The sequence below is a fragment of the Hibiscus syriacus genome, unplaced genomic scaffold (assembly GCF_006381635.1).
Source record: "Hibiscus syriacus cultivar Baekdansim isolate YM2019G1 unplaced genomic scaffold, ASM638163v2 tig00001644_pilon, whole genome shotgun sequence".
Taxonomy (NCBI): domain Eukaryota; kingdom Viridiplantae; phylum Streptophyta; class Magnoliopsida; order Malvales; family Malvaceae; genus Hibiscus; species Hibiscus syriacus.
Genome location: NW_024061878.1, coordinates 6,734,429 through 6,878,607, shown reverse-complemented (window position 1 = coordinate 6,878,607; position 144,179 = coordinate 6,734,429). Strand labels below are relative to the sequence as shown.

At 33.9% G+C, this 144,179-nt stretch overlaps 5 protein-coding genes, 1 long non-coding RNA gene and 3 pseudogenes across 7 annotated transcripts; 5 read left to right on the top strand and 4 right to left on the bottom strand.

Moving 5' to 3' along the window:
* Positions 1 to 24,824: 24,824 nt before the first annotated feature.
* On the bottom strand, positions 24,825 to 29,090 carry LOC120129827 (annotated as a pseudogene).
* Positions 29,091 to 41,807: 12,717 nt separating this feature from the next.
* Positions 41,808 to 44,630, top strand: LOC120129811 (protein AE7-like). 2 transcript variants are annotated; one of them, XM_039147220.1, is made up of 6 exons: positions 41,808 to 41,915; positions 42,346 to 42,474; positions 42,638 to 42,743; positions 42,834 to 42,933; positions 43,831 to 43,876; positions 44,469 to 44,630. In XM_039147220.1, exons 2-6 carry the CDS (start codon positions 42,351 to 42,353, stop codon positions 44,567 to 44,569), a joined length of 477 nt encoding a protein of 158 aa, XP_039003151.1. In that variant the 5' UTR covers positions 41,808 to 41,915; positions 42,346 to 42,350; the 3' UTR covers positions 44,570 to 44,630. The 2 variants fall into 2 exon arrangements, with proteins under 2 accessions (XP_039003151.1, XP_039003156.1); XM_039147225.1 differs by lacking the exon at positions 41,808 to 41,915 and adding an exon at positions 42,189 to 42,273.
* A 22,442-nt stretch (positions 44,631 to 67,072) lies between these two features.
* LOC120129805 lies at positions 67,073 to 69,901 on the top strand (annotated as a pseudogene).
* A 1,360-nt stretch (positions 69,902 to 71,261) lies between these two features.
* On the top strand, positions 71,262 to 91,076 carry LOC120128591 (serine/threonine-protein kinase GRIK1-like). Its single transcript, XM_039146264.1, has 12 exons — positions 71,262 to 71,564; positions 71,719 to 71,793; positions 72,204 to 72,248; positions 72,464 to 72,538; positions 72,802 to 72,808; positions 73,339 to 73,422; positions 73,528 to 73,652; positions 75,055 to 75,129; positions 86,047 to 86,075; positions 90,375 to 90,442; positions 90,754 to 90,869; positions 90,973 to 91,076. Exons 1-12 carry the CDS (start codon positions 71,262 to 71,264, stop codon positions 91,054 to 91,056), a joined length of 1,086 nt encoding a protein of 361 aa, XP_039002195.1. The 3' UTR covers positions 91,057 to 91,076.
* Positions 91,077 to 93,612: 2,536 nt separating this feature from the next.
* LOC120129798 (CBL-interacting serine/threonine-protein kinase 3-like) lies at positions 93,613 to 97,260 on the bottom strand. The gene is made up of 11 exons (XM_039147213.1): positions 97,193 to 97,260; positions 96,902 to 96,976; positions 96,284 to 96,492; positions 95,982 to 96,044; positions 95,385 to 95,456; positions 95,114 to 95,221; positions 94,911 to 94,991; positions 94,352 to 94,405; positions 94,137 to 94,262; positions 93,966 to 94,055; positions 93,613 to 93,747 (listed from the first exon to the last, which is right to left on the bottom strand). The coding sequence occupies exons 3-11, from the start codon at positions 96,452 to 96,454 to the stop codon at positions 93,613 to 93,615; spliced, it is 900 nt and encodes a 299-aa protein (XP_039003144.1). The 5' UTR covers positions 96,455 to 96,492; positions 96,902 to 96,976; positions 97,193 to 97,260.
* Positions 97,261 to 107,829: 10,569 nt separating this feature from the next.
* LOC120129787 (60S ribosomal protein L7-4-like) lies at positions 107,830 to 109,969 on the top strand. Its single transcript, XM_039147205.1, has 7 exons — positions 107,830 to 107,921; positions 108,249 to 108,427; positions 108,525 to 108,622; positions 108,701 to 108,758; positions 109,259 to 109,338; positions 109,429 to 109,531; positions 109,602 to 109,969. The coding sequence occupies exons 2-7, from the start codon at positions 108,251 to 108,253 to the stop codon at positions 109,815 to 109,817; spliced, it is 732 nt and encodes a 243-aa protein (XP_039003136.1). The 5' UTR covers positions 107,830 to 107,921; positions 108,249 to 108,250; the 3' UTR covers positions 109,818 to 109,969.
* Positions 109,970 to 111,682: 1,713 nt separating this feature from the next.
* Positions 111,683 to 114,982, bottom strand: LOC120129778 (annotated as a pseudogene).
* Positions 114,983 to 119,221: 4,239 nt separating this feature from the next.
* LOC120129769 lies at positions 119,222 to 121,803 on the bottom strand. Its single transcript, XM_039147195.1, has 3 exons — positions 121,737 to 121,803; positions 119,754 to 120,398; positions 119,222 to 119,517 (listed from the first exon to the last, which is right to left on the bottom strand). Exons 2-3 carry the CDS (start codon positions 120,331 to 120,333, stop codon positions 119,393 to 119,395), a joined length of 705 nt encoding a protein of 234 aa, XP_039003126.1. The 5' UTR covers positions 120,334 to 120,398; positions 121,737 to 121,803; the 3' UTR covers positions 119,222 to 119,392.
* A 3,809-nt stretch (positions 121,804 to 125,612) lies between these two features.
* On the top strand, positions 125,613 to 125,933 carry LOC120129186. The gene is made up of 3 exons (XR_005516717.1): positions 125,613 to 125,640; positions 125,715 to 125,816; positions 125,900 to 125,933. It is a non-coding gene; the product is annotated as an uncharacterized LOC120129186 (long non-coding RNA).
* The last annotated feature ends 18,246 nt before the right edge of the window (positions 125,934 to 144,179 follow it).

The window sequence follows — 144,179 nt, the reverse complement described above, 5'->3', positions numbered from 1 at the left end:
CATGCGAATCGCTTTAAGAGCTTCCAAATTGTCCCCCTCGATGATAACATGATGACCACCCATGTCCCAAACAAGTCGAAGCCCCAAATAAATCCCCCACAATTCAGCTTCTAAAACCGAGCAAATACCAATATAGTTAGTGAATCCTAACCTTCAATCACCACCATGTGACCGAACAGGGCCGTGGCTAGGTTGTCAGGGGCCCTGTACAAATTCTTATAAAGGGCCTCCTATTTTCTAGATATATTTGATTTCGGAGCAACAATAGTGGCGTTTTTTGACAAACGCCGCAATAGGTCTATCTATAGTGACGTTTTTAATAAAAACCGCAATAATAGCGGCTTTTTTTGACAAACGCCACAATAGGTTCATATATAGTGGCGTTTATTGAAAAAACGTCACTATAGATATACTCGATTACGGGGTCCCTGTTTTTTGGGGCCCTACGCGGTCGCCCCTCTTGCACACCCTCATCTACGCCTCTGTGACCGAATAACTCCTCTGCACATAGCCCGGCCTGACGCCGTCGCGCGAGCCCCTTCTGTTTTAACCTTCAACCAATCAAAGGGGGGAGGATGCCAACGAACCACTCCTGACGTTAATCGAGAACACACACTGTACAGTTCATTGCGAATAATTCGAGCCCGAACGATGGAATCTCTCCATTCCCACAATATCATCCACATGATACTGTCAACTGAATAAAAAGGACCAACATGATACTCGTAGGCATATCTGATCATGAAACATCCATCCACATGAAGCTTCCATCCCACAATATAATCCACAAACTGAGCTCTGGAGCATTTTTTAAGAGAATATTTAAAGGAATGAGGTGATTAAAAAATGACCAACGTAATTGCCCCACTCATCAGCCATATCCGCCACCGTAACACAATGTAAATCAATCGCTCCAGCCGCGATAACATGATCTATAAGAGGGTCGCAATCGTCAAAATACACACCAAAAGTCAATCGAAGGATCATTCCCCTCACACCAGTTAATATTCTCGCAAACATCCTACCAAATACACGCCATGCCTCTCCACAACTTAGAGCAGTTAGAAACACGAAGATTATCCAGGACACCAGACAAACACTTATATTTAGAGCGCATGAACCGTACCCATAGCTGCTCCGTCCTTGTTAACACGAGGAAAGCAATCTTCATTAAAAAAAAACGTCATTCTGCTTGTTGAGCTACCGAAATCCAAGACCTCCAGATTTAGTCGGGGTGCAAACCACATTCCATTTAACAAGATGAGTTCCCCTATTATTATCTTCCATTCCCCAAATAAAGTATTTCACAAGGAATTCAATCTCACTACAAACCCCCTTTGAATAACCGTTGATTGCATTGTGTAAGTGGGAATAGCAGCTACCACCGATTTGGTAAGAGTCACTCTACCAATAAAGAAGAGGGTTCGCATCTTCCATCCACTCAACCGGTCGTGGACCATTTGAACAAGATATTGATAAGAAGTCGCCGTGACATGTCCATGTAAAAGGGGTACCCCGAGATACTTCCCCAAATCCGTCACTACGGAATAACCAAAACCTGAACTGATTTGGTCGTGCTGAGTGGAGGAAACATTTTTGGAGAAGAATATAGTAATCTTAGAGACATTTACTCTTTGACAAGAAACTTGACAAAACTTCGAAAGCATCCAACGAATAACTTACACTGGTTCACAAGAAGCCTTAGCAGACAAGAGCATGTCATCGGCAAAAAAAAATGAGAAATATCAGAATCCTGAGATGAAGTACGAAACGGGTGCCAACGACCTTTGTTAACCTTGCGATGAATTATCTAATCATTCCATACACAAGACAAACAAATAAGGCAAAGTATGGTCCCCTTATCTAATACCCCGAGAGGGAGTAAAAGTGTCAGTCATACTGTCGTTCCAAAGAATTCTAGTGCGTACCAATGATGCACGTCGCATGATAAGATTGATCAAGGCAGCAGGAATATCTAAATCATGTAAAGTATCTTCGATAAAAGCCCACTCAAGCCAGTCATAGGCCTTCTCAAGGTCAATTTTGATCGCCATTCAACCCCGTAGACCTTTCTTGTTTTTTATAGAATGAATCACCTCCCGAGTAATAATAATATTGTCCACAATCGAGCAACAAGAAACTAGTTTGATTCTCAGAAACCCATTAAGGAAGAAGAGGCTTCAACACATTAACAATCACCTTTGGTAATGGCCTTATAGACTACATTACATAAACGAATGAGGCAAAATTGTTGAATTCTTTCCGGAAGGGAGACTTTGGGCAGTAACACTAATAGTGTCTGATTCAAGTCAACATGCCAACCATCATCTTCAAACACACCTCGAATGAAACTACAAACCAAAACACCAATGATGGACCAATTTCTTTGGTAGAAAGCTGCATGTATGCCATCGATTCCTGAATATTTCAAATGAGACATATCAAAGAAAGTCGTCTTAACCTTCTCATCTGTAATCGATAAATTCAAATCAGAAATATGGTGTCGTGACACTTGGGGAAAAGGTCCTCGATAGTAATTGTCGTAACCGGTTTTCGTCCGGGCACGAAATATTATACTTGGCGGGAAAATTGATGTGAATAAATGGTTTTGAAAATAATTTGGGAGTCGCCATCGGCCTTTTGGGTCAGGTAGGTCGAATACCTAAAAATTATTTTTTAAAAGAGTTTTAAGAAAACATCAATTAAAAAATGAACTGATCTGCGTTTATAAACAAAAATTCATTCTTTTTAATAATAAAAAATGGATTCTTGGTCGGTTACGTTTAGGGAAGGATTAGCACCCCTACAACGCCCAAAATTGGTACTTTTTAATTATAAATTGTCTCTATTATTAAAAATTTTAAAAATTCAAAATATATTTAATTTATAATCCTATTATTTCGAAATTACATAAAAAATATTTATTTATTTAAAAATATCGGAAAAGGACTTCTAGGTACCTTAAGACAGTTCTTTTCTTTGATATTAATAAATATTAATTTACATAATATTTTTTTTATAATATTTAATTTTAAAATACCAGAATAGGACATCCAGTTGGATTAAGACTGCCCTTTTCTTCGATATTGAAAATAAATGTTAAAATAATTTATTTAAAATAAATATTTATAATATATTTATGACTACATAATAAAAATATTTAAATATATAAACAAGTAAAATAAAAATAAAAATACAATTAGAACTATATATTTAAAAGCAATAAAATAAATAAAAATATTTAAAATTATTGACTAAATTATAGTAAATTAAAATTAAAAACCTAATTCAATATTAATCAAAATTATAGGGATTAAACATGCTATTTTCTTATTTATTAATTTAGTGACTAAAATAAACTTATCTAAAATTCGAAATATCAGATTAAAATAAATTAAAAATATAAACTCGGGATTAAAATATTACTTATTAAAATTAAGGGATTAAATCTGTTATTTATCCTAAATATATTATTTTAATACAAAGGACTAAAATAAATAAAATTAAAATTAAAGAACCGAATTAAAAGGATTATAAATTGATTTAGTGACTAAAATGTAAAGTTTACAAATTAGGCTGACTGCGGAAAGGATTTAACTATTATTTAATTACACGAATAGCCCTCCCCAAAACGGCGTCGTTTGGGAAGGGCTATTTAAGCCCCTAACCGGCTGGCCCTTCGGGCCAGCTATCCCATTTTTCTTTTTTTTTCCTCTCTCTATATTCCCTCACCAGAGGGAATCCGGCAGCCGTCTGCCGCCGCAAATTCTACCGCCGACCACCATCTCCGGTGGTCGGAAATTCCCCAAATTCACCTAAAATATAGATCTAAACACCCTAAGACCGAATCCGACCTTTGTTTCCCCAAAAAGACTCCTAATCGGAGTAAATCTATGAAAATACCTTCGGTATTTTCTGTTCTCCGGCGATGTTTAGTGCTTCCGGCGATGGTCAAGGCTTCTTTGGTAAGCTTCTCTCCTTTTTTTTTGTTGTTGCTGCGTTGTTGTTGACTGGGATCGTTGGTAGTTTTTTTTTTTATCTTGTTTCTCTGTTTTTCTCTCGGTCTGTTGGTTGCCTCTGTTCCTTTCTTTGCAGGTTGGGTGATGGCTTTATAGCCATCACCGGCGCTTATCTCGGACCGGTCCGAAAGGTGGAGTTCGGTGAGTCACCGAGCTATGTGGTGACTCACCCCATGTAGCTTGCGACGTGGACGGCGGGTGTTGAAGCAGCAAAGCTTCTGGATTCTTCAGCGAGGCGGCGGCGTCGTGGCTGAAATGGATTCGAGCATCTGGCAGCTGACCGTCGGCGTGGGGCGGCTGGAGGCAGAGGCGGCTGCGGCGCTAGGGTTAGAAACCCTAGCTGAAATCCTAAATGTTTAGGGTTTCAGTTTGGTTTGGGCCGGTTGATTGGGCTTGTATTTTTTATTATTATTTACATATATATTTAATATATTTAATAATAATAATAATAATAATAATAATAATAATATTTATAATAATAATAATTATTATAATAATAATAATAATAAATAAATCAATATGGGTAAAAAATTAGTATCTTCAGCTGCCCCTCTTTGCTCATTCTTGTGTTAACAGGAATAGGGCAAAGACGAAAAGATAATAAATTTTTTTTATCCATTTGGCTTCACTTGATTATGATGGAGATGTTGAATAAATTCTTCTCTTTCTTCAGATGAGTTCTTCTTATTATGAACTTTCCACTGGGGATGATGTTGACCTTTTTCCTTCTGTGATAGAGTTATCCAAAAGGTTGAATAAGCTCTTCTTATTATGAACTTTCTTTTCTTCAAATGGGTTCTTCTCATTATGAACTTTCTCTGTAAAGGTTAATCCATTAAGTGATGAATTTGAACAAAAGGGTTAAACAAGTTCTTCTCATTATGAACTTTCTTTTCTTCAGATGAGTTCTTCTCATTATGAACTCTCTTTGGCGCTGCTGATCCATCAAATGATGAATTCAAGCAAAGGGTTAAACAAGTTCTTCTCATTATGAACTTCTTCTTCCTTCTTCAGATGAGTTCTTCTCATTATGAACTTTCTCTGGCAAAACTGATCCATCAAATGATGAATTCAAGCAAAGGGTTAAACAAGTTCTTCTCATTATGAACTTCTTCTTCCTTCTTCAGATGAGTTCTTCTCATTATGAACTTTCTCTGGCAAAGCTGATCTATCAAATGATGAATTCAAGCAAAGGGTTAAACAAGTTCTTCTCATTATGAACTTCTTCTTCCTTCTTCAGATGAATTCTTCTCATTATGAACTCTTTCTGGAAAAGCTAATCCATCAAATGATGAATTTGAGCAAAAGGTTGAACAAATTCTTCTCATTATGAACTTCTTCTTCCTTCTTCAGATGAGTTTTTCTCATTATGAACTCGAACTGGAAAAGTTGATCCATCAAGTGATGGATTTGAGCAAAAGGTTGAACAAATTCTTCTCATTATGAACTTCTTCTTCCTTCTTCAGATGAGTTCTTCTCATTATGAACTCGAACTGGCACTGTTGATCCATTGAATGATGGATTTAAATCTTTGCTAAAATCTTTGAAATTCCTGTTAAAAATTCAGCATGGATGAAAATGAATGAAAATGCACCTATTTTTGCAAACACCTAAATATGATGCATGAATGTTAAGTTTATTTGATTTCAGATTGGTGAATTGAGTATTTCTTCAATTGTAAAAACCCAATAGATCTTTCTTCTTCAAAATAGAGAATCTATCATCTTTGACAAATGTAGATGTAGATATAATGTCACAAAACCTCTTGAAAATAAAACTCAATAGTATAGGCTCTTGAAAAGCTTGCCTTCATGCGACATGTTGATTCTGATAACAACTCATCTGATTATGAAATAACCTTTCAAGATAATTTCACAGATATCGATAGTTCTTTTAATACCGAGAAATCTTGAATTCTGATTCTGATGAGGAGAATAAACTATTATACTTGACAAAAATGGGATTCTCAGAGGCTTAAGCTTCAATAGCCATGGAGAGATGTGGTCCAGATTCATCAATTGCAAAATTGACAAATTTTATATGTGCTGCTCAAATGGCTAAGGTTACTGACACATTTCTTCCGGTAAAAGATGGGAAGCCATTATGCAATGATCCTAATTACAAGAAAAGGCGAAACTTGGGCTATGATTTTTGGGAAAGGAATAAGCAAAAGAAGCTTTAAAAGAAACTTCTTAATGAAGACGATCATGCAATTCCTCTTTTAATTCCAATGATTGGTTCTGGGTTTTATATCAAACCAAATCAGAGAACTCAAAGAACACTTCCAGAAGATACTATTAGCACATTCCTCTTCCAAATTCAATAACTGGTTCTGTGGTTCATACCAAACCAGATCAGATAACTCAAAGAACACTTCCAGAAGATGCTATGAGCACATTCATCTTTCAAATTCAATGATTGGTTTTACCAAACCAGATCAGATAACTCAAAGAACACTTCCAGAAGATGCTATGAGCACATTCATCTTTCAAATTCAATTATTGGTTTTACCAAACCAGATCAGATAACTCAAAGAACACTTCCAGAAGATGCTATGAGTACATTGCATTTGTTCCAGTTAATGTTTGGACTGGGATATCACAGTACTTATTAGATGTAAAGCCAGAATTTGTAGATTCGAAACATTTTCATGCTACTACACTGAAAAGGGCTATATTCATAATTCTGCCAATTAAGAACAGATTTTCTCTTTATTCTGCTTCCTCCATGTGCTGATGCTTTTCCATTGACAAAGAAATGATGGCCTTCCTGGGATCCAAGAACAAATTTGAACTGTTTATAAACATGTACAGGAAGTGCCAAATTGATAGAAAGGATCTGTAAGGCTCTTGAAGCTTATGACAATGAATCACATTCGAATGTCCAAAAGTATGTTCTTGATGAATGCTGAAAATGGAATCTAGTATGGGTTGGAAGGAATAAAGTTGCTCCACTTGGATCTGATGAGGTGGAAATGCTTCTAGGTTTCTCTAAAAACCATGCACAATAATCTGTATAGAGACATGTTCCATGGTGGTATCAATGTCCTGTCTCTTTTCTCTGGGATCAATGATGCAGAAGTTGCCTTTTACTGTCTTGGCATACTTTTGAAAGCAGATGTGCAAGAACTGAATGATGATCGATTGGAGCAATTGATGAGTAGATTTGTCGAATTCGACCTTGTTGTCGGTTGTATCCAGCATAACAACCTTATTGTTCATGGCTTTAAGATGGTGATGATTTGCTTACTTTGTATTCCATGTATTTAAAAGTATTAACATAAAGTGATATTCAGAAATCTTTAACTTATTTCAAAATTATGTTAATTCATAGAAGAATAAATTAAATTTTCGAAAATAAATTGAATCTCAAATAAATTGAACTTGAAATAGATAGAATTGTATTCAAAGTTATGGCAAGCATAAGAATGATAAAAATTCAAATGTCTCAACAAATTATTAGCATAAGTATTTCTAAACTAATCAAATTGACACAATTTAGAGTAATGATGTAAGCTTTTGTCTGGAAGATCTCAAGCGTTGTCAAAATGCTTGTAGATGTGAAGTTTCTCCCAAACTGTCAAAATCTTAAGAGGGTTCAATTGCCAGATGCCTAATATCAACATGCATTTGAGCCGCCCTTTCAGGTTTTTAACTCAAATCCTTCCTTTGGTTACAAGATGCCCTTTGCGGGTTTTCATCTTGACCCCTTTTTCTTTTTCTTTTTTCTTTTCTCTTTTTTTCTTTCTTTTTTCTCTTTTTCTTCTTTTTTCTTTTCTTTTCTTTTTTTTTCAAGCATAATATTTCTTGACATAATCCGAGTTTATTGGATTTCTCAGAATTTTTCCATCCATTTCTGCCAAGATCAACGCTCCTCCGGAAAAGGCCTTTTTCACAACGTATGTCCCTTCCCAATTAGGCATCCATTTCCTACGGAAATCTTTATGTATAGGCAAAATCCTTTTTAGTACTAGATCACCCTCTTGGAATTCTCTTGGATGTACTTTTTTGTCATGGGACTTCATCATCCGTTTCTGATACATCTGTCCATAGCAAATAGCTTTCAATCTTTTCTCCTCAATAAGGTTCAATTGATCAAATCTAGCTTGGATCCATTCAGATTCATCCAATTTTGTTTCTCTCAAAATTCGAAGCGATGGAATCTAAACTTCAATTGGTAATACTGCTTCCATCCCATAGACTAAAGAAAAAGGCGTTGCCCCAGTAGATGTTCGAACAGTAGTTCGGTATGCGTATAGAGCAAAAGGTAACTTCTCGAGCCAATCTTTGTAAGTTTCAGTGGTCTTTGTAATGATTCTCTTGATGTTCTTATTTGCTGCTTCAACTGCCCCATTCATCTTTGGACGATACGCCACTGAGTTTGTATGTTTGATCTTAAACTGTACAAAGTTCGGTCATTATTTTGTTGTTCAGGTTCAGAGCATTATCTGTAATGATCCTTTCTGGTAGGCCATACCGGCAAACTATCTCTTTCTTTATGAATTTGCAGACTGTAGACCTCTTAATATTGGCATATGAAGCAGCTTCAACCCATTTGGTAAATAATCAATTGCCACAAGAATGAAGCAATGTACATTCGATGCTTTTGGTGTGATTGCTCCAATGAAATCTATTCCCCACATAGAAAACGGCCAGGGTGATGTCATTACATGTAAAGGAGATGGGGGTACATGAATCTTGTCTGCATATATCTGGTATTTATGACATTTCCTTGCATAATCAATGCAATCTGTGTGCATGGTAGCCCAATAATATCCATATCTCATTATTTTTCTGGCCATGGAAAGACCATTTGCATGTGTTCCACATATTCCACTGTGTACCTCTTCAATGATGCTTTTAGCTTCGCTGGTATTTAAACATCTCAATAGCATTTGATCATTGCTTCTTCTATACATAATCTCGCCATCAAGAAAATATCCAGCATCCATTCTTCTCAAGGTTCTTTTATCAATTTCCGATGCATTTGGTGGATAACTTTGATTTTTGATATATTGCAGAATATCATGATACCATGGTTTACCATCTACCTCTTCTTCCACACTATAACAATGTGCAGGAATTTCATATACTTGCATTTTGATTGGCATCATATCAACTTTCTTAGTTGCTTGAAACATAGCAGCTAATGTAGCCAAAGCGTCTGCCATTTGATTTTCTTCTCTAAGGAGATAATTGAAGGTGACTTTCTCAAATTCTTTCACTAATTTGAGGGTAAAATTTCGATATTCCAACAATTTAGGATCTTTTGTTTCCCATTCTCCTCGCAATTGATACACCACTAACGATGAATCTCCATATATTTTGAGACATTTGATTTTTCTTTCTATAGCTGCTTTCAATCCCATGACACAAGCTTCATATTCCGCCATGTTATTGGTGCAAAAGAACTCCAGTCTACTTGTAAAGGGATAATAAACATTTTCTGGAGAAATTAACACTGCCCCGATTCCTCGTCCCAAAGCATTGGATGCTCCGTCAAAGTAAAGCTTCCAAGATGCAGATGTGTCATTTGTTCTGACTTCTTCATTCATGGATATACACAACAAATCTTCATCAGGAAAATTGAAACTCAAAGGCTGATAATCATTTGATACACGACTAGCCAGAAAATCAGCTATGACACTTCCTTTTATCGCTTTTTGGTTGACATATACAATATCAAACTCAGATAATAACATTTGCCATCTAGCCATTCTGCTTGTCAAAGCTGGTGATTCCATTAAGAATTTCAAAGGATCAAGTTTGGATATCAACCAAGTAGTATGGTATAACATATATTGTCTGAGTCTTCGAGTAGTCTACACCAAAGCACAACATAATTTTTGTATTGGTGGATATCGAATTTCACAATCGGTAAATTTCTTGCTCAGATAATAAATAGCTTTTTCTTTCCTTCCAGATTCATCATGCTGTCCCAGTACACATCCCATTGAATTTTCAAAGACCGTCAAGTAGAGAATTAATGGTCTATCAGGTATTGGTGATACTAAAATTGGGGCATTGGATAAATATTTGTTAATAATATCCAAAGTTTCTTGCCATTCTTCATTCTAGACTTCAGGATTGTTCTTTCGAAGTAATTTGAACACTGGATCACATTTGTCAGTTAATTGAAAAATGAACCGAGATATATAATTTAATCTTCCCAAAAAGCCTCGAACTTCTTTTTTTGTATTGGGTGGTGGAAGATCTTGAATTGCTTTTACTTTATCTGGATCAATCTCGATTCCTTTTTTGCTGACCACAAATCCCAAAAGTTTTCCAGAAGTTACCCCGAAAGTGCATTTTGCGGGGTTGAGCTTTAATTGATATTTCCTCAATCTCTGGAAAAGCTTTCTCAGATTTTGAATATGTTCTTCTTCAGTTCAGGATTTGGCAATCATGTCATCTACATATACTTCAATGTCTATGTGCATCATGTCATGAAACAAAGTTACCATGGCTCTTTGATATGTTGCCCCTGCATTTTTCAATCCAAATGGCATCACTTTATAACAGAATGTGCCCCACATGGTTACAAATGTTGTTTTTTCCATGTCTTCAGGATTCATTTTTATTTGATTATATCCTGAAAAGCCATCCATAAATGAAAACCATGCGTGTCCTGCAGTATTGTCTACCAATGTGTCTATGTGGGGTAATGGAAAGCTATCTTTCGGACTAGCTTTGTTGAGATCTCTGTAATCCACACACATTCGAACTTTCCCATTTTTCTTTGGTACGGGAACAATGTTGGCTACCCATTCTGGGTATTTAGCTGCCTGTAGGAAACCTGCATTGATATGTTTCATCACTTCCTCTTTGATCTGTAACAACATTTCTGGCCTCATTCGTCTGAGCTTTTGTTGGACCGGTTTATATTCTGGATTGATTGGAAGCTTGTGTATCACTATATCTGTGCTTAAACCAGTCATATCTTGATAAGACCAGGCAAAGATATCTTTGAACTCTTGAAGGAGATTTATCAATTCTTGTTTTATCTGGATTGTCAGAGTAGTACCAATTTTCACCTCTTTCATTTCTTCATATGTTCCCAAATTCAGAGTCTCAATCTCTTCTTTGTGGGGTAGAATTTGTTTGTCTTCTTTTTCTACCAATCTTAATAGTTCAGTAGGAACATCACATTCCAGTTCATCCTCACACCCATTGATTTCTTCCAGACATATAGGTTGCTCTAAATTTATCTCTTGATTAAATTTAGGAATAAACATGCTATTAACATGGTGACACCTGCAAATTTAAGTCGGACATATTTCTGAAAGAATATAGTAAATTTATGAAATAAATAAATGTGAAAAATGTAAGAAAATGTAAAGAATGATTGCCATCTAAAAGTTTTAAAGAAAATTTCTTATACTTATCATAATTTCCTTTACAAGATAACAAAAAGTTTTCATATTTTTGAGCTAAACATAAAGATTAGTTCTAAATATTACTCTGCGTTAATATTAAAAACTATAGGAAGATCTTCAGTGGTCCAATTGTTGAGTGTTTCTCCAGGAAAACATGGGCGAATCCTATCCAAGTATTTGCCAGTCTTGTTGTCATTCATGATCATGTTGATAAATAATCCATTCATAGCTTCTTCAAATATGCTTTGATCTTTCGTCAACTTTTCTTCTTTAAAGGCTTTAACAAGCTGTTGTTCTACATTAATTGTTCCCCCTGATCTGAATGTGGTCTTCAATTGTGGGAAAGACATGTGTTTCCAAAGGATTTCTTCCCTTTTCAATTTTGCCTTTCTGTCTTCACATCTTCTTTTTCATCTCTTTGTTCTTTTGCTGAAAATTGGGCTTAAATCCAAGCCCAAAACGATCTTTCTTCATCTTTATACTTACAGGAACTGAAATCCCTTGAAGATTCTTTCCTAAACCTTTCCCAGCTTTAGCTCCGATGCCTAAAGTTTGCCGTACCGTCATCTTGGTGCAATCAGATAATCTGGGATATGGAATTTTGCTTCCTTCTGCAATAAAGGTTGCATTGACAAATTCAAGAGCTCGGAAAGAGCATTCAAGTGCATCATCATTGGTTTCAATATATGGAACATCACTTGTTATAGACGCAATGATTTCTTCTTCAGCTCCTACGCATATTAGTTGTCCATCAACAACAAATTTCAATTTATGATGTAATGAAGAAGGAACGGCTCCTGCTGAATGAATCCATGGCCTCCCTAATAAACAATTATATGTAGGGTGGATGTCCATCACCACAAAGTAAATATTGTACACGACTGGTCCAATTAACAACGGTATTTCCATTTTCCCGAACACCTCTTTTTGAGTACCATCAAAGGCTCGCACTACATTCTGATAGCTCTTCATGTGTGATTGATCCACAGGCATTCTTTGAAGTGTGACTAGAGGCATCAAGTTGAGAGCGGATCCATTGTCAATCAATACTCCTGGCAACACATGACCATGACAATGTGTCGTGATGTTCAAAGCTTTTACTGACCCTATTCCGCCCTCCGGTATTTCATCATCCGTGAACGTTATGTAATTATCAGCGGCTATATGTCCCACAATTATGTCAAGTTTATTGAGGGATATATCTTCAGGGATAAATGTTTGATTGAGAATTTTCATCAAAGCATTTCTATGTGCTTCTGAATTCATCAATAGATCAAGAATAGAAATTCTCGCTTGTTGTTTGTGTAGTTATTCAACCACACTATACTCATTATGTTTCAGGAATTTCAAAAATTCTTGAGCTTGTTTTTCTGTCACAGGCTCATTGAATGCTGGAGGGGATTCATCATCAAATACCTTCTGAGGTATTGCCATGGCTTTTCCTTTTTCTTTCACTTGTTCTGAAGCATTGGATGTTTCGGGAGAGTAACATCTCCCACTTCTTGTAAAGAACCCGACTTCGCTCACTGCTTCAGACGTCGATGTTGTACCCAAACTCTATATTTTCTCTTCTGTTTTTTCTAGAGAAACAGATCCTCCTACCATTGAAACATTGGTAGTATAATTCCAAGGTACCCTGCGGGTATCTTTGTATGGAAATGGTAGAGGAGTGGTGATAACTACTTTCGGCTTTATTGGTGCAGGAATCACCGTAGATGATTTCACATTAATGATCACAGGATCATTTATTCTTTGACTAGGTTTAGAATCCTCTGATGAGCAAACATCATCTTCTTTTTTCCCTGGTTCTTCTTCAAAGAATTCTATTTCTCTGTGGTTCATCAATTTTTGCACCAAATCCCTAAACTCAGGACATAGTTGAATTTTATGCCCCTTCTCTTGATGATATTCACAATAATTCTTGCCTTCATTCTGCTTTGGCCTGAATTGTTGTGGAATTATACCGGCTAAAGAGAGTTGTTGGAATACCCAAACAAAAGGAGATTTAATTTCAGAAATGTTAGTTTTTGCTTTCTTTCTGTTCTCTTCTTGAATTGCATTCACGTTTTTATCTCCATGATTTGGCAATGGATGATTTGATGCAGATGGTGTATTGAATTCCAACTTTCCAGTGTTGATCAAATTTTGAACCACCCTTTTGAATGCCAAACAGTTTTCAATATAATGACCCGTAATTCCTTCATGGTAAACACAGTGTGCCTTTGTATCATACCAAGGAGGGAATGGTGGTTGCATGGGAACCAAAGGATAGGGCCGTATGACATCTGCTTTTAACAGCGAATCATAGATCTCCGCATATGGTACTGGTAAAGGTGTAAAAGACAACCTTTCATTTTCCTTTCGAGATCCTCTGGACTCTGCTCGATTAGTGTTTGTTTCTTCTTTCTTAACCCTTGGCTGGGTTATTGTAACACTTTTCGATGAATCCTTGTTGTAAGAATTTGCATTGTTAACTTCATTCTCTTTTTTCCGGTACATAGGTCTTTTGGAACTATACCCCTCATTTGATTCAATTTTGCTACTTTTCAAGACATTTTCAATGAGTTCTCCAGAAATGACCAAATCTGCAAAATTTCTAGTTGCATTCCCCATTAGATGATTTAAATAAGGAGCTTTCAATGTATGGACAAATATTACTGTGGCTTCTTTTTCTGACAAAGGTGGTTGAACTTGGGCTGCCGTGTCACGCCATCTCTGGGCATACTGTCTGAATGTTTCATTATTCTTTTTCTCCAAGTTTTGGAGAGTCCATCTATCAGGGACCATGTCTGTTACGTGGCGGTACTGCTCTAAAAATGCTTTAGCCAAATCTTTCCAGGATCTAATGTTGGCTTTGGTCAATTGAGTATACCATTTTAAAGCTGGTCCTGTCAAACTATCCTGAAAGCAATGAATTAACAATTTCTCGTCTTTCACATATCCTGCCATTCTGCGACAAAACATAGTAATGTGGGATGAAGGGCATGTAGTACCGTCATATTTATCAAATTCGGGAGCTTTGAACTTGATGGGGGGATTAGGTCTGGAACCAAACTCAACTCACTAGCGTCAAACCCATAAAATGATTCAGTTATTTCCACGGATTTCATTCGTTCTTCTAAGCTTTTGATCTGTCTGGTCAATTCTTCATTTACTTTTTCTTTCTCATTCAGCTCATTCAAATCTGGGATTAAATGCTCAGTATTAAGATCCCCTATTTTCACATCTGATATAAGCGGATTTTTGCTTGAAGATGCAGGATCCACTTGTTGATTTTCATGTGGTTTGGCTTCTTGTAATGCAGATGTACGGGCATTGATTTGTATAGGTGTAGTACCAGAATGATAAATTGGTTCTGGTGGAAAACCTAGAGGATACATAGGTTCTTGGTCGAAAGATACAGGATTTTCATGCATTTTTCCAATGATAGCCTGTCTTTTAAACATGTCCTCTATTTTCTGCATCATGCTGTCTTGTGAATTTGCAATATTGGCTTCAATTTTCTCCAGCTTCATTCTCATTTCTGCTTGTTCTTTATTATGTTGTTCCTCAATACATTGTATTTTATCCTCCATAATTCTCTTAGTAGCTTGTCTAGTACCGTAGTGATGTTGTATTTCTCTTTTGGCCAGAATAACTGCGATTGAAAAATCTTTTGATATTATTTTTTCCAAATTTTAATTAATGAATTTTATCTTAATAATAAAAATTATACATAAAAAAATCATGAAATGAATAATGAATGTATGCAAAATACATGTATGCAAAAAGGTATTGATCCCAAAAAGTTAACTGTCATAGAACAACTTTCATCGGCATACAAAAGTTTCTTTATAATAGTTCATAACTACAGATAAGGCGTAGCTTTCCTATTAAGCTCTATAATTTCTTTCATTAACCATGACACCTTCTTTCCGCACTTAGAAACTGGATCAACGTGATGCTCAATTATTTTGGCTTCAACAGCTAGTTCCCCAACATATCTAGCAACTTCGCTCATTTGTACCATGGCCTCGAACACCATATTACTTCTTTCTTCACTTCTTTCCACATAGAAATCAGTTGACTTTTGCCATTGTTTCATTCGTTCCTTCAAGAGTTTGCTCTAACTCAGTGATTCTGACTTGACAATTGTGCAGAATTTTTTCAAGATCTCTAATGCGTCTTCGCAGTGAAGCACTTTCCTCATTACTTTCTTTGAGATCATTAGGTCCTAGACGAACCTTTTCTTGAAATAATGACTCTTCAAGTTGCAAAATGTAAGCGTTAAACTCTGAGTTTTTGTTTCTAGACTGATCCAGATCTTCTTCAAGTTTTGTTCGTGCTTCTTGCGTTCTTTGATTAAGCTTTTGGATTTGAACATTCTTGTTTCTGCATCTTTGTATCCAATTACTAGCCACTTCTTGCTCCACCTCAAGTTTGGTGTTGAAATTCTTTCTTTCCAGCTCCCATTTTTCTTTTTCAACATTGAATTCTTCAATCTTTTGGCCCCTGACTTCAAGTTCAGCAATCAGCTGGTTCATTTCAGATTCAAATCCCTGGAACATGATATTTTTCTCACCTTCAAATTTATCAAAGATGTCATTCTTCATTTCTTCTAAATCTTTGGCTCGATCCCTTTCTCTTTGCATTTCATTCATGATATCGCGGTGTTCAGCCTTGTGTTTTATAATTCGCTCTCTTCTGTCGACCTCAAAATCTTCCATTTTTTGCTTTCCTTTCTCAAGGCTTTTGAGTACACGGCTATTCTTTCCTTTCAGATCTTCAACTCGACTTTTCTCGATGTTCAATTCTCTAGTCATCTGTACCGTCGATTGGCTTGGTCCTGATGCTTTCTGGGATTTATATAACTCTTGGTAATTTTTCTTTAATGCTCTAAATTCACCATCAACTTTTTTCTTTGTTTTCTCTCAACATTGCACATTGTGATGAATGAAAGTCAATATCAACACCCAACATAGCTTTATCTCGTCTCATTTGCTCTAATTCTCTTGACCATCCTTCTTTTTCTGCTTCAAACTCAGCTCTCAGGATTTCAATCTCTGATGGAACTACCTTAATGCGATCTTCCATAGAGATATCCTCATTTTGATCTGGTAGAGGAATATTTTCATTTTTCCTGACATATCTCCATTCCTCATAATCAGGAGTTAGCATTTCTTTTGCTACTTTAGCTCGGATACAAAAAGTTGTTTTCCAAGCTGTAACGGCTTCCATGATATTTCTTTTATAATTTTTGCTGTGGAATGCGAACTCAGATGAATGTAATCCAGCGGTGACAGGTACAAATTGACGACCTTCATATTGTCTTATGACCAGAAGTGGTGCATATCCAATTCCTCCCCATAATCCGAGCAGCATTATCCAATTGTAATCTCCACATTTGTAAAAGAATTCCCTTTGGATTTACCACGGGGCTCGCCAAACAATGTCATTGCTTTGCAGATTTCGAAAGGCATTAATCCACATATCTTTCTTAATTTCTTTCGGCCATTCCTGCTCCAGAAATTCTTTTAATGGTGAATAATCCGTATTAAAGCGTCGGTATGAAACCTTTTCTGTCCTCCAGAAATGACTACGGATCCAAACATATAACAACTGGGTACACCCTGAGAATCGTCCACCTCCTAGCTTTCTACAAGCATTTAACGATCTGAAGGTCTCTGCTAGGATTGCAGAAGCAGGATTAATCTTTTTCGGTAGCTGTTCAAACAAATCTACCACTGCAGCTTCAACATATCCCAATACTTTTGGGAAGATGACCATACCATACATACCCAGAGCAAATAAATCGAATCGTACTTTAATATCTGGATGGCTCTGAATAAGTTCTTTAATGTTGGTCCAAGCAATGCCTTCGCTTTCGCCTTTTTGTTTTGTACGGGATGCCACCCATTCTTCTCGTACCCCGGCAATCTTTGCTAATTTAACTCGAAAGGGTTGAGTTTTAATTGACTTTGAATAGATTCGATTCTCCAAAGCCCATTCGATATGTAACAAAGTTGTGTACTCTTCAATAGTAGGGACCAAGTCCTCTTTATTGAGAGTGAAGCAATTGTACCCTGGATTCCAGAATTGAATTAGGGCTCTGAGTAATTCATCATCAACTTCAACATAGAGCAAATATGGGATGTCTCCGTAAGTCTGATAAAACTGTAATTTTTTGTTTGAATACCAACTTTCCCAAATACTTCGCAAATCCTGCATATCATTTCTTTTTAGCGAAACTGAAGCATAACTGGCCAAGTCAGATACATAATCATCCTGCAGACTGTCTCCTTCTTGTCTTTGTAAGTCCTCAGCCCACTGTCTTACTTCTGAGTTTAGAATTACTTGATTTGAACACTTTTTATCCATGGATGAAGGATTTCCAATGAGACAATTAACACAAGGATCAATGCCTTTTATCATGTATGATGCTATGCAAACAGAAAAAATAAAGAACACACAAAAAGAAATGAATTAGTTTACATAATAAAGAAATTTAATAATAATATCTACCTAAATATTTTTATTTAAACATGTTTTTTCATAATTTAAATAATTTAAATATACATGTAATTTAATCAATAACGAAAATAAATAAATTAACAGGAAAGTTAGAAATCATTTCTCCTGTGTGTACACCTATTTTGGACAAAATTTCGGCATGACTTCAGATCGGAAGAGTTTCTAGGGTTTATTATATGCAGGGTTTCAGATCTAGGAATAAAGGTACCCGAATTGTCTTTGTTAGTGCCCCCTTGGGTTGCTAACCCTCAATCCTAGTCCATCACAGACTAAAATGGATCGAGTTCAATTCGAGGGGATACATTTCTCTATGCCTGACACGGAGAATAAATTCTCACGAAGACATAGAGCATATGAACCCCGAAAGTTACTTGCTAGGTCTGACACGGAGAATAAATTCTCACGAAGATGTCGCTTTCACTCCCACTTAAAAAGGACAAACTCAATTATAGAGCTTTATGTTATGCAATGCAAGTGTTGTGTGTGAGGAGAAATGTTCAAACCTTTGACAGAAAAATAAATAATGAAAAAAAAATACTTGCAAATAAAATGAAACATATAAATATTATGAAAATAATAAGTAAATATAAAAATTTTGAAAAGAAAGAATTAAAAATTAAATATATGAACTTTTAATTTTTAATTAATAGAGACAATTTATAATTGATTTTAAAGTTTGACCAGGGTCCCCAGCGGAGTCGCCAAGCTGTCGTAACCGGTTTTCATCCGGGCACGAAATATTATACTTGGCGGGAAAATTGATGTGAATAAAAGGTTTTGAAAATAATTTGGGAGTCGCCATCGGCCTTTTGGGTCAGGTAGGTCGAATACCTAAAAATTATTTTTTAAAAGAGTTTTAAGAAAACATCAATTAAAAAATGAACTGATCTGCGTTTATAAACAAAAATTCATTCTTTTTAATAATAAAAATGGATTCTTGGTCGGTTACGTTTAGGGAAGGATTAGCACCCCTACAACGCCCAAAATTGGTACTTTTTAATTATAAATTGTCTCTATTATTAAAAATTTTAAAAATTCAAAATATATTTAATTTATAATCCTATTATTTCGAAATTATATAAAAAAAATATTTATTTATTTAAAAATATCGGAAAAGGACTTCTAGGTACCTTAAGACAGTTCTTTTCTTTGATATTAATAAATATTAATTTACATAATATTTTTTTTATAATATTTAATTTTAAAATACCAGAATAGGACATCCAGTTGGATTAAGACTGCCCTTTTCTTCGATATTGAAATTAAATGTTAAAATAATTTATTTAAAATAAATATTTATTTATTATATGTATATTTATGACTACATAATAAAAATATTTAAATATATAAACAAGTAAAATTAAAATAAAAATACAATTAGAACTATATATTTAAAAGCAATAAAATAAATAAAATTATTTAAAATTATTGACTAAATTATAGTAAATTAAAATTAAAAACCTAATTCAATATTAATCAAAATTATAGGGATTAAACATGCTATTTTCTTATTTATTAATTTAGTGACTAAAATAAACTTATCTAAAATTCAAAATATCAGATTAAAATAAATTAAAAATATAAACTCGGGATTAAAATATTACTTATTAAAATTAAGGGATTAAATCTGTTATTTATCCTAAATATATATTATTTTAATACAAAGGACTAAAATAAATAAAATTAAAATTAAAGAACCGAATTAAAAGGATTATATATTGATTTAGTGACTAAAATGTAAAGTTTACAAATTAGGCTGACTGCGAAAAGGATTTAACTATTATTTAATTACACGAATAGCCCTCCCCAAAACGGCGTCGTTTGGGAAGGGCTATTTAAACCCCTAACCGGCTGGCCCTTCGGGCCAGCTATCCCATTTTCCTTTTTTTTCTCTCTCTCAAACAGAGAGAGAGCCAGAGTTCTCTCTGGCCTCTCTCTATATTCCCTCACCAGAGGGAATCCGACAGCCGTCTGCCGCCGCAAATTCTGCCGCCGACCACCGCCTCCGGTGGTCGGAAATCCCCCAAATTCACCTAAAATATAGATCTAAACACCCTAAGACCGAATCCGGCCTTTGTTTCCCCAAAAAGACTCCTAATCGGAGTAAATCTATGAAAATACCTTCGGTATTTTCTGTTCTCCGGCGATGTTTAGTGCTTCCGACGATGGTCAAGGCTTCTTTGGTAAGCTTCTCTCCTTTTTTTTTTGTTGCTGCGTTGTTGTTGACTGGGATCGTTGGTAGTTTTTTTTTTATCTTGTTTCTCTGTTTTTCTCTCGGTCTGTTGGTTGCCTCTGTTCCTTTCTTTGCAGGTTGGGTGATGGCTTTATAGCCATCACCGGCGCTTATCTCGGACCGGTCTGAAAGGTGGAGTTCGATGAGTCACCGAGCTATGTGGTGACTCACCCCATGTAGCTTGCGACGTGGACGGCGGGTGTTGAAGCAGCAAAGCTTCTGGATTCTTCAACGAGGCGGCGACGTCGTGGCTGAAGTGGATTCGAGCATCTGGCAGCTGACCGTCGGCGTGGGGGGGCTGGAGGCAGAGGCGGCTGCGGCGCTAGGGTTAGAAACCCTAGCTGAAACCCTAAATATTTAGGGTTTCAGTTTGGTTTGGGCCGGTTGATTGGGCTTGTATTTTTTATTATTATTTACATATATATTTAATATATTTAATAATAATAATAATAATAATAATAATATTTATAATAATAATTATAATAATAATAATAATAATAAATAAATCAATATGGGTAAAAAATTAGTATCTTCAGTAATTAATCTCAGCTCCCACTCACTCTAGAAAAGATGTTTGTAAAAGTTCACTGCCAAAGCCTGTAGGGACTCATCATCTCTACACCAATCTCCACGTTCATCTTTGAGAGCCATTATTTTATTCCGTTTCCGTTTAGCCATAACAGAAGCATGGAAGTACTTCGCGTTGCAATCACCATGAATGACCCAGTTTGAGCAAGCTTTTTGCCTCCAAAGAGCCTTTGCAATTTCACGTATCCTAGCAATTAAGACTTTCATCTGCTTACCAATATGACCAAAGACTTCCTCATTCCAAGATTTAATTCGACAACGAAATTCCTGCAAATTAATGTGCAAGTCTATACCATTATTCCTAAGGGAATGTAAAAAATCATGGAATCCAGGATGTTCATTCCACACAGCAATATACAAAAATGGTCAGTTGCCTTCCAAACTGTTCGTCACATTATGTATAAATAGAATCGACCTATTATCAGATCCCAGAAGATCTAAATGCATAACATGAGCATTCGGGAATTGGACAAGCAGCCTATGATCAGCAAGACAACGGTCCAATCGTTGGTGAGCATTCCCACAAGACCAAGTAAAAATCGACTCATGGTAACCCAAATCAATCAGTCCAACATTAAAGGTAAAATCAGCAAACTATTTGGAACCATGCTTAATCGTACGAGGACCCCCTTTACGTTCATTCGAAGACAATATAGAGTTTAAATCCCCACCAAGTAACCAATCAACATTATCCCCCAAGATTAAGCGATTGTAATAAACGCTAAAGATGATTGCGAAGAGACCTATCCAGACGTGCATAAATAGCAGTGAAATAAAACCAAGCTTGATAAGCCAAATTCAAGGAACGACCATGAATAAATTGATTCGACCACTGATACGTGGCTCGAAAAGTGTAATAACCTTCAGATTGAATTCCTGAATAAAACCTCTTAGATAAAGACAGAAAGTAGGCTCGCCCCACCTTGGCAATTTCAGAACATATACAACTTTACATGATGAACAATAAAGAGCATAGAACCAACCAGAAGTCCCACTGGACCCCATCATACTGAACTTCCCAGGCATCAAATTTTTTCATGAATCCGAATCACTAATGAGACCCGACTCAACCAGGCGCGCATTAATCTGATCTTGTAAGATATACTCACTACTTGAAGTAATATTATCCAATTTTTTCGACATGGATTGCACCCAATTCTGAGCAAGAATATTCGGATCAACATTTTCTCTGTCTGAGTTCTTTCGATCACCCAACTTCTCCTGTAACGCCTTGGAGATCACCCCTTGTTTCTTGTTAACCCGAATACCTTGGCTCCCTTTAGTCCTTCTGCCTTGCTTCGTAATACTAACAGCCGAGTAATTCCCAGGAACATGGACCACCGAATGGACTAATGTAGTAACATTCTGGCCCTCGATTACATGATTAACATTAATTTCTGCCAGCTTTTTTGAACTATGCTTCTTCTTCTTATCAGTGTTGGACGCTAAGTACGCATCGTTAGTTTTGAAAGAACGCTGCAATTGGGGTGCATCTTTAGAAACCATCAGTTCCTTGCCTTTTTTCGTGATTTGATCCTTGTTCATGGTGAGGGTTGGAACCGGCTCAACAGCCTCAACCTGATGTGGCTCAATCTCCTACCCCACTTCCTAAAGACTGCAAATCTAGAACGACCGTTTCCTTGCGGATTGCTTTCCTTTTGTTGATTTTACTTTGCTTTCCTCCATAGCTTTCGTGTTGGTTTTGCAACGACCATCCATGGTCCATATAAATCCTCTCCACGAAACTCCAAGGTCGGACCTTTACTGCCATTGTCGCAACGGTGCTCGAGGGTCGGGAGATGGATGCCCTTTAAAGTCCCGATTCGTACGAATAAGATATTGAACTGTGGCTTGAGGGAGTCGCACCAATATTTTTTTAGGATGCGACTTGATCACCTAAAAAGAAATCATTACTTTAATAAAATTAAAATAACAAAATCAGTCTACTTACTAGAGAAATTGTTCAGAATCGATTAGTGGGGAAAGGATTAACACCTCACAACACCCTTTCTATATCGAGTCAGTTATGATGTTGTCTAAAAAAAGAAAAATGAATTTAAATTTCAATTTAATTAGTAATCCCTTAAAAAATAAATATAATTTTATTTGAAAAAAAAACGTTAATATTCCATGTAATGTTATAAATAATATTTCATGTAATGTTCAAATCTAATTATAAATATCTATAATATTATGGTACAAATTGATCCAATTTAACGATGTTTTGTAACCATATAAGATATTAAATATTTCTTTATATTTTTTACATTGTAATGTTATTTAATAGATTAAGTGTTAGAGGAGCATATTTGGTCAAGAATAGACTTAAAACAATGGATGAATAAGGATAGGGAGAATTAGAGGTAAATATTCAAGTTAGTCGAGTTAATCAACATAAATAATTTTAAATTAATTGAGTTGACGAGTCATATTTTATCATTTAAATTTTATTTGAATTTTTCGAGTCAAGTCCAATCGATTTTTTGAATCAAGTTTCGTTTACCCCCTACATACAAGGTAGTATCTATTCAAAGACCATTTTAAAACAAACGCTCACACTCTTGTATACTCGATGTTCGAACCTAAGCCCTCAAAGGATAACAACAAATCTCTTAATCACCGATATTTGATCTATTGATCAGCTTTATATATTAGGATTCTATAAAAATCTACTTTTATACTTGATTTGGATTCACAAAATATACTAATAAATTAAAATTGATTCAAAAATAGTCATGGAAATATATTTGTTTCTTTTTGTGAAAATTTGAAGAATAAAAGGAGAGCTCCGAACCTTCTTTTCCACGTTGAAACTTATCACGTCCTCATAACGAGTTACATATAAATTGTATCTAGTCCACATGAGTTATATTTTTTTAATATATTTTATGAAACTCGTCGTGAAGACATGACCTTCGTGTATTGAAACAAATGGCCTAGATGTTAAAATAAATTTTTAACACCAACATTTTTCAAATTTTTGTTTCTCGCCTACAATATTTCCAAAATTTAAGCTATAGGAAAATATGTGAAGAATTTTTTTTCTTTCTTTTATTCTATATTTCCCCTTCATCATATTAAACACATGATAATAAACATGTGGTGTAGATTCAATATAAAGAATTAATTATACTGTAGGACTCTAACTTTTGTTCCTTTTTATTAAGACCAATACTTTTTAAACTATTCAATTTAGTCCTTAACAAGGATTTAGGGCATTACACTAAATCACTAATGTGCGCCCATCATTCAACTTTTTTTTCTTCTTTCCTTCTATTATTCAACTTTTCCTCCTCGTTCTTGCTTTCCTTCAATGCTTCATTTGTTTTGCTCTTAAAGAAGATAAAATTGGGGCTTTTGCTGAGCTTATTAAGTTTTCAAATACAAATTTCTATTTTCATTTTGTGCCCAATTTTGACTTGGTTACTTGGTGTAACAATAAAACAATGCCATCCAATCCAAGCCATCGGATTAACATCCATCTCAGACGATCATGAAAAAAGAAGAATTTGTGACTATTTCATAACTTTTCATAGTAAAATGACTCAAAATATAATTATTAATAGAATTTTCTTTTTGCCCTTTTTAAAACAAAAACCACTTTCCTTTTACCCTCCTTTGAACTTGAAAAAATGTGGCAAAAGCAAACTAAAAAAGCAATTGCAGTACAAGGTGAGAGTGAGCTTGAATTAGAACCACATCAGCAATGATTTAACACATACAGAATCTATGGCTCCACCAAATAAAACAAAATCTCAAAAAATAATAATATGAACTTAAAGCATGCCCTGTTCCCAATTTAACATAATGTCAGCCCCCCATGTGCCCTTCACCTTTCATGTGGACCTAAACTTATATAAATGTAAAACCAGACAAACTGCCCCAAAAGATACTTTCTTTGCCAACTTTCTAAAAACACCCAGCATTCTCATTTTAATAACACCAAAATATTACTCTCAAAGCTCACCAAAAACAAAATAAAATAACCGATACTCAAACACATTTCGCTAACTTCCTAACAAGTTTGTGTCCAATAAATGTACACAATTCATATTGTGATAATGTTTTTATCAGATACAATGTGAAAGAAGATTCAATGACTATCCCTCGTTTTTTTATCGGAATACATGCCTACATCGGAAGGGCAAAGGGAGAAAAGCCCTACACTTGAATATCGATTAGTCTGCCTTATATCTAATCCAATATGAAGTTGCTGTTAGTAGTTTTTTCTCTACTGATCCGCTCTTCACCGTATAATTTGGCTATACACGTCTACGGGATTGTTCTCGTTTATGCTTCTCTACTTTTGTGCATTAATATCACACCAAGACATTGCAAAGAAAGTCATCCGACTGAAATCTAAGAAAGATTAGTTCATATATCATAGTTTACTCCTTGTCTGAGTTCCGACTGTGCTTACCTTTATTTCCTACATTTCATTACCTTCATGCCAAGAAAAGCTGCAAAGATGTAAAGAAATCTCAAATATGATACAATACGTTCTACTAGATTAATCATAGCAAGTGGAGAGATTAGGTTATAACAATTTTAAAGCAGTGATAATAATACCTCGGCGATAAGAGGACAACTTAAATGGAGGACATGCCGCTAGTAGAAGAGATTAGTGACGGATCATTTTCAGAAGATGACATAGCACATAAATTTGAATTTCCCTTTGCTTCCACCAAAGAAGGAAACTCAGAGAGGTGACTTTCAGTAGACTTCTCGGGGGAAGCAAAAGGGCTATCTGGAAGTGCATGCTCTATGCTGCTCTCGTGACATCTAGGATAAATGGAAATGAAACAAATAGGAAAATGAGAAAGATAACCAACTTTAGAATTCTCGAGAAGAAAGCGGCATACAATAAGATCTGAACAAGATAAGAGATCCAACATCGTACCCTTTGGGGTTTCCAAGTCCACCTTTCTGAACACAAGCCGAGTTCACTTCTTCCTCCTCGGCAGCATTCACGGTTACAGGAACAGCAGCAGCTGTATTACCACCATTGACTGCCAACAGAGAAAAGGGAACTTATTCACGTGTTCTCGTATATATGTAACCACCAAAGTAAGATTCACGAATTGGACAACTGGAGCTGATTAGAAAAACCTGTTGAGACTTCTTGTTTAATGCTTTCAGATGGAGGAACATTTTGACTGTCAAGGGAATAAGCAGGCAAGGAAACAGAAGCACCAACGGATAGGCTGCGTTGGTGATGATGAATGCCATCAATCTTGAAGTCTGGAAGTTGCAAGTTCACCAACCTTCTCCTTTGCAGTTCAATAGCATGCGGGAGATCAGCTTGTTCTTTGAATTCCTTTCTCAACATCATCTCCGGAGCATTGTAGAACATCTTTGCCCCTGCATTTAAAGAGATATTATTAGCCTCAAAATCTAATGAGAAAAAAAATCAGAAAACGGCCATCTGAAGCATTCAGTTTCCCATCCTTCGATTTCAAGGGAAAAAACACGAGCCGGCAACCCTACAAAAACTGTCTGTTTGCTTACCAACATGAGGATCATAAGGCACTCTAGAGTCGTGCCCTGAAGGGCTTGAACATGAAGAAAAGTTTCCCCTCTCTAACTGTTGTTGCAGGTATTGCCTCCTGCAATTGCCCCATTTATCAGTTATAAATTCATTGCATGATGATGGCCAGAAGCAAGAAAAAATTATGAATAAGAGATAATGCCATACTTGTCAGGAACTTCTCCCTTTTCCTTATACGGTTTAACGAGTACACGTGAATCACAAATGTAATGGGGGTTTCCTCTGGCCAAAATGTGTTTCACAGTCTCTGGATGGAGAAAAGTTACAAGCCAAACATTCGCTTCTGCTGGTATGGAATCCTCACATCTTGCACCGGTCCAAACATTCTTTAAAAGATATAATTGAACTAAAGTACGTAAGCAGAATTAAAATTAAAGGATTTTATAAGCCTTAGCTAGACATGGATGAATATATAAACAGGCTTCCCAGTATTGTCAATTCACCAGGAGTTTAATACTGTCTGCGGTATAGCAATACAACTTCCAAGGTCAAATTACAGAATTTGGGCTCAAATAAATTGTCAATTCAGCATTGTCTACAAGCATGCCTCATCCAGCAATAATCAATCTCTAGGAACAGAAACATTGATTTTCCCTATTCACCACCACCAGGCTTATATACGTCACACTCGCAAGTTTGAAAACGTAAACAAAGATCCCGTAAGCCTAAACCTCACCTTTCTCATGGGAAAACAGATTTTCTTATCCTATGCTTGTCATTCCTATGAATGCTATATAAAATTGACTTCGACGAACAGTTGAATTTTCCTTGGGTAAGGAGGACTAATTCTCTGTAATTCTAAATCTTATAGAATTTCCTCATTGAAACAAAAATGCAGAAACTACCAATTCTTTAACTTCCCATATATCCTCTAGCACCAGAGTAAAAATAGAAGACAACGAAGCAACATTCGTCCAAGAAAAAATAAGAAGATAATGAAGCATTTCATAGATTAAATAATTAATAATTAGTTTCATTTCATGTGGTCTCCTGTTCATGCAAACTCCACTGAAAACGCCTCCAGTATTTTGTACATTTACCAGCAAAAGAATTATTTATATTTGACACGTCCGTTATATAATCAGTTCCAAGATGAATTATATTTAACTGATTATCCCCTCCTAACCTGAGAGTACAACAGCAATCAATTGAGCTCAAGATAATTATTCTACTCGAGCACATTTCCAAATATTATACACTATATACCGGGATAAACAACCATCGATTTTCCGCTATCAGGCATACTATCTAAATGCATATAGACTGTGGGTAAATAATTCAATTCCAGCTTCCCATTCAACAGCATGCATATGGACTGGAGAGAACTCGTGAACTACATATATGCTCAGTCAGACTATATCGGAATGTGATTAATACCTGAAGTAGTTAGAAACGTCTTCATCTTTAAATGTACTATCAGCAGGAAAAGTCAGGTAAATCTGTTTAGAAGCCGAGTAAGCCTTTTCTGCCAATCCCATTGTCAAAAACTCGTTCATCTCAGATCGGCCCTTGGAGAACTTGCAAATTTCTTCACCCAGCACTAATGCAGCAGCTCTGCAACACCACAATGTGCCAAATGAAAAGACATATATTTAGCACAAAGGAAGAATATGTAAATAACCATGCTAGTACTCCCCCAAAATAAGACCAACAATTATCTTATAAATAAGAAAACGCCTGTGCTAAGGTAAATTTAAACAAATGAACTTTATGCATCAAGTCAGTGCAAATCATAGCAAACCCTTGTTGCGGATTCCATAGCCACCAGGATAAGCACAAGGTTAGAACAAAAATCAAGAAACATAGACATAAAATAGCCCAAAAAACATAGTTAGACAACAGGAAACAAAAATGAGGAATCTTTAATACACCTCTGAGCCTCAGTGTGCTGTTGCAACAGAAGATTCATGTTTTTTCATAAGGCAGTGGAGAAGAACACCAGCCATGAACTGAGCAGCAGCCAATCTTTGCTGATGAACAGCTGCTCTCATTCTCATCATTTCCTCGTGTTGATGATAAAGAAGGTCCATTTTACTAGGTGAACCAACAACAACACCATTAATATCAGCATTATCTGCTAAACCACCAAGACCATGAGTAAACTTGCAATTATCACCGTTCTTACAAAAACCTCTAGCAAAATAAAGACAAGGCTTGTAACCACCCACAAGACCACCAAATCCGTCGGCTTCTTCAGCTGTCCCGAAACATGCATCGCTCTCTGAAAAACTCCTTCTATGACCAACAAAATCCTCATTTTAGAAGAGGAAGAATCATTCAAGAAAGAAAAATAGTCAGTCATTTGACTCTCGTTGATTAATCAGTACTGCTATCCCCAGTCCTCGGAGTAACTAAGAGAGACCCAGAGCGAATATTTTCGTAAGAAAGAAAAGGACTTGACTGTGGGCTACTATTAGGAGACCAGGAAGGGAACCCATTTTTGGGAATCATAGTAGGTGATAATGGAGGAAGTGGGTTTTGGGAATTGTTAGAGGTGTTGGGTCTTGAGATTGGGTTCAAATGAGTTAAGAAACTGTTTGAAGAAAGTCCTAAATGAGCTTTAGCCTTCAGAACAAGTGACCGCAAAAGGGTTTCAGGACCAAAGGCTAAACGTAATAAATCCCTGTCACCCAAGTCCTGGATAAGGATGTAACCCATGATTTTAGAAGCATTTTCAGGTTCTAAGACCTTGATTTTGCTAAACAAAACGTTGGTTGTGTCAGAAAGATTCATGGAGGAGGTTTTTCACAGTTCCTCTCTCGTTTTTTGGTTGTTTGGCTTGAGAGAAACTATGAAGTTCGGATTTTTTTTCTCTCCTAGAAAAGAAGACAGTGGAGGGAAGAAAGAGAAAAAGAGAGTGAAAGGGAAGTGGCGTTTCTGGGGGGGGGGGGGTTTCAAGTTTTTATTTTCTACTTTTTGAAATTCAAAAATGAAAAAAAAGTTGGAAAAAAAAAAAGATGATCAGAGGGTTAAGAGACGGTGGGATAGGGAAATGAACGCAGGGGCTTTTTGGAGTGAAACTTTCCACCTATGGAGCGGGCTGTTTTCTCTCCAAATTATCCCTTTTAAAAAAATTGTTGTGTTTGATAAATATTTAAAAAAATAATCTCTTGAAAATATTTGATTTTTTAAATGTATTTAATAATTATATTAATTTAATTTAAGGTAAACTACACATTTAATGTCTCAATTATTATTTTTATTATATTTTAATCACTCTATTTTTTTTAAAATCATACTTAATATTACATTATAATCCACCATTAAAAATTAATAAAAACTATGATGTGATATTTTTATTTTTAATAATGATGTGGCATTATCTTATGATGACACATCACTATCACTATTAATTTTCAACCACATATGACGAAAATAAAATTAAAATTAAATGTTATTTAAGTTTTTTTCAATGATGATGTGGTATTTCTTTATGATGATGTGGTATTTCTTTATGATGACTTGTTACCATCGCCTTTAATTTTTTAATAGAGTATGATCAAAATAAAATTAAAACTAAACGTCATATTTGATTTTGAAAAGCAAATAGTTAGGTGACTAAAATAGAGCAAAATGATAGTTAAGGTACTAAACATATAATTTACCCTTTATATTAAGATCAAACTTTTTGATAATTTTTTGGGTAAACTATGCCAATAATCCCTTTTATTTTCGGTCTGATCGACTTTGATCACCGATTTTTTAATTAAGTATGCTTGATCCCTTATGTTATCAGCCTGTCCGATTTAAGCCACCCGACGGCTAGCTTCCGTTAACTCGTTAACAGAAGACTGATTTGGCAATTAAAAAATAAAAAATTTAAAAAACATGTGAAAACACCTACGTTCACTCTTCTTCTTCTTCTTCAGTCTTTAAAACATGCATAAATTACCAGATAAAAAATAGGATGAATCATTAATATAAATAAATTATAAGACCAAAAAATTAAATAAATAAAACAAAAGACACGAAGGCCTGCTATATTTCACAACATTTAGAACGCACACAAGAAGACAATCCTGAGATGATGAAACTACCTGTAATAGATCCAGTTGTGCAGAGAGATGTTGCTTTTGTTTGGAACGTCTGTACTTTCCGTTCAAGCTCACTATGTATCGCGTCTTTTTTTTCCTTTGACCTAGCTGCAGATTATCTATTTGATCGGATTCTATTACAAAGAAAGAAAAAAAGGTGGCATCAAAAATCTGAAAATATATACTAGGGCAAAAATATTCATCTCTGTTCAGGGAAGATTAAGCGTTGAAGAAAAAACTAACGTTTGATGGCATTAAACGATGTACTGAAAGAGGAAATCCAGCACTTGAAAGTAATGACTGGTAACCTTTACCGAATGGTGGACCAATGATGAACTATGCAACGTTCAGAGCTAATCAATAGTTGGAAGACAACAAACATATACGCAGACAACAAACCATGAAGAAGAACAATGTTTAATGGTGAAACTACTTCCTTGGTCCCTTTGATTCTGACTTCAGACTAAAAACACCCTTTTTACTTTTCATTGGGCTTGGCTCAAACCCAAATCCATCTTAATTTGGGTCAAAACTTCTCATAAATTAAGAAATTAATTCAAGGCCCAACTTGGGCTGACCCAAAAATCCTAACGGAAATTCAGGACGTTACATTTGTTCCTCTTTTCTCAACACTTCTTTGTATTTTCTATTCTCGTCATCTCCTTCTTCTTCAAGATAAGCCTAAAGGAAGAATCTTTATAGCATTCCAGACCCCAGTCAACAGTTTAAATGTAAGAATCATAGTCATCATCTCCTAAGCTTCAATTCAAGCCTTTCTTTGCAAAATTTGGCCATGGTAACCAAAAAGGGGTTTTGTGGGGGTTATCAAACCTATGGATTTAAATTTCCAGAGATTTGTAGGCTTAGGAAATGTTTTAAAGATTTCTAAACCTCAATATCCAGCTAATGTCCCTCATTCTTTTATTCTTGGTTAGTGAGAGAGATTGGAGAGAGCTCTCAAGCTAGAGAAAATGAGAAGTTTACTTTGGGTTGAGCTTTGAGCACCCCCAACAGTCTAAGCACTCAGGTAACTCACTCTTAACCCATCCATACCATATGTAGTTCACCTAGGTGAGATTTGATAAGTTGCATAATCTTGAAGCATTCATGGTAGACCGCGTCGTTTAAGTGTTCTTAACATGTTTACAAACCTTTATAACCTCTATTATCTCATAAACATCTAAACATCAGTTGGGGACCTTAATAGGCCATTTGGGGTAAGGAAATATAGTTTTTTCGTGCCAAAACAGAGCATCCAACAGCGAAGGTATCGATATTGTAAGAACAATATCGATATTGTTCTTCAATCAGGCATGAATCATTCATTGAGTATCGATACCAGGGCATGAGTATCGATACCAGGCAGGAGTATCGATACTCCCCTAGGTATTGATACTGGTATTTTTTTTAAAACATCAAACTGAAATTTGGTATCGATACTTCTTCAAGTATCGATACCCCAACACCTTAGTATTGATACTCATGAAGGTATCGATACTGCCTTAATCCAAAAGCCACGTAGCCATGGAGTATCGATACCAACAGGTGGGTATCGATACCAAAGGTTTAGTATCGATACTAAAGGGTCGTATCGGTACCCACGAACATACTTGATAGATAATCCTAGGATTTAAGGATGAGACGTGAGGTATGTAACACCCCAACCCGTACCTGACCCGGATACAAGTCTGAGGTGTCACATTGACTTTTCAAACTTTGACTCTTGACAGAATTCAAAGAAAATTTAAAGCTTTCATAAAGTAAAAGCGGTTTAGTTATATAATTGACCACAATAACCAAAATCAATCAGAGCATATTAACTCAACCAATTAGTACATGCCAACTATATTCAAATAACGAAAGTCATTTAAATCCTCTATTTTCTGATCTGAAATTTGTAAGGGATATGCTGACTTGTCTTGCTCCTCTTAACCTTTCTTCTAGCTTCCCGGAACCTACGTGTGAACATTCACACGCTAAGTCGATGACTTAGTGAGGCATAAATAAACTGATTATAGTATATCATAACTGATTCCTATTATGCACATTTCATGTAATCATGATAAACCATAAAATGCATCCAAACATATATATATATATCCTATATATACATATTGTTTCACAAAGAAATACCAATATCATCATATAATCCTGTAACTATTCCTAACACAAAACATATAAGGTAGGTAGTAAATTTCCTATTATCTCTTTAATAGTCTTATTTTCTTCTTTATCTTTTAGTCATATGTTCTTGTACATATTTCTTCTTAACCAAGCTATATACACATCACCATCATATCACATATATCATTTCACCATAAAGATTACAAATAAAGCACATAATATCATACAAGGTTCTTTTATCATTCTTTATTAGCCCTGTACACATGTGAGAACTATAGATATGTGAGTCTATAGAGGTTGTGCACTAATGTTGTCACCACAGCTTGTATAAATGCACCGAAGTGCCACGTAGAATTACACCTAAGTGCCGCGTAGAAATGCACCGAAGTACCATATAAGATGTCCCTAAGGACCACGTAGAAAATTCCTTTAGATCCATATACATATTCCAAGGACCAGGTATGTGTCTCAAAAGACTTCATAGATGTTCCAAAGGATACATATATGTCCCGAAGGACCGCGTAGACCCTCGACTCTTGGCATGCCAACTATACCCCTAGCTCTCATGACACATAACATGGACATTATCATTTATGTCATTTCACATGTTCACATATTCATATTACCTAGGCATGTAGTCTCATAGTTTTTGCACATTGCTCATTATCATCCTTTTCATAATCACATAGTCACGTAGTTCACTTACACGTAGATCATTTCCATATAATTCACATATCTCATGTTCTTGTATTCATATAACATATAATCACGTAGTTCATGTAAATTCTCATATCATTTCGTATTCTTGTACCACATGGCATCTAACAATTCTCCTATGTTCCTATAAACATGTCATATCCTATGACTTATATCTTTTCATATAATTTATGCTTTAATCTCTTATATTCACCTCAATATCATTTAACTTGTTTCACTTTCTCTTCATATATCTAATGTCGGTATCATATCTTGTAATCGTGTAATCATGTCTCTTTAATGTAATTTACATAGTAATGCCCTATATTATATCATATAATGATTTAACCTAAGTCCTCCTTTATAAAGTTTATAACACATGTTCAAATAATCTCATTCTATCCTATAAATAATTTCAACTTATTTTATCTCATTCCCCTTTCCTTACATTCTTTATATATACTAATTTAATCTATTTAATTAGTTCAATTTCCCATTACTTCATGCATATACTTTTCATAAAGCTTTGTAACTCTTCACTTATAATTCATAAACCATAGTTTCGTTTAACTATAATCTTCCCTATATAACTTATGTATCCTTATTTATGCATATACCCTCGATTTATACTGTCCTCTAGAGTCTTCTAACCTTTCTTGTGTAATCACCTATACCATATAATATGACTTATACTCGATCTTATGCTCACTCGTTCATTCCATTCCTTATGTCTCTATCATATAATTCATTTCAGGTTCTTCTATTATTATTTTAGTGTTTTACACAAATCCTATAGCATATACCAAGCATATCAATATCTTTAGTTATGCATACATACAATTAATGTAAATATATATAATCACATATACACATATAAATAACAATCATATAATCTCATTCATGACTTCATGCATATTATTCTAGGAAATAGACTCATCGCAAGTCCTATTTCCATTAAACAATACATGTCACTATTATGCACTCACCTTGGCCTCACTAAGTTTCGATCCCTTTTTTTGATTTCCTCTATTTCGATCGAATCTTAACTTGATATTCGTTCCGGAACTTGTTCATGTTTGATATCTACATAATCATACATTAATACATATCAGTATCCCATTGATACACTCTAATCAATCATTTCTTAGACCAAAAGAAATATATATTTCAATTTCCCCTTGAAGTGCATCGATGCATTCTACAGTGCATCGATGCATTCTTTAACATGTGCATTGATGCACTACCCATGCATCGATATACAAATCACCTTCGATGTTTTCATTTTTAAGGGGGTGCATCGATGCACTCCTTATGCATCGATACACACTGAACAATTTCTGGAAATTTGCCCTGATGCATCGATGCACATAGCCCAAAATTCCAATTTATGCCGAAAATCCACTCTTTTCAGCTTAATTACTTCATATATCATCCCCTTCCTTATTCTTAACTTACATACTCATATTCAAACTCGTTTCTATTCATTAATCTCATTTTGAACCTTAATATCCTCTCCTCTTTATTGACTTCAAGAATCATACCAGATTTTCAACATGTTTTAAAACTCATTTTATCACTTCATATCTCTTAATTTACCCCTTGACAAGTCAAATTCAACTTCAAAATCTATTAACTCCTTCTATTTCACTAATTCGCTTAAAACTCTTCATATTTAATCCTTCATAACTCATCCATTTTGAAGTTTCAACTTACTTTAATCTCTAATAATCTTTCTTAACACCCCAAATCAAACTAAGGTTAAACTCAAGAATTAACCAACTAAAATTAAGTTTACCTTTGTCAAGGAGCTTACGGGAAGAGAAGAGGAAGGAGATAACCCAAGCTCCAGACTTTTCTTTTCTTCTCACATTTTTCACGTATTTATAACCTTAAAAGAAAGATAAAAATCTTTCTGGTCAAATGACCATTTTACCCTTTATTCCTTTATAATTACTAACTAACCTTCATCATATTCCAATAAATCTTTAAACTATTCAATTATCCTATTTTAATCACCAATTTCTGAAACTTTATAATTTGGTCACTAACCCGATATGAGGATGTTACAAGGTACCCCAAATACACTCTAATAACAACAAATAGACTTCAATCGAGAATAATAAAAATATCAGAACAATAAAAATAATAACAACTAGAATTTCATAAAACTAGCCTTGTTTGACACTCGGAAAATAGACAGGGCACCCGAGTTCTTTTTTAGCAGAACACGACAGTCAATGGATATCCAAGTCAATGCCAAGACTCATCAGTAGCCGACTAGGCGCAGATGCCCCAAGACTATACGGAGTAAGGTGGTGTTTGTTTTCGCAGAGGTAAAAGGTCTGCAGTCTGCGGACCATATCTGCAGGCATCTGCAGCAGAAGAGGTGGACCAAAAGTCTGCAGTCTGTAAGAAGAAGACTGTTTGTTTTTTAATGTCTGCAGACTGATAAAATAAACTGAAATATAAATAAACTGATTTTTTTTAACTTAAAAGAGTTTTGCAATACTGAAATTTAAATAATTTTAGTTTTATAATACTGAAATTTAAATAATTCATACAACTACAATAATAAATTTTTTAAAATAATCAATCCATATTTAAAATAAATCATACATATTTTAAATAAAATTTTCCATATTTTAAAATAAAATTTTTTCCATATTTTAAAATAATCAATCCATATTTTAAAATAAATCAATCCATATTTTAAAATAAATCTATCCATATTTTAAAATAAATCATCCATATTTTAAAATAAATTTTTCCATTTTAAAATAAATCAATCCTATTTTAAAATAATTTTTTCCATATTTTAAAATAAATCAATCCATATTTTAAAATAAAATTTTCTATACTTTAAAATAAATCAATCCATATTTTAAAATAAATTTTTTCATATTTTTAAATAAATCAATCCATATTTAAAATAAGTCAATCAATATTTTAAAATAAATCAATCCATATTTTAAAATAAAATTTTCCATATTTTAAATAAATTAATCCATATTTTAAAATATTTTTTTCATATTTTAAAATAAATCAATGCATATTTTTAAAATAAATCAATCCATATTTTTAAAATAAATCAATCCATATTTTAAAATAAAATTTTCCATATTTTAAAATAAATCAATTCATATTTTAAAATAAATCAATTCATATTTAAATAAATCAATCTATATTTTAAAATAAATCAATTCATATTTTAAAATAAAATTTTAAAATAGATTTAAATAATTTTAATTTCTTTGAAGACGTTTGAAGACATAAAACCATGTCTGCACCAAGAAGACCTCACGCAGACGTTAGAAGAACTTCTGTCTTCTAAAAACAAACGGTCTGCGAAGCTCAATGTCTGCGCGGCGCAGACATAAGAGCTTTGCAGACCTTACACAGTAAAAACAAACACCACCTAAGTTGGCGGGTGTACATTTTCGATACAGCTCCGAATCTCACCCTAGATACCTGAGGGTATCTCAGAAAGACTAGAGGAGTATGTGACCTCTAAGATGCATAACCCTCAACTGACCGTGAGGAATACTCGATAGATAAATCAGTAACTTTGCATGTTTGGACCTGTGCCTTTAGCTATCTCATTTAGTGAATGCATGTAGTATAGTACAGTTATTAGCGAGGCATTGAGCTCGTAAGCTCAGCGTTTGGACCGTTTGCAGGTTCTTAGGGGCAACTCGGGGAGAGTTATCGTCACTAGACATTCCAGTGCAACAGACCAGACCATCAGAATACGTCTTGTGTCATCTTTAGAGGGCATATACTATTTATAGACTTGTGTACTATTTAGACGTAACTTTGATTGTACGATACTGTATTATTTTGGATTTATTTTGGAAGCTCCCCGTTGTTTTGTAAACTCATATTGTTGTTTTTCTTTTACTATTATGGATGATTTGTTTCAGTGATTTATTAAGCAATTTTAAAAGAAATTTTCGGGTCACTATTTCGGTAATCTCGTGTAACATTGTAATCCATTAATCTTCGGGTCAAACTAGATTAATGTGTTACAATAAAAGTTAACGGAAGAAGAGTTGAAGTTTGTACCTTGCAAACTTATTTAGTTGCTACGTACCTAACCCTCGGTGGTTACGCCTCCAGAGTTTACGCTTTCTTTATCTTCCTATGCAAAGAAGAAATCTCTTATCTTATATAGGGATGCAAAAACCCTCTTTCACTTCTCGGAGTATCACAAATTGGCTGCTCACTCAGTAGTGGACTCACCATAGTGCGCTAAAGCAGAATGAACAGGACATGTAACCAATCCCCATCCGACAAAGGCAAGGTGAAGAGCTCGCATGCACAGTATATATTGGTGCATTCATTTTGTGAATCACTTTTTTGACCTTCATAGCAATACTAGCATCCTTCTGATGAAGGTGACTAATTTTGATTTTCTCCAAAGCAAAAGAAAAGGCAGTTGAGGAAGCAGGGTGAAGCTACTAAACAGTAACTAGCCGTCATAGATGAAGAATGAGACTAGGTTAATGGAATGGTCCGAGATGGAGACTCCAGGGAGGGCCCTCGAAAGGGCATGTGAAGCATGCCAAGGAAGAAAGAAAGCTTTGACCTGGAAGAACTGTCGCAAGTTGAAAGTGACATCTTTGTGGGTTCGACCCTAAACTGTGGATCATCGGATTGAGTACAAAGCTTGTTTCAGACCTTGGGCAGTGACTTACTTTTAGTATATTTAGTATATAAAGTAGTGAGAGTTGCTCTCCCTTGTCTCGCCTCTCTCCACTGTTGACTCAGTTTGTGCCTGTTCGGGTGAAGTTGGGTGTCCCAGCTCATAAGAACTTGGTATTTATATAGAAGAAGAAGAAGAAGGTGGGCGTGAAGAAGTGATAATGTATGTATGTATGTATATTATAACATAATAAAAAAATCAACGTTTTAATATATATATATATATATAATATGCGTAGAACATAAAAAAAACTAATATGTACATATTATAAAATATACATGGGTGAAAATGGATAATAATAATAATACAAGTATGCATGCACATAAAATAAATGCACATGGTAAAATGCAAAACCACATAAACCAAAACGAGCGATAATCACAGGGACTAACATATAATAAGTTATAAATTAACATTCACAATCAGTAATTTATCCAAATGATGTTAGCTAAATAGGCGATGACTAAAATATAAAGGTAGCTAAATTTAAAGCTCTTAATAGAAACAACATAAACTTATTTAGTTACTAAATTAAAGCTTTACAAAATGTAGATGGTCGAAAAAGAGGTTATCCCATGCGCAAGGGTTCATAAACCCTAACTCCAAAATGACATAGTTTTAAAGATGATATGAAACCTTAAGGTTAAGGCTAAAAATCTAAAACATTTTCATTTTTCCTTTTTATTTTTAAAGAGGAGGGAGAGAGTTCTTGGATTCTCTCAAGCTCCTCTTGTAGGTGGAGATGACCACCATCAGCCGACAACGTTCCTTCGTCGATGGTCTAAAAATCCCAAAAGACCCCAAAATGTTCTCCTCTTCTTCCTTAACTCAAATCCTATCTCCCTTTATCCTAAGACCCGCCCTAAAAACCTAGATCTACAATAATACCTTGTGAAATTTTTGAAAAGTCGGCGTCCCTTCAATTTTTCGGTGAGCTTCGAATCAAGGTGAGGGTTTTTCTTTCTCTTTTTTGTTTCGGTTCTTCTTCTTTCTTTCTTTCTTTTTCAAATCAGGTTCTCTTTTGTTAGAATCTTTCTCCTCTTTTTCTCTCTGTGTCTCATCTTTTTTTTTCAAGTTTTATAGCATGTGAAGTTTTGTTGGAGATGATACCAGTCACATCCACCGGCTACTTGCTTGACCGACCACAATTCTTTAAATGGATGCCATCATTTTTTTCTTTTTTATGATTTTTGTTCGAATCGAGGGTGGGCTCTAATAATAGCGGTTGGACTTGACGGCCTAGGCGATTATGACAACAGCAGTAGCCGGTGGTTAGATCTAGGATCTAGGGTTTGGAAGCCCTAATTTCCTTGGGTTGGCATGTGGGCTTGTTGTTTGGGCTTGATGTAATTCGACCCTATGTTTGGTTTGTAATCTGTTTGGGCCGGTTTGTAATTTGGACGAGCAAATAAATAATAATAATAATAATAATAATAACTCAGACAAAAATGAGTGTTTACACAATAATGCCAATTTAATCAAAACTTTAAATAATAGAATAAAAATAAGGGTAAACTATAAAAATAGTCCCTTAACTTTTAGGATGCTTGCATTTTGGTCGCCAAACTTTTGAAACTTGCAATACAGTCATCAAACTTTTAGTTCGTTTTCATTTTGATCTCTGTCGTTATCTCTCATTAGTTTTTCCTGACGTGACACTTAACCCCGTCAACTTTTGTGATTTGACAACTTCTTCTTCTTCTTCTTCTTCTTCTTCTTCTTCTTCTTCTTCTTCTTCTTCTTCTTCTTCTTCTTCTTCTTCTTCCTTCTCTTCTTCTTCTCTTCTTCTTTCTTTCTTTCTTCTCTTCTTCTCTCACACTCTCTCAATGAAATCTCAATATAAAACCTTACCGTTTCTTGAATTCTTTTTCAATATCTATTTTCCCAAGAAAATTCATCTTCTCTCTCTACTTTTTCAGGAAAATCCACTCCAAGTAGTTTGATTTGTTGCTATTAACTTTAGCTTTTCCCCCAGATGGGTAGGGAAACTGGGAAAAACCTTCTTCTCACACACTCTCTTTTCATTCTCTCTCTACATACTGATATGCATTCGGATGCTGAACTATTACCAAAACTGAATCTCTTGAGCTTTTGTCTCGTACAGAAGTTGACTACATCAGTAAAAAGGAATTCTGGTAAACACGACTGATGCATGAAGTTACAACCATCAATGAAATGTGTGTTGAATACAATTAGCTTACCACACCAATGTGCCATTCATGTCTTTGAAACTCTTGAAAACTCGTTACATCCATTTCCTGCAGTTGCATGAATTAATATCTTCAGAAAATAGAATATAAATGCTAATAGAATGCATTCGGATGCTACTCGATGTTCTTAGGATTACTACCCATTTATACAGTGTTAAACAACAAAATGACGATCGGGGTAAAACACGGCTAATGTGAATGTCCATTTTCGATGCCGAGTACGAGGCATTTCAATGTAAATCCTCATTTATATGATGTAAAAGCATCAAATGAAACTGAAAGAAAAAAGCAAAGCAGTAGCTGAAACTTTATATGACTTTGATGAACTTAAGTCGGCTACTAAAGCATTGGTGTAAGGAGCAGACATATCAACTGCAAGATGGATGATCCTCCGAGCACAAAGCACAAATCAACTTTTTTAATGGAAACTCTCCGATAAAAAAACATGTTATTTCTTGGTCTTTTAAGCATAGTTAATGAGGAACATGATAAGTTGCATGAAGTGATGTAAAAGCCAATTCAATCATTAACGAAATGCAAATTAATGAGGAACATGATAACTTATTGCATCTCCATCAATCGTCTTTGAAGCTCACTAAATTCTCTACTGTGATATTCTATATCTAGCACTTTGTGTTTACCGTAATTCCTTTTTATTGTTGTAGCCAACTTCTGTATGAGACAAAAGCTCAAGAGATTCGGTTTTGGTAATAATTCAGCATCCGAATGCATATCGATACGTATAGAGAGAATGAAAAGAAAATGTGTGAGAAGAAGCTTTTTCTCAGTTTCTCCCTACACCCATATGAGGAAAAAGATAACAATTAATAGCAACAAATCAAACTACTTGAAGTGGATTTTCCAGAGAAAGTAGAGAGAAGCTGAATTTTATTGGGAAAATAGAGATAGAAAAAGAATTCAAGAAATGGCAAGGTTTTAGATTTGAGATTTCACCAAGAAAGTGTGTGAGAAGAAGAAGAAGAAGAAGAAGAAGAAGAAGAAGAAGAAGAAGAAGAAGAAGAAGAAGAAGAGGAAGAATGAAGAAGGAAGAAGGAAGAAGGAAGAAGAATGAAGAAGGAAGAAGAAGAAGAAGAAGAAAAGGATGAAGAAGAAGAAGCTGCCACACCACAAAAGTTGAGGGGTTAAGTGTCAGCAAAAACTAATGGAAGGTAATGATAGAGACCAAAATGAAAATGAACTAAAAGTTCAATGATTGTATTGTATGTTTCAAAAGTTGGATGACTGAAATGCAATTGTCCTAAAAGTTTAGGACTGTTTTTGTAGTTTATCCTAAAAATAAATGTTAATTATAATGCAACCTAACCTAATGCAAACTTTTTTGAGCTAGTAGATATCGAAAACAATTTGGATTTTCAGCAGTTGATCCAAACAGCGACGACTAAAAAGGTAAATTACATGTTTAGTATCTAAACTACTATCTTTATTCTATTTTGGTGCATAAATTTTATTTTTTTCAAAACCATACCTAAAGTTTAGTCTAGGTTTCATTTTAGTTTCTCATTGTTAAAAAATTAATGTTGATGTATCACCATAAGATAATACCACGTCATCTTTGTAAAAAATAAAAAAAATTATGTCAATAATTATATTAATTTTTTAATAGTGAATCATAAATTGAAACATAAACTGAACATTAGTCATGATTTTGAAAATAAACAAAGTTTGTATACCAAAACGTAACACAAGTAATAGTTAGCTACTTTACCCAAAAACTCGATTGAGCCATTAAAAAATAGCATTGCTGGGCTTTCGTCTTCTCCAATTTCTACTTCAATCTTCTCAATTGGTCTTTAGAATTAAACCAGGTTTCGCTTTCTCGCAATTACTTTGCCCTTTTCGCAGCGACTTCAAATTGGTAACTCGTACCCACTAATTTTTCTTCCATTCTGTTTGAAATTTCGATTTTTGTTGTTGTTTATGTATGATTTAATCTAAATACTCAACTTGATTTCTTGTAATTCTTTATATTCCCCCACCCCCAAATATATTGTCTTTTGCTCAGGTTTGGTTTATTTTTTCTTTTAATATTCCTTTTTCTCTCTAAAATTGTTTTTAGGGTTTGTTTATGCTTCCTTATGGGTTGTTTCAATATTTGGGAGAATTATACTTGATTATTATAAAATCATATATATGTTTAACCCCAATTGTTCTTGATTTGTGGTAGAAATCAAAGGGCTGCAAATTTGATTAACCGAGAACAATTATTTATAGCTGTGCATGGAAAAAAGAAGAAGAGTGATGATATGATTGATTTTTTTATGATTTTATCTCGTTGATTGATTCAGAAACTATGGTGTCCGGTTTAATAAATGCAAACCCTATTGTGTACGAGAAGAAAGAGCGGCAGGTTCGTAAAGTAACATCTGTGCCTGATGAATATGCTGTTGAGCCTATTGACCAAGAAGAAATTTTTGATATCCTTTTTTCGATCCCGTTTGTTATTTATTACTTCTTTTCTCTTTATGCAAGTGATTGTTATCGTGCTGTATAAAGTATCTGCTTCTATTGGGTAGTATTTTCCATATCTTATTTTGTATTATGTGGAGCATGTTATTTTGATTTTCTTAACATTCTTAAATCATATTAGAGATATAAAGGATCCTGAACATCCATACTCTCTAGAGGAGCTTAAAGTAATAACTGAAGATGCTATCGAAGTAGACGACGAGCGAAGTTACGTTAGGTATTATGGTCAAATTATCTCATATTCATATGCTTCTCACTCATTTTTTGTTGAGAAATTTGTTTTCTTATTGTTTTGTTTCTTGTTCAGAGTGACATTCACTCCCACCGTTGAACATTGTAGTATGGCTACGGTTATTGGTCTTTGTTTGAGAGTTAAACTTATGAGGAGTCTTCCTTCTCGCTACAAGGTATTTGCTTTTCTGGCTTTTTTCTTTTCCTTTTTTGAGTTCTGGTCTTAACATGTCACTTCTATTGCTGTATGAATCATGTAAAGTCATTCTCTGTCGTTTTCAGTGGTTATGGAATGGATTGGTAAGAGCTTAGTTCAAACAATGTTTGGAATCCCTGATATAAAGTTTAGAAATTGGATGATAGAAATTTGGGAACAAGAAAGGGGAATATCCATAATTTGTTGGATTTTCTCCCTGAAATGGAAAGGAAATGATTACTTTTCTTGTTGAATACCCGCAAATTCGTTTCTTGTTTCATTCGTCATTGAAGCTGAAGTCTGAGGTGTAAAATATGAAATTTATCTTACTAGAGATGATACATTGATCTGAGCTTCTTGTTGTTGCTTCAGAAATTTCACTAACAACTAAATTTCCACGGTTTTTTATTGGCTTATTGACTTTTAAATTTGCTGCTTGAGCTTTGGTGATGGACTAGTTTGCTACTGAAGTTTGTTTAAATGGAGCAGGAAACTCTTAACATCATGTATGGCTCATGCATAACTATGTTGAATTTATGCTGCCCACATGATATATATAAGGCTTTCAAACCTGTATGCAGGGCTATATCAACTCAACTGATAGTTAACAGTTCAAATAAGATGAGTGGTCAAGTCAATTAATTAATTAATGACAAGGTCTTTATCGGTTCCTATACGAGAAACCTGTTTGATAAACTTGTCCACTGGATGTATTGTTCACTAACAATTCTATCAAATTAATTGGAGTTATTAGTTCATATAAATTATATTAGGTATTCTTTTGATCAAATAAATTACACAACGTTTTTGTTCTGTATTCTCTTTGCAAATTCTTGCCACTTTTTCTGTGTCAATAACTGTTCTTTGTGGTGTTTAGATGGATATAAGGGTTGCACCTGGAACTCATGCAACTGAAGCTGCAGGTACGTGTCATTTTTTCTCTGGTGTTCAATTCCAGTTGTGGAATTAGAGATTTGTAGGTGTGGTACGGTGGTGTATACCAGAGACGTGCTCAAAGCTACTCTATGAACTTGACTTGGTCATTGTTGAGTTAAGCTTGAGCTGTTCGAGCTATCTAGGGAGCTTGGATTTGAGTATACCCATGATTGACTTGAGTAGCCCACGGGCTTAATCGATTTTTTTTATATATTTAGTAATTGATAATAAAAAATCCTAATTTAGAACTAGAGCAAACAACTGGATTTTGAAGTTGAGCATGTTTTTATCAAGTAAACGAGCTTAATTGAGTTCCAGTAGCTTGATTTTTATATTGAATGAATCTCAAGCTTTAAAAGTAGAGCTTAGCCAAGCTTGAGTGCTTGATTAAGCTTTTAGCCTTGAATTTTGAGTAGAACTGGAGCTTCTTATTACTTAAGTTCAAATTGACCAACTAGATTACACCTACAATGCAAGATTCACTTTGTGGTCAAACTGGTTACAACCTGAGGGAATATTTAGTATGACAGGGTGTTGCAGCAGCCGTTAAGCTCATTTCTCTACTCTTCTTCCATGCAGTTAATAAACAACTGAATGATAAAGAACGAGTTGCAGCAGCACTGGAAAACCCAAACCTTTTGGATATGGTTGATGAATGTCTGGCTCCATCCTATGCTTGATTGTATTATCGTTTCTACATACGGTGAGGGAAGTTGTTTTTCTTATTTATATGAAGTGTACTTGGGTTTTTCTTATTTATAGTTCATTTTAGGCTTATAAATTACGAAGTAAAGCTTGTATCTTTTTGCTTAAATTATAATCTTCAAGCTTTGGATTCAATACTAAGTTTTCAAAGTGATATGTCTTCAGCACATAGCTAGATTGCAATAACTGAGATTAAGTGGCTTTATTTTTGTGTTGAAATGAGACATGTAAATTTATGAATTCCAGTTTAAGAAAGAAAGAAAAATCAAATTGCTTTTGCCATTTAAATTGTTGTAACCCACTGTTACGGATCATTATTTTCTTCTCAAAAGACATGTCTGATAGGATGTGCAGTGCCACCGTTTATAAACTATAGGATCTCTTTTTTTACTTTTTCGATATTGGATTAATGTCACTCACCTCTCCGGTGCGTGACATGCTGACTTAATCTTGCCTTCGGTCATCATTACAGTTGTCCACCATGTCTATCCCATCCATTGGGGTGTTCAACTTGAAACCGGGAAGTCATAAGGTCATTTTGATACCACTTGTCATAGGGTCATCTTTTTCTCAAAAGATAAGTCTGATAGGATGTGCATTACTCAAAACACATATCTGATGGGATGTGTATTATCTGGTAAAACTTCCTTTTTCTGCTGTTCACTTCTTTCAAATCTTCTCACCTCAAGGTCCTTCACTCTCCCATGCATTTCCATCACAGAATTGTTGATCCATAAATTTGGTTGCCACCCTCTTTTTGTTTCAATTGACCCAAAAGTTTCATTGCATCTCTCTTTTCTCATTCATGCTATCCTACTCTGCATCCTTAAGGATTCTGCATCAGTTTTCGAGATGAAAACCGAAACAATGGTAGACGGTTTTGAGATAAGGATATCTCCCCTTGTAGAGAAGCCATTGAATATAATCTGAAACCTTTATCTTTGAATCCTTCATCCTCCTCCCAAGTTTATTTGATTTTTTTAAAAGTTGATTTTATAAAATTACGAGTCAAGCTGAATTAAACCTCCCATGACTGACTATTCTTTCTTGAATTGAAAATTTGTTTGGTAAGAAAGAAAAATATAAGATGATTTTCATTCAAATGCATAAAAACAAATCAAAATTCGAAATGGCACTGGAGAGGAAATTAAATGAAGGTGTTGAGTGTGTATTTTACAAGTGGTTTTTCAAATTTACCTAAGAATTTGATAACGTTTCTTAACTTCATATTTATATGTTTTTAACGGGTACTTGACAAATTATTCTCAAAGTGAAATGTATGGCTAATATAATAAGATGGGGATAATTTAGGTATCACCTTGAGAATGATAAACAAGTTATGTAAATTATAGTTGGTTAAAATGAATTGATTTGCACGAACTAACTTACTTCAATGGTTAAAGGAATCGTTGTTGTTCTTAGAGATCACGAGTTCGAGAACCAACCACTACAGTAGAGTGATTAATTGGTGTATTATTTAAAACATATACTAATTTGTAATCACATTGATTTGTACGAACTAACGATTTCTTAATTGCCTTTTGAGGCTTTTTTTATTGGGTAAATTGCATTATTCCTTCTTGAACTATATTCTCTCTTATTTTACTCATCGTACTTTCAGTTTTTTCTAATTTACTATTTTAAATTGCTCATGTTTTGATGATTTTGAATTATTTTATTATTATTTTTGTATGACATGACATTTTATTATTTAATATAAAATAAAAATATAAGGTGGTCGGATGTCACCGCTGGACACTGTAGATGGTGATCGTTCAGTCTCAAATTTCATGAGTCGCTTCGCCTCGACACGTTAAGTCTGAATCTGACCTCCATTTTGTCGAAACTTGTTCCGAAGGCCACAAATTGAAGATTAAAAGTGAGGAAGTTGAAACGTTTTAGTTGAGATTCACTATTTTGGGACATTTTCCGGTGAAAAAACCACCAGATTCGGATTTAGAGGTCGAGATGAACCGACCCATAAAATTTGGGACTAAACGACCACTACCTACGGCAGTCGACGGTGGCATCCGACCACTTCTATTTTTATTTTATATTAAATAATAATAATAAATGCCATGTCATACAAAAATAATAATAATAAAATAATTCAGAGTGATCAAAACAGGAGCAATTCGAAAGTTCAGTGAGAAAAATTAAAAGTACAGTGAGTAAAATAGGTGCAATTTGAAAGTCAAGTAATTAAATCGAAAATTTTAAAACTTTAGTACCAAAATAGGAGTGAGAAGATAGTTGAGTGGTGAATGATGTAATTTTCCCATAAGTACTAAAGGAAACAAAAAATAAATATTAGGTATGATTTTTAAAAAATTAAAAGTTGAGATTTTAAAACGAGCCAAAATTAATAGATTAAGTATTAAACACATAATTTACTCTATTTTTGAGTGTGTGTATGTTTATAAGAAGTCAGTGAGCATTTTAACTTGGTTAGTGTTTATCATATAGCTTTAAATCTGTTTTTAATTTTCCTAATCGGATTATCTTTTGTGAGGTAATTTTACATTTTAATTAGTTGTATTTTTTGTAACGTATTTTCTAATAAATATTTTTATTATAAATAATAATAATAATAATACTAATAAGAGTTAATTGCACATATGTCGTTAAAGTAGGACGCTTAGTTAAAAATAATCCTACACTTTTAAATGTTTCAATTTCATTCTTAAACTATGACTCTCATTTTCAATCAGTCCTTAAAATTTTGAATATTTCAATTCATCCCCAAACTATAACCTTCATTCTAAATTGATCCCTAAACTTTTTGAACATTCCAATTTCATCCAAAATTATACATATATACTAATCGCATCCCTTATTAATGAAATTGTTATGTCATGTTATATTACTTCATGTTTGGAAAAACAAAATTTAGGTTAAACTATGGTTGAAATTAATTACATGTTTGGATGAATTTGGGGATGAAATTGAAATATTCAAAAGTTTTGGGACCAATTCAGATTGAAGATCATAGTTTAGGGATGAAATTGAAATATTCAAATGTTTAAGGATTAATTTAGAACGAGGGTCATAGTTTTGGTATGAAATTAGAATATTTAAAAGTTTATGTATTAATTTAAAATGTAGGTTACATTAGAGACGTATGATACAATCAACTCTAATAATAGTAATAATAAAGATGGATCAAACAAAAGTTTTGTTGTTGTTGTTGTTGTTGTGTTATTGAATTTGATGGGTGAAACTCATGAATTTTTTGGTTTGGTGTTTTTAGGGTGTGGTATCATCAGATTCACCGCAAGGAATGTGATATTTTATGTTGTAAAAATATTTACTAAATACAATGGTAAAAAATCCTTAAATTTTTTACCTAATCTCTTAATCTCACTGAAATAAATAATAAAATTTTAAATGTTTTTTCTAACCGTCGTGTATAGTATATATATTTTAACATAATCCCTTAATTTACAAACGCATAAACTCACGTTTCTGTTAGCCAAAATGATGCCCCTAAACAACTTTAAAGGTTTATTTGATACGCAAAACTTATAGGAGCGGAAATGATAAATCAAATCTACTATGGGGCAAAAGTCTAGTAACCATTAGACTTTTGTTTTATGATATTACAAATGCCTCCAACATTAGAACTCAACAACTCTTGTTTTAAAATGTAAGTTTTACTTAGTTGATTTTTTTTTTATTGTTGAGTGAATATCCATGGACATAAACAAATATATTCACAACCATAAACACAAAACCCTAAAATTAATATTTTTAATTCAATTCCTGATTTTTTTAATTCACATAGATTTAAAAATTTAAATTTAATTACTTTTAATCCTTTTGACGATGTCGTGTGTTATATATATATGATTCTAACATATATATATAATTGCTTTAACGAAATGGTTAATATTACTTTAACAAGTCTGGGGTAATATGGTAATATATGTTCATAATTTTTCTTAGCATATTGATAATATACATTCAATAGACGTAATTGTTCGAATTGATAAAAAATAATACTTTTTTTATCACTAAAACCATTTGTAGACAACATTTATAAAATGTAGAATTATTAAACACAGAAGAGAATAGGTTAAGTAAATGCTTGATTCCTACCATTACTCCATAATTGGTAGGTGAAGATGGAGACATGCTTGAACATGAAGATCTCTTACTTCATTCAATAGGTTATAGTGCACAAATTTCATTTTGCTACCGTCTTGTCAAAAATAATAATTACTATCCTTTTTGTACCAATTATTTAAAGGGTAAATTACAAATTTGGTAACTAAACTTTACTTTATCCTCTATTTCACTCACTGTACTTTAAATATTTTTAATTTTCTTACTGAACTTTATACATTAGATTTTTTTATCACTCGGCCGTTAAATAGTTATGGCATTAAAATGAACTGTTATATATATGGAAAAACGACATCGTTTTGGTGAAAATTTTTATTTTTTTTAAAATGGCATCGTTTTCAATACCGTTAACTATTTAACGACAGAGTGACCAAAATAGGAGAAAAAGTATTGTTTAGTGACCAAAAAAATTCAATGTATTAAGTTCAGTGAGAAAATTGAAAACGTTTAAAGTTCAGTGGTGAAATTTGTAATTTACCCTAATTTAAAAAACCAAATTATTTTTATTATTATTATTATGAGAAAATAACCTCAGTGACCAAAAATGCCTTATAATATACGATTTTAACCAACTTTTTTTGGATTTGCCAAAATGACCAACTAAATCGTAATGCGATCTATAATTCGCAACGCGATCTCCGGTATCGCAAATCAGTTTCCAGATTCGCAACGCGAACTTCGACTATCGCATTACGATATTATTGCGATATTTATTCCAAAGTTCGCGTTGCGATTTATTCCAAATTCGTTCCAAGTTCGCATTGCGATTTATTCCAAGTTCGTTGCGATTTATTCCAAATTCGTTGCGATTTATTCCAAATTCGTTGCGATAGTCCAAGTTCGCGTTGCGATTTATTCCAAGTTCGTTGCGATTTATTCCAAATTCGTTACGATAGTCCAAAATCGCAACGATGGTATTGCATTTGTTTCGTAAGAATTTTCTCTAAAAAGATAGTATTCGCATGGACGTGTCGAAGACACGTATTACCACGACCACGACCACGACCACGACGAGACGAGACGAGACGGGACGGCGGCGGCGCGCGAGAGTCCCCCTTGTTCTCTATCATTCAACAAGGAAGTGGGAAAGCAAAGCCTTAAATACCATTCCCAATAGTGTTTCCAATACTATGTGGGATTGAGCATTACCAACACTTGTTTCCAATACTATGTGGGATTGAGCCTTAAATAGTGATATTATTTTTGAATGTTTTGCTTAAAATTGCAATAATCGCGATTGATTGTAGATTGACTTTTAATTATGACATATTGAATCGTATAATACTAATGCAATTGGTTGCTGATTCAGTTGTTTTAAGGTGCATGATTGTTAATTGTTTCCTGAATAATCACATTGTATTGGAAACAAGTGTTGGTAATGCTCAATCCCACATAGTATTGGAAACACTATTGGGAATGGTATTTAAGGCTTGGCTTTCCCACTTCCTTGTTGAGTGATAGAGAACAAGGGGGACTATCGCGCGCCACCGCTGCCGCCGTCCGTCTCGGGTCGTGGTCGTGGTCGTGGTAATACGTGTCTTCGACACGTCCGCACGAATACTATCTTTTCAGAGAAAATTCTTAAGAAACAAATGCAATACCACCAGTCGTTACGATTTTGGACTATCAACGAACTTGGAATAAATCGCAACGCGAACTTGGACTATCGCAATGCGAATATGTAAATCGCAATGCGATAGTCAAAGTTCGCGTTGCGATAGTATATTCGCAATGCGATAGTCGAAGTTCGCGTTGCGATAGTCGGATTTGGAAAATTGCAACGCGAACTTCGACTATCGCAATGCGAACTTGGACTATCGCAATGTAAATATGTAAATCGCAATGCGATAGTCGAAGTTCGCGTTACGAATCTGGAAACTGATTTGCGATACCGGAGATCGCGTTGCGAATTATCGATCGCATTGCGATTTAGTTGGTCATTTTGGCAAATCCAAAAAAATTGATTAAAATCATATATTTTAAGACATTTTTGATCACTGAGGTTATTTTCTCTATCATTATTGGTCGGTTGAATTAGAATTTAGAGTCATGACAGTCTGACAGAGTGTACGAATAATAAAACGCGTTCCATTTTGGTGGCTATCTGTCTAGTTTTCTTCAAGTGTATTTAAGATTTTTTTTAAATAGTATATTTAAGAATGTTAAAAAAAATAATTGGATACTTAGTATTATTTTATTATTATTTGGGGAATTACTTTTTTGTTTAAATGTTCATATATATTTTTAATATTTTAAATTTATTTTATGTATTTTTTTGAATTGATTTTTATATTTTTTTCTAAATAATAACCTTTTTATATTTTTTTATCAATTTGACTCTAAAAACTATAAAATAAATAATTAAAAATTGTATTGTTTGATTAATGATATTTTTTAATTTATTATTTTAATTATTTGTTACCATTAAATTTTTATGATTTAGAGTTATCACTATCACATGAAACACTCTTGTAAATATTTTTAAAATTATAAAAATATTATAGAATTATTTTTAAAATTATAAATAATAAAATTATTGTAAAATTTAAGAAATATTTTAAAACTCTAAAATATAAAAATAATTTATCGCTATTAAAGATAATAAAATGATTAAAATAATATCACTTTAAAAAAAGTATCTAAAAATTATGATGAGAGATATAATGGGCACTTAAGAAGAATAAAGAAGAACAAATTGTGGTTGGTTCATGCGGTAAGTAACTTGATATCGCTTAAGTAAGGTTTGAGCTTGAGTCTTTGTGTATATAGAAAATCCAATCAAATGTACGACATAGGTAGGTCGAAATTAGTCAAGGTGAAGCCTTGAAACCGGGAGAATAAAAAAAGAAAAAGAATAAAGTTGAGAGGTTGAATTCTTTTTTCTAAAAAGTCAATGACTTTTCACATAGTTAAGCGAATAACAATTTATAATTAAATAAACAAATGAATTACAAAAATATGCATAGTCTTCAAACATTCAATTTTCCAATGTTGTTCCAATTTCAATGTCTTATTCAACTCTATTTCCCCCAAAAATCCATTATCTTTCTCTTGGAGCTTCTTTATACAATGTTATACAACCATGGTTGTGTCCAATATTTTGTCCCATTTAAACCCATAGATCTGCAATGGTCATCTTCAACAGATGATATCAATTTTGCTACAAATATTAGCCATATTAAGTTCATATTAGCCAGCTCCAAAAAACATTGAAATCCAAAAGATCATACATAAAATCATGGTGGCAGCCTAATGGAACAAGAGGGAACATTTTCTTGGACTCACTACCCCCAAATGACTTCCTCCCTTGGCCTTCATCTTACCCTTCGTTCCAAGGCAATGAGGACATCAAGAAATTAAAGGTGTACCTTAAACTCGTTGTTTCAGTCGTGGTCCAATGTTCCGTTCGATCCTCAAGATGTTTCGACTCGGGGACGATGAGGTCGTGAGATGGTATGTCATGGGGGATGATGATACCGTGTTTTTTTGTTGAGAATTTAGTGGACGAACTAGGCAAGTATGATCATAGTGAATACTATTGTAATGACCCAAATATCGAATTAGGGACTATATTGAAATGATCCAAAAATAGGAGGATTTATTTGATTAAATAATATAAGATGAGAATGATTAGGATTATTGGTTTAAACTAAATTGTGATAATGGATTATTAAGAGAGCATTTTAGTCTTTTAAATGAAAGAGAAATTAAAGTGTATTTTTAAATTGGTATTAAAGATAAGGGAAAAAGGAATTAGGTTGCACAAAGTTCTCTTTCTACTTCTTCCTCTTTCCCCGTAGAAGAGTTATCCCATAGCTCAAAGATCGAAATCAAGCTCCCGAGTCGAGTAAGGCAAAAGCCAATGGCCAAGTTCCGGAGTAATCATCTTCCCAGTTTGGATATCTAAGAAGGACGAACCAGGTTAGTGCATTTAATTATGTACGTATATGCTATAATAGTCATAATAATATGAAATATTGATGTATGAATTTTCATATAGGGCACTTCATCTGCTTAACATGAGAAGGAATTCATACTAAGTGTATGAATTTCCATATAGGACACTTCGTGTGCTAACATGAGAAGGAATTCATACCAAGTGTATGAATTTCCATATGGGAAATAATTTGTGTTTAGAACTTTATTTGTGATTAGTTATGCCTCACTAAGTAATATTTAACGTGTGTTTATTTCACGTGTAGGTGGAATACTAGATGAGTTAGGAGATCATCAGACATCAAATCAAAGTTGCCTCACAGTAACAATATGACATACTTGTCTGCTTTTGATATATTTTGGTTGGCATGTAATAGGTTTAGTAAAAATGCTTTGAAAAGCTTTTGAATTAAACTAGTGTTTAATGGTGAAATGTAAATCATCTGTTTTTATTTTATATGTAAGTTTAATGCACGTTTTCATTATAAGTAATTTATAATAGTTTATAAAATGAAATAAATTGTACGGATTTTTAAATGGGAAACTGGTTTAAAAGTGATGTGACATCTATATCTCGTATACATAACGGTATATGGGAGATGGGTGTTACATTTATTGGTATCAGAGCTACATGTTTAACTGATTCTCTGCTGAAAACAAGTGTAATTTGATATAAAAAATTTACATGCCATTAAGATGTCAAGGTTACTGATAGGGTATAGAATTAATATAAAAGATGTATTTCCTTACTAACTTAAGTATGATTCTTATGAATGTTGTGATAGATGTCGGATTCTACTAATTCAAGTAGAGCAGTTAGTCAAGAGAGTAGACATGAATCGGGTAGTGAGAGCTATGAAGAGAATAGAAAACATCCGATTTCGTCTGACAATACCAATATAACGGCACCTCAGGGCATGCCTGCTCCGGAGTTCGGAAATTTTATGCAAGCTTTAGATGTTATACTGACACGATTTTAACCTCCTCCTACTTTTCCAGTACCACGAATGTTATTCCCAAAGGAATTAAGAAGTTTGGGAGCTCTGAGTTTAGGGGAGAAGAGAGTGAAGGTCTGATGGATGCGAACTTATGGTTAAACAATGTAAAGGCAATTTTGGAAAGTTTGCAGTGTTCTGATCATGAGAAATTGGGTGAAGTTGTATCATTACTAAGAGGATCGGCTCGGGTATGGGTGGACAAATACGATGATATATGCGTTGCCCAAGCAAGAGAACTGACAGTTCTTTCAAGAGGAGTTCAAGAATAAGTATCGGGGAGCAGTTCATGAGATCGATGTTGTTGAAATTTTTGAACCTGAATAAAAATATATACGGTCAAAAATTAGTACCAAAATTGATGATATTGTCTATTAATAAAATTGAAAAGGAAAAGAAAAGTGACAACTTTTAGGATTTAGAGAAAAAAATAAGAACGACTAACCCTAGTATTCGAGTACTCTTTAATCTTTATACAAGATTTAAGCTTTTTTTAAATAGAAGCAACTAGTATTAGTAAAAAATGAAAATATTCAAAATTACAATAAGAGTTTACAATTATCATCGAAAACTAAGTACATAATTTAAACTTTTCCTATAACATTGAAACTAGCCACTTAGATCATATAAGGATTATATATGGAAAATGTTAAAAACCCAACCAAAAGACATGAACAAAAACATATATGAATAAATTTGATTGCATCGACAAATGAACCACAAAAGGAAATTAAGTTATTGAAAGAACATTAAGAATTGCAATTAGAGCTGAGCGTCGTGAGAAATTGTCAACAAACGCAAAATAACACATCCAAGTTCAATCTGAAGGTCCATAGCAATTAAGATCAACAAGATTTCAAATAAGTGTCATCTTGATTAGTCAAGGCTTCGTCAAATCCAACCCTGAGAAAACATAAATAAAAGAACATACAAACGACCGAGAAAAAAACGTGCCACAATGGTAGAGATAAATGTGCCAAAAAACAGAGATAAACGTGCAACACATGCAAAAGTATTCTTATTAAAAACAAAGAAAAAAGAGAATCAGTCGTCGACAACTAGCATTAAAATTGATGCAGCTACCTGCTAAGCAAAATCAAAAAAGAAAAAGATTTAATCTATAAAAAAGATACAAACTCAAAGTAAAAAAAGTAAGGAAGAAAGCGGCTAAGGAAAAAAAAACTTAAGTTGAATCAATTATGTCTTGAAGAGATATATATATATATGTTGTAAAATTGCCACACCCCAATTTAGGTGCTGAATTTTATTAATTTAATTATATTTAAAGGACTAAATTGTAATTTTTAGAAACTTTCAACTCAATTTCAAAACTCTGAGAATTTTAGGAACTTAACCCTGAATTTTCCCATTTTTCCTTGACAGTGAAAAATAGAACCCGTTAAAATCCCCAATTTCCAATTTTCCCCAAATCCCAAATTCAAATCCCTAGTTCAACCCGTCGTCCCCGTCGCCTCCAAATTCATCGTCGTCCGACCATCGTTCAACCTGCCACCGCTGCTATCATGCTCGCCATCGATCGGCGACCAAAGCCAACCACCATTTCGCCATGGGACGACGTCATTCGCCATAAAACCTATCATAAACCCATTAACATATATGTCACAAATTGTTGATCCATTAACGTTATTCTTAATTGAATGTTCATCTATTGACTGTAGTATGACAAAACTCGATCCCAGAATCTGAAACAACTGTCATATCTTAATAATCATATTAACGTATAACTTAAACAACCGCCAAATTTTTAATGAATAAGATGAGTTTGGACATTATGAATAATCGGTGATCATTTTGTAACTTTTAACGGTTGAAGAACTTAACAAAACAACATTTTATAGTCGAAAGATCATTTTATAAGTTTTAAAAGTTAAAGAACTTAATAAAATAATTTCCTATAATCGAGACCATATGATCATTTCATCCAAAGCTTTTAAACAATAATTCAATTCTTTTTAGAAGATTGAAAGTTAAATTTAATTCTTTTTATAAAGTTGGGAGTTTAAATTTATTATAAAAATAAAATAAAAGACTAAATAAATTATCTTTATATTATTTTTAAAGTTGATCTAATATGATAAATTGTAGAAAACAAAAAATAATTTGAGATATTTAAGACATATACTAAATTATATCATAATAATAAATTATAAAAAAACTACTATTACCAAAACTTTCTTGTCCACAAAAGTTGCTTTCAATTGATCAAACTGAAGTCTCGTAATTTAGTGGGGGACAACTTTGTTAGATACTATAGAAAAAATACTTCAAATTATGTAAATATACTTTCCCATAAAAATAAAACTTTTTAAAACCATGTCTTCCTAATCTATCTTGGGATGGGCATGAGTTTCGGCCCGATCGGGTTGGGTTTTTTATAAAAAAATAATAAGTTCTGGTCAGATTTAAGTTTAGGGTGAAAAATATCAGACCCGACCCGACCCAAAAAAATATTATTTTACCTTATATATTTAGGAATAATTATAATAATATATTTTATATATTATTTTTTAATTAAATAAATGTTTTTATTGAATAAAAATAATATTTTTATTATTTCGGGTCGGGTCAGATCAGGTTCAAATTTTATCTCAAAAAGTTAGGTCGGGTGAATGATATAAAATTTTCGAGTCGAGTTGGCCGAAACCCGACCCATGCCCATCCTTAAATGCATTGCTTTGTTTTCATAAAACCCTCTCTCCAAATTCAAATCCTTTAAAAAAAGTCAAACATTTAACTAATAATCCAATTAGGATGAAAACTTGTTACTAAAACTAATATTTAATTTAAATTATATTATACTTTAAAATCTTCTTAAAATATTATTAAGGAGAATTGAATTTAAAACCCATTAAAATATTTAATATTTAATTATCAAAAGTCATATAATTATTATATATATTTTTGAATAAATTTTCGATATCTAACCTATTAATTAACTAATTCACATCGAATTTTGCAGAGTCTTATTATAGGGGCAATCATTCCAATTCAATTTGTTTTATTTGCAATCGTTAGGATTATAACTCCTTACCTTGCTTAAAGAATCTAATTTCTCGTCCCACTAAATTAACTAATTTTTAGTATATAATTATTATATTTTAACCGACGTAAAACGTGATTAATATTAAAAAATAAAGATAGACTTATTTTTCCTTTGTTTGTAAATAAAATATTCTAATTCAAAATTATTTATTTATTTTATAAATTTAACATTAAATTATATTTTTTAAAAATATAATATTCATTTAAGTTAACATATATTTTAGATTATTTTAAAATAATTATTTTGATTTATATTTATTATTTAAAAGTATTTATTTAGATGTACGATGAACCAAACAATCTTAGTTATTAAAAAATTGTTGTTATTCTTTTAGGCTTTGGATTTAAGCATGGTGTATGCATCGTGTAACAATGTTCATCATTAAATAATTGAGAGTCTTTGAATATATATTAATTTATATTAAACTCATATTAATAAAATCAAAAAATAATTATTTAAACTAATAAAAAATAAAAATAATTACTTAAGTTAATTAAAAACATTTGTTGAGCTAATCGATTGACTGAATCGGCCAAGAGAGGGTGAATTGGCAATAAAAATTTTGGTGGAAGCTTTTGCAGAAAATTAAAAGAAATTGCACAGCGATTTAGAGTGGTTCGACTTTATCAACTAAAGTCTACGTCCACTACCTTAGCTATCCACACTAAGGATTTTCTAACAAATTCACTAATTTGTTCTTTCTTTTGAGGCCAAAGAGATAACCTTACAACTCCCTCAAGAATATACCCCAATTCTTGAGAACACTCTTTTCTCAAAGAGAAATACAAATTTGCAAACTTACAAGAAAAACCTCACAAGGCAAATATGTTTGCACAATTCTAGAACAAAGAAAGAACACTCAAGAATAAATACAATTGAGCACAATAAGTGTTCTTGAAAGCAAAATGAATATTGAATGAAAAATAGGCTTGAAATGCTCAAACTTGAGGTTTGATGCTTTCTCTTTGATTCTCTCTTGATTCTAATTGCTTGATGTTTCTTGTTGTTGATCAATGGCTTCTAAGCTTGCTTAAATACACCTTGAATCACTTCTGAACATTGGGGATGATTAGAGAAAATAATATAGCCGTTTTAGTGTGAAAACAATTAATAAAACAGTTTAGAGCGTGGGGGAATCGGTACCCCCTATGGGGAATCGGTTCCCAAAGTGTAAAATTCAAATATTTCGACCGTTATACAAGGGGAAATCGGTACCCCTGGGGGTGAATCGGTTCCCTCCGAGCATACTAGAATTCTCGGAGCCAAACCATTCAGGGGGAATCAGTACCCCCTTAGGGGGGAATCGGTTCCCTCTGAGCAATCTGTAATTTTTAGCTTTGAAATGGTTCGAAATACTTTGTAAAATTATTTTGAAATTGTTTTAAGATTAAAACTTAATTTTACACTTTGAGTAAGAATTAAAAATGATCTTTGAAAGATTTGGAGTAATGTTTTGATATTCGAATAATTCTATCGAATATACTTAGAAAATCATTTGGAAAATATTAAAATTCATTTAACTTAATTTGTTATATCGAAATATCAAAATGTTTTCAACAATCTCCCCCTTTTTGATATAACAAAACATTTTAGTAATTTTAAGATTTTGAAATCAAGTTTTGAAATTACTCCCCCTTACTTTAACACTTCTCCCATTTATCATTTAAAAACACTTTAACACTTCTCCCCTTTTTTTTAAATCAAAAAGACATTTTCAAGAATTTAAACAAGGTTTTGAAATCATTTAGCCAATTGATTATATATAATACAAGCTGCTAAGATCACAAGCAAGAGAAATATTAGCCATTAGTTTCATAATCAGTATTCATAATTAATGTGAAATGGCAAAATTGGTCATATATCTAATCATGAAGTAAATGATGCAATAATGAATAAATTTAATCACACCAAATAGATAATTTCTAACCATTCATAAATCCAAACAAATTCAAAGTCAATCAATCCACAAATTCAAACATTCCAAAATATTCAAAATGTGAAAACAATAAGTTTGGAGTTCAAAGCAAAACATTGAATCATATATCCGGATCAGGAGGAGGAAAACGAGCTCGCATAGTGGCCATTTCGTTAGTGAGGTCATTAATACGTGCGTTGGTTGCTTCATTATTTGCACGCATTTCCCGAAGAATTTCTAATTGTTGAGCTCCCATTGTGGATAAATGAGACTCTATAGAAGTAAAGCGCGAATCCATAGTAGCGTATCGAAAATCGAATGTCTCCGTAAAAGATTGGAAATATGGAGGCATTAGATGCGTTTGTTGTGCTTGCTCTTCGAGCTGCTCCTCGGGCTACTCAGGCTCATCTTCGGCTTCATCGATGTCTCGCATTAATTGCTCAAGCTCGAGATCTTTGTCAGCTTCAGGTGGAGCTTGTGAAGAACTAGCTCCCGGAATATTTGCAGAAGATCGAACCCATTCACCGGTTTCCTTATCCTTAATCCATCCCGCTTTCGTTAAGGAAAGAATGTTAATTTGTTTCTTAAGGGGGAAAACGGCATCTAGACCGACTCTAAACCCAGCTTTGGAAAACAGATTACTCAAAATGCAACCGTAAACAAGAGATGAACAGAGTTTTTTGTTAGGAACAAGATTTACGGTTTCAACAATTTCAGCAAAAATAATCTGAGGTAGGTTGATTTTAATATTGTTTTCGAAACAATGTAACCACCAAAGATCTAAGGCTCTAAGGGTAGAATAACGACCTCCGGATGGTCGAAACCACCAAGAAATCATTAGATGAAGAAAACGTTCATGAAGGTCTAGGACACTTGCACTATCCCTTCTTTTATAACGAGATCCTAAAACCTGTTTTTCATTTGAAATACCATCATTATCTAATCCGAATGTATTGGCTATGTAAGCCGAGTCAATATATAAGAATTATCCTAGAAGGTAGGAACGAATTCCTATGGTTTCAGTTTCAGTTTGGTTTTTAACACAAACGACATTAGAATAGAAAATACGAACAAGTTGATGGTAAACGATGGGTTCAAGGTCAAAGAGTTTATCAAATTTCCACTCTTGTAAAAGAGGAAGATATTTAAAATTGATAGCTAACATAGCTTGACGAGAAGGAATATGTTCTTCTCGAATTTTGTAAGAGTCAAAATATTGATAATACCAAAAACGATGATTTCTAGGACCAGGATGATTGAAACACGAATTTTGGATAGTCAAGTTAGGATCAATGGGATTAGGATTAGAAATTGGAATAGAAGGAGGATTTGGAGGTGGATTTGGTTGACGGTGTGAACGACTAGATGAAGGCCTAGCATGTTTAGGATTGGACATGGTTTAGGAAATCGGAATAGAATTGATAACCTGCAATTTAGAAAACACATGTATGCAATTCAATCAATCCCAAAACTCAATTGAGTCCTCAATATTTCAAGGTTCTCTAAATCAATCTTAATGGGCAAAGTTTTTGAAAACCTTTGAAAAATATGGTTTTGAGAAATAATATATACATAGTTTTCATAACAACAACATAATTCAATCAAAACACAATAAATTGAAAATCAACATTTTTTTTATTTCGAAATTTTAGAAAATTTTGGAAAATTCTTGTGTTTGTGATGAAATTAGTTGTGATATCTAGTTTCCAATCACTAAATAATCAATTCCCGATCTAAAGTTTAACCTAGAACTAATTAAAACTAGTTCTATGATCATAAATTGATGAAATAGAAGTTTTGGAAAAATACCTTGAAGGATTTCGGATTTGAGTGAGATTAGATGAATTTTGCACGTTTTTAATGATTCCAATAGGTTTAGAGGATGATATTTGAAGTGAATTTCGATTAAAAACGTTGATTTGAGGCAAGAATGGAGATTTGAGAGAGTAGAGGGAAGAAACGGCGTGAAGGAATAAGAGAGGGTTTGAGCAAATATTGGGTTCTGCCCGTGTTAAAACCAGAACCCTAGGGGTATCGATTCCCCTGTGGGGGGAATCAGTTCCCCTTCAAAGGGGGAATCGGTTCCCCTTCAAAGGGGGAATCGGTTCCCTCAAGGGGGGATCGATTCCCTCTACACCAAAATGCTAAAATCCGATTTTAAACATCCAAAATGCTAAATTAATTTCCTCTAGTGGTATTGGCAACTCATATATTGAAAATTAATCATGTTCAAACAATTCAATTAATATATAAACGATATTTGAACATAAAATTAAATTTTCATCAAGAATCATAAACTCCCCCTAACTAATAGCAATGAATGCAATCAAAAATTACTATTATAAGCATTTTTCATTTATTATTAAAAGTACTAAAATTATTTTAAACACTTAGTGAATATAGATTGGTTAAACCTAATTCTCTCCTAAGTGTCCAAAATCGTTCCTTGTCTAAAGGTTTTGTAAAGATATCCGCTAATTGGTGCAAAGTATCAACAAATTCTAGAACTACATCTTCCTTAGTGACATGGTCTCTAATGAAGTGATGTCTTATTTCAATGTGCTTAGTTCTAGAGTGTTGGATGGGATTTTTAGTGAGACAAATAGCACTAGTATTGTCACACTTGATAGGAATGGTACCTACTTCAATTCCATAATCAAAAAGTTGTTGTTTCATCCATAAAACTTGTGCACAGCAACTACCAGTTGAAATGTATTCGGCTTCAGTGGTAGATAATGCAACACAATTTTGTTTCTTTGAAAACCAAGAAATTAGCATATTTCCAAGGAATTGGCAAGTACCGGAGGTGCTTTTCCTATCTAATTTACATCCTCCATAATCCGCATCAGAAAAAGCATGCAAGCTAAAGCTAGAGTCTCTAGGATACCAAAGTCCTAAACTAGGAGTGTCTTTAAGGTATCTAAAGATTCTCTTAACAGCTAGTAAATGTGATTCCTTAGGACATGATTGAAATCTAGCACATAAGCAAACACTAAACATAATATCCGGTCTACTTGCAATTAGATAAAGTAGAGATCCAATCATTGACCTATATAATTTAACATCTACACATTTACCTCCTTCATCTAAGTCAAGCTTTGTTGAAGAGCTCATTGGAGTGTCATGAGGTTTCCCATTTTCCAGTCCAAACTTCTTGAGCATATCTTTGACATACTTAGCTTGATTGATGAAGATGCCATCTTTTCTTTGCTTGATTTAGAGTCTCAAGAAAAATGAGAGCTCCCCCATCATGCTCATCTCAAACTCACTTTGCATTAGCTTAGAAAATTCTTGGCAAAGAACATCATTAGTAGAACCAAATATTATATCATCAACATAAATTTGAACTACTAATAAATCTTTACCTTTATGCTTCAAAAACAATGTAGTGTCAACCTTCCCTTTTGAAAAACCTTTTTCAATTAAAAAAATTGACAATCTTTCATACCAAGCTCTAGGAGCTTGCTTTAAACCATAAAGAGCTTTTGTCAATTTTAAAACATGATCCGAAAAATTTGAATCTTCAAAACCTGGAGGTTGTTCCACATACACTTCTTCTTTTATAAAACCATTAAAAATGCACTTTTAACATCCATTTGATATAATTTAAATTCATTGAAACATGCAAATGCTAATAACATTCTAATTGCTTCCATCCTAGCTACGGGAGCGTATGTTTCATCATAGTCTATGCCCTCTTCTTGAGTATACCCTTGAACAACAAGTCTAGCCTTGTTTCTCACTATATTACCACTCTCATCAAGCTTATTCCTAAATACCCATCTAGTACCTACAGTAGATTTATTACTAGGCATTTCAACTAATGTCCATACTTTACTTCTCTCAAATTGACTTAACTCTTCTTGCATAGCCATAATCCAATGTTCATCATTTAATGCTTCTTTAATATTCTTAGGCTCTATGCATTAGATAAATGCAACATAATTACAAATATTTCTAAGAGAAGATCGAGTTGTTACCCCTTTTGATGGATCACCTATAATTTCACCATACTTGACATAGTTGTACTCTCTTGGATAAGATACTTCTCTTTCTTCAATGGTTGGATTCTCAAGAGGATCATGAGTTTCCCATTTTTCGTTTCTTCCTTTGATGATGGTTCTCCAACGTCATGTCTAACGTCATTTGTATTTATAACACCTACATCATCATTCACACAAGAATCCTTCCTCGGAAAGGGATTATCATCGAAAACAACATGTATAGACTCTTCTACAACTAAAGTTCTTTTATTAAATACACGATAGGCTTTAGAATTTAAGGAATAACCCATAAAAATTCCTTCATCACTTTTAGCATCAAATTTGCCAAGGTTTTCTTTACCGTTGTTTAAAACAAAACATTTACATCCAAAAGGATGAAAATAACTAATGTTAGGCTTTTTATTTTTGAAAATTTCATATGGAGTTTTCTTTAAAATTGGCCTAATCATTACTCGATTTACAACATAACAAGCGGTATTTGTGGCTTCCGCCCAAAAATATTTTGGCAAATTATTTTCACAAAGCATGGTTCTAGCCATTTCTTCTAAAGTTCGATTTTTCCTCTCAACAACTCCATTTTGTTGAGGGGTTCTAGGTGCTGAAAAATTATGGCTAATACCGTTAGAGTTACAAAATTCAGTAAATCTAAGATTTTCAAATTCAGTTCCATGATCACTCCTAACACTAGTTATAGAGTAACTTTTTTCATTTTGGATTACTTTTGAAAACATGATGAATTGTTCTAATGCTTCATCTTTAGTATTTAAAAATAGAACCCAAGTATATCTAGAATAGTCATCTACCAAGACAAATGCATATTGTTTTCCACCCAAGCTAGTAGTTCTAGTTGGCCCAAAAAGATCTAAATGGATCAATTGTAAAACTCTACTAGTTGATACATCATTAATGGATTTAAAAGAAACTCGCTTTTGTTTTCCTTTAGCACAAGCATCACAGATTTTATCATTATCAAATTTAAGCTTAGGCAACCCTCTTACTAGGTCTCATTGAATTAACCGTTGCAAAACACTCATACTAGCAGGTCCTAGTCTCCTATGCCATAACAAATCATCATGCTCATCCCTATCAACTAGGCACAAAATAGTCATATTAATAAAATCTAAATGCATCATGTATATATATATATCCCTATTTTATGACTAACAAGCATAATCGAAAATAGATGCAATGTTAATCAATTTTGCAATCATTTAAAATAAAACATTGTATCTTTTATCAATTTTTTTTCTTCAAAAGATTATGCTTTTAACCCATTCACATATAAAACATTATGCAATGTTGATTATAGAGATTAAGAGAACATGCATAAATTTTTTGAAAATGTTATGCATTAAAACTTTATAATATTTAAACAAAAAATCTATGCATAAACATTAAGAAAAAATTTCAGGTCAAAATTTTGCAAAACCAAAGTTCTTGAAAAATCGATATCAATTGTTAAAGAGATATCAAATACTTTTTAAAAAACAATTTTGACCAAAAATTAATATGATGAACTAGTTTATAAAACATTACCAAAAATTACCATGTTCATCATACAATATTTTTTAACAATCATGAGATAAAACATAATTCAACATTTTAAAACCTCATGCATGCATAAACTAAATGAGCAACCAAATAATAAAAACATTAAGTTTAGAGGTTACCCATTCCCTTTTTATGTGTGGCTTAGAGCATCTTGAATACTATCATCTTTATCACAATTGCTCTCACACACCTACAAGAGACATTTAAGTAGATTTTGGTATCCAAATTGCTTTGGATCCTTGAACATTAGTTTCAATGCCTCTTGTTCCTTTTGGAACCCATACTTGTCTAATTTTAAATCGTTTTCTTTTCTTTAAAGGACAAGTATGTTCCTTATGACCATGATAATGACAATGTGAACATATTGTCATTATTAAACTAGATGAATTATTTAGAATGATCTCTTTTTCTCTTGTTAAACATTCAAGCTTATCTTTCAAATTGAAATTTTCTTTTTCAATACTTTCAAATTTCATTTTTGAGAGTTCTAAATCCTTCTTCAAGATTTCATTTTGATTTTCAAAATCCATTTTCATTTCTAGAGAAGTTTGTTTAATTTGAAAATTTCTTTTTCAAAGTTTTCAGATTTTATTTTTGAAAGCTCTAACTCCTTTCTCAACATTTCATTTTGATTTTCCAAGTCTGTTTTAGCTTTCAAAAGAAGATCATTTTTAGCAATAAATTTAGAAATCAATTTATTGTATTTAGAGTTCATGGTCTCAAACTCCGAAAATAATTTATCATAAGCATCTTGTAACTCATTAAAAGATTTTGAATTTGATATATTTGAGTTAGAAGATACCTTTGGCTCTGTGAGAGCTAATAGAGACATCACTTTTATTGGTTCTTTTTCTTCCTTGTCTCTATAGATCTCCTCAAGCTTATCCCACATTTCCTTGGCACTTGAACAAGAAGAAACTCCTTTATATACATTAGGATCAATTGCACAACACAACATGTGCATAGCCTTTGAGTTTTGTTGAGCTTCATTCCATTCTTGAACACTCCACTTCTTTGCCTTCTTAGTAGGAGAGGAATATCCTTTCTTGATTATCATCCAAGCTTCCATATCAAATGCTTTGATGAATATCATCATACACCTCTTCCAATGACGATAATTTGTTCCATTGAAGTGTGGAGGCACGTCAATAGGTCTGGATTCTTCCATGGAGAATGAACTGGAAGTAGACGCCATCTTTATCGATTTAACTCTTCCCGGATCGAATCAAGAGGTGATTAAACCTTCAAATGAGTGAGGCTATGATGCCAATTGTTGAGTTAATCGATTGATTGAATCAGCCAAGAGGGGGGTGAATTGGCAATAAAAATTTTGGTGGAAGCTTTTGCAGAAAATTGAAAAAAATTGCACAGCGATTTAGAGTGGTTCGACTTTATCAACCAAAGTCTACGTCCACTACCTTAGCTATCCACACTAAGGATTTTCCAACAAATTCACTAATTTGTTCTTTCTTTTGAGGCCAAAGAGATAACCTTACAACTCCTTCAAGAATATACCCCAATTCTTGAGAACACTCTTTTCTCAAAGAGAAATACAAATTTGCAAACTTATAAGAAAAACCTCACAAGGCAAATATGTTTGCACAATTCTAGAACAAAGAAAGAACACTCAAGAATAAATACAATTGAGCACAATAAGTGTTCTTGAAAGCAAAATGAATATTGAATGAAAAATAGGCTTGAAATGCTCAAACTTGAGGTTTGATGCTTTCTCTTTGATTATCTCTTGATTCTAATTGCTTGATGTTTCTTGTTGTTGATCAATGGTTTCTAAGCTTGCTTAAATACACCTTGAATCACTTCTGAACGTTGAGGATGATTAGAGAAAATAATATAGCCGTTTTAGTGTGAAAACAATTAATAAAACAATTTGGACCGTGGGGGGAATCGGTACCCCCTATGGGGAATCAGTTCCCTAAGTGTAAAATTCAAATATTTCGACCGTTATACAAGGGGGGAATCGGTACCCCTGGGGGGGAATCGGTTCCCTCCGAGCATACTGGAATTCTCGGAGCCAAACCATTCAGGGGGGAATCGGTTCCCTCTGAGCAATCTGGAATTTTTAGCTTTGAAATGGTTCGAAATACTTTGTAAAATTGTTTTAAGATTAAAACTTAATTTTACACTTTGAGTAAGGATTAAAAATGATCTTTGAAAGATTTGGAGTAATGTTTTGATGTTCGAATAATTCTATCGAATATACTTAGAAAATCATTTGGAAAATCTTAAAATTCATTTAACTTAATTTGTTATATCGAAATATCAAAATGTTTTCAACAACATTAACAAAAGCAACGTAATTTTTAAATATTAGTGACAAAAAATATATAATTTTTTTTGTTGCTAAAATATATAACTTTCTCAAATCCAACCACCAAAAAGCTAGTAAGGTAAATTTAATATTTAGTATCAAAACTATTAGTTTTGGTCTATTTTAATATTTAAGTTTTTAATTTTTTCAAAATCATATATAACGTTTAGTTTTTATTTATTCTAATGTCCCGTTATTAAAAAATTAACGTATTTAATACCTAAGCTATTAGTTTTGGTCCTTCTTAGTGCCTAAACTTTTATTTTTTCTAAAATTTAACGTTAAATTTTGAATGCAATACTAAAATGAAAAAAAAATTAAAAATTTTAACAGTGGGTACTAAAATGAAATAAAAACTACATTTTAGGCATAAGTTACTAAAATGACTAAAATGAAGGTGCTAAACATGTAATTTATCCAAGCTAGTAGTAGAAGGAACTAGAAAGACGCTTTCAATGTGAAGGGAATAAAGATAAAAGGAAGCAATTCCCGGCCAAGAAAACAGAGCAAAAAACCCAAGAAAAATAGAGAAGGAAAACCCTCCCAGAAAGGAGAAGAAATGAGCAGTGGAGTAGGGAAAACGGTGTGTTACCGGAGCTTCTGGTTACATTGCATCATGGATCGTTAAGATGCTGCTTCTCCGTGGTTACACTGTCAGAGCCTCTGTCCGCGATCCCAGTGAGTTTCTTTTCCATTTGATTTCCGTTTGTATCTGAATTATGGTGTTTTAATCATTTTTTATTTCTCAATAGATGATCCAAGAAAGACACAACACTTGCTTTCACTTGATGGTGCTGAGAACAGGCTGAAGTTGTTCAAAGCGAATCTATTGGAAGAGGGTTCATTTGATTCTGTTGTTGAAGGCTGTGATGGTAGATCCACAGGTTGAACTTGCTTTTATCATGATGTCGTAGATCCACAGGTTGATCTTCACTTCTTTATCTAGCTGACCCATCTTTTGTTTCCTATTCGTGTATACCACCATCCATTTGGTAAGGTGCTCATTATGCTCGTTCTAAGTCCGCTAGCAAATTGGAATTGTTTGGTGCTTAGAGATATACTACATGCATGTAGAGAAGGAATCGGGATTTTAGATTAGGAGAAATTATATTATAAATTTAGGGTCTGCGGAATTACAAAATCTGATAAGGTGTTCATTATGCGAGTTCTAAGTCCGCGCGAATTGAAATTGTTTGGTTCTTAGAGATTTACTACATGCATGCTAGACGACCCATGGTGATAAGTGGTGGTGACTCAAATTCCCATTTAATGACTAGTGGTAAAAGACAATGTTGTTTTACTTAGAAGATCCAGGTTCTAGCAGTTGTGTGCGCGTTGTGTGTCAGTGTGTGCGTTATCAATTGGTTAAGAAAATTTTGAACAAATACTGTCTTGTTATCATGCAAAACAATTTTAAAAAAAGAAGAGTATAGCCACCTTTTTCCTTGGCTGGGTTGTAGCTTTTTTCTCTTTTGATTAGTAACCTTTTGCTCTTTGTTTCTCATATCAGGCAGAATTAATTGATCCTGCTGTGAAGGGAACATTGAACGTTTTGAACTCATGTGCTAAGAGCCCTTCTTGCAAACGAGTGGTGCTGACATCTTCTATGGCTGCAGTTGCATTTAACGGAAAACCTCGTACACCTGATGTTGTCGTCGATGAAAATTGGTTTACCGATGCTGATTACTGTAAGGGCTTAAAGGTCTGTACGTGTTCTATCTCATCTTACGTTGTATTTGGATTGGTGTTGTGTTTTCTTGTGGAACTTCAACATGTTACATCGAAAGAATTATGGAAAGGAAAGCGAAAAATGGATTGTATGTGGAGATTTGATTGAATGAAAGTGTGCTCAATTGATCTTCATTATAATGTTGTGGTTAGGCTTACAAATTTCAATAGTTTAGTTGTTTTCCAAGTATTTTTCAATGCTTGATGATTGGTCCATCTTGTACCAAATAGGAACTTTATCCAGTTTATATAAACTCTTAAGCCTGTATGCTTGTCTATCATATTGCAAAATGGGTGCCAATCCCATAATTTCTGCAGATAGTGAGTAGAAACTGTGACCCTTTTGACTCGTAACAGGCTACTTCTTTGCAAGAAGTAGATTCTGTTTATCACTATCTTTCACATTTAGGATTTGGCATTCAAATTCTGCTTATCTCTATGTATCATCTTGCAAGATAAGTTTAAGATTTCATCGAATTCTAACTGCCAATCTTGTGACCATCTGTTTGTTGCCCTTTTAGCTTGAAGGTCATTGATTACACATCATGGAACAGCTCCTAGTTTTTTGCTTGTTGCTGTTATAATTTGCATTTTATTCTTATGTTTGTGCACTAAACTATTTGTGCATGCTACAGCCTTGACGTTTTCAAGTGTATGATAAGTTGTTTATATATATATATATTTAATGCTGAAATCTTTTCAGTTAATTAATTAATATTTTTGCTATAATTATTTTTATTCAGCTTTGGTATGTAGTCTCAAAAACATTGGCCGAGGATTCTGCTTGGAAATTTTCAAAGGAGAAGAGCATCGACATGGTTACCATAAACCCTGCTATGGTGATTGGCCCTCTTTTGCAGCCAACACTTAATACTAGTGCTGCAGCAATTTTAAACTTAATTAAAGGTATTCTTGGCCACTATTTTCTTTCTCAATTTTAGGCTGGAGATTGATGCTTTGCTATGCTTAATGACTTGGAAAAGTTTTAGTATGGGATAAAAAAATATGCATTTAATTGTATGTTATCTTTATCATCTTTTTCCTCGGTTGTTTCTGCAGGAGCACAGACCTTCCCCAATGCAAGTTTTGGTTGGATCAATGTTAAAGATGTTGCGAGCGCTCACATCCAGGCATTCGAAATTCCATCAGCTACCGGAAGATATTGTTTAGTTGAGAGAGTTGCACATTACTCGGAAATCGTGAAGATCTTACATGAGCTCTATCCTTCTCTCCAACTTCCTGAAAAGTAAGTTTTAACTTCGAAACCTTAAAACATTACAAACTCAGCACCATTATTGCGGTATGGTTTTAGGTGTTTGATTCCAATTTTGGAAGAAAATATCCTCTGCTTCGCATGCTCGATGTCGGGATGTATACTTAAACAGTGTCCGTTCGATGAAAAATTTGACAGATGTGCGGATGAAAAGCCGTATGTGCCAACGTATCAGGTGTCAAAGGAAAAGGCAAAAACTTTGGGTGTAGAATTCATTCCTTTGGATGTGAGCCTCAAGGAAACGGTTGAAAGCTTGAAGGAAAAGGGATTTGTCGAATTTTAGAGGTCTTCTCGTAGACTAAAATAAAAATGACAGCTTGTTTGCTTGACTTGCTGGCTTGTTTCTGGTTTTGATTGCTTATCTGAGCATGGAGAATTGTGGACATAATGGATATTGGTATAATAAGCTATGCTGCTATATCAACATATCAGTTAAATTTTACCAAATATTTCTATATAAACAGTTAATCAAATTAAGTAATCAAATTGGTTAGTCAAATCAACTATTGAAATCAGTTACCAACTACCAGCTATCAGATGTTTGTCGAACACCTCCAATATATACATTGAAATTCACAATCAACAAAATTAATGTGTTTAATCCAAGCAAATTCATAACATAATTACATATTGGATTAATAAAATAAAAAGAAAATTCAAACAAAGAATTTTTACTGAATTTTCAAATGTTTATTAACTTCATTTGACATGTCAGCAGTTTCGATAACGATTAACGGTAGATGATTTGATTAAAATTAAATTAAAGATTTAATGACCTAAGTTTTAGTGTAGTGGTCAAAATAGAATGAAGTCAATAGTTTAGTTAGCTTGGGATAGTTTACCCCAAACAAACGCCCAACACTCGCATTCTAACAGCAGCACACTGTTTTATAGGTGGCATCGCTATTTTCGTTCGATTTGCATTTTTTTTTCAAATTTGAAAAAAAATGTAAATATATAAATGAGAAATAATCGGTGACATTTCACAATTCGAATCCATCAGATTTTACGTACAGCTTTTCTAGTTTGATTTCCTGTTCTTTGCAACAGCTACGGAGGATTCGTAATCGTCGTCTTCGTAGTGGTTCAAATTATTTATTTATTTTTTAATAAAAAGATATCAAATTCAAGCTAACCTCTTTGTTTATCAAGTTGTTTGCGAATCATTGTTGGTTTTATGTTGAAAGCTTCTTCGTTTTGTTGAATTCCCTTCCCCCCGAATACCCAGCTGGTTAAGGTTTCGAGCATTCCAGGTCATTTTGAATTTGGTTCTCTCTTTCAATTAATATTTTAGTTTCCATTTTTTCCTTTTTTTATGGCTAAACTTTGTTTAGTTCCAATGCATGATTTTTTAACTAAAGTATTTGTGATGAAAATGTATGTAATGCGACGCTTTTGATGATTTAACAATTTGAAAGTAGACTGTTTGATTAGGAAAATGCATGATTCTATGTTTTTAAAGGAATCGATAATCTTTGAATTTGTATTCCATTTAACTCATTTGGTCATTTTAAATCAAATTTATCGTCCATTTTTTTTAGCAATAGTCAATGTAAGTTAAAATTAACGAAGTAATGGAGCTTGAGTTTATATACAGTATGGGTTACGGGTTAGTTTTAGTCTTACAATGAAAATTCTTTGTGCAGTTTCAGATAAGTGGTGTCTTCACCTCGCTTTGCAGGTTTAATATTGTTGTTCATTGTGCTGAGAACCATTATTTACTTCTTTCAAGGTCTCGAGTGTTGTAATGTTAACCAAGAGCTTTTCATTTGCTGCCTGTTGTGGTTGCTTCGGCTACACAACAAAGTCCAAGCATTCTGAAGAGATTTTAAGTAGGTCAGACTACCTGGACTTTTTGTTAGATTCAGAAATAGAAGAAGATGATGGTTGTTCATATAAGGATAATGCAGCCAGCACTTCTCATGTCGATGAGGTTGAGCCTCGAAGCCGTGCCAAGCATTCTGAAGAGATTTTAAGGTTCAGAGTCAACAATGGATTAATTTGTAGACAATTTGTTGTTAAAGAAACCAAGAAGATTATTCCCTCAGAGGTAGACATTGAAATGTTATTATGCCTCCATTGCCACTGAAATACACCGTGTATGTTTATATTGTGTACCATTCTTTATTTATACCAGTAATCTTCATTTCATTGTGTTCGCCTGTGATGCTTATCAAGTTCTGGAATCTTGACTTCACTTTCAGGATGAAAATGGGAATAAGATGGTTAATGAATACGTGCGCCAATACAAGATTGGTTCTGGTAGCTATGCAAAAGTGGTAAGGATATTGTTGAAAGACACTGTATTACACAATTTGCATAACAGAATAAAGGCTTAAACTTTTGGTGTCTAAAGAATTTTTCGTTAAAATAGGTGCCGAAAGTTTTCTCCGTTACACTTTTAGGTGCCGTTAAAAAAAAATCGTTAAGCGACACGAGTCAAGTCCAGATTTTAAAAAAATATATTTTTTAAAAATATTTTATTTAAAAAAAACATAAGTGTGACATGTGTCACTTAAGGATTTTTTTAACGGTAGACACCTAAAAGGGTAACGGAAAAACCTTAGGCATTTATTTTTAGCAAAAAATTCTTTAGGCACTAAAACGTTTTTCGAAGCATTCTTTAGGCACTTATTTTTGTATTAAGCCCAGAATAAATAATTACTTATTTTGTTTGCTTGTGTGGCAGGTTCTATATCAAAACAGTGTAGACGGGAAACAATATGCTATTAAGGTTAGTAGCTTGTTTTGGTACATAAGTGATTGTGGTTTAAACATTAAAATTGCAGTAACAAACAAATGTTTTCTGGCAAAGCTGAGGCATGTAAAACTATAGAAACATTTTATCTTTCATCATATTCATATAGGTTATATGTTGTAACTTTATACCAAATTAATGGTTCACCAAGCAGTAATGACTAATGAGTTAATGTTATATTTGAGTTTCAGGCCTTTCATAAGTATCATTTGTTAAAACTGAGGGTTGCTCCATCGGAGACTGCAATGAATGATGTTCTTTGTGAGGTATTGGCTTGATTTTTTGTTCTACTGATATAACCATTCATATATACATTTCATAATACTCAACAGTTTTTAGGGTTTAAAAACTGTCTTGTTTGCCATGTATCTGCTATTTAATGTGGACTAGTCTATACGGTTCCTTTTGTTTTTGTTCAAAGTGCTAGTAAAGTTCACTATAAATTGCAAATTTCGTTCTTAAATTTTGATTAAAATTATAATTCGGTGCTTAGGTTTATATTCCATCAGTTTATGAAATACTCTTTTAGGTTCTCTGTATTCAAGCACTTTCATTGAACTCTCCACACATTCTCTACGACAAGAAAATGTAATTGACTTACTCTTTGAAATTTCGTTTTCTCCTTTTTTTCTTTCTTTCTTGTTTATGGAGAATTCTTTGATGTCTGCCATCTACATAGAATTTTAATGGCTTTGTCTTTGATGATGGTTAGCTCAGCAACTCTGTTATTGGTTTACTTTTTCTTATTTAATTCTATTCTTTTGTCTTATAGTGAATGACTGTTATCCTTTTCCACACCTTTTGCTTTTAAGTAAATCGGAAGCAACTAAATCTCCAACACTTTTTCTTTTGTTTTAATTGAAACTCGATCTCTACTTGAGCAAAAGATGAGCTGATGGTTGGTTTAATATGTTGGCACTGTTATTCTTCCCTCCACAAAGAGAGAGTGGGAAAAGGAGACAATCTGAAACACCATTTGGTTAAAAGAGGGATTATGGAAGAATTTCAAGAGTCTAGGTTTGTGTGGAGAGATCTTCCTTTGATTGTCTACTTTTGACATGTGAAGTACTTTCTATTTTTAAATGGCTGGCCAATATAGTAAATCTCATTGAGGTGATTGATGACCCAAGCACGGATCAATTTTACATGGGTATTTATATTCCCTTTATTTTCTTTCTCTACTGAGTGATGTGTATAAAAGAGTTATTGAGTTAGCTTTATTATATTGACTGCCGTTAGCTTTCTTTTTGTGCAGTTCTTGAATATGTGAAAGGAAAATATGTTTGCGAAGGTTCTGGTCCTCCTGGAGCCGTGGGAGAACATACTGCTAGGAAGTATTTGCGAGATATAGTATCGGGGCTTATGTACCTCCATGCACATGTATGATTTCATATCACCTTATGTTCATGATTTCATTTCCTCTTTTATTATGTTTCAATTCTCTACGAGGGTGTTCTATTTTTTGTGTACAACTACCTTGGTTAGAACTTAGAAAAATACGATAAGGTTTTTCTCTGAGTATGTATAGTTTTTTTTTTTGTCTTTCTAGTCATCCTGTTTGCTCTTAAACACACACAACACTTAAGGTTGTCAGTTCACAAGCAATATCCCTGAAGAACAGACTTTGCCTGTTGCGATATCTAAGATGTATAAATGTGCAGCATGTGTGATACATGTGTTTTAATGTTTCAGCGATGAAAGTTTTTTATCTAATCGTCTGCGTGTTCTAGGATTTCCTTTCCTATTACTTCTCCGCCTTGGTATGATTGGAACGTTTGCACATGCTTCCATGAATTTTACTTTTTATGTGGAGAGTAGGGATGGCAAACGGGTACAATTTCGTGGATTTCGCACCGCATCCGCTCCAATTGGAGCGGGGATGGGTATAATTTTAGCGGGTAGTGGGCGGGTATGGATTTATAAAGTGGTACCCGTCGTGGGTGGTGGGCGGGTAATGAGTTTGAGACATTACCCACCCCGCATCCGCCCGCCCCACATCCGCCTGCCCAGCTAAATATCTATTAAATTTTGGACCATTATGAATTTAGGTGTAATTTTAGAGACTAATTTATAAATTTTAATATTATATAATATATAACATATAATTTAACTAAATATTAAGGATATTTAGTCTTTAATCTGGTATTTAATTAGGGAAATATTTGGCTCTTTAATTAAACCCATAATCCCACTAACCACGTCACTTTCTATGTTCTTTAACCCATGCTGCCCATCCAAACACAAATTAGCCGTACTATAAGCATTAACATCAAAAGCAGCAGTTTCCATGTTCTTTAGCCCCTCAAAACCCATATTAGGCGCACTATGAGCATTAACATCGAAAGCAACACAACAATCCAGCTCTGCGACTACATGCTCCCTACAATATGTCTCCATAACATTCGTAGAGCCACTCATCTGACAAATTGAAGCATGCGCTGCTACCCCATCACGAACTGTCTGCGAACCAACTCCAACATCTCATTAGTTTGTTGTCAGGCGGGTCTAGATGGGTATGTCGCTAGTGGGTGTGGGGATGGATTTAAAAATGTACCCGCGTGGGCGGGTGTGGATTTGAAAATTTGTACCCATCATGGGTGGTGGGCGGGTGGTGGATTGAAAAATAGTAGGTGGGTATGGGGATGGGGGAAGGGGTATCCGCACCCGACCCGCTCGTTTGCCATCCCTAGTGGAGAGTTTTGTTTTCTATGATAGCCATATCATCTATTACTTTTTTGACTCTATTTTATTGATCTTACTTGTTTCTATCTTTTAATTACAGAATATTGTGCATGGAGATATCAAACCTGACAATCTATTGATTACTAGCACGGGTGTGGTGAAGATAGGAGATTTAGTGTCAGCCAGGTGTTTAGGGTAGTGACAGTACTTCACCATCAAATTCCTCATATTAGGACTTAAATGGAAGTATGAAAGTGTAATAAATTTTTATAATGTAAGAAAAATGTATAGCAAGGATATTTATCTGTCCCTGCATTAGAGCTACCCTTCATTTTTTGAACAGGTTTAGGAAGAAGAAAAATTATATATTCTTCTAATCCGAATACAACCTTTTAAAATAGCAGGAAAAAAAAGGAAATAATCTCTAGAAATTAGCCTATCCCTAAGAAATAGTAATTACATTATGGCTAATATTACAAGGAAAACCTAGAACTAAGGTAGAAAAACTGCTTAATTTATGGAATTCCAACACTCCCCCTCAAGCTGGAGTGTAGATGTTAATCGAACCTAGCTTGCCCATATTTTCTTCGAACCTTTTTCTGCTCAAGCTTTTGGTTAAAACGTCTGCTACTTGTTTTCGTGTAGGTAGATATGAAACACAAACTTCCCCTTTGTTAATTTTCTCCATAATGAAGTGGCGATCAATTTCCACATGCTTGGTACAGTCATGGTGTATAGGGTTATGAGATATACTAACTGTTGCCTGGTTGTCACAGTATAATGTTATAGGCTTTGTATAAGATAATTTTAGTTCTCCCATTAGTCGTTGTAACCACATTCCTTTACATATACCGTGGGACAGAGCTCGATATTCAAATTTAACACTGCTGAATGCCACAACAGACTGCTTTTTACTCCTCCATGTCACGAGATTACCCCAAACATAGCAACTGTAACTGCTTGTAGAGTGTTTGTCATTAACAACACTTGCCCAGTCTGCATCAGTGTAGACTTCTATTCTTCGATTTACATCTTTCTTGAAATGCAACCCCTTACCATGAGTCTCTTTTAAGTATCTCATTATCCTGTAGGCAGCTTCCAAATGTTTCTCCCTAGGGGCATGCATAAATTGACTAATAACACTTACTCCAAAAGCTATGTCTGGACAAGTGTGAGAAAGATAGATAAGTGTTGAAAACATTTTTGTGTTTCGATATAACAAATTAAGATTAAATGAATTTTAAGATTTTACAAATGATTTTCTAAGTATATTCGATTTAATTAATCGAATATCAAATTATTACTCAAAGTCTTTCAAATTCAAATTCAAACCTTACTAAATGTGTAAAATTGTGTTTTATACTTAAACTATTTTTGAAACAATTTTCACAAAGTATTTTGAACCAAAATCAAGCCTAAAATCAATTTTTCAAAGTGATGCACCAATTCATGCATCGATGCACCAATTATTTTTTTCAAACATTGAATGCATTTTATGCATCGATGCACATACCATGCAACGATGCCCTCAGTGCATTTGATGCATCGATGCACAATATCATGCATCGATGCACTCAGGCTTTTTCAAAACATCGAATGCATTTTATGTATCGATGCACTCTTAGTGCACCGATGCACTAAGGGTCCAACGGTCAAAATATTTGAATTTTACACTGATGCACCGATGCACCATGGGTATGCATCGATGCACTGACGTTCCCAACTGATTTTATTAATTGTTTTTACACTTAAACGGCTATATTGTCTCCACTAAGCATCCCCAACGTTCAGAATCATTTGAAGGTGTTTTTAAACAAGCTTGGAAGCCATTGATCAAAAACAAGAACTAGAATCAAGAGAGAATCAAAGAGAAAGCATCAAATCTCAAGTTTGAGCATTTCAAGCCTATTTTTCATTCAATATTCATTTTGCTTTCAAGAACACTACTTGTACTCAATTGTATTCATTTTTTAGTGTTCTTTTATTTGTTCTAGAATTGTGCAAACAATCTACCTTGTGAGGATTTCCTTGTAAGTTTGCAAATTTGTAATATTCTCTTTGAGAAAGAGTGTTCTCAAGAATTGGGTATATTATTGAGGGAGTTGTAAGGTTATCTCTTTGTCCTCAAAAGAAAGAACAAATTAGTGAATTTGTTGGAAAATCCTTAGTGTGGATAGCTAAGGTAGTGGACGTAGACTTTGGTTGAGAAAGTCGAACCACTCTAAATCGCTGTGCAAATTACTTTCAATTTTCTGCAAAAGCTTCCATCTAAATTTTAATTGCCAATTCACCCCCCTCTTGGTCGATTCCATCGATCAATTAACTCAACAATTGGTACCAGAGCCTAACTCATTTGAAGGTTTAATCGCCTCTTGAGTCGATTCGGGAAGAGTTACATCGATAATCAAGTCATCAATGGCCTCCGCTTCAAACTTTGACTCCGGTCTCGATTCGATGCCCGTCAACAAGCCTCCTTTCTTCAATGGGGCTAACTATGCCTATTGGAAAAATAGGATGATGTATTTCATTCAAGATAGTGACATGGGAGCATGGAATGTTGTAGAAGACGGATATATCAAGCCTCTCACTCATCCAAGATTGTGGAGTGAAGGAGAGACAAAAATGTTCCAGCTCAACTCCAAAGCCATCCATATCATATTTTGTGCTCTTGGACCAGATTAATATGGAAGATTTTCATCTTGTACAACCACCAAAGAAATATGGGATAAACTACAAGTCACTCATGAAGGCACCGACGAGGTAAAAGAATCTAAAATCAGTCTTCTAACGCATAGCTATGAAAATTTCAGGATGAAACCGGATGAAGATATCAAAGCTATGACGGATAGATTTTCAACGATTGTCAATGGTCTCAAATCATATGGAGAGATCATTCCAAACGTAAAGCTTGTGAGGAAGTTAGTTTACTCTCTTCTAAAATCATGGCAATCAAAGAAAACGACAATCATCGAGGCTAAGAACCTAAAATCCTTAACTCTTGAAGAGCTAATCGGTTCCCTCCTCACTCATGAAATGATGCTTGAAGATGAGGTGGACCTCGATAAGATTGACGAGACGCCAAAGGAGAAGGAGAAGGAGAAGAAGAAAAACATTGGAGTTGCTCTCAAATCCACAAAGGATGAGAGTGATTCGGATGAAGATGACGATGACGAAGAAATGACATTATTTTCCAAACGATTTAGAAAATTGATGAGGCTCAACCGATGAAGAAAATTCAAACGCAATGAAGGCTTCAAAACTGAATCGAATGAGAAAGACCCGATCATTTGCTACGAATGCAAAAAACCTGGGCATGTCAAATATGATTGCCCTCAATTGAAGAAGAAGGGTCAATCCAATAAGAAACACAAGGCTCATGTAGCTACATGGAGCGATGAAGAAGGTTCCGATGAAGAGGAACAAGAAGTAGCTAACTTGTGTCTAATGGCCATCGGGGAAAATTCTCAAGTAACTTCTAACTCATTTGATTCAGATGAATTATCTTATGATGAGTTATTAGAAGATTATAATGGTTTGGCTTCGGATTATAAGACTCTATTTTCAAAATATAAAAATGATGTTTCAAAATTGAAAAATGAAAATAGTCTTATGTCCAAAACCAACAATGGGCTTGAAAGTAAGATTAAAGAATTACAAATCAAAATTGATGATTTTGAAAAGAAAAATAATGATTTGCATAACTTACTTTCAAAAGTTCATGATGATCATCAAAAAGAAATTGATGATCTTAAAGCTTCTTGTAATAAAGTTGGATCAAAACATTTTGAAAAATGTGAAAATTCAAAATCCAACTTTGTTAGAAAAAGTTTTAGAAACTACAATCATAGAGGTCCTCAATGAACCTTGAATGGTAAAATCGTTAGGAGTATATGGGTTCCTAAAGAACTCATTACTACTAAAGATAAAGATATCCTTAATAAATGGATACCAAATGGGACAAGGATTTTAGAAACTAATGAATATGGACCCAAAAGAATTTGGGTACCAGAAATTAGAAATTAATCTATGTTTGTAGGAAAAGGAGCATTGCTACAAGGCACGGGAATCAAATTCAAACTCATGGTACATTGATAGTGGATGCTCAAGACACATGACCGGGGAAAAAAGCCAGTTCATATAGCTTAACGCCAAAAATGGAGGAGAATTAACTTTTGGTGATAATTCAAAAGGTCACATCGAAGGTATAGGTACTATAGGTAATACCTCTTCCATACAAGTTAAATTTTTTTTATATGTGAATGAATTAAAGCATAATCTCTTAAGTATTAGTCAATTATGTGATAAAGGATTCAATCTCATGTTTGAAACTAATGGTTGTAAAGTTATTGACATTGCATTTAATCGAATTATGCTTGTTGGTCATAGAATAGGAAACATATACATGGTGCATTTAGACTCTATTGATATGACTAATTTATGCCTAGTTGCTAAGGATGAGCATGATAGTTGGTTATGGCATAGGAGACTAGGACATGCTAGTATGAGTGTTTTGCAACGGTTAATTCAAGGAAATTTAGTTCAAGGGTTGTCTAAGCTTAAATTTGATAATGATAAAATCTGTGATGCTTGTGCTAAAGGAAAACAAAAGCGAGTTTCTTTCAAATCCATTAATGATGTATCAACTAGTATAGTATTACAATTGATCTATATAAATCTTTTTGGGCAAACTAGAACTACTAGCTTGGGTGGAAAACAATATGCATTTGTCTTGGTAGATGACTATTCTAGATATACTTGGGTTCTATTCTTAATTACTAAAGATGAAGCATTAGAAAAATTCATCACGTTTTCAAAAGTAATCCAAAACGAAAAAGGTTATTCTATAACTAGTGTTAGGAGTGATCATGGAACTGAATTTGAAAATCTTTGATTTACTGATTTTTGTAATTCTAATGGTATTAGCCATAATTTTTCAGCACCTAAAACCCCTCAACAAAATGGAGTTGTTGAAAGGAAAAATCGAACTTTAGAAGAAATGGCTAGAACCATGCTTTGTGAAAACAATTTTCCAAAATATTTTTGGGCGGAAGCTATAAATACCGCTTGTTATGTTATTAATCGAGTAATGATTATGCCTATTTTAAAGAAAACTCCATATGAACTTTTCAAAAATAAAAAGCCTAACATTAGCTATTTTCATCCTTTTGGATGTAAATGTTTTGTTTTAAACAACGGTAAAGACAATCTTGGCAAATTTGATGCTAAAAGTGATGAAGGAATTTTTCTGGGTTATTCCTTAAATTCTAAAACTTATCGAGTACTTAATAAAAGAACTTTAGTTGTAGAAGAATCTATACATGTTATTTTCGATGATAACCTCCTTCCGAGGAAGGATTCTTGTGTGAATGATGATGTAGGTGTTATAAATACAAATGACGTTAGACATGACGTTGGAGAACCATCATCAAAGGAAGAAACGAAAAATGAGGAAACTCATGATCCTCTCGAGAATCCAACCATTGAAGAAAGAGAAGTATCTTATCCAAGAGAGTATAACTATGTCAAGGATGGTGAAATCATATGTGATCCATCCAAAGGGGTAACAACTCGATCTTCTCTTAGAAATATATGTAATTATGTTGCATTTATCTCATGCATTGAGAGAAGTAATTATGGGCATTAGTTGAAAGGCCTAGTAATAAATCTACTATAGGTACTAGATGGGTGTTTAGGAATAAGCTTGATGAAAGTGGTAATGTAGTGAGAAACAAGGTTAGACTTGTTGCTCAAGGCTATACTCAAGAAGAAGGCATAGATTATGATGAAACATACGCTCCCTTAGCTATGATGTAAGCAATTAGAATGTTATTAGCATTTGCATGTTTTCATGAATTTAAATTATATCAAATGGATGTTAAAAGTGTATTTTTAAATGGTTTTATAAAGGAAGAAGTGTATGTGGAACAACCTCTAGGTTTTGAAGATTTAAAATTTCCAAATCATGTTCTTAAATTGACAAAAGCACTTTATAGTTTAAAACAAGCTCCTAGAGCTTGGTATGAAAGATTGTCAATTTTTTTAATTGAAAAAGTTTTTTCAAAAGGGAAGGTTGACACTACATTGTTTTTAAAGCATAAAGGTAAAGATTTATTAGTAGTTCAAATTTATGTTGATGATATAATATTTGGTTCTACTAATGATGTTCTTTGCCAAGAATTTTCAAAGCTAATGCAAAGTGAATTCGAGATGAGCATGATGGGGGAGCTCTCATTTTTCTTAGGACTCCAAATCAAGCAAAGAAAAGATGACATCTTCATCAATCAAGCTAAGTACGTTAAAGATATGCTCAAGAAGTTTGGACTGGAAAATGGGAAGCCACATAACACTCCAATGAGCTCATCAACAAAGTTTGACTTAGATGAAGGAGGTAAATGTGTGGATGTTAAATTATATAGGTCAATGATTGGTTCTTTGCTTTATCTAACTGCAAGTAGACCGAACATTATGTTTAGTGTTTGCTTATGTGTTAGATTTCAATCATGCCCTAAGGAATCACATTTACTAGCTGTTAAGAGGATCTTTAGATACCTTAAGGACACTCCTAGTTTAGGACTTTGGTATCCTAGAGACTCTAGCTTTAGTTTGCATGCCTTCTCTGATGCAGATTATGGAGGATGTAAATTAGATAGGAAAAGCACCTCCGGTTCTTGCCAATTCCTTGGAAATATACTGATTTCTTGGTTTTTAAAAAAACAAAATTGTGTCGCATTATGTACCACTGAAGCGGAATATATTTCAGCCGGTAGTTGTTGTGCACAAGTTTTATGGATGAAACAATAACTTTTTGATTATGGAATTGAAGTAGGTATCATTCATATCAAGTGCGACAATAATAGTGCTATTTGTCTCACTAAAAATCTCATCCAACACTCTATAACTAAGCATATTGAAATTAGACATCACTTCATTAGAGACCATGTCGCTAAGGAAGATGTAGTTCTAGAATTTGTTGATACTTTGCACCAATTAGCAGATATCTTTACAAAACCTTTAGACAAAGAAAGATTTTGGACACTTAGGAGAGAATTAGGTTTAACTGACCTATCTTCACTTAGTGTTTAAAATGATTTTAGCATTTTTAAAAATAAAATGAAAAATGCATATAACGATAATTTTTTGTTTGCACTCATTGCTATTAGTTAGGGGGAGTTTATTTTCTTTAGAGAAAATTAATTTTATGTTCAAATGAAGCTTAAGGATTAATTTGATTGATTGAACATGATTAATTTTCAATATATATGAGTTGTCAATACCACTAGAGCTAATTAATTTAGCATTTTAAGTGTTTGAAACAGATTTTTGACATTTTTGTGCTTCATGCATCGATACACTTAACAGTGCATCGATGCATCCCTTTGAATATGCATCGATTCATCATGTTGATGCACCAATGCATGCCTTGAATGTGCATCAATGCACAGGGTCATGTATCGATGCATCCGTCGGGTTTTGGGTTTAAAAGGCTTATTTTTCTCATTTACTTTAAACCCTAAAACTAAACTCTCTCTAGCCGTACACCTCTCTTCTTCTCTAAACTCTTCTCTTTCACTAAATCAACGAAAATTTGTCAAAATCTTAGAGTTTTTCAACTCCTAATCCTGCATTTATCATCAAATCGTGCAATACAACATCACATTCCTCTCAAATCCGAAATTTTCAAGGTAATATTTCAAAAACTCTATTTTATCGATTTATGATCTTAGGACTAGTTTTAATTAGTTCTAGGATGAACATTATATCGGGCATTGATAGTTTGATGATTACAAACTAGTTTTTACAACTAATTTTATCAAAAACTCATAAATTTTCAATGAATTTGCGAATTTTCGAAATAAAAAAATTCAAAAATCTGAAATCAATTTTAAATTTGATGTTTTTGATTTAATTATGTTGTTTTCATAAAAAACTATACATATTATAATTTTCAAACACTGTTTTCTAAATAGTTTTTCAAAACTATGCCCATTAGGATTGGTTTAGAGAACCTTGAGATATTGAGGACTCAATTGAGTTTTGGGATTGATTAAATTGCATACATGTGTTTCAAATTGCAGGTTATATTCCTTTTTTCGATTCCTAAACCATGTCTAATCCCAAATGCCCTAGGACTTCGTCTAGTCGTTCTCCTTCAAACCAACCTTCTAATCCTGTTCCTCCTCCACCTACATCTCTATTAGGATCTTGTTTTAACATGCCTGAGTGTCGTAGAGACGAATTGTACTCTAGGTATAGAAATTCTTTTCAAACTTATAGAATCTGGGAAGAGCGTATTCCTTCTCTTCAAGCTATGATAGATATAAACTTTGAATATCTTTCGATTCTTAAAGCTTGGAAGTTTGATAAATTGTTTCAGCTCAAACCTATCGTCTATCAACAATTAGTCCGCATTTTCTATTCCAATGCGGTATGTATTCAAAACGAAACTCAATGTGGAACTATAGCCATTAGATCTTATCTTTTAGGCCAATATATTAATATTGACCCTGAGACTATAACTTTCCGTTTTGGGTTAGATGATGATGAGATATATAATGAGAATGAAACTGTAGATTATCCATATGTTCCTAACGCTAGTGTTAGTACTCTACGATCTCATCACGATCATTTTCTTTATCTGATGATCTCTTGGTGGTTTAGATCATCCGGAGGTAGGTATTTCACTCTTCGTATTAGGGATTTGTGGTGGATGCATTGTCTCAATAATAAAATCAAAATCAATCTACCCCGCATTATCTTCAGTCAACTAATTGATGTCATAAACATTGTTCCTTCAAAACATGTCGAAACATTAGTTTATGGATGTCTTCTTAGTAACCTCTTTATCAAACTTGGTCTAGACGTCTCTCTTGACAATCATATCCCACTCCAAAACCAAATCAATCTTACTTCCTTGAAGAAAGCGGATTGGAAACAAGATGAGGAAATCGGTCTTTGGGTATTTCGACCCGGTAAGCAAACCCCGGGAGCTATCTCTTCACGAGCTACTCCTAGTTCTTCTCGTGCTCCTCCTCCTCCGACACCAGCTGCTGACGATGATCCAGAGTTTCAACAACTTATGCAAGATATCGACGATCACATTCCAGACGATGAGCCTGCACCGGAACCGGCACGACAAGAATATCAAATGCCACAATATTTTTTATCTTTCTTGGAGTCGTTTGATATGAGGTTTGCCTCCATGAAGTCTCAGATTACTGAGTTTCAGCGGGAGATGCGCGAACGTATGAACGCGCTCACTCTTGAAGTTCGAGCTCATTATCTTCCTCCTCCCGATCCTCCGATGGATTAGACCTTTTCTCCATACTTTCTTAGTATTTCAATCTTGGATTGTTTTGATGTTTCTGGATTGTTTGTTTTGAATTGTTAAATGTTTGAATTTGTTATGGTTTGGATGATTGGATTTTGAACTTAATATATATATTTGGTTTGGTTGAATTTTCTTATTTTTGTATCATTAGACATATATGACCAATTATGCCATTTCACATTTAATTATGAATATTGTTTATGAAACTATTGGCTAATCTCTCTTTTGATTGTGATCTTAGCAGCTTAAGCTATATATATATATTTACTCAATTGGTTATGTTTTTCAAAACCTTGTTTAAATCGGTTTTTATATCTTTTTGATTTAACAAAAAAGGGGAGAAATATTAAGTGTTAAAAGGGAAAAGTGTTATAGTAAGGGGGAGTAATTTTTCAAAATTGATTTCAAATTTTTAGAAAATCTTAAAATAACACGAATGTTTTTGTTATATCAAAAAGGGGGAGATTGTTGAAAACATTTTTGTGTTTCGATATAACAAATTAAGATTAAATGAATTTTAAGATTTTACAAATGATTTTCTAAGTATATTCGATTTAATTAATCGAATATCAAATTATTACTCAAAGTCTTTCAAATTCAAATTCAAACCTTACTAAATGTGTAAAATTGTGTTTTATACTTAAACTATTTTTGAAACAATTTTCACAAAGTATTTTGAACCAAAATCAAGCTTAAAATCAATTTTTCAAAGTGATGCACCGATGCACCAATCCATGCATCGATGCACTCAGTGCATTTGATGCATCGATGCACAAGATCATGCATCGATGCACTCAGACTTTTTCAAAACATCGAATGCATTTTATGTATCGATGCACTCTCTTAGTACACCGATGCACTAAGGGTCCAACTGTTAAAATATTTGAATTTTACACTGATGCACCGATGCACCATGGGTATGCATCGATGCACTGACGTTCCCAACTGATTTTATTAATTATTTTCACACTTAAACGGTTATATTGACTCCACTAAGCATCCCCAACGTTCAAAATCATTTGAAGATGTATTTAAACAAGCCTAGAAGCCATTGATAAAAAACAAGAAACAACAAGCAACTAGAATCAAGAGAGAATCAAAGAGAAAGCATCAAACCTCAAGTTTGAGCATTTCAAGCCTATTTTTCATTCAATATTCATTTTGCTTTCAAGAACACTACTTATACTCAATTGTATTCATTTTTTAGTGTTCTTTTCTTTGTTCTAGAATTGTGCAAACAATCTACCTTGTGAGGATTTTCTTGTAAGTTTGCAAATTTGTAATCTTCTCTTTGAGAAAGAGTGTTCTCAAGAATTGGGGTATATTCTTGAAGGAGTTGTAAGGTTATCTCTTTGGCCTTAAAAGAAAGAACAAATTAGTGAATTTGTTGGAAAATCCTTAGTGTGGATAGCTAAGGTAGTGGACGTAGACTTTGGTTGAGAAAGTCAAATCACTCTAAATCGCTGTGCAAATTACTTTCAATTTTCTGCAAAAGCTTCCACCGAAATTTTAATTACCAATTCACCCCCATATTGGCCGATTTCATCGATCGATTAACTCAACAATAAGTTTTCCCACTAACCATTGATATCTCCCCTATCTACCTTTTCTCCATCCTTATATATTCCTAATTTAAGGTTGGGTTCCATAGAAGTCTCGGCTGGTTTACAACCCAATAGTTCGACTTCAGAAAGTATATCAAGAACAAACTTTCTTTGAGAGATTAAAATACCTGCCTTTGACATTGCTATATCCATTCTAAAGAAAATATCGAAGATTCCCCAAGTCTTTAAGTTGAAACTCAAGACTTAAGAACTCTTTTAGTCTTTCAATTTCAATAGAATCATCTCATGTCAATATTATGTCATCTACATAAACAATGAGAATACAACACTTCCAATTATCCGAGTATTTTTAGAATAAGGTGTGATCAGCTTGACCTTGAATATAATGTTTACTCGTCATGGCCTTGTCAAAACGATTAAACCAAGCCCTAGGAGATTGCTTTAGTCCATACAAGGACTTCTTCAACTTGCATACTTGGCACTTGTTTCCTTCGAATCTGGGCAGAAAATAAATGTAGACTTCTTCGTTGAATTCTCCATTGAAAAAAGTGTTCTTTACATCCAATTAGATCAAAGGCCATTCTAAGTTGGCACTCGAATAGTATTCAGTTTGGCCACTGGTGCAAATGTTTCCTCGTAGTCCAACCCATATATTTGAGTGAAGCCCCTGGCTACAAGTCTAGCCTTGTATCAATCAATGCTCCCATCTGGTTTAAATTTTATAGTGAAAATCCACTTACAACCCACAGTCTTCTTTTCAGTAGGTAGTTTAGATATTTCCCACGTTCTATTGTCTTCAAGAGCCTTTATTTCTTCCAACACAACTTGCCTCCATTTGGTTGACTTAAGAGCCTCTTATATGTTCTTTGGAATTTCTACAGAGTCAACATTAGAAACAAAGGCATTGTAGGATTTAGACAAGTTTCCATAGAATACAAACAGAGAAATGGGATGTTGAGTGCAACTCCTAGTGCCTTTTCTTACTGCAAGTGGAAGATAGATGGAAGGTGAAAGAGGTGAGACTTCTTCCTCTGGGCAGTCCTCGGGTAAAGATGGCATTGACATTGTTGTTTCAGTCTCTAGCAGCTGATGTTTCTGAGAGTATACACGAAGCCCCTGAGTTTTTTCTTATTGTTTTTCAGAATGAGAGGGTTTTTTTTCTTCATTAGTATGGTTAATCACCCTTGTTTCTTGTTGTTGCATAGTGGATATAGGAAAAACATGTCCAAATAAGGAATTACAGTGGCTGTAGGATTGTTAAAGTGTTGTTGTTGTTGTTGTTGTTGCATAGTGGGGGTATGATTGATAAAGTCTTGAGGTATAATGAGAAGATTGTTAAAGGTCTCATCTTCACTAAATATCTCCCCGTTTTCGAAGAAAGTAACATCAAGGGACATAAACATCCGGTGTAGGGTTGGAGAATAACATTTGTACCCTTTTTGTGTAGGTGAGTAACCAATAAATACACAAGTGTGGGCTCTATGATCAAGTTTAGATCGGTTAGGTTCATGGTTGTGGACAAATGCTTTGTAATCGAAAGTTTTGGTTGGGAGATTTTGAACACGAAATAAGGGAATTTTTTTTTAAGAGTATGTAAAGTTGTTTGAAAGTTTAACACCTTTGATGATAGTCAATTTATAAGATAACAAGAAGTGAGAACAATTTCTCCCCATAAATACTTTGGTACACCTATAGTAAACATAAGGGCACGAGCCACGGCTACAAGGTGTCTGTTTTTCCTTTTAAAAACCCTGTTTTATTGAGGGGTGTCAGGACAAGAACTTTGATGTATGACTCCTTGCTCAGAAAGATAAGGGCTTAGGATAGAATTAAAGTACTCTCTCCCATTATCAATTCTAAGGTTGTGAAATTTGAAATTGAATTGGTTCAAATCATTGAATGAAAATTTTGGAAGACTCTAGAGGCTTCAGTTTTTTCTTTGAGGAGATAGACCCAACAACCCAACAAACTCTAGTGTGGTTGTCAATGAAAGTTATGAACCACCTATCCCTTATGATGTTTTTACTCGACTGGCTCCCCATAGATCATTGTGGATATAAAAGAAAGGTTGATATTGAACATAAGGTTTCAAAGGATAAATGACACGAGTATGTTTAGACAGTTGGCAAACTTCACAATTCAAGGAACTTATTTTTTATTTAGAAATAGTAGAGGAATCAATTTCTTCGAGTACATGAAATTTGGGTGTCCTAGTCTACGGTGCCATAGCATGACAGAATCTTCTTTTGATGTAGATAAGGTGATCCCTTCTTGTGAACTGTTTTTGTTCCAAACATATAAGCCATCATCAACTTTAACAGTGCCAATCATCTTCCCCGATTCATGTTCATAAGCCACACAATCGAAAGCAGAAAATTCAGCAAGTATTTTTTCATCCTTGGTAAGCTTGTTAATTGAGAGTAAATTACAAGAAAGATTTGGAACATATAAAACTTTATTAATGAAATTTTTTCAGTAACTCTAATTGTTCCCATTCGAGCCACCGACGAGTAATATTCATCAGCTATTCGAATCTGGGAGTGATCATAACAAGATAAATATGTTTAAAACAAACTTAGATTACCTTTCATGTGGTTGGATGCACCCGAGTCTAGTATCCAGATATGTTCATGTGTAGTATTTAATGCAGCACCTTGAATAGTTAGTGACCCACTGATTGTAGGAGTCCCAAGTAGTTTATGAAGAGCCTCAAGTTGGGTTTTGGTTAGCCAAACATCCTGAGCATCTTCTTCAGTAGTAGAAATCATTGTTTTCTTTCTGGTTTTTTCCAGTATAGCCATAGAGTTTGGAGCATTTCTCCTTGGTATGCCCAACTCGGTTACAGTGGCTACACCATGACCTATTTGAATCAGAATCAATTCTAGCCCTGTACCTTTGAGACTATTGGCCTATTGAAATAAGGGCAGAGTTCTCGAAAGGACGATGACCAGCTATAGTCAATGGTTTTAGTTCTCTTGTGTCTCCCAACATAATAATACGTCGTTTCTCTTCCATCCTTACTTCAACAAAAGCTTCTCCTATGGTTGGTAGTATGATTCTGCCTAGTATTCGTCCTCGGACCTCATCAAGATCACGATTTAGTCATGCTAGGAACTTATAGAGATGCTCTTTTTTAAGATGATCCATGAACTTGGTGTGTTCCAAGCCCTCACCCCAATCAGCTTCATAATACATGTCTAACTCCTGCCATAAGATCTTTAGATTGTTGTAATATTGGGTAACTTCAAGTGTTCCTTGTCGAGTATCCTTCAACTTTAATTTGATCTCGAATACTTGGGAAGCATTTCCAAGATCCAAGTAATTCTCCTTGATCGCATCCCACATTTCTTTGGCAGTTTTGAAAAAAAGATAAGTTCGGCTTATATGACCTTCCATCGAATTTATAAGCCAACCCATAACCATTGAGTTGTTAAGCTCCCAAGTTGCATAACCAGAGTCTGTTGATACTGGTCGAGGAATTTCTCTATTAATGTACCCAATTTTTCCTCGGCCACGAAGAACCATAAGGATATATTGTGACCATTGCAGGAATTTTTTTTCATCTAACCGATGATTTGTGATTATAAGAGAAGAGTTAAGGTCAGCTTGAGGGATTCCTTGGCTGTGATTTTGAGTTATTTGTGAGATCTCAGTCTCAGACAGGGTTTTATTGATATTACCCATGAGAGATGGAAAAAAGAGGGATTTTTAGGATGAGAGATGAGAGACGAATGAGTAGGATCGAATGAATCCTAAAGCTCTGATATCATGAACAGGTTTAGGAAGAAAAAACTTTATATATTCTTCTAATCTGAATACAACCTTTTAAAATAGCAAAAAAAATATAAAAAATGAAATAATCTCTAGAAATTAGCTTATCTCTAGAAATTAGCTTGTCTCTAGAAATTAGTAATTAGATTATGACTAATATTACAAGGAAATTCCTAGAACTAATGTAGAAAAACTGCTTAATTTAAGGAATTCCAACATTTTTATTGAAGTTCCCTTGTCCGATGCACATATATGGAGATGAGTATGGAAATAGAGCTTTCTAAAGATCTTCAAATACATAAAAAATCCTTTTTAAAAATAATAATAAATTGAATATAACTATTTGAACTCATACCCGTATTCAGAGTCTAAGTAATATAGATTTGTCCCTTTCCATGACAGCTACTTTTCTGTCATATGTTGTTTTATTTCAAATAGAATATAATATGAACTACAGTTTTGTTTATACGGAATTTTTCTTTGACGCGGGCTAAGTCCAAAAGGGTAATTTACATGACTTTAATAGGTTACATGCACTTGTTTCCATTAGTTGAATGCTTTGTGTGGCTGATGCACATTCTGAAAACAATTCACTTGAACTTTTGTAACAGAACCTTATCCTTGTTATTTGTTATCAAATTTGTCCCATTTTTATTACGTTTCTATCGCTTTTGGAAGCTCAACTTAATTTTTTAATCACATTTAGATCCTTGCGGTTATATGTACTGTTTTCAACAAAATCAGTTTGTTTTATAGGATGACAAATGACGAGCTTCGTCGTTCTCCGGGGACTCCTGTTTTCACTGCACCTGAGTGCTGTCTAGGTTGGTGCTCCTTCAATTAGCTGAAACAATGGTTTAGTAGTATTGGAGTGTGATAGTTCGAGAACAAAGTATATTTTTGTTTTGAGCATACTCGAAATCCATTATGTATGTTTTCAACAAAATCAGTTTGTTTTATATGACAACTGACGAGCTTCGTCGTTCTCGGGGACTCCTGTTTTTCACTGCACCTGAGTGCTGTCTAGGTTGGTGCTCCTTCAATTAGCTGAAACAATGGTTTAGTAGTATTGGAGTGTGATAGTTCGAGAACAAAGTATATTTTTGTTTTGAGCATACTCGAAATCCATTAACAGGCTCAACGCACGGTGGAAAAGCTGCGGATACATGGGCCGTGGGAGTTACATTGTGTTGTACGGTACCGGGAAAATATCCATTTCTTGGTGAAACACTACAAGATACGTATGAAAAGGTATGCGATTTGCTCTCAATTTCTCCGTCGCTTCTGCTTTTATTCCGGCATTCAGACATTCTCCGACAGCCGCCAGCAACATTGCTCATCATAACGTCTGCAGATTGTGAATAACCCCTTGGTTCTGCCAAATGACATGAACCCAGAGTTAAATAATTTACTACAAGGACTTCTTTGCAAAGGTTAGTGAAACTGTTCGCCGTCCAATTATCATTATTTAGTTCTAGTATTGTAATTCGACATAATAATTCAGTCCCTCTACTTTTACAACATCATTACTTAGTCCTTAAAACTGTGTTGAGTTTTGATCCGGAAATTTCTACCTCCGTGGTAGATCTGCAATTATATAGAGATTCTTACATTGCTCGTATTTGATTTATTATTTTCAGTGGTCTGTGAAATTCTCTTTCGTAATTTTTTGTTGATGTATTCAGATCCATTTAGCGAAGTAGCCTATAATTTTTTTTTGTTTCGCCCGTCACTCTGTCGTTACTAAAGCGTCTGGTGGAATAGAGACAAAGAAATACTAGTGACAATTACGCTTTTGGATTTCCTTTTTCTTATTTTGTGTTCGAGTTTTTTTTTATGGACATAATACTTAAAATTCTCTATGTAATCGGTTGCATTGTTAAAGTTATATCATTTTTTTATTTCAATAAAATTCAACATCATTCAAATTTAAAAAATAATTAATGAGATTTATTTACTTTTCTTTATCAATAATATAAGCAAATTTGTATACCTGTTTTTTTAAAAATAAAATAAAATTTTGGACCATTTTTTTATTTCTATATCCGCCACCAATCCTCTCAATCTATTCATCCTACTCTACATTTTAATTGAGTCTCATATTTTTTTCTATTAATATGGTGAATACAAGGTAATATTTGTTTAAAGACTCGATCATTTAATAATGAACACTCATACACCGATATACAAGATGCTCGAATCTGATACCTCAAATGATAACAATAATCCCTTAACCACATACCACCCTCGGTTCGTGCTAACTAAGTCCCATGTTAAATACATCACATTTAGGAATTTAAATTTTATAGAACTGCAGACGAAAAACAAACAAACCCTTTAATGGCCACCAAAATTTATTCTAACCTATGTTGTTCCGACTCTTATTTCCGTCTAAATATTCATATCTGACACTCGAATCTATTTCGTATAATCCAAGTCAAAGTGGCATACACTGATACACAGGGACAGAACCATGTAACGTTTGGGAGGGACTCTTATCTCGCTCAAAATTTTTTGTCAAACGGCACATTAGGTCCTTATTACTCTAAATATTGATCAAACTAAATCTTGCCCTCTCTAGTTCTTAGTTTTAAATCCTCATTGAGTACATGTTCTTTTGAAGTTAAATAAACTAACCCCTTCGAATGTTTAATTCTAGCTCTGTCCCTGAAGATGATATATGATATATCTAGAAAACATAATAAAAGACTGAAGTGGTACCTTATGGAATTCCAAGGTATCACCCTTAGCTTTTCGCACCTCCACCATATGTAAAGAAGGTGCCACTTGAAATATCTAAGTGACATAGTAAGAGTTTTACAAGTACAAAATGTAAGCCGTAAAATAAATAAAATCTTTGCCGTAAGCTCAATAAAATTTGGAAATATTGTGGACGAGAAATTCTTTTAGAAAATTGAAGGTGTTGAAATATTATTTTGAAATCTAGGCCATTTACTACAAAGCACGTGAAACTCGTCATTCTCACACGACGAGTTTCACAAAATATATTAAAAAATACAAATCATCAAGTGGACTGAACGAAAGTTGTATGGAACTCGTCATGTGGACATGACGAGTTCTAATAATTTATTATATTGTATGGAACTCATCATTTCCCCACAACGATATCCAACCACACTATAGCAAATGGTCTAGACCCAAAATTAATTTTCAAACACTTATATTTTCTCAGTATTTTTTCCCGCATGAATTATTACGAAATCGTTGTAAGTTACCTCTGTGGCTACGTTCAGGTTTCCTTTCCTCCCGGCTTTCACATTCTCAAGTCTCATCTACACACAAAAGTGAAAAAGAAAGAATAAGCAAACTGGATGTACAGATTTCGGTAGTTACCTTCATAGCAATGTGTAAAATTTTCTCGCCTTGTAGTTCTTCTTGCGTACATCAAACCCCAGAGGCTTTGCTGCTTCCTCAATCTTGTGAATAATCTCATTAGCTGGACATTTTGATGTAAACCTTGTTTCTCTCTTAAATCCCTACAGAAAGTGAAGCAACTAATAGTTAATTTTAATATGAAACTCGATTTTTGTAATTATAATGTTTTCAAGTTTGACCCTGTTTACTTCCTCCTACTTGTTTCTGTAGGTTGTAGTTCTTTGTGTTTTACTTATGAGAATAAACTTCTTCTCTCATTTCCTCTCTCAAATCTCGTAATTCTTTGTTTATCACTAAAATGCATGTATGGAAATGTGACCCTCCAAGGACCCTCTAAATACGTGGAAAAAACTGAACATAACCATAGTCAACACTCAACATGGAAAAGCGTTTTTAAATGCAAACCTGTTCTGCATCAAACAGATTGCCAAGGTTCAACCCTTTCGACATGGAAATCAACTCGAAAGCATTCATAGTTGTCGGTTGTTCTTCTCTTTTTTCTGTAACATGGTGCTCCTGTTTCAAACCAACAACATAGAGTTATTAAGAAAAAAATGTTAAGAAGCATCAAATATAGCAGCATTTGTATGCTTATGTTTCATCCACTTACTTCAGAATCCTTAAATACAGCTTCTACATCATCTAAGTTCGTATCGACTTTCTCCTCAAACACGGGAGGTTTGTAGTCTTTCTTAAACCATTCATCTTGCAAAATTTCCGGAATGGTGATGCGCTGCAACGCAAGAAAGAGATATGCACACATAAATATGCATGGTTGCATGCATGAAAGGCTTAACATGCATTGTATACAATCTTTTATTACTTGCCACAAAAAGGGCAAAATTGAGACCTTCATGACATGAAGTATAGGATTGTTTTTTTTCCATATTCCTATTGAATCTACATAGAATTTAGTTTACATTGATGTTGAAGTCAAGTATAATAACTTACGGTCATCGGGTTTGGATCGAGGATTCGAGTTATCAATTTCATTGCACTAAAAGATAGCCAAGGGGGGCAAGTAAATTCAGCCACTGAAATCTGCAAATTTGGAGAAATGAGAGTAAAAACCAGGCAATGAAAACACTGGATATCAGCTACATGCAACTAGGAAATGCTAACCTTCTTATACAAGTTCATAAGATTAAAATCATCAAAAGGCAAGTAACCTGCAAGCAACACAAAGAGTATCACGCCACATGACCAGAGGTCTGCGGTCGCCCCGTCATAACCTCTATCATTAAGAACCTGTATAGGAAGACATAAAATTGTTAATAAATGGGTTTCCAAGGTGCAAATGCTAGAAGAAAACTAATGTGGTTAACAATTGACCACACCTCAGGAGCAGCATAATTTGGTGTCCCACAGGTCGTGTGAAGGAGACCATCTTCCTACAAATTCTTCTTCGGATTAGAAATGTTTTGTATTGTTCTAAAAGATACCAAAGATAAAAAGATATGAAACAAGTCTTGCACATTAACTGAATCAGTTACATCGGGATTTGGGAGTTTAAAATACTTTCCCAATAAGCAGATAAATAGCATGGACAACGGAATATCTTTTATAGCATACATTTCCTTACTCAGTTTATTACTTCTATTCAATGTTACTGGTTTACAATTCCATAACCCTTCATTCTATTTTAATTTTTTTTAGAAACACTCATAAAAATGCTTGCTCTCTCAATCATTATCACCAATGTTCATCTGCCTTTCCACTCTGCAACGGTTTTACTCAGTAAGGCCTTCACCATCAATAAGCTTGGGATAGAAAAAACTTGGATGACTTCATAGTTCAAAGGAAAAAGGTTGAGGACTCAAGAATGCTTAGGCATTCACATATCGAAGTTTAATAATCACCCACCATTAGAAGGAAAAAGAAAAGGCAATACATTACCCTGACTTGCTGGGATAATGCACTCAATCCAAAGTCAGAAACTTTGAGGTTATCGTAAGCATCCAACAACAAATTTTCAGGCTGCAAAAAGATCACATTAAAGTTTAAAGCAACTTAATTTCCTTACAGCATAACATGCATGCATGTAGACAAATATATGCACGTATAAACAAATTCACCCTAAAGGGTTTTAAGTTAAATACCTTAAGGTCCCTATGGTAAACACCCCTGCTATGGCAATAATCAACAGCATTAATGAGCTGCTGGAAGTATCTCCGTGCCTCATCTTCTCTCATCCGTCCATGGTTTACCTTCAGAATTAAGAAATGGTTAAAGCCACATTGGAAGGAAAGCCATGTGAATGGGAAGAAATTTCATCAGGCAGTGGTTAGCTAGAGTTGTAGCTAGAGTTGTAGCATTGCTGATACTAGAAAAATATATTAGTATTCGGGATGGCAAGATTCACCAACTCACAATTTTGTCAAAGGGCTCTCCCCCGGTGACAAACTCCAAAACAATAAATATCTTTGTCTTGCTTCCTATTACCTGAACAAAATCATACAAAATGATCCGATAAAAATTTTAAAGCTTGTTGCTCGGTCTGCTTTTCTTCGGTAACTGACACACAGAAGAGCACGATGTGTCACTAAGTAGTTATAAAGATCAGACGGCAGGATAAACCTTGTAAAGAGATAGATAAATGTTCCACATAGGCATTGCAAGAGATTGTATCAAAATAGTTTCTTTCATCTTAATTATATATCTAGCCTGGGTACATATTTCTGCAGACAGTTCACAAACGAACATATGCAGGCTACAAATAAAATATTTTTCTCAGATGCCAACACTGGTTTTCTGCTCAAAATTAATAAATATACGATCAATTCCAAAAATTTTCATATAATGTTCAAGGTTGGAGAAAGAAAAAGCCACCCATACTACTGTTAAAGACCGAAATTAAGAAGGAAGACTTTGTTTCAAAATAGAAGATACAAGTCCCCAACAAGCATAAAAGGGAATACGAGTATGTGGTACATAATCAACCAAGAACACACACAAAGAAAGAGAAACCTCATATAAACGGACAACATTTGGGTGTCTTATCAACTTCATTGTTGCTATTTCACGCTTGATCTGCGAAAACAAGCAGAAAAAAATCTAACAAATCTGATATGATATCTGAACTTCCTATAATGTGATTACAATAGCATTGACAAACTATGGAAATAGAAGAATTGATGAGGTTTTTATGAATATTAAATGGAAGAAAAGAAACTAAAAACAAACTTCTATCAACCAAAAAAAACTAAAAACAAACAAAATTCCTTCTCAAACCATGAAGAAAGAGAGGAAAATAATGGATCAAAAGAGACCTGCTCAGCCATCTTGTGCTTGAGAACCTTCTCTTTATCAAGGATCTTAAGTGCCACAGGCTCTCCCGTCTCAGAATTTCTTGCAAACTTCACTTTAGCAAATGTCCCCTCCCCAATAGTCCTTCCCACCTCATATTTTCCCACACAACGCTTGATTCTCGGTTGACTCATGCCTCTTTAAACTCTATGGCTTGAAACTTGTTCTACTACTGAAACAGATTTCAACATCTTTGTCATTCAATTTACACAAACATAGATCAAAAAAGAAAAACACATAAGAGACACCAAAACCCTTAGCAGGAGTAATGTTGAAAAACTTTTAAAACAACAAAAGGAAAAAGGGAAGTGAAGTTTAAAGACAAGGTGAATATTCTATAAACAAAAGGGAAAAGGGAAGTGAAGTTGAAAGACAAGGTGAATATTCAATCTGAAAGCCTCCTTATTGATACAGCAAAATAACAAAAAAAATTTATTTTAACCCAAAAGTATGGAGGGAAGATGAAAAATAGTGGCAATTGAAATTATATGATTTAACATCTTCAAACATCGGAACAAACATATGATGAACAACAAGAAAAAGGGCAGAACAGCCAAATAGGCTATAAACTACCAACTTACTGAGAATTTGCAGAGGCTTTCTCTGTTTTTCTTCAAATGATCGATTCCATAGCAGCAGGAATCAAGCCTATTCAGCTAAAACAAAAACAATTATTCTCTACCAATTTCATCTATGATAATACTAATAATTAGTAAACTGAAATAAACAAACGAATCAGTACCACAGAATTCTGTTGTTATTAGAAAAAAGAAGATAAATTTTAAACTAATCACTCAAACTAGAGACGAAATCAAGGAAGAAAATCACAGTCCATAAAATTTGCTAATTCCAGAAAATCAAGAATGACTCACCCAGAATAACAAATCAAGTTTGGAGCTTGATTTGATTTCACCAGAGATGGGTAGAGGCATAAAGAGTCGAGAAATATCACCCAACAGTCAAAATTCAACGTTTTAAATGTGAGTAAGAATACCATTGTATTTGAATTATCTATATCATAAGATTGGCTAATGAAAATATAATTAAGAGAGAATATGAAAGGAATATGCTTATTAGACTTAGATGATTGGATAAGAAGGAGAAAATAAATTGAGAGGAATTATGGGGAAAAATTGAAGAAAAAGTCGAATTAAAACTCTCTGATGATCATATCATCGCCGTCATGTGCGCTGCTGCAGCAACCAGACAAAGCTTCTTTTTTTCTCATTTTATACAGAAAATGGAAACTGGATTTAGGAATTATTTACCGGATCAACATTCAAGAATTACAATTATATTTTTTTATTAATCTAATATAAGTGTAAGATAGTTTTTGAGACACATTCAAATTCAACATTCAATAATAATAATATAGAAATATAAGTTACCAAAATGAAAAAAAAAACAAATTAGAGGGAGGAATCCGTCAAACTTCTGTAATCTATAACTTAAATGAAATAAATAGAATTTGAATAATGACTGAAAAGAAAATAATAAATATAGAAATAAAAAATGAGATTTTAAATTATTAAATTAATAAATTATTATAATACTTAGATTATTATATTTAACTTAAATTTTGAATTAAATATTTTTAAATATAATAAATAATTATTTATTATTAAATTCTAAATAATACTTTAAATATTTCAATATTATTTAATTTAAATATTTTTTAAATGTTAAAAAATAACTCTCAATCATTTGATAATAAATGTTTATATTTTTAACATTTATGATGTTCCCGAAATTTTAAAAAATAACAATAATTTATTTATCGCCAATATCATTTAGTTCGTCCCGGAATTAGAGTATATAATTTTATTGATTATTAACAAATTATAATCATAAGGAGTAGAAATTATATAGAACTCTAACTCTAAAATACTTGTAATTAAGTATATCAAAACTCTATCTAATAGATAGAGATAGAGATAGGCATCCACATAAATAAATATTTATAACACTCCCCCTTTGATGTCTATGAAGATAATGTGTCTGATTAAAACCTTATTAAGATAAAATCATGTGGGGGGGGAGAGAAATCTTAATGGTGGAAAAATACAAATATCTTTAATACGCATAATATGTTGCCTCATTAAAAACTTATTAAAATAACCCAGTGGGAAAAACCTTGATTAAAGGAAAATGAGTGCGATGCGTATTTACTCCCCCTCGTATATGCATCACTGAAGATCTTTGAGACAACGAAATCTAATGTTGAAAATTAATCTCTCAAATGTAGAAGTAGAAAGTGGCTTAGTAAATGAGTATGCTCAATTTTCACTTGATCGGATTTGTTGTACATCAATATCTTCACTCTTTTGTAGATCATGGGTGAAGAAAAACTTTGGTAAAATGTGTTTTGTTATGTCACCTTTTTTGTTTCCTAATTTAAGTTGGGCGATGCTTGTTGTATTATCTTCATATAAAACTGTCGGAGATTCATTTTCTATGCATAAGCCACAGTCTTTTCGAATTTGAAGAATTACAGTCCTTAGCCACACACATTCACAACTAGATTCATGGATGGCCAAAATCTCGGCATAGTTAGAGGAAGTAGCAGTAATCGTTTGTTTCATTGATCGCCAAGAAATTAAGGTACCATCGTATGTGAAAACATAACCAGTTTGTAATCGAGCATTATGAAGATTAGATAAGTACCATGCATCTGCAAAACCAACTAATTATGTTTTGGGTTAACTATAAAAAAATAACCCCATCTTTTGTACCTTGAAGATAAAGAAATATGTGTTTGATCCCATTCTAATGTCTTATGGTTGGATAAGAGTTAAATCTGACTAATAAATTAACATCAAATGATACGTCTAAATTAACAATAAATGATACGTCTGGTTGAGTATGACTAGCAAGGTACATTAGTGCATCGATTGCACTTAAGTATTGTACTTCTAGATCAAGAAGATCTTCATCCTTTTCCGTGGATGAAAAGGGTCATTTTTTACATCAAGTGACCTAACAACCATTGGGGTACTCAATGGATGTGGATGTGCATTATGCATGTAGAATTTCTTTAGCATATTTTCTATATATGTTGATTGGTGCACAAGTATTTCACCCTTTAGGTGCTCAAAATGTAATCCAAGACAAAATCTTGTTTTCCTAAGGTCTTTCATTTCGAATTTTTTCTTTAAGCATTCCATCATCATAGAGATCTCTTCAAGAGTTCCAATAATATTTAAATTTTCAACATATACAATAATTATGACAAATCCCAATCCAAATCTCTTGATAAAAATACACAGGAAAATAGAATTATTCTTATATCATTCTTTTAATAGATATTCACTAAAGCGATTATACCATATGCACCCATGTTGTTTCAATCCACAAAGAGATCTATTTAATTTAATTGAATAATGTTCTCGAGAACCTTAATTAATTGTTTTTGGCAGTTTGAAGCCTTTTAAAAGTCTCGTGTAAATGCCACTATCAAGTGGGCCGTAAAAATAAGCTGTAACAATATCCATTAGGCGGATGGTAAGTTTCTCTTTTATTGCCAGACTAATAAAAAATCTCAAAGTAGTTGCATCTATTATTGGAGAGTATGTCTCTACATAATCAATATCGGACCTTTGTGAGAACCCTTGTGCAACCAAACAAGCTTTGTATCTTACTATTTCTCCTTTTTGGTTTCACTCTCTAAAAAACCCCCATTTATATCCCGTAGGCTTTACCCCTTTAGGGTTACGGACTATGGGTCCAAATACTTCTCTTTTCGGAAGAGATTTTAATTCTGCCTCAATTGTTTCCTTCCATTTTGTCTAATCACTTCTTTATCGAATATTGTTAAATAGATATTGGCTCTCAATCCACATAATCAACCAAAATATCTAGTGTTATACTGCATGCAAATATATCATCGACGTCGATTTTATTTCGGTTTCACTTATTTCCAGACATGATATAATTTATTGATATTTCTTAATTATCAGATACATGATTCTCTTCTAAATAAATTTATTTTAGTCATGTCTAAGGTATCTTCCAGAGATGTTTCAAAATTTATGGTTTCCTCATTTTGACCATCAGAAAACATAACTCCACGTTTTTTTAGGATTCTTATCTTTGGAACCTATTGGTCTACCACGCTTCAAGCATGCTCTAGAATCGTTAGCAACTAGAGTTTGTCATTCAGGGACATCAATCTTAATTGAAACATTTACAACTAGTATGTGTGACTTAGTCACTCTTTTTGGGTCATTGAAAGTATCTGGCAATTAACTTGCTAAATTTTGTAAATGAATTATCTTTTGAACTTCAAGTTCACATTGTTGCGTACTTGGATCATAATAAGATAATGATAACTCATTCCATTTTATTTTCTTTTCCAATTGTTCAGTTTCTCCCCTTAATGTTGGAAAAACTAACTCATTAAGATGACAATCAGCAAATCGAGCTTTAAATAAATTATCAGACAATGGCTCAAGATATTTAATTATCGATTGGGATTCAAACCCTATATTTATTCCCAACCTTCTTTGAGGAACCATCTTTGTTTGTTATGGTGGAGAAATAGGGACATATACCACACATCAAAAAATTCTTAGATGGGAATATTTGGTTCATGGCCAAAAACCATTTGTAATGGGGAGAATTTATGATGACTTGTTTGCCTGAAGCGAATTAGTGATGCTGCATGTACTCTGGCATGTCCCCAAGCAGAAATCGAAAGTTGTGATTTCATAAGCAATTGCCTCGCAATTAATTGAAGTTGTTTAATGAATGACTCGACAAGACCATTTTGTTTATGAAAATGAGTTACAGGATGTTCAACATTTATTCCGATAGACATGCAATAATCATTGAAAGCTTGAGACGTGAATTCACCAACATTATCAAGACGAATTGTCTTTATAGGAAAATCTGAAAAATGTGCTCGTAATTTAATTAACTGAGCAAGTAACCTCATAAATGATAAGTTGCGGGTTGGTAACAAGGATACATGTGACCATCTAGTTGATTCATCAATTAAAACCATAAAATATCTAAATGGTCCATAAGAAGGGTGTATAGGCCCACAAATGTCACCATGTCTCCATTCTAGAAAGTTGATAGATTCATAATCTATCTTTGTTGGTGATGGCCGAATAATTAATTTGCCTTTAGAGCAAGCATCGCATAAAAAATTATTGTTTTGAAGAATCTGTTGGTTCTTCAATGAATGATCATAGGAATTGTCAATAATTTTTCTCATCATAATTGAATTGGGATAGCCTAACGGGTCATGTCAAATAATAAAGTTATCAATAAACTTCTGGTTTACTGCATGTATTCCAAGCTGAGCTCTGGGCGATTCTTGAATGCCTCTCAATTACCTGGGATCGCTGGTTACGTAATGTTGTGGTGGAAAGTGACAATAGTGAGGTAGTAAGATGCCTTAATTCCCTTGATCGTGTGAATGACGATGTTGTTTCTCGACGTATCCACCATCTTTTTTCCCAGAAGTGGAGCGTTAAAGTCACACATGTCAAATGTGAAGCCAACTCGCTTGCTGATGCCATGGCTCACATCAATAAAGGCGGCCATTTTGAGATGATGATCTTCCACGAATCCTCATATGAAGTGAGAAGTATCTTTAATCTTGGAAAGACAATATCTGCTACTAGCTAACCACTCGATAGTGACCTCTTTGTTACCAAGAAAAGATTAAAAGTAAACCCATTGACCTGCAATCTTAAGGATTTCCATTTACATGTGTATAAAAATATAAAATCAAAGGAAAGTGCACTAATCAAATTATCTTAGTTGTTAAAGGAATAGTTCTTATTTTTAGAAGCTTCGGGTTCGAGTGTCAGTGATTACAACAAGGGTGATTGAGCATTCGTTGTCAAATAATTGAGAGTATTTAGAACATATACTAAATCCATTTAAGAGTTTTAAGAGAACAAAAGAAAGTTTTGAGTTCGAATAACTACATCTGCAGGATACGTTTGAGTGCAAAGTATAATCCACTATGTTTATTTTGACATATATATTCGTAACAATTGACTCTCAAATAATCTATTTATTCTCTATCAGAAAAAGTCGATATATGAAAAGTAATAACTTTTAAAACAATTGAACATGTATTGTCTTGTACTTTCCTTAGATTAATAAAAAAATAACTTTTGAAACAAACCGTCTGTTTGTTTTCATGTAACTGATTTTTCGGAAAATATTTTCATCATTTTTCAGTATTTGGCTGGCAGAAAACATATAGTTAATATACTTCATTTTCCTGGTCAACTGAATTTCTTTTGCACTTTTGAAAATGACTTACGGTTTAATTTTTCGTAAGTTATTTTAAGATTTTTTCACTTCAAAGCACAACTCTCAAAATGTTATTATTTTATATATTTAATATTATTTTATTATTTTTAGTATCATTTTAATAAAAATATTAATTATTAAATTATATTTACTAATACTTCTAATAATATAAATATTTTTATTGTTAATATTATATTATTATAATATATAATATTATACTTTTATTTTAATAATATATAATAAATTATTAATAAAATTAATATTATTTATTAATTTCATAAAAATAATACTATCAAATTGTTGAATAGTTAAAATATACTCCTTAAATTATAATATAGTATTCTTATTTTAATTAATATATTATTAAAATATATAATTAAATAAAATTATAAAAAAATAATATCTTAATAATAATGTTGACATAAATAATATTGATTAAATTAATCTCGCTCTCGCCTATGTAGTACTCAATCTGGATTAGTCGGTCAATAGATCTAATATCATTAATTAATTCAAAAAAATTAATCTAATATTTTAAAATAATAATATTTATTATATTTAATATTTATAATGTATAATTTTATGAAAATTTATCGATTAGAAATTATTTATATAACATCACTTAAATGTCATAAAAAAATTTCAAAATTGTTTTCTAATGTAATTCGTTTTACATAAATCACTTTTAAAAAATAAATTACAGTGTATCAAATAAACTCTAAATAAAATATATCCTGTAATACAATAAAAAATTATGTTAAAAATCCACATTAACGGTGAATATATAGTCTTGGAAGGGTGCAATATGTATCTAATTACTAAACATAATTTCATGATTAAGGATAGTGAAAAATAATTTCCATACATATTTTAAAAAATATATTAGAATTTCATATTTAATTTTAATTTTTTTACCCGCCAGTAATAATAATCAAAATCGTTAAAAATTAATGTTTAAAATATATTAAAAAAACTTAATTGATATATTTTTTATTAAAATTTTAGTTGGTTTAATTTCTCAAAAAACAATTATATACAAAAAGTTTAGAAGAATGAATTATATATATATTTTTTAAAAATTGTGATTTTTCTACCTTAATTCTTAAATTTAAAAATATTATTAAATAAATTTTTTTTTAAAATTTTGGTGATCAAAAGGAGTTTTATTCTTCTTAGAGATTTTAAGGATTTTGTTTGGTTCTAGAAAATATTTTTTATTTTTTTTCTAGAAAATAGTTTTCAGTTTCAGTTTTTTAAAGATTAGAAAACATGTTTGGTTAATATAAATAAAAACTTAAATTGAAAAATAAAAATTGTGAAAATATATTTGGTATCTAATATTTTTAAAATAAAGATGAATAAATAGTTATTAAATAATTAAATTAAAATATAATTATTAACAATTTTCAATATATAAATATGTGAGTTATGCGCTTATAGAATGAAAATATAAAAAGTTTCTAAATCCTAGTCGTCTTTTTCCTGCTCCTCACTTTTCATTTTTTTTCTTATTTACAACTTGTGTCAATTTTATTGATCAATCTAAATTTTTCTTCTTTAATTTTGTTTAACTGGCGGCGACACCGGTTTTAATGCTGGTTGCCGCCCACAAGTTATCTTTTTTCTTTATTTTTTTTTGTTTTTTAATAAGAATAATTATGTCTATCTGACGTGTTCTTTGTCTTTGTGTCATGTTTTCTCCGTCTTTTGGTAGCTTACGATTTTTTGTTGTTGTTTTTGTTTATCTTTTTTCTCAGTGTTGGATTTGACATCGTCACGACTGATCAAGATAGAGTTTATTTGTATCATGATGATCTTCTATGCTTTGGACCCTCAGATTGATTTGGATGTGTGTTTTACGTTCGTTAATAGTTTTCTCACGTCGCTTGACTCTGATTTGTAATTTGTTGGTGGTCTTTCAGTAGTTTCATCTCCTTTTCTAGTTTGTTTACCGATGCAGTCAGATTTGTTTGTATCTTTATTTTATTCGAGTTTTTTGGTTAGGTTTTTTAACATTTTCCTTATTTGGTCTTATGTGATCTAGGTGTCTAGCTTTTGTCTCAATGCTAATAGGAAAATGTCATAATTATATTTTAGGTTTACGATTATGCTTGTAAATCTTCATTATAATTTTGGATATTTTCTATTTTTAATAAAACTAACGACTTTATATAAAAAAAAACCATGTGAGTTATACAAAAATAATAAAATTGATAGCAAAATCTATTTAAATTTTTTGACCAACTGAATCAAACCATCAAGACGATTACATTACATTTCACAAAGTTTACATAATAATCTACAACATTGATATGATAGTTCATTATGTTGTTGTGGGAGTACAAGATGGAAAATGATGTAGTAAATGAGTTTAATTGATTTTTACTAAGTTTGAGGATCTAATTAATATTTTAGAAAGTTTGAGGACTTATTAATTTTTTTAAAACGTATTATTTAAATTTAAAATATAACTAATTATTAAGATATTTAATACATCAAATATAAAAATGCTGAAAACATTAAATTATTAAAAAATAGTTTAAGGACCACATTGAGTGTAAAAAAAAGTTTAGGGGCCATATTATTTTTTTAAATTTTGAAAAAGAGAAAAATATGAAATCTAGATTTTTAACTTAACTTACGCATATTCAAATCTTTCTAACAATAATTTTTTGTTTTCATTTTCTAGAAATCGTTTTCTAATTTTACCACCAAACATGTTTTCGTCAATATTTTTCACTTTCTAATAAAATGAAAATGAAAATATGATAAACGTAATTAAATGATTTTGATATAACAAAGGACTAAATTGAAATTTTTATAAAATTAATATTTTATTCGATTCAAGAATTTCAAGTTTGTAAAAATAAGTTGAGGTTTAAAATGTTATAAATAAATTAAAAATGTTGATAAATTTTATAAAGTTTTAAAATACTTTTTAAATATGAAACAAGACCATTTTAAGCAGTTTTTCGGCCTGGTTTCGAAACCCCTACTTGAAGGTGTCGAAACCCCTATGACAGTAGCCAGGTTTTTCTTAAGGTTTCGAAATACCCTACACAACGATCAAATTTTTTCAAAGGTAGGTTTCAAAATCCCATGTATGGTTTCGAAACCTTTGTGCATGATTACATTCAATGCGCAAATTTATTGTACCAAAAGGCTCTAAACTCCCTCCAACAACCCCAAACGGCTAGAAATCAATTACGACATATAAAAAAGGTCTTCAAACAACCAAGAAAAGACAAGAAAACTATTCCAACAATCAAAGATAAAAAAGAGCCAAATTCACAATCCATTGTGTTTTTCTTACATAGGACACTATTCAATTCATTGTATTTTTCTTTCTAGTGTTTTTGGGTGTGTGAGAGATTCAAGTTGTAAACAATCTATCATTGTGAGGATTTTCATAGTTTGCTCATTTCTAATTTCTTCTTAGGAAGGGTTGTGCACTTGAGACTTTGGGGTATAAGTCTAAGTGTGTTGTAAAGTTACACATTGTCCTAAAAGGTTAGAACAAATTAGTAGATTTGTTGAAATCCTTAGTGTGGAAGCTAAGGTAGTGAATATAAACTTCATTGAAGAAGTTGAACCGCTCTAAAATTGCTTGTGTCAAATTTTCAGTATAAGTCTAAGTGTTGTAAAGTTACACATTGTCCTAAAAGGTTAGAACAAATTAGTAGATTTGTTGAAATCCTTAGTGTGGAAGCTAAGGTAGTGAATATAAACTTCATTGAAGAAGTTGAACCGCTCTAAAATTGCTTGTGTCAAATTTTCATTTTCTTGCAAAAAGCTTCCATTATTTTTTTAATTGTCAATTCACCCCCTCTTGGTCATTCCATTGATTCGATTGACTCAACAAAATAGCCTATATTTTCCCTAACTTCTATTCTCTTCAAAAAAAAAGTTTGAGTAGTTACATCTAAGAGTATATATACTTTGTCAATGACTTTTTTTTAACATATCTTACCTATAATCAACTATTAAAAAACATTAATAAATAGAATTCTTGCCTTTTCAATTCTAAATAATTTAAATATGTGTTTATATAGGGGTGTATTCGGTTTGATTTTTAATAAAAAATAAATCGAACCATACTTTGTGGTTTAAAAAAAAAATTGGAATTGTAATTAAAATTAAATGGCATAAAAATTATGATTTTCAATTCGATTAGGAGGTTTTTGATTGTTCATTATTTTTCAAACTTAACATACGAAAAAAGTAAACTTAAAGCTTAAAAAAGTGCAAACATATAAATTTAAATTCATAAAAATATTATTCATTTTAAAATTTTATTTATTTAAGTTCATCTTATAATAAATTTAAAATGAATTTGTTCCGGATAATTATTCTTTTAATTGAATATGATTTAGAACAAATGGTTTATCTATGAAAAAATCGAAACTGGACTAATTGTAAAATTATATTTTCGAACTAAATCATAATCGAACTATAAAATAAAAAAACCAGAATAAAATTGAATCGTATTATTTGATTCATTCTATTTTTAATTTTATCAATTTCGTTAGGCTTAATACAAAAATAAGTGCCTAAAGAATATTTCGAAAAAGGTTTTAGCGCATAAATAATTTTTCGTTAAAAATAGGTACCTAAAGTTTTCTCTATTACATTTTTAGGTGCCTATTATTAAAAAAAGTTAAGTGATACGTGTTACATCTAAAAAAATTAAAAAAAATAGTATTTAAAAATATTTTTAAATCTAGATGTGACACGTGTCACTTAACGGGGTTTTTAATGGTACACACCTAAAAGTGTAACAGAGAAAACTTTAGGCACCTAATTTTAACAAAAAATCTTTATGCACCAAAATTTGATTATAGTTTAGACACTTATTTTTATATTAAGCCATTTCGTTATTTATTCCGAGTTATTGGTGAACTAAACAAATTTATGAAAGGAAAAACAACACAAAATCAAGCGACCTCGGTGGTAAAGGAATTGTTGTTATTTCTTAAGGTCTCGAGTTTAAGCGCCAAGAATACTAGAGGTGTGAGCGTTCAATGTCTAATAATTAAGAGTTATCTTTAAACAAATATTTTATTGTAATTACACTGATTAATAAAAAGAAAGAAAGAATAAGCAATCCCCAAAATTGAATTAAAAATTCTTTGAATTAGGTTTTGTTCAAAAGATTTGGGCTATAAAAACAGCATTTTGAGTTGAAATCAATTTTTATTTAACTACCAAAAGCCCAAGTCCAATCACCCAAAACCCCTAGAGACCGGAAATCGATTTAGTTAGATTGTAAAAGCTCCACAAACCCTAACTCAGCTTCATCTGCCGCATCTCGGACCCTCCACAGTTCAGGTATACTTACCATCTGATGCGTTTTCTGGCAAATTTGCAAGAACTGTAATAAAAGAACAACAATTTCTTTGTAGTAATATGCGTGTTTCCTTTTTTGTTGAATTTTTATCTATATTTAATAGTGTAAATGAGTGCACATTAAAGGAAAATAGGCTTTCCTTCGTACCTATTTGTAGATATTCGTCTATCAATGAACTTGATTTGGATGACACATTACAGTTTTCCTATATTTTGTTTGTGTCTCGAAGTCTTTTCTTTTAGAACTGATAAATGCGTAGAATTGGTTTGTTTTTTGATTGGGTTTTGTTTGATAATAATGTGGAGTAGAAATGGGTGATGAAGTTAAGACTGTGATCCCCGAGTCACTCTTGAAGAAGCAGAAGAGGAATGAAGAATGGGAGCTCGCCAGAAAGCAGGAGATTGAAGTTGCAAAGAAGAAAAAAGTCGAGAATCGCAAGCTGATTTTCAATAGGGCTAAGCAATATGCAAAGGAGTATGAGGCTCAGGTAAATTTGTCGTTCTATTTTGATTTATGCTTAATCTGTTTTCTTATCGAACGGTAAAAGCTTTGGAACCTTACTGTTTGTGGTCTTTAATTGTCAGGAAAAGGAGCTGATTCGATTGAAGCGGGAGGCGAAGCTGAAAGGAGGATTTTATGTAGATCCAGAAGCTAAACTCTTATTCATCATTCGAATCCGTGGGTATGTGATTATTATTACATCACATTTATATGCGAATCTAAGTTCTATATTGTCATAAGTTGTGAATGTTGGTTTCAGTATCAACGCCATGCACCCGAGGACGAGAAAGATCTTGCAGCTCTTGCGATTGAGACAGGTAGTTTACCATATAATTTCCAGAACTAAGAGAAAACAGATTATGAGATCTGATACTCCTCTTATCTGCTTCCCCTTGTCTGAATAGTGTATATGTATGTAGTGAATCTCCCTTTGATGTGTGACATTTGTGTTAGGACTAAAGATAACTAGCTGAAATAACCTCTCTTTGATGTTTTAATGCTGGTGTTTAGTTTGCACTATTTTTTTAGGTTCTTTTGTCTAAAATTAAACTCTACCACGTAATTTATATAGTTTGAAGTTGTTTAAACTCTGTGTAGTTTGTTATTTGGATGGTTTAACTCGAAATTGTTTGCTAACTTTTGTTAATTTAGCAAGTTCCATGGGATGCCACTTTGCCATTGTAACTTTGGGTCTTTCTTTCCAACACTGCAGCAAGATGATGGTTGTTCTATATATCGGAAACTATATAATGTTTATCTTCTAATAGATAAATCAAATCTGATTCTGAATTGTTTTGTTTGTTCATATTAATTGCAGATTTTTAATGGTGTTTTTCTTAAAGTGAACAAGGCAACAATGAACATGCTTCACCTTGTTGAACCTTATGTGACTTACGGGTATTTCTTTTTGTCTTCCAACTTCCTTCCACCGCTATTAGTTGTGATATATTCTTTCAATATCTTATTTCTCATGATGTATGATTCTAGATACCCTAATCTCAAGAGTGTGAGGGAATTGATTTACAAAAGAGGTTATGGGAAGTTGAACAAGCAGAGAACTGCTTTGATGGACAACTCGATTGTGGAGCAGGTCTGTATCATCTTGCATTTACGGAATTTTATACCGGTACTGAGCATTTACTAAGCTACACTGTTGATAGGCTCTGGGCAAGTTCGGCATCATCTGTGTGGAAGATCTCATCCATGAGATCATGACTGTAGGACCTCATTTTAAGGAGGCCAACAATTTCCTTTGGCCCTTTCAGCTCAAGGATCCGTTAGGTGGTCTGAAGAAGAAGAGAAACCACTATGTTGAAGGTGGAGATGCTGGCAACCGCGAGACTTGCATCAACGAGCTAATTCGGAGGATGAATTAGACTCGGGGTCATATTCAGTGGTCGAGGTATTTTGGTTTGTTTTGAAGGATCCTGAACTTGATATCTTTTGGCATTTATATACAGTTTTGTTTAAAAACATGAATTAGTCATGATGTTTTACTATCATTATATTTCTGAATGAACTTTCCCAATGATCTGTTGCTTTCACTATGAGTGAGATAGATATCATGCCTGTGTTTGGTTAAATTATTTCCTAACGTTATCGGTCAGTGATTGTTGAACCTCGAGTCTGACATCTTTCATTCGATACAGAAGCTTAATAACCTGAATACACAACTTATTATGCACATAACACATAAGCATGGCGTTCCAACAAGCAAGGTTCCTTCCATCACCAGCAGTCTCAAATGCCTTCTCAGCATCTCCGACCAACCCGGATTTCCCATACAGGTTTGATCAGCATTGAACGAAACCTTCTTTTCCAACCCAAGATTGATAGCAATGGCATGGACCTGTCGTCCTGACATCCCTTCATCATCCTTCCCATCTCCGTAAAATCATACAACACCGGTGGAACCAATCTTCCCTGCAATTATTCACCATTTTTGCCGCCCATGTCACGGTGTTGTTGCTAGCATGTTAAACCAGCTAATGCAGTATGTACAATTGCAGTGTAGTTTGAAGCTTCCTGAAGCTGAAGCGGTTATGGTAGCTAAGGTTGTTAGCAAGTTAGTTTTGATTAGTTGTTCAGTTAAGGTGGTTGTTGTAGCTGTTAAGAGCAGCAGTATATAAAGAGCATTGATCTTGTACTTGTAGACACATTCATAGTATCAATAAACCAGTTTACATTCTGTTGCTTACCACACTTCCAATAGTTGTGACGTGAAAGCCGATTAAAGAGTGTCGGCATCATCTAATTTCTTTCAAGCATTTGCAATACGCATGTTTAATCTCTTTCAAATCCCTAATTTCTTTCACTTTTTTTCTTTCAAATCCTTAATTTCTCTTCCATCACTATGACACCCAAGAATTGAAATCGAGAAACTGAGATTCTAACGCACTATAATCTTCCCAAATCGAATTCTCAGGCCCCAAATTTGACCACTAAATGAAGAGATATGTAACAGCCAAAAGGTGTGAAAAAAAAAGAAGATTCGATCTATCCTATATGTTAATCTGACCCGAAAATTTGGATATTCCATTCATTTTTTAATTTTTCAAATAACGAATCGAATGCGGATCACTTAATTTTAAATTATTCAAAATCCGATAAAATTGAGAGAGAATCTTTCGATTATCTTTAACCTAATAATTGAGTAATCCACTAACACACTACCACTCTAGTCCACTTTATTAGTATGTTTAACAGTTTATTGTATGTGATATATATATATATATATATAATTGAGTAATCTAGCGGCCATGTCCCAAAAGTCAAGACTAAAGTTAATATTTTAATTATGATAAATTGAGCTTTAATTGGACCTAAAACTTGATTTTGCTGGTTAATGGATGAAATTTGAAAACTTGGGTTGTGTTTGATTGCGAATCCAAAAATTTAACCTAATAATTGAGTAATCCACTAACACACTACCACTCTAGTCCACTTTTTAGTATGTTAAACAGTTTATGTGTATATATATATATATATAATGAGTAATCTAGCGGCCATGTCCCAAAAGTCAAGACTAAAGTTAATATTTTAATTATGATAAATTGAGCTTTAATTGGACCTAAAACTTGATTTTGCTGGTTAATGGATGAAATTTGAAAACTTGGGTTGAGTTTGATTGCGAATCCAAAAATAATATTAAGAGTGAATCCAAGAACTTCTATTTCCATTTGCATTAGTTCATCTACTATAGATTTAACATATTTATAAACACAAATTGATATTGTCCATGTATAGGGCAATGAATCATACTAGCAAAAACAGTTCCATCCGAACAGTCGAATCGCTCAAAAGGTTCCCGATGCTTCCGAGGGTTCCGATACCGTCATCGAAACAAGTTCTTTGTACCACTCGTTCTTTTCCCGGCCGATAAAGTTCGCATCTGCATTTTAAGAATGCATATAGAACTGTTAACTGCAATTATGTATGATGTAACAAAGCTCAAACATTCAACTTTCCATCTCTTTATGGATACTAGGAAGGCTGATAAAAAAGGAAACAAAAATTAAACTACTTGCCTGACAAAAATACATCACGGTAATCATCGTCGTCATATACGAATTGTGGGGGATCCGGGGAACCGATTCCGACGATGGTGCTTCCACTGCATTATGTTTTCAAATGGCAGCAATCAAGATAATTGAATGAAATGCCAATAATAATAGATTCAGCCATCTTTCTTTGGAACCCAATAATATAAATAGAAATATACAACCTCTAACAGGTGACAAACATCAGGTTGTCATTCATTCTAAGCATGACGGTTCACGATATATGCAGGATCGGACATTAAAATTTAAACATTTTCCACACAATCTTGTACCTCCCAGACATGAACACTGCATCGTACTGTCCACGACCAGCAGCAGTTACCCGCTGCTTTAGCCGTTTAAGGGATGGTAAGATTCAAACGCGGGAGGTTCTGCAAATAGTACAGATTCATGTAAGGCAATACATTTCTGATTCTATTATTAAGCACGTCCACTTAAACTATGGATGTGAAGAAGGGATAGCTTAATAGATAATTGACGTATGCTATAAAATATCACCGAAACCTCGTCCTCTCATGGAGACAAGTCAAATCATCAGCCTAAAATAAACTTTGCTGGATTATGTATGCATCAAACTCGAGTAATTGCCAAATTAATAAAAGGCAAATAAAATTAGTTGATTCTTTGTGTATTCATACCTAAATCATTAATGCAGACATCCTGAGATATTCCATTCATTGATATCTTATCCAGCAATGTCAAAGGATCGACATTACTTGTTTGATCTAGCCAAAGTCGCTGAAAAATCAGAACTTCTCTCAGATATAAACTATGGCAAGTGATAAAAATAGAGCAGAATTCGCTCACCGGTGACCTAATGTAGTTTACCTTGTAAACTTCAGCTGTTGGGCATGCCTCCTTAGGCTTTATAAGAACCATTGGAATGTCCAATGGAAGAGGAGGGGATATATCTTGAACAATCTGGGCATATTAGCATAGAGTTCATTAATCATGCAAGCATAACAATGGAGTAGATAAATTTCATTCCGATTGACTGAGATTGCATTAGTATATGCCGGATCATAATAACTACAATCTATGTTGCTTTGACTCTATTTTTCTCGAAATACATGTGTCCGATGCTTATCCGGACTTGGTATTGAATATGATCCTCCAAGGACCCTCCAAAATACAATGTAAACCACGGGCAAAAAAATTTAACATACCCCGGTTGGAAAAACGCCCATGTCGGGAACTACCATCCAATTCAAAAGTAACATACATTACAGTAAGAAAACGGATCTAGGCACCAATGTTGTTCTAAAGCAAATACACAAAGCATACACAAAGCCTATGAGTCCTACTACCAGTCGTAACGAAATATTACGACAAATTCAGGAGCTAAAGGAACAGAAGAAATAAGAAAACAGATCTACAAATTGAGGTGCTAAAGGAACAAAGGAAACTTTAGTTCTCTGCAAATTAAATAAAATAGAATGTCAAATTCACAGAAATGAAACAACAGCACAAAAACTGAAGTTATCATTGGAGTAGGATTCTAAAACTGGCCTCATTACCTAACACACAAAATGGTCAAAATATTCCCAGCAACGTGCTTTGCATCGAAGAACAAGATAAAATATTACCATACCTCACCTCGACCAGTACAATATGCTGCTCCATGTGAGAAAAAGAATGGAATATCGGAACCTATCTCACTTGACCATTCTTGGAGCTCCTTCTCGGCTGCAACACAACCATTGAACTGATTAGCTGCCCAAAGTGCGGTCGCTGCATTGCTGCTTCCACCACCAAGCCCTGCCCCAGTAGGCACCTTTTTATCAAGATGCACCTATCCATGTCATTCCAATAAAAAAAATATAAGCCAAAAATACATTCAAACAAATCATAATGTTGCAGAAGCACATATATTCAGATAAAAACGTAAAATTTCAACGTTTTATCATGTAGCTCGCATGCTTTACCCAAAAGAAGTTGGAACTGTCAGTTTTCTTCCTGTAGAGGTTAAGGGCTTTAATAATCTGCAACAAGGAAGAATTATTTTAGGAACACAAGAGAACAAAAAGAAGGCTTCGCAGCGAGGCTGCCTAACGAAATTGCAGTAACTTTGAAACCTCACCAAGTTTCTATCATCAAGGGGTACACCGGAGACATTGGTCGACAAACGATCATTGGTTTTGGATGGTGACAAAGAGAACTTAATCATATCCCCCAGACTCACTGTCTGGATCCACAAACAAAAGGGTAAGCAAATTCAGATAGTTTGGGGATCAACATCAGGGATTTAAATAGTGGTCCGCAATGACCGCAGTAACATACGTTATGTCCGCAACGATAAACACAACAACCGAAAATGAGACGGCAATCGCAATTTAAATCCTTGATCAACATACACACGTATACGTATATGTAGGAATTAAGAGGGAAAAAAATACAAACTTACATGAAAGAGAGATGCTAAATCATGATACCCATCTTCCCTTTTGTTGGTAATTCTCAGGAAAACATTAATCTATACCCAAAGAAGAAGAAGAAGAAGAAAAAGGGTATGGGTTTCAAACTTGCAATTCAAAACATAAAACCGAATTCAATTAAATTCAAAGCAAATGCAGAAAATTACCTTACAAGGTGAGAACAAAGTAAGCCTTGAAAAAGGAGCTTCCTTGTCCACTTCACCTGCTAACTTATTTAGCCTCTCATCAGGGTCATATACAATCTAAACAAACAAAACCCATGAAAAAAATAACTAAAACATTGGGATTTCGACTTAAAAATAAAAGAAAAACGCAGAAAGGGTAGCTAAAACGAGGACCTCTAGCTGTTTCTTGGATGCTTTGACAAATTGGGTTCTTTGAAAATGAACTTTCGTTGGGGGAGGATTTGAGAAACCACAATTTTTGAAGGGAGATGAGAAGAAGAGACTCTGATTATGGAGCAAATGAGAGGAAGCCATGGGTAAGCACAAGAAATGGAATCGAAGCCTGAATTTTGTTTGTCTTGGCTTCGTTTGTGTTAGGTGATAACCATATTCAGTAACAAGCAGTGCACTGTATTTTTTCGGTAAACTACGTATTTAGTGTTCCAACTATCATGGTTCTGTTTTGGTCACTCAATTATTTTGTTTTCAAAATCATACCAAATATTATGTTTTGATTCCGTTTTGATCACCAACGTTAACAAAATAACAATGATGCTAATGTGTCATCATAAGGCAATGTCATGTCATCATTGAATAAAATTAATGTGTTAAGTCGATATTTATGCTTATTTTATAATAGTAGTTGAGCAAAATGAACTAAAATATAATATTATGTATGATTTTGAAAAAAATTGTTAAGTGACTAAAACAAAATGAAAAAGTAATTGGGACTAAATATATAGTTTACCCTTTTGAGGGGGCAAACTACCATTTATGGTCAATTTTTTTTAGTTTTGATCCCTAAAATTTAGAATATAAAGTTTTGAGTACTTATATTATCAATTCTTTATAGTTTAGTTATTATATTATTATTTTGATTACGATTTGGTATTTTAAAAAATAATTAATTTTTAATTTGAATCAAGATAAAATATTAATTTAATCTTAAACTTAAACTTTTATTTTATTAATTTTTTAAGTTCTTCAAAAAAATTAAAAACTCCCTCGTCATAAATATGATGAAAGTCTCTTTATAGTAGAGATGGGCACGGGGCAGGGCGGGCCGGGTTTTTGGTCGCCCCGACCCTGACCCCAAACCCAAAACATATACCTAAAATCTACTTCGTCCCTCTGAAAAATTTTAGATTTTCTTTCCCTGGACCCATATCGAATTTTAGACTAAAACACCGATCCGACTCGAATATATTATTATTTTAAAAAAAAATAAACTAACATATTTTATAATAATATATTTATAATTATTTATTATATTTTAAATGATTAAATTAATATATTTCATAATAATATTTATATTTTAATAATTAAATAATATATTTTAATAATAATAAATAGAATTCTTAAAATATTAAGTGTAATATATATATATATATATATATATAATCGGGTTGGATCGGTATTTTTCACCTAAAACCCAGTCCCGACCCACCTCGAAATTTTACACCCTATAACCCACCCCTTCCCGAGCCCCAAAAAAACGTCCCTATAAAGTCGGGGCGGATTGAAAACTGTCGGGTTCGGGTTCGAATATTTTGACCATATCTTGTTATAGTGTACCAACACTTAAGACGATCGCTCTTCATTATTGGTGCCTTTAGGAATGGCAAAAAACCGAATTCGATGGGGAAAATCGTTTATATTAAACGGGGATGGGTTTAGTAATCCCCGTCCCGATTACCCGGCCCGATACCCGACCTGATAAATATTAAAAATAATTATTATATATATAATATTTATATATTTAATTTAAATATATATATTCGGCCCGATAAATATTAAAAATAATTATTATATATATATATTAATAAATTTAAATTAAATTAAAAAATATATATAATATTTATATATTTAATTTAAATATATATATCTGGCCCGATACCCGTTTAAATAACCATTTATGCTAAACGGTGATACCCGTTTCCCTGCGGTTTTCCCCGATTACCCGATGAAGATCCCCGTTTAAATCCCCGCGGATTTTTAAGAGGGGACGAGTACGAGTTTTTTAAACGGGGACGGAGACGGGAGGCAATACCCGGTCCGTTGCCATCCCTAGCTGCCTTTCTCTAGTAGCTAAACATAAGCTATACTAGAGGCTCCATGACATCCCAAAATTTAAAAAGTTATAATTTAGACTCTTAAATTTAAAAAAATAATTTAGACTCTCCAAAACTTTTAGAAATTCATATTAAATTTTAAAATTTTTGAATGTTTTAAATTAAACCCCTCCCATAATTTTTAAAAATTCTCATTAAACCTCTAAAAAACAAAAGATTCTAATTAGCCCCTAATAGTTTTGAGAGAAAATAAACTAAACCTTTCAAAAATATTAAAAATCCCAATTTAAATCTCTAAAATTTTTAAATTACCCCAAACTCTATCACTAAGTTCAGCCACGACCTCCATCAAAATTTTCATTGTATCTTTTTTTTGATCTTCTGAACACAAATCTAATATTTATTTTTTCAATTGAACTCTATAAATCTAATATGAACGACTATTGTTGGCATAAAGCCATTGACCTTTTTTTATTTTCCTACAATTAGGACATTGTATTGCACCCTTCATGTTGAATATTGAACTTATGCAATTTAGTGACAATCATCGCAAACAGTAATAATAGCGATTACAACTTTCAAAAAAATATTTAAAACAAGGGTAAATTATATGTTTAGTATCCAAAATATCACTTTTATTCCGTTTTGATCACCATCATTAAAAATATTAACATAACTGTTGACGTGGTATTTTTTAAAAAAAATCAATGATAACATAACATTCTTTTGTGGTGACTCATCAGCAACACTGTTAATTTTTTTTAACATGGGTGACCAGAATGAAATCGAATTTAACGTTAGGTATGATTTTGAAATAAAAAATAATTGGATGAACAAAACAGAATAAAAGTAATAGTTGAGATACTAAACATGTAGTTACCCTAAAATAAAGAGTAAAATGTATTGAGAATTTATGAAGATAATTTATTGTCATACTAATTTAAACGAAAGAAAATATTATTCAAAATAAGAAATATATCAAATTACAATAAAGATTTAGAATCACAATAGTAAATTAAATAAGTAATTAGGAAATTTTCAAATAATCATTTAAATAATACTAGCAACTTAAGACCACATAAAGACCATACAAGGAAAGATTAAATCTAACCAAGAAACTTGAACAAAGATAGATACAAATAGATCTAATCACATTGGCCAAACGAACCACAAAAGAGAATTAAGCTATTGAAAGATCATCAACAAACCGCAAATCAGACTCGAGCGACGTGAAAACCTATCCACGAACGTAAAGCGGATATTTAAATCCAATACGAAGGTCCAAAGCAGGAAAGATCAACAAGATATCATATAAGCGTCATCTTGATCAGTCGTGGCGATGTCAAATCAATCCTTAGAAAAAAGATAAATGAAAAAAGGCCGAAGAACAAAAAAATGACAAAAAAAAAGAAAATGTGCCATAAAGACAGATGAAAACGTACAAAAACAATAGACTTATTGAAAATCAAAAAACAAAAAAATAAAGATATGATATAAGGAAGAAAAATATAATAAAGAATATCGGCAGTCGACAATCAACATTAAAATTAGTGTTGCCGATCAATAAAAATAAAAAAAAGAGATGAGCGGTACACCAATAAAATAAAATATATGATGTTAATAATTAAGAAAAAATTTAACAAATATTTTTTTTAATTACTAGAAAGTAAAAGAAAAAATAGTCGAAGGTTCCATGAATTAAGGAATGAATATTGGGTCATCAAAATCCACTTCAATTATAATTAGGAATGGTAACGGGTCGGGTTCGGGGCGAGTTTTGCTTGCCCCGTCCCCGAACCCGAAATGAATCCCTGTTCCCGATCCCGACGGATTTTTTATCGAGACGCCCGTCGGGATTTTTTTTACCTCGTCCCCGAACCCGACCCGAAATATTATACTCAAACCTGAACTCAAAAATATTTTATATATAATTAATATAAAAAATATAAAATATTATATATATAATTAATAAAAAAAATATAAAATATTATATATATATAATCGGGGCGGGGATACCTTGCCCCGAACCCGACCTGAAAAAATCCCAAAAAAAAAAATCCCCTATACCCGACCTGATATCATTCAACCCGACCCGACCCAAATCTCGATTAGAGATATTTTAACATCAGAGTTAGTTTTAAATATTAAAATATTCCATACAAGACCCTCGACTCGAAATTTTAACGAACTCAACATCATCTCCAACCAGATTTCAACATCAGAAATTTAAGAACGTTACAATAGACCTACAAAAACATATTGTATACCAAGAAATCTTTAACAATCTAATTTGAGTAAATATGGCATACCCAGAATCTATCTATATTTACTGTGTATAATAGCTGTAAAAAATTAGAGTAAAACGCCTTCTCATGTGCCAAGAAAGGATTAAATTTTATAGCCATATCCAGACCCTATATTTACACCCCATAAACACTAACTGATCCATGGCCTGTGCTTTATCAAAGTCGATTGAATAATATTCACTGTTTCAAATAGCATACGCAGGCACTGCAGCAACAATTATTTACATCGTACAACACCTGTTGCAAATTCAAATAAGATCAGTATTGCATATTCCTAATGAAGGCCGTGATGATAAGCCGCTCACTCTTGAAAGTCGACATCGATGAAACCATAGGATAGGACAGAACATTGTTCGAAAATCCAGTTACTGGGCCATCTGAATAACCTGCTCGCCAAGGTTGCATGAACTGCTTTCAAGTTTTCTGAAAATTCCAACTTCTCCTTGTCAGATTACTCATCCATCCAAAATCGATTAGAGGTTGCCCAAATTGTAGTTTTATAAGGTGCCTCCGGTATGGGATTAGTATATTTTTCAGACCTGCCATTCATTGAGTAGAACACTGAGAATAAACATGCTAACTCAACACAGCCAAAAAAAACAGCATCAAATCAATATCATCACCGTGTTCATTGCAAGATTGGCCTCGAAAACAAGGACCGGAAGCAGTAAATAGAGAAGAATTGCATTCGACTTCTTTTCTATTTCCTTCTCCTATTCACACACACACATACATATCTACAATTATGTTAAAGCACACAGAATACTAGACATACCTGTGGTGCACATTGTCTTGTAAAGTTGAGCAACATAGGGATCACCTCTTGTGCTCATATGAGGTCTCTCCAAGCATTCTAGAAATGCTAAATCAGCTTTCAGAAGCTCTGCCTGGTCGTGAGTATCGTAACCGATATCGTGACAATAGCAGCAAAAATCTAACCAATCAATCGGCCTCTTATCCCAAATAAGGGATCCACCATCTTTCCCACTTGACCAATTAGGACCACAATAATGTCCATAACGTGGAAATAACTGTGAAAGGAAGGCTCTAGCACCTGTATGCCATGGAACCTTGCAAACATATGGCCTAAACCGGATAGGTGCGGGAGGCTCAGTAACCCGATTTTGTTGTGCACGCCTTTTCAATCCTTTGTTTATAGTGGTTGGAGTTCGATTTCTATCATTACCATTCACTGCCTTGGGAGGAACTGAAACTAGGGTCCATCCCCACACCCTGATCTCAAAACTAGTTTTCTGTTTAGGCTCTATGGAAGCGCCTGTAGAAGCAAAAGACAGATTCGAATCCCTTTTGGGATCAATACCAAACCATGGAAAGCTAAGGAATCCAAAGTTCATTGTTAGAGAACACAAGATGCCACCATACTAATCTTGGCCAGCACAAGGAAACTTGAGCATAATACCTGACAAAACAAAGTTAGATAAAACAATCACATAAACATCTGGCTAGATGATTGCAGTGTTTTCAGCATAAAAGTTTTGCTTAACAACACAAATCATCAATCACAATTCCAGAAATTTAAAACCAAAGAGGAATGCCACAGATTAACAATTAAATAGAAGATGAAGCACAATCCCAATCAAGTCCTTCAAGAAAATAGTACAAACTGTAAAGAAATTGAAATTACATGATAAAAATTTCCACTTCCCAGTAAGACATCTAAATTGTGTTGAAATTTAACCATTATTTTCCTCCTAAGATGTGTCTGAAACAATGTGAAAATATAATTCACTTGTTTAGCATGGATTATACATGAATTACGTAAAATTTTATGGAATCTAGTAATCTATTCCAAAAAAAAGGAAGTAATTTTATCATTTTCGTGTACTTTCTAGTTTTAATTTCACTATTCTCTCGTAACAGCTAAACTCCTAGGAGCAAAGAAATGGTTATTTTACCTAAATTAAATTTACTTTTGAGATGTCAAAAATAAATAAAAATTAATTGCCTCTAAGAACAATTTAAAGGTTACTAATATAACTTAGAATGTACGCAAAAAAAAACTCTTTCTCCTCAGTTTTCACGGGAACCAAACAGACAAAAAACCATAAAGCATAAAGATTAACAGTTAAGAAAAGAAGAAGATGAACAATAAAAAAATTCATATTGATAACAGAATTCAATAACCATTACAAACCCACCACAACTTATTAGGGAAATTCACAGATTACACGAAAAGGTGAGGAAATAGAGAAAGCAAAAAAAGGAAAAGGCAGAGGAGAGAGAAGTTTCTCGAGAAAATTTACGCGGGCTCTTTTTCACTCTAACATGGATTACAGATAGGTAGGCCCAACAAAATATGACATGTCAAGAATCCATTGGATGTAATTACACCCATTTTCAAATCAGCTCGTCTTTCTCCATTTTATCTAAAGCTTTTTTTTTTCCACATAAATTGTAATCTAAATACAACAATATTAAAAAAGGCAAACTTTCAAGAGCTTAATTCTATCGAATTACGAAGAAAATTAAAAAAAATCGTTTTGGAAGGCAAAAAGACGTTAAAGTTAAACGTATTTATAAAAAAACACCAATATAGTCCAAGATTTGAGAGTTTTTATATCAACAAATTCAGGGTTTCTTACCTTTTAGTCGATCGATTTGATTTCTAAATAACAATAATTATGATTTTGCAAACAAGGAAGAAGAGGAAAAGAAACGGCCTAAGATTTGAAGAAGACAATGATAATTACATCAATCGAATCACCGGAAAGCAAATAAAGAGGGGAAGGGAACTAACCAGAAGAGGATGGATTGGAAGATGGTTAGGGTTTGAGCCAAGTGGAGAAAGTGAACCGTAAAGAGTTGGGATTCGGCTATTCTTATTATTTGGATATACGGTTAATATACGACGTTATCGGATACATTAAAACATATTTAATAAATTTGATTTAGCGTTATTAGAAAAAGATATTTAATAAATTCGGTTTAGCGCTATCAGAAATGTTGACTAATAATAATGTAGTAGGCCCAAGTCATGAAGAAATATTAAAAAATTATGCAACCGGTAAACTTAACTTGTCAGTTCGTGTCGATCCAAATTAAAAATGTGTCGATCCAAAACAATATAACAGGTAAAACTATGACAAAACCGGTATTGAAATGATAAAACCGGTAAAACGCTACCGGATACATTTAAAGTGTCGGTACTTTAATATAAGGATCGATACTTCGTGAATTTAAAAGAGAAGTAGTTTTAAATCATATAAAGTGTCGATACTTTTAAAAAAATGTATCGATCCAAAACGATATGCCAGGTAAAAATATGATAAAACCGGTATCAAAATGATAAAACCGGTAAAACGTTACCGGATATATTGAAAGTGTCGATACTTTATATAATGATCGACACTTTGTGAATTTAAAAGAGAAGCAGTTTTAGCGCCTATAATGTGTCGATACTTTAAAAAAATATATCGATCCACAACGATATAACAGGTAAAAATATGATAAAACCGGTATCAAAATGATAAAACCGGTAAAACGATACCGGATATATTGAAAGTGTCGATACTTTCGTAAGTACGTGTAATAAATTATCGATACTTTCAAAGAAATAGGTAATTATCCTTTCGAAAGTATCGACACCTGACATAACAGTATCGACACTTTTGTATTTGTATCGATTAAATATAAATAATATATCCGATGAAAATATAAAGACCATATCTAAATATCATCTGAAAATCGATAGAACGGACGAGTTTTTGAAATCGAAGCGTAATTGTTCCTGCATTTCAGAATGTGTTTCTAAAGCGATGTTTGTTTGTTTGTTGATGCAGTCGAATCGAAAAGTATGTTGTCGAGACCCTAGTTTTTTATTATTACAGTAATCGCGAATAGGGTTTTTATGTGTTGTTTGGGGTTTTGGAGTAAAGAAACATTTGAGACCGATTGCAGGTAGAAAGTGATATTGAAGGTAAAATATAAATGTTGATACTTTTATTAAATATTATAGGTAGAAAATGATATTATAGGTTGTATAAATATGCCGACACATTTTGTAGTGGCCATTCAAATTCTTTTGAAGAAAACCGTTTTACCACAAGAGTAGTTATCTATATTTGTATATTGAATAAAGTGTATATAACAAAATAATTTGATTTGCGTAAACTGATATATGAAGGAAAAATAGAGTCAATGGGTTTGAAAATTGTTGGTGGCGCAGATGACTTTGAAATTGAGGTCGAGACTCGAAAGCAACCAAAGGTGGATATATGTACTTCTAGTAAGTATCAATGTCTTTTTGTTATTTGTTGAAATGGTAATTGGATTAAAGTATCGATAAACTTTAAATTGATTAAATTTTAAATGTTGACAGTATGGCCGAATGCAAAAGGATGAAGGAAGATGGCACACAGAGCGGTTCGGTATGTAAAATGAAATTGACATTGAGTAGTATTTAGTGTTAATGTATTGATTAAGAAACATTTATGTTTAATATTAGGTGACAAAAGATGTGAGGTCCAAATGGAATTCAATGAGTGATGCTGAAAAGGAACCTTACATCACACAGTCAAGGAATGATAGTAAGGAATACAAAGAACGGAGGAAAGCACATGAAAATAAGGTATTCATTAAACTTGTAAATACGTTGATACAAAATATATAAGAACTATAACATTATATATTGTTAAAAAATGTAGGAAGTGTCGACAAGATGCAGCATTAAAAGAGTGAATTCATTAATTAAACACCTTAAGGAGAAGGGTCAGTTGAATGTGCTGGGAGAAATAGGTTTTGGATCGTTGGTAGGAGTAAGGGATCGACCTATTCGGAGGGAATTGTGTCGATCCTTGATGGCGCAATTTGATGTCAGACAATGTATTGCTAAGTATGGTGATTTTTCATTTCCTCTCGAGATCCCATGTGCTGCAGCCGTATTGGGGGTAGAAAATGAAGGCAAAAGTGTTGTAGAAGTCTGTAAGAGTAAGGATTGGAAAGCACTTGCCTCCAAATATGGTTTGAAGCAGAAGGTGACATATGCTGAAATTGAAGAGGAAATAAAAAGTGGATCTTATGTTGGGGATGAGCTGAAGGCTAGAGTTCTATTATACCTTGTCGGTATCTTTCTTTGTCCAACAGGTCATACGTCAACGAACAAGGAACATATGAAGCTCATTTGCGATGAAGGCTTGAAGGGTGAATTCAATTGGGCTGAATATATCCATTCGAGATTGATTGAATCAATAATCACCTTTAAAAAGGGCAGCCAGAGATACCTCAAAGGGTGCATAGCAATCTTAGAGGTAAATGAGTTGAAGAACTTTTTTGTGTTTTTATATAAAAATATAAATTTTATTATAATGCAGGTTGCACTGTTCGATTTTTTGTCGGGCTGTGAGGCAGTGTCGGCTTATAAAAGAACCGGAGTGGCACGCATCCGTGCATGGGGAAGGAAGAGGTGGTTAGAGTGATGGTGAAGTTGAAGTTGGATAGAGCGAAGAAGCAAGAAAGGGTAATAAATGTAATTAAATATAAGAATATAATCAATGTCTTAATATTCTAATTTAATTTTAAAGGTTATTGGCAAGGATGTAGAGGAGGCAGAGGAGAAGAAATGAGAGATGGTTGTATTGGGGGATGACGGTGAGTGGGACGACGGTAAGGGAAAACATAGTAACTTCGACATTTTGATGTCTGAATTGGATGATATCAAAAAAATCCAATTTGATATCATGCAAAGACAATCGAGAAGAGAAACTTGATAGAGTCAAAGAGAAACTTGAGAGAGTCGAAGATACACTTGATAGGCATAAGGGTAGTGGAAGGAAAAATAGATGGAGTGGTGAAAGAAGTAGAGGAGTTGAGGGGTGAAGTGGTGAAAGAATTTGAGGTGTTAAGGGGTGATATTAAGATGGTGACGGGGTGAAAAATTTGAGGGAGTGGTGAAGGAGGTTGTGGAATTTAGGAGTGAACTTACGGGGGTGAAGGGTGGTTGATAAATACTTGGATGAAGGAGATCAATTGAAGGGTGAATAAAAGAGATGAAGAGCTATGTAGAAAAAAATACGATGAACTGAAAAAATATGAAGAAGAAAAGAGGAGGAGGAAGAAGAAGAGATAGAAGAAATGAGGAGGAAAGAAGTCGATGTCATTTATACACCGGAGAGTGTTATAGCAGCAGATTTGGATTCGGAATGTCCTGCACCCCAGAAGAAGAAGCATAAGGTAAGTTGAATAAAAGAAAACTTAATTTGATTTTTATTATGTTGTTGTGACAAAAATTTGTATGCAAAATTGTAGGTTGAAAAAGCGGATATTCCAAGCGGAATTGATGACATCGAAGCTGCAATTTGTGATTATTTATGGAATAGTGAGTTAGAATCGGAGTAAGTGAAATATATTGCTTTGTGAGTTATATTTAAATATTTCATGACAACATATTAATCCTAATGATTCATACAGATATTCTGTAATCTCAATGGGAAATCAATTCGCTAGTGTATACGACGTTGCAACATTGAAGCCTACGGAATGGGTTGGCGGTGTGGTAAGTAGAAAGTAGAAAATGTTAAAACTTATTGAATATGTTCTGATTGTGTAATTAATTTTGTTAGGTTATTGATTTGCTCGCCTGGACAGTATGCTACGATTCTCAGAAGTAGCTCCGGAGGATTGGCTACCTTCCATACCACTTAGCGGTGAGTTAAATTAATAAATGGAGATAAGTAGTGTTATAGACGGTAAATTAATAATGTTTGTTGCGTAATTGCAGCAGCAGGCGTTGGATGCCAACAACAAAGAAAGTGTTGAGAGTATTGCTACCTTCTTGGGTCCCATATTGAATAACTATGCGAAATTCACCGACTATGAGAAGGTAAGACACCATACCAATTTCAAATGATGTTTTCGGATATAGAATGTTGAATTTTGTCAAATTGGGTGTGAAATTTGTTGCAGATCATGATCACAATAAACTACCATAATTCACATTGGTATCTATTGGTGTTGGATATGGTAGATCGTGTTGCAACAATATATGATAGTATGTTTACAACTGAAACAACTAAACAGAGAGTGAAGGATGCTAAGAGATTGGTATGTATGTATGTATGAAAGGACATTATGTAAATTATAATGCATAATTTTTTTGGATCATAACTTCTTCTATTTTAATGCAGATTAAAATATTAGATTTTTATAATAAGAAACGCATTTGGGTTGAATCTTGTGGATCTCTAGGAAAGTATCCCTTGAAAATTTTCAAATTTGTGGAGCATAAGAAGAATAAAAAATTGAATGGGTATGAGATGTTATCACAAATAGAAAGCTTAATTTATGCAGTATTCATCATAATTGACATGTGTGGTTTTCAAATTTTGTAACAGACATGATTGCGGCATGTATGTGATGATGTGGATGGAATCGATCGGTTTTACAGGGGCAACTGGTGATTTTGTAAGTGGAAAGAAAAATTTGTTTGTGGTAAAATTGTTAAAAGTCGTAGATTGAATGATGTAGTTTACAATACTTAACGTTCTGACAATTTGAATATAGGTTGTTGGAGAGTGGGATCGATCGCGAATATTAAACGATCTCGTAAGCCACAATCAAAATCAACGAAGACAGGAGATAACAAAAGCTGCCATACATAAGAATAACAAAAGGATGCAATGATGTAAATGTAGGGTTAATTTTGTATAAGATTTATAATTTTGTATACGATTTATAATTTTGTATGTGAATATAATTATGAATGAGATGAGAAAAGTTAGCAGTATGTTGTTGTACATGTTTCTTATACACATTAAGGGTCATGTTGATACTTACGATATATGGAGATTATTGTCTGTATTATACTAAATGTCATCATAATTGTCATCATGTGCGAGAATGAATGGCCATTCCATATATATTGATGGTATGTACAATAACTACAAAATTCACTTTAAAGTAAAAGGCAAATTTACAATATGGAAAACATAATTTTTCAATCTAATCGGTACAAGTATACCAGTTTATGAGAGAATAGGTCTAAATAATGTATCGACACTTTTTGTAGTTCGTGTCGATATTTTTGGTCCAGAATGGATGGCAAACAGGGTGCAACAATAAAGTGTCGATCCATATATAAAAGTGTCGATCCGATAAACATCGAAACCCAAAAGTATAATGTAATAGGTACTTTTTCAATCTAATCGTACAAGTATACCGCTTTTAATGAGATAGGTCTAAATAATGTATCGACACTTTTGTAGTTCGTGTCGATATTTTTTGGTCCAGAATGAATGGCAACAGGGTGCAATAATAAAGTGTCGATCTATATATAAAAAGTGTCGATCCGATAAACATCGAAACCCATAAGTATAATGGAATAGGTTATTTTTCATCTAACCGGTACAAGTATACCGGTTTTATGAGAGAATATGTCTAAATAATGTGTCGACCACTTTTGTAGTTTGTGTCGATATTTTGGTCCAAATGAATGGCAACAGGGGTACAACAATAAGTGTCGATCCTATAAAAAGTGTCGATCCCATAAACATCGAACCCATAAGTAATGTAATAGGTAATTTTTCAATCTAACCGGTACAAGTATACCGGTTTTATGAGAGAAGGTCTAAATAATGTGTCGACACTTTTGTAGTTTGTGTCGATATTTTTGGTCCAGAATGAATGGCAAACAGGATGCAACCATAAGTTCGATCCATATATAAAAAGTGTCGATCCCATAAACATCGAAACCCAAAAGTATAATGTATTAGGTAATTTTTCAATCTAACCGGTATAAGTATATCCGGTTTTATGGGAGAATTGGTATATAATGTATCGACACTGTTTAATGTTTTGTCGATACTAATTTAAGTGTTCCCACCGTTAATATATACTCTAAATCGAAAACCCTAAACATAGGCAGGCAGAATAACTCTTCTCCGAAGAATACTAGCGTTATCATAACAGTGACGATCAGATATTCAGGTAAATTTATCGATATTTTATGGGTTTGATTGATTTCTATATTGGAGTTTTTTTCCTGAATGTTTGTGTTCCATTGTAATAGCATCCAACCAAAATGGCTCCAAAACGTCAGTGTCAGAAGCGCGGTCTTTCTCAAAGCTCTTCTCAACCCAGTTCTTCTCAACCACAACCTCCTTCTGAAACAAACGATTCTTCTGAGGAAATCAGGTCATTCGAACTGAACTTTAGATCCGATATGGAGAAACAAGATATGGCATACGAGTTTTAAAGTAAGGAAGATTCGTCCCGAACGTGTCATTGACCTGGTTTCTTGTTTGATGATAAATATGCATTTAGTTTTAAATCCAAATTTACATCTTGGGTTGGCTTGAATTCCTTGGTGTAGAACCAATATTATCCCAACCTAGTTAGAGTCTTCTACAACAATGCTTCCTTACAGCACGAGCCTAATAAGACTAATATAATAGGAATTAATACACATGTCATGGGGAATGATATATATATATATATCTCCGGAAACTATTACGGAGGGTTAGGTGTAGCGAATAAAGGGGATTCAGATGAAAATGGTGTAGATTGGTCTACAATTAAACTGTTGCTAGAAATAGCCCAATTCACCTCAATGTAGAGTCGAGAGTGTTTCACAAAATGCTCACATGGTATTTGCAAAACTCATATTTAATACAATTGTATATATGGTCACAAAGGGAGCAACAATTTCAACTACACTACCATATGGATGTGTCATCACCCATCTGTTGAAGAAGAAGGAAGTTGATTTTTCGCATGACGCCCCTGTTCGATTAACCCGCAAGATTGACATGGTATTTATTAAAAAAATGGGATATGATTTTGTTGAAAAACTCGGTTGAAAGCGTGTCAAAGAGGTCAGATTAGATCAAGAGAGGGAGGAAATGGACCCTGTTGGCCATGAAGAAGAGCAACCAAGTAGATACGCAATGATGGAAGAAGCTCCAGTTGCAGAGGATGTCACAATTAAGACCGTGATGGAATACATGGTCAATTTTCAGGAGCATATTGATTCCCTTGTGAGTGGAATGCGATCCGATATTTCATCATTGCAACATGAAGTCTCCATGTTGCGTGACGAATTACGTCAACGACATCAAACGAGTTAGGTAATTCATTATTTATGTTTATAAACATTTACACGTTCTGAACTGTATTTATTTTCTTTTAACAGATGGACAACAAACGGTCAGTGAAGATGAAGCTGACGATGAAGATGACGATGAAGATGACGATGATGATGATGATGATGATGATCCAAACAAGTATATCGTGTCTGCAACGCCGCCTTCAAGAAAACTTTTAATTTTTGTTCTCAATGGTGTCCTTGCCTACCTCCCAAGACTGCCTGGAGGTTTTAATTCTATTCTTTTGTATCCATTATTTTAACATATAAGCGTAGAACTTTAATCTCATTTTCTTCATGTTGTATATGTTGTCCTCAGAACAGGATTATTTGAATTTATGCAATTTTGTGTCGACAATTTTGTTGTTGCCCTTTGGTCTTCAAAGATGAGGTTAGAACATGTTTGGAGCAATTGAATTACTGTAGTCAAAATTGTTAATATACATTTGAATGTTAACATTCAAACTTGATTACAATCTCAGGCATAACATCGACCGTGTACTTGAGAAACTACCTTTATTTTCTGAGCATTTTCTATTCTTTGGGTAAGATGAATGTAATTACAGTTTGCTGACTTTTCGTTGTCTATGATTCCTACATATTTATGTTCGACTGTTTGTGAACAGGATCAAGCAAAATGCAAAACATACGATACTGTTACCTACTGTAAAGATCTCAATGATGTTTGGAACGCGTGTCAGATTTTAACGAGCTAATATACTTTTGGTCGATGATTCAGCGGAAAAAATGATTTATAATCCGGTAAGTTGCATTTAGCAATATGTTTTTCCAGTTGAACAGGTGTTCAGACATTGATTATTTTAACAACTATGTGTTTATATAGAAATACAATTACATATGTCCACATACCTTTGATGCTGCTTCCCATTCGAACGACAATGCTCTAGGTATGACACAAATTTATTCATGCTTATCGGATTTAGTTATTGTTAGTAAAATTGCACCTCATTAGTTTGATATTGAAATTATTTATGTATGTCCTCAGAAAAAGGCGGAAAATACGAGAGTATTTGGAAAATTTGTTGAAGGCCTATAATGTTCCGGACTTCGTTAGAAATAACCCCTTTTCATCGGATTAATTTCGTTTATTGGTACATTATTTGAACATTCTTGTGTATGTATATTTGGTGTGATTATATTGTGTGTATATTTTCATTAATTCCATATTTGCTTCTCTGTATACATATACATTTGAGGATTGTTGAATATCAATACTAGTTATTAATGTATTTTACATCTGCTTGCAAATGTATCGAAACACATTACTATATCATTGTTTTCATGATATCCACAACAAAGTTTTCACACTTTTTAATATTGTGTCGGTACTTTATGTCCAGAATGGAAGAAAAATGTGTCGATACCTTTTCAAAAAGTGTCGATTGAAAAAACATCGGAACCCATAACTTAATGTAATAGATAATTTTGTAATATAATCGGTATAAATATACCGGTTTTATGAGCGAATAGGTCTACAACCTATATCGACACAACCTATATCGACACTTTTTAATATTGTGTCGGTACTTTATGTCCAGAATGGAAGAAAAATGTGTCGATACCTTATCAAAAAGTGTCGACATTTACACATCGGAACCAGAATTATAATGTAATAGATAATTTTAATATAACCGGTATAAATATACCGATTTTATGAGCGAATAGGTCTACAACCTATATCGACACTTTTTAATTGTGTCGGTACTTTATGTCCAGAATGGAAGAAAAATGTGTCGACCTTGTCAAAAAGTGTCGACATTTACACATCGGAACCCAGAATTATAATGTAATAGATAATTTTGTAATATACGGTATAAATATACCGGTTTTATGAGCGAATAGGTCTACAACCTATATCGACACTTTTTAATATTGTGTCGGTATTTTATGTCCAGAATGGAAGAAAAATGTGTCGATACCTTGTCAAAAGGTGTCGACATTACACATCGAACCCAATTATAATAGATAATTTTGTAATATACCGGTATATATACGGTTTTATGAGCGAATAGGTCTATAACCTATATCGACACTTTCTAATATTGTGTCGCTAATTTTAAGTAACGCGATTTTTCTTCCTTCATTCAAAATATTTATATGTACATGTTTCTTATACACAATAGGAGTCATGTTGATACTTACGATATATGGATCGTTGTCATTCCATTCCGTCTTCGAAAAAATCAGTTGATGTAGGCTGTGTGCTTGTACTCAAACTGAGCTTGACTTGAGGACATGTTAGTTTGTTATGTCCCTCACCGTTCCAGTACCCACATCGCCTAATTTCCTTCTCGACCTTGTTCTTCGGCACTTCTTTTCGCTTGCGTTGTTTTCGTTGAGGGTCGCGAACGTTGTTTACTACAATGCTCTGGTTGACTGAATCATTCAAACCAAACGAGTTTTCTAATTCTTCTATTAGTTTTTTCATCTCATCTCTTGCGGTTTTGAAAGACTCGTCTGTCTTTGATGCAATGTAGCATTACCTACTTGACGTTGAACATAGAGCAGCGAACCTTTCCATTTGCATCACTTCTGGAGACACATTCAAATCAACATAACTGGGTGCAGAAGCCTTCGCATCATTAGTCCACCTACTTTGAATCAAAGTTTCGGGCAAATATGTGTAGTCCAAGTGCTTCAAAATGTGAAGTTGATGGCGACACGGAAGTCCAACGGTCTCGAATTTTTTGCAGGAGCAAATTAGAGTTTTCGTACGAGAATCAAAACTAATTTCAAATTTCCTATTTTTTTCTGCGTACTTTGACAAAATATAATGTTGACATTCATCTGATAAGGACTTAATCTCTGCCTCAATCCAGTACAATGTCTCCCGTATAAGTTCATCTTGGAACACACGAAAAGATTCGCGGGTAAAAATCGCAACTGCATGGCTTTCAAGGTCGACCAGTTTTGTGATCTGGAAGGGCTTCGTATGGGAACTTAAGTAATCCGCTTTCAACTCGTTCATACGCATTCTACTAATTTCATCTTCAATTGCACGAACAACATCTAAATATGTCTTCTTGTGTTTCAGTGCAATAGCTAGTGAAGCATTCATAGACTCGCACCTTTGTGTTGATGAATATTGGCAAAGAAATGACCGGTTAGATGCTTGTGCCCATAAGTGTCGTGTATTTCCCTTCTCAATCACCCATGGATGCTTTTGGACGTTGAATTCTGAAACAACCGAACGCCATTGAATATCAAATTCCTAGATTGTCCACCAGGAAGCCATGCATTTTGAGAATGTTGCTGTAAACTTTGGGTCACCAATGTTAGCTTGTGCATTGCGAGAAAGATGCCAAGAACATAATCTGTGCTTAGCATAAGGGATAACAGATTTGATAGCCCTCTGCATTGCCCTATCCCCATCGGTGACAACTAAAATAGGTGATTTATTCATCATGGCTTCTAAAAAATTCTGTAGCACCCACTCGAAAGATTGAGACGTCTCATCAGCGATTATGGCAGTGGCAAACACAATTGTGTTATGGTGATGATTGACACCAACAATAGGCATAATTGGTCGACCATACAAATTATCTTTGTACGTTGTGTCGAACGCAATTACATCACCGAAGCATGTGTAATCCGATCTCGATGTAGAATCTGACCAAATAAGATTATACAATGCCCCCGATTCGTCTACCGAGTATGTCATAAAAAACCCGGGATCATCATGTTTCTTATAATCAAAGTAGGCAATAAGTGCATTCACATCCCCATCGACGATTTTCTTTGCTTTACCTCTTTAAAGTGCATTGTAGAGGTCTTTATGTGTAAATCCAACATTATGATAGCCCCCTGCCTGCTATGTTAAGTAGTTCATTACTTGTGACGTGCCAACACCGACCTCTTTCAATGTTGTTGCCTCATCGATATCAGTCTTACTTACACCTCTATTAGAATGCATAAATGGTGTCATAGCAGGTGTGCACAATGCATGATTATGTTTCTGATCAGACTTACTTATAACCCACTGATCATTTGTATTTGTTGCTGTAACTATGACTCTAGCCTTACATCCTGTTCTTGTGACTGGCGTATGAGCACGTTGACGATCAACAGTATTGACTTTTGATACTCGAAACCCTTCTTTGGAACAACAAAATTCTTGTGTCTTCACATTCCCTTCCACGTCAAGCCGTTGTTCCCTTACGTGCACTAAACCCATTTCCATGAATCCCTTGTAAAAGTACCAAGCTTGATCACGTGAACAGAAGAGCTGACCAACCAATCTGTCAGATTCATCAACATTCATTCTTATGGCTTAACATTGTCTACATCAGTATTATCCATGGCAAAAATTTTGTTGTGCAAGTTCAGTGGTCCAGGTTGATGGATGTAAGCAAGGTTCATTTTGAACATGTTTCAGTCGTGCTGCTTTCAATAGGATGTGGTATTGGTAGTGGTAGTTAAAGGGGGTACAACATTAAATTCACAGTACATATTTAGGTATGTACAATAACTACAAGTATCGACCCATAAAACATCAAAACCAATAATTATAATGTAATAAGTAAATTAACAATGTAACAAGTATCGACCCAAACGAGGTGCACGCATAATATATTAGGTCAACATAAAGTATCGACACTTATTAAAAGTATCATCCCGAAAACATCGAAACCAATAATTATAATGTATTAGGTAAATTTACAATGTAACCGATATAAATACCGATTTTATGCTAAAATAGTCAACATATAGTATCGACACTTGTTAAAGTTGTGTCGATACTTACGGTCTAGAATGAATGCCAAAAAGGTGTACCCTTAAAGTGTCGATACATTTATTAAAAAAGTATCAATCCCTAAAACATCAAAACCCATAAGTATAATGTTCAATGAAACCGGTATAATTATACCAGTTTTATGAGAGAATAGGTCTAAATCATGTATCGACACTTTTTAGTTTGTGTCGATATTTTTGTCCAGAATGAAATATTAAAACCAACGAGGTGCAAGCATAAAGTGTCGATACTTGCGGTCTAGAATGAATGCCAAAAAAGGTGTACCCTTAAAAAGTGTCGATACATTTATTAAAAAAATATCGATCCCTAAAACATCGAAAACCCATAAGTATAATGTAATAGGTAAATGGTCAATGAAACCGGTATAATTATACCGGTTTTATGAGAGAATAGGTCTAAATCATGTATCGACTTTTTTAGTTTGTGTCGATATTTTGTCCAGAATGAAATATTAATGCCCAACGAGGTGCAAGCATAAAGTGTCGATACTTTTATAAAAGTTTCGACACTTTATGAAATCGAAACCGATAATTATAATGTAATAGGTAAATTTGCAATGTTACCGGTATAAATATACCGATTTACTTATAAAATAGGTCAATATAAGCGCTACCTATTACATTATATAAGCGCTACCTAATATGTTATTATACTTGATAATATTTCCCGTTAAATACCTATTTTATTATAAGTGCTATCTATTACATTATAAGCGTTTACCTAATATGTTATTGTACTTGATAATATTTCCGGTTAAATAATATAACATAACCGTCTAAATTTTAACCGGTCACTTGTTTAACCGGTCACCGCATATTAGCCGTTTTTTAGGCGCCGCACCGCAGAACTACCCATCTATAAGCTTGAACTAGAATTTTTGATGTCATTATTAGATGATGTGCTCTTTTAACTGCTCAACTCTCTGAATCAAATATGGAAAATGTCAGCCGTATATATATACATAGAGATGGGCATAGGACTAATACCCGACGGGTTCCGACCCGATCCGATCGAATTATTTTTAAATATGATGTTCGGGTCGGGTTCAGGTTTAGGGTGACAAATATTGACCTGACTCGATTTTTTTATAATTTTATCTTATATATTTAGAATAATTACAATAATACCCCTCTTTATATTATTTTTTTCAATTAAGTCACTGTTTTTATTATTTCAGGTCGGGTCGGGTTTTTAAGTTCTATATCGGATCGAGTTCGGGTCGATCTCGGGTGGAGGATTCATTAATGTCAGGTCGGGTCGGGTGGACCAAAAACCCGACCCATGCCCATCCCTATATATACACACACACATTTAATATCTAAACTATTAGTTTTTATCCGTTTAATGCCTAACTTTTATTTTTTTCAAAATTATACAAAGTTTATTTTTTTCATTTTAGTACCTTTGTCAAAATTTAGTATTGAGTTTTGGAAAAAAACTAAAAGTTTAGGTACTAAAACAAACCAAAACTAATAATTTAGGTACTAAATGCATTAAGTTTTTAACGATGGGATACTAAAATGAAATAAAAACTAAATGTTAGATATAATTTTGAAAAATTTGAAAGTTTAGGTACTAAAATGGACAAAAAATAATAGTTTAGGTACTAAATACGTAGTTTACCCTATATATACATACATTCATACATACATATAGGGTAAACTACTTGAATGACCACCTAACTATGGAGTTGGTTTAGAAATGACCGTTTGTAACGCCCCGAATTTTGAGTTAAGAGTTTCGGGTCGATTTGGACCTTAGAATATTTTCCCCTAACCCATGAAGCTTTTGACCCAAGTAGCATTTGATTTGGGCTTGGGATGAGCCCAACAAGTATTAAAAAGGGTGTTTTTAATATGGACCAAGATGTGGAGGGACTAGGTGAGTAATTTACCCATTTATTTGAAACAAAGTTGATTCCCATTAATTTGGGATGATCTATGTCTGAATATTTCTTTGTCTCCTAAAAACTTATCTTCTCTCTCTCTTCTCTTTGTCTTCCTTCCTCCCCAAGAACCAAGTTAATGTAGGAAACTTTAAAAATTCCAAGCATCCTCTTGAGCTTCCAAGCTAAGAACTACAATCATCATCTCCTAAACTTTCGTTTGAGCCTCTTTTGTAAGGTTTGAGCAAGTTAACCAAAAACGGATTGTAATAGGGGTTTATGAAATCCTATGTTCTGGTTCGTTTTATGAGTTTTGAGTGATAAGAAAACGTTTTAGTTTCTTTCCAAGGCTTAAAATGAGCTAACAAATCATTAAACTTGTTTTGATTAGTGCAATAGCAAGGAGATAGCTCAAAGGCTAGAGGTAAGGAGAAGTTGGTTCTTGGGTGACTTGAAAACTTTTTTCAGTCACCTAACTTCAAGGTAACATAATTCTGACTTGTCCATACCACGTGTAGTTCATTGTATGTGTATTTATGGTTTGTTTAGTTCATGAAGCATGTTAGAGTAATTTCAAAGGCAAGATTTGTATTTGTTCTTTGCCAACATGAAAGATGATGACTTTTAACCTCTAAGACATTTAATAAGCTTTGTTAGTCTTAGGGGAGTGTTCGAGTGAGATTTAGAGGCTTTTTTCTGCTGAAAACAGAGTATTCCAGTCCGTCAGTATCAGTATTGGAAGAACAATATCGATATTGTTCTTCGTGTAAAGGCAAAAATAAGGCAAGTTATCCCCTTCAAGGAGTATCGATAATCGGGGTCCAGTATTGATACTTAGAGGGTCAGTACCAATATTGAGGTATTTTTGAAAACATCAAAGCTAAATTTGATATCGATACTCAGGGGAATATCGATACCCAAGGTAGAGTATTGATACTCCTTATAGGAGTACTGATACCCAAGTATTTTTCAAAATATCAAATCTGATTTTGGTATCGATCCAAGGGGTGAGTATTGATACTAATGGCCCAGTATCGATACCCATGATGGTTTTTGGACAATTTTGGGTAATTAATTTGGGTGTACGAGCCGAGGTGGTTTGAGTTCGTACAAACTAAAAGTATTCAATACAAGTGAAAACAATTAAGACTTCTAAATTCTCACCTAAAAATCAAGCGAGATAGGATGACATAAGATTGGTCTTGTATGACACTCGGGAAACAGTTTGGACACCCAAGTTACTCTAGCATTATGACGCTCGTCCTTGTTTGTAAGTATCCATATATTTGATGATACACATCCAATGCACGTAAATTTTGGGTCGTACCGATATGAATTCTGATGCATATAAATTTTGAAAGCGTACCATATGCTCTACTAGGTATGGGATGTGAGCTTCCGGCGTACGTAAATTCCAAACCTCACCCCGACCTCTCGAGGATTCGAGGTAGACTAAGGGTTATAAGTTCTAATACACGTAAATTATGGTTCTTACCCCGAAGCTATCATGTTCTAGATAGACTAGTGTGTTGTCCGAGATGCACGTAAATTCCTCCGACCATACCACTTGGCCTATCTCATGTTTGATATATGCTTTGCATGTTTATGACTTTCCACACCGGCATGTTCATATGATTAATGCATGTAGTATTGCATAGTTATATTCTTGACGTTGGTTTCCGTGCACAGGTTAATACATGATCGTTGAGGAAGCCTATCGCATTCGACCGTTCCAGACCAGACGATTTACAGAGTATGTCTTGAGTATTTGTAGAGGGCATGTATTTTATATGGACCTTGTGTATTTGAGTCATAACTCTATTTTGTTCTTAAACTATATAGTTGTGTTGTATGTATTTGGGGAACTCTTGTATTTTGTAAACGTTATTTATATTCATGGTTGTTCACGTGTTGTGAGTACTAAAAAATATACGCAAATAATGTGCAAGTATACACAATCGCTCAAGTAATATAATGATGAGTGAGTATCGTCTCCACAGGGATTGGGTAAAATTACAAAAGTCTAACCAAAGCAATGCACTATTCTATCTAAGTATAGTTAGTTTTGATATATACAAATGTCACAGCAATGTAAATGTGTATGCTGGTGGATATGTAGTGATGGTCTAATGGTGTAGCAAATGGAAATGCAATGGAAATGATGGATGTTTGATGTTGAGTATGGTGAAATGTCAAGGCAATGAAAAATGGTAAAAACAGTAAATAAAGATAAAATGAAAAGAAAATAATCCTCACGTGACAAGTTTCCAAGAGAATGAATGGTAGGGATCGATCTACGGTTGCTAAACTTATTTCTCAAGTATATTTAAGCTAACTGGTCTTTACTTACTCGACAGGGCTTTCCTAAAAGTGTTCTAAAGAACCTAACAGAATAGGATGCCAAGGCATTTGCTCTCACTCAATGATGCTGGCCAACCTACCCTATTGATAAAGACACCCTTTTTAGTCGTTGAAATCCTATCCTAGCCTATTCCGAGATCTAAGAGATTAAGTTATAATATTCCTAGGCCGGTTCAAAGCCCCTTGAAAATACTATAACTCATTGCTTATGAGGATCTTATCTTGCGTTTCTTCTGAATACTTACAAGTATTTTTAGTATAGGATTCTTCCGAATACCTAACCTTCATCTAAGAAATGGACATTTCATGCCTCTTACAAGCCTAGATGGTGAAGCATTCATAAGCAAAGCAAATAAAGAACCAAAATAAACTTAAATATACCATTAAAAATAAAGTTCAAACAACCATTAAATCAACCACCACCAAATAAGTTAGTTCATGGTGGAGTTCAAAATATCCAAACACAAACTCATGAAAATATTTGTTCCAACAACCCACAAATAAATACAAAATAACAGCAAAAAGGGAAGTTGAGAAGAAGCCTTTGACGCGCCACCGGAGGTCTCCTCTCGGCCACCGTGAACCACTAGCTCGCTAGCTCCTTTCGGCTCCTAGCTCGCTACTCCTTGGAGCTTTATCAATAGAGGAATATCCCAATGAAGAAGAAAGGAAAAGAGAAAATAAAAATGTGATTTTTGCTATCGTATATCCTCCCTTTTTCCTTTTTTTCTCCCCCATGAGGTGTCATATATAATAAAAAAATATCTAGGGGTAATGATGAGGTTGTTGGGTGCAAAATACCCCTCATACCCCTAGAATCACATGTTGGGTGTGAACCTTATCCTCCAAGTGGCAGTGGTCCTTTGGCAGCTCTGGCAGGAGGTTACAGCAATCCTTCACGTGCAGAGACAACTGTCCAGTGCCAGTCGTCCTTATGCTAGAAATGCAAAGGCATTTCAATATGCTTTAGCAACGTGTGATGCCACGGCATTACTTCCCAAAGAATCCTTTTTTCTTGCTATTCCCTGCACACCACAAACAAATTGCACCTTTCCCTCAAACATCACCATTAAGAAATAAAATAGCATAACCACCACAAATGCACTATATGCAACTATATGATCCTAAAATGCCTAAAATGAGCTTTTAAACAAACAATAACTTAAGTGAAAAATGACTTAAAAGTAGCCTTTTTAGGAAGTTAACAATGGTTATAAACTGTTTTGAAAATAAATTTTTAGGTTAACCATTTTGGTGGTTTCGTAATCCATGGATCTTCGGGTTGGACTGGATTAGGGTGTTATATTTATTGGTATCAGAGCGTCCAAGTTTAGTTGTGTTCCTAGGACCCGCGGGTCAGAGTCAGCAAGTGTCTACGTGAGTACATGCCCCTAGAGTGTCAAGAATACTTAAGATTCTGGAATAGCGATAATAACCTCTTTTTCCTTTCAAATTTCGAGATTATTATGGTCGATAGTGACGTGCCTAGCCATGAGAGCCAGGAAGAGATTCGCGCCCTCTTAGCCATAGATTTTGGGGATGAGTATACCCCGATTTGGATCATGAGGCACTTACGACACTGGTGTTGACGAGGTGACTTTTTTCCACAATTTTACCTCGACACTTCAATAGATAGTCTACGTCATACCTAATATGTCCGCTATGCCACCTCCCCCACCTGTGTCACCAGTTCAGCCTACTGCATCACCATAGAATCTCCAGTCAAGAGGCTCTAGAGGTATAAGACTATCGATTTCTATGGATCTGGGGACGTCGATCCTATCTCTGTAGACTATTTGCTCCAAGAGACACTCAGTACGCTTCGTCAGTTGCACCTCATTCTCGAGGGCAAGCTAGAGTGTGTTGCCGCCCTTCTGAAGGTGACACGATTGATTGGTGGGAGACCATGAAGATGGTGGTAGAGCTAGAGAGACCCACATAAGAGTACTTTTTATCAGATTGGTGAGGCTCACACCGATGATTTACACAACCATTTTTTGCACTTGACCTAGGGTGATCGGATAGTACTCGAGTACGAGAAGAAATTTATGTGGTTGAGCAAGTATATGCCAGAGCTTATTCAGACTGAGGTACACTGTTGTAGGAGGTTTAGAGATTACCTCCATTTGGATATTCAGACTCAATTAGCAACCAATCCCCCTCATGTATTTACATATCTGATCCGCCAGGCTAAAACGGTTGAGAGAATTCTATGCAAGAAATCTCAGGAGGTGAGCGACTCAGTGGGACAGATTATAAGGGCTCTAGAGACTACCATGCCATCTCAGTCATTAGCAAATCGAGCTAAGGGCCCTTAGAGTTCAGGGAGACTGCCATCAGGGCCATCCAGAGGAGAAGCTCAGAGTTCGATATGCGGGGGTAGGTCTAACTCCCGCATAAGCACTTATCGTCAGCTTCTGGATCAAGCGCAACATATTCAAGTGGGCACCGTCTCATCCATTTTGTGTGACTTATAGGCATAGACACTTGGATAGTGTTATCGAGCAACTGGAGGTTGCTTCAATTGTCGGTATTTGGACCACTTCGTTAGAGATTATCCTTGAGCTTAGAGTTCAGCCCCCGCATCTTCGCAGAGATCCATCACATATATTCAGCAAGGCTGAGGGTCCTCGAGAAGTGACAGAGTTAGTTCAGGGCAGTACAACATAATTGCCATCAGACTAGAGTCCATCCAGTAACCCCGAGTACTATCGCGTTAGTATGACATGCGTGCCCAGGAAGTGTGCGATACTGTAGATGTGATATCAGATATCTTTACAATTTTCTCCATTCTAGTTACTGCATTAGTAGATACTGGTTCAACCCACTCATATATATGTTATGACCTAATCTGAGAGAGGAATATCCCATCCGAGGATTTAGAATAGGTGTCAAAGTGTCCAGTCTCCTAAGATTAGACGTTTTAGTTAACAAGGTTCATCGTTGTTGCCCCATAGAGCTTCAGGGTTAGATATTTTTAACCAATTTGATGGATCTACCGTTTTGGGAGTTCGATGTGATTTTAGGCATGAACTTGCTTACCAAGCACGATGCAAGTTTGAGGTGCAAGGTAAGATGAATTAAACTTCGCAAGAACGATAAGACAATAGTAGTGGTGATCAATGGGAGTTTGGGTTGCACTACCAAAGTCATTTCAATGTTCAAGGCCCAAAGATGGGTGCGAAGCCTTCTTGGCTCATATGGTAGATATGTGAGTCATCGTTTCGATGCTTGAGTTATCGAGGTTACCGCCTGACTACTATGTCAAGTTTGACATAGAGGTTATGTCAGGTTCATCTTCGGTGTTCATCGCACCCTATCACATGGCACCAATGGAGTTGAAAGAGTTAAAGAACCAGATTCAAGAGTTACTTGAAAGAGGTTTAATCTGACTGAGTGTTTCACCTTGGCAAATGTCGATCCTTTTTGTCAAAAAAAAGGATGGGTTGATGAGATTGTACATCGACTATCAACAACTGAACAAGTTAACCATCAAGAATCGATGCCCTATCCCTCAGATAGATGATTTGTTTGACCAAGTCAAGGGAATATGTTTGTTCTCCAAGATTTATTTAAGGTCTGGTACTATCAGCTGAAGGTCAAGGATATCGACATTGCCCAGACTGCCTTCAGGACGAGGTATGGTCATTGCGAGTTTTTTGTGATGCCTTTTGGACTCATCAATGCCCCAAAAATATTTATGGATTTGATGAACGAGACTCCCATCTTTATCTGGATCAGTTTGTGGTAGTTTTCATCGACGATATTCTTATGTATTCTCAGTCCGAGGAGGAGCATACTAGCACCTCTGTATTATTTTACAGACATTTCAGGAACATCAGTTATATGCCAAGTTTGAGAAGTGTGAATTCTAGTTGACCGAAGTGGCATTTTTGGGCCATGTACTTGCAGTTGATGGAATTCGAGTGGATCCTTAAAAGATTAAAGCAGTGTTAGAGTGGGAATCGCCTAAGAATGTCACCGAGGTGTGTAGTTTCTTAGGCTTAGCAGGGTATTATCACCGTTTTGTCAAGGGTTTCTCCATATTGCAGCACCGATTGTCAAGTTACTTTAGAAATGAGTTTCTTTTGTATGAAACGAGAGGCGCTAGAAGATCTATGATAAGTTTAAAGAAATCCTCACGTAATCCCTCGTTTTGACGCAACCGGATCGGGTAAGGACTTCATCGTGTTTAGTGAAGCATAACTAAATGGTTTGGGATGCATTCTAATGTAAGAGAGAAATATTATGGCATATACATCCCGTCAGCTCAAACCTCATGAAAGAAACTATCCTACCCATAATTTGGAGTTTACCGTAGTGGTATTTGCCTTGAATATTTGGAGGCACTACTTGTTCGAGGAGAAGTGTCACTTCATCACAGATCACAAGAGCCTTAAGTATTTGCTCACTCAGAAAGAGCTTAACTTGAGACAGCAAAGGTGGGTAGAACTCTTGAAATGTTATGATTGTGTGTTTGACTACCATCCAAGCAAGACAAATGTCATTGCAGAGGCTTTGAGTAGGAAGACCAAGTGGAGTTGAGAGCTTTACTAACGCGTCTAAGTTTGACTAATTCAGTTTCCTATTAGTCGAGTTGAGAGTTGATGAGACACGAAAGGTGGGTAGAACTCTTGAAATGTTATGATTGTGTTTGACTACCATCCAGCAGACAATGTCATTGCAGAGGCTTTGAGTAGGAAGACCAAGTGGAGTTGAGAGCTTTACTAACGCGTCTAAGTTTGACTAATTCGAGTTTTCTATTAGTCGAGTTGAGAGTTGAACCCTAGCTAATGAGTGAAATTAAAAGATTGCAAGCTCTGTATTATCATTTGAAAACTCCAGTTGACCAAGTCATTTGAGGTAAGACCCCCAATTTTGAGTCACATGAGGGAAGCGTACTGTACTTTTGAGGGCGTTTATGTGTATTGCCGATAGGAACTTCGTGATAAGATCCTTCATGAGGCGTATTGTAGTTCTCTTTCTGTTCATCCAAGCAGCAACGAGATGTACCAAGAGCTTCGACCATTTTTTGTTGTTGTCGGGCATGAAGAGAGAAGTGTCTGAATTTGTTGCCAAGTGTTTAGTGTTCCAATAAGTCAAGGTGGAACATCAGGTTCCCTCAGGAATGCTACAATATTTCAATTTTGTAGTGGAAATGAGAAAAAGTGATGATGGACTTTGTAATCGGTCTGCCAATGACGAGATTCTGACACGATGACTGATCAAATCTACTCACTTTCTTCTGATTTGTATGAATTACACGTTAGAGAGTTTGGCATAACTTTACATTCGCGATTGTAAGATTACATGGAGTCCCTATTTTGATTATATCCGATAGAGATCCACGGTTCACTTTTCGGTTCTGAAAAGCACTGTATGGAGCTTTGGGTACTAAATGCATTTTAGCACCGCCTTTCATCCTCAGGCAGATGGACTGTCTGAGCAAGTCATTCAGATCTTAGAGAATATGCTTAAGTGCACTATTTTACCTTGAGGGTAGTTAGGAGGATCACTTACCCTTGGTGGAATTTACGTACAACAACAGTCATCAAGCAAGTATTCAGATGACTCATTATGAAGCTTTGTATGGCATAAATGTAGAACCCCATTGCGTTGGACAAAACTCAGCGAGGGTAAGATAGTAGGTCCTGACTTGATCCGAGAAACTAAAGAAAAAGTTCACCTGATTCAGAGTCATTTGAAATAGGCTTTTTACTGCAGAGGTCGTATGTCGATTTGAAGCACAAGGATACTGAGTTTGTAGTGGAAGACATGGTGTTTCTCAAGGTCTCCTCGTGGAAAAATGTACTTCAATTTGGACGCAAGGTATATTGACGCCACGATTCATCAGATTGTATGATATTTTGGAGAGAGTTGGGCCAGTGCTTATCGTTTAGCGTTACCTCCATAATTAGAACACATCCACAATGTGTTTCACGTCTCTATGCTTCGTAAATATCGATCTGATCCATCCCATGTTATTCCACTTGGGCAAGTGGAAGTGAGACAAGACACGACTTACGATGAAGAACCTATCATAATCTTTTCCAAGGACGTCAAAGAATTGAGGAAGAAGAGGATA

Bases quoted from the DNA above. Each gene is read 5' to 3' on its own strand.
- LOC120129811 (XM_039147220.1), top strand. From the start codon at position 42,351: ATGGTGTCCGGTTTAATAAATGCAAACCCTATTGTGTACGAGAAGAAA. The intron at 42,744-42,833 runs GTATTATGGTCA...TTTCTTGTTCAG, and splicing joins GACGAGCGAAGTTACGTTAG to AGTGACATTCACTCCCACCG. The intron at 43,877-44,468 runs GTACGTGTCATT...TCTTCCATGCAG, and splicing joins TCATGCAACTGAAGCTGCAG to TTAATAAACAACTGAATGAT.
- LOC120128591 (XM_039146264.1), top strand. From the start codon at position 71,262: ATGTTAACCAAGAGCTTTTCATTTGCTGCCTGTTGTGGTTGCTTCGGC. The intron at 86,076-90,374 runs GTTGAAACTCAA...TTTGTTTTATAG, and splicing joins AAGATTCCCCAAGTCTTTAA to GATGACAAATGACGAGCTTC. The intron at 90,443-90,753 runs GTTGGTGCTCCT...ATCCATTAACAG, and splicing joins TGCACCTGAGTGCTGTCTAG to GCTCAACGCACGGTGGAAAA.
- LOC120129798 (XM_039147213.1), bottom strand. From the start codon at position 96,454: ATGAGTCAACCGAGAATCAAGCGTTGTGTGGGAAAATATGAGGTGGGA. The intron at 96,045-96,283 runs GTCTCTTTTGAT...TTGTTTTCGCAG, and splicing joins AGCACAAGATGGCTGAGCAG to ATCAAGCGTGAAATAGCAAC. The intron at 94,406-94,910 runs GTAATGTATTGC...AAGAATTTGTAG, and splicing joins CATTATCCCAGCAAGTCAGG to GAAGATGGTCTCCTTCACAC.
- LOC120129787 (XM_039147205.1), top strand. From the start codon at position 108,251: ATGGGTGATGAAGTTAAGACTGTGATCCCCGAGTCACTCTTGAAGAAG. The intron at 108,623-108,700 runs GTATGTGATTAT...TGTTGGTTTCAG, and splicing joins TTCATCATTCGAATCCGTGG to TATCAACGCCATGCACCCGA. The intron at 108,759-109,258 runs GTAGTTTACCAT...TATTAATTGCAG, and splicing joins AGCTCTTGCGATTGAGACAG to ATTTTTAATGGTGTTTTTCT.
- LOC120129769 (XM_039147195.1), bottom strand. From the start codon at position 120,333: ATGAACTTTGGATTCCTTAGCTTTCCATGGTTTGGTATTGATCCCAAA. The intron at 119,518-119,753 runs GTATGTCTAGTA...AATGAATGGCAG, and splicing joins CAAGACAATGTGCACCACAG to GTCTGAAAAATATACTAATC.